Below are 144179 nucleotides of genomic sequence, written 5' to 3'. Positions count from 1 at the left end.
TAATGAGTATAATATCAACATGAGTAAACCTATTTTAAAACTTTTGCAGCCTTAAGGCATGTGATTACCTGAACATCAAGAGTTATAGCAAGCTTTTTGGGGAGTTCATAACTTCAGAACTACAGTGATTTATTGACAACACTGACCGTTGTCTGAGTTGCTTGCCAGGATGAAGGCCAGTTCCATTCATGACAGACTGAGGTTATCGAGGGGGAGAGGAATGGATCCTGTCATATATCCTTCATCAGGTTTTCATTTGTCTGTGAGTTAGGGTTTTGGTAGCAGTGGGAAAAGGGTCTCATCTGAATGTTTATTTGTCTAGACTGAAGGGCTCTGTTCATTAAAAGGGCATGTGTTTGATACCTGAAAAGGAGACATTGGCATGAGTGACTCAGCTCACTGACATGTACTGCCAGTCAATTTTCCTGAGTAAAATTAAGATTTTAGAAGCAAATAAATAAATAAATAAGTAGATACAAATACTAGATAGAGCACTCCTGATCTCTGAGTAGTCACATGGACAAGCCTTTGAAATCAGAATGCACGTCATGTGCATGTTACCCCAAGTAGAGAATCCTTCCAATTCACTGTTGAGTCTGTGTGCTTTGTTCAGCAGTGCAAAAACAACTAGAAGAGAGAGATCCTACAAAAAATGTATCCACATTATACCTCCATGGAAAATGTCAACAATTAGTCGTATGAGTGGGGATTTGCAAGACCAGGACTTTCTACTGGTGGACAGATAAATTGATTTGCTCTTTTGCCTCACAGTAACAAATTCACATATAAATAGCAGGTACCAGGGTCCTCACATTCAAGCATCCTGAAAACAACATTATGCCCAAAACTCAGGACTTTTAATTTCTAAAATGCCATTCCCTCCAGTGTCAACAAAAGAAAATTTATTCTCTAAGGAGCATTTTCTAAAGGCAGAAAACCTCAAAAGCCATAATCTATTAAACTACTGATATATTCAATCTGCCATCTTAGAAATGCATAAAACATTTGTGAAGATGGTACCTTTAGCTTTATATTCTCTAAGCCAGTCTGAGAAAAAACTAATAAATTTAGGAATAATGAAAACTTTATAACCATCAGAAGTTCTAGCACTGCAGCCCAGAACTTTGAAACACTCAACAGATGCAAGCAGCTTCTCAGTAGTAACTTACATCAGTTTTACATTTCACATATTTATCAATTTGTGTGGGTGCATGTGTGTGCACTAGAGGCACAAGCCCCTGTCACTGGAGCCAACGGAGAGATTGTGTTAGTCCCCAGTGAGTGGCAAGTTGTTGTCTTTGCTAAAAAAAAAAAAAAGCTCTCAGTCAGCACACTACAGTTGCAATAACTGAATGAATCCTTTCTGATGGCACATACAGTCTTAGAATAACAGTTAAAATATCAACCCATGGCTAATATTTATCTATGTGGCTTTGTTCCTTTGTGTGCTTCTCTTAATATAATTGATGAGCACTCATTAAAAATCCTCCCTTTTCCAAAAATCTCTTAATAACAACACAGCCATCCTCACAACCCAGTTGTGTCTCACTCTATATTAATGACTTGGATTGAGACTAAGTAAAGGGGATGTTTTTTTCCCATTAGCACTATCTGATGCAGATGTAACATGGTGAATGCAATATAGCCCTTCTTGCACTAACTCTTTATACTAGTAGGAATCCACTTTTTTCTATGCTTTCTGCAATGTGATGGGTGTTTTCCTTAAAGGATTTGACAAATTGTTACTTCTATTGCATTAGTGACAAATTCTCCTTTGAAAGCTTAGCTAGACACCAGAGCCCGAGGAGCTGCACTGTCCATATCCAAGAGAGCCTATAACTGAAAACTAAAAAAAGTTCAGAACAAAAACTTATTTCATTAATAATTCATGAAATCCCAACAGAATAGGACCTATTAAAAGAAGATATCTATAATAAAGCTATAATAATGTTCAAAAGCAGCTTATGCCTGTAATTGTTCTGACAGATTGTATTGGGTCTGTCTGAGAAGGAGTTAACTTTCCCCACAGCAGCCCTCATAGTGCTGTGCTTTGTATTTGTAGCTAGAAAGGTGTTGATAACACACCAGTGTTTTGGCTATTGCTGAGCAGTGGTCACACAGCATCAAGGATGTATCTCCAACATTCCCCCCCTCACCCCTCAAAGGCCAGTAGGCTGGGGGTGAGCAAGAGGTTGGGAGGGGACATAGCCAGGACAGCTAACCCAAAATGACCAAAGGGATATTCCATACCATATGATGTTTGGTCAGCTATAAAAGCTAGGAGAAAGGAGGATGGGGGCCATTCATCATTAAGGCATTTGTCTTCTGGAGCAACTGTTACATGTACTGAAGCACTACTTCCCAGGAAGTGGTTGGACATTGCCTGTTGATGGGAAGTAGAGAATAAATCTTTTGGTTTTCTTTGCTTCTGCACATGACCTTTGCTTTTGCTTTATTAAACTGCCTTTACCTTGACCCATGAGTTTTTTTCTGTCATAATTTCTTCTCCTCCTGTCCTGCTGAGGAAGGGTGTGATAGAGCAGCTTGGTAGGCATCTGGAATCCAGCCAAGATCAACCCATCACAGTCCTTTGTGGAGCCCAACTTGGGTCATGAGGAATTCAAGATAAAGAGAGTAATTAAGAGCCGTAACAGGCAAAACACGGACTGAACTCATCTAGAGAGCGAAGAGCAGAATGACTGTAGGGAATTTCGTATTTTGTAAGTTTGTAATTGTGGTGAAGGGACGAGGGGTGAATTGTGTGTAAATTGTCCACTTTTGTCGGCATTGTGATGTTATTTTGATTTTAGTGTGGGGTATTCTTTTTGTTGATGTAAGTAAAGTTTGTGAAGATTATGTAATGAATGTGGATTTTAATAATAATTCTTAAATATGTGATTCACAGAGGCAAGGGGTGGAATGGTGACCCAGATGGGACTGATACCAAAACTTTGCCATACAAATCCAATACACATTGATAGGATGGCACTGCACAGCAAGGTCACAGTATGCAATAAATGTACTGAAAGCAACTGGAGATTTCCTTGTGGGATGTGCTCCACAAGACAGATGCGAAACGCCAGGTGACACCTTAGTGCTTTCTGAAACATCTTGGACCCAATTGATGTATGGAATTAGACTCTATAACTCGAAAGTTATAAAGTAGGTATGTTTATTGCGCGCAGATGCACGGGGGATCGCTCCTCCACAAGCGTGCATGCCCGAAGTGATGAACCATCTCACATTTATACAATAAAACAAATGAATATTCAATTAACGCCTATACATATTCGTTACCTAAACCCCCTTACTCTCGCTTCGTATGTTAATTAGCTTATCAGTCCTTTGCCTGGAATGTGGTGGTCTTGCAGGTTTATAGGTGATTCATGTCCTTGTGACCATCTGATCCTCTCCAGCAAGGAGACTTAGCACTCCCTCCCTCTAGATAACATTGGAATGTCTCTCATCCTTTTCTCATCCTTTTTATAAATAGCCCCTTTGTTAGAGGAAGAAGGGTAGGTGTCTCCTCAAAGCTGTGTGACTATGTGACCAGACACCACACCCATGACCAGTCACCATACCCACATTCCTTGAGCAGACATATACAATCATGATCGATGTCCATTGTCCCCATTTCACACTATTTCTCCATATCAATCCCCCCTTTTCAATCAAACTAAGTAAATTCTTTTACTTAAGCAGTCTTCCCGAATGATATAAAGCATCATACGTAAGTGTTAACCTTTTAAACATTCTCCAAACCCACAAATATAACATAATGGTTAGTATTAAGGAAATTCCTAAACTGATCAATAAGATCACAATGGGGTGTACCAGAGTGTTAAGAATTCCTGTTGCAGAGGGTGACCAGCCAAAGAGAGTATCCCACCAATTATGGTTTCCATCCTGTTCTACCTTTTTTAAAACTTTCTTGATCCCCTCTACATCATGATGGATCATAAGAAGAGTTTCATGTCCCTTTTCTTTGGTTTCTTCCAGTATACGTTGTAAATCTGCATGTCTTATTAGTTCTTTTATACTGCTTATATTTAGTCCTATGGGGGTAGGAATTATTATCTGTGATAGGGTAAAATTGGATTTTAAGAATTGATGACACTACTGGGGCTGAGTAACTAAAATCGCATCCTGTGATAGTAGTAAAATTACAAATACAATAATTTGAATACTGTGCAGTCTCTTTTACCTCCCCATCTATGGTTATTGTGTTACACTTAGTTCTCAAACACGCACATCCCTTCCCTGCATATATAATTACTGTTTTCAAGTTTGCATTTGGTCGGGCCTCGAAATGACATATTTTTTGATCTGTATCTAAACAAGTATCCTGAGCCATTATAGTATTGCTTTCACAGAGGAAGCCCTGCTGTTCTCGCATAATACAAGATTCTAAATCTACTGTTTGCCACTTGTCGCCTATCTTTCTGGCCCATGTTCTATGTTCAAAAGGGTATAGGAGCACCCCATTATGGTTAATTCCAAGGGCTACAATGGGGTGTATGGTAGCTATTACTGCATTATGTATGGTTAATACAAAAGCTGTGATTGTGTGTGTGTTGGGGTCGTAGGTGAAGTTCACCATACTCCACCATGACTGGAGTTTTCTTTCTACCTCCGTAGCATTGTCCCAAACCATCTTTCGAATTTCCGTAGGAAATATGCCTTCCTCTCCTTCTCTTATTATGGATGCAGCTATTGATTGCATCCACATTTGGGCTTGGATACAACTTAGAGCCAGGGCGACATCGTCCTGTAAACCACCTAACGCCTTAGTGATGAGTTGATGATCTTCCATGTTTATTTGTTCCCACCTGGGGAGTACCTTCGATATCAACCATTGGTGTGCCCCTAATGCTAATAATGAAGATTTTAGTGGTTGTTGTAGTTTTGATAGATCGGCCGTGGTGGCGGCTAGTTTATTCATTATCACCTCTGAGTCTATGTAATTTAATACTCCGAGTCCTGTTCCCAACATTCCAGTTACATCTCTCACTATTCTGTTTCGATAAATATTTCCCCTTTTTCTTAACCAAGTTGTCCATCCCTCATAAGAGGTCCGTAAGAAGGGGGAACAGGATGGCTTAACATCAGAAACATTGACTTGTATCTGTAACTCTATTCTTTTAAGAGACCATTTGACGAGCGAGGGGAAGCGCGCGGCCGACTCAATATGAGTGATAGAGCAAGCTTCGATTTATCAGTCATGGGTATGTCCTGGCTTCCCGCATCGATAGCAGGGGAAGTCTCGGCGCGTGGTGGTTGCTGGCTTTGGGGGCGCGGTAGCCCCAGGGGGGCGCAGAGGCGCAAGCGCTGCAAAAGCCTGACTTTGGGCTTGCACTAAATCTCTCCCTACTGCTTGGATTGCTTCCACTAGCAAGGCTTGCTGACCTACTGGCACCCAACTCATTCGCTCTAGCATTGTTTCTACAGAAGAATCTAAGGGCAGGGTTACTAAAATGCCTTTGGTGTAACTGTTACTATTCTCCAGAATACACTGGCACAATAACGGCCCTTTCATAAAGTTAGGTATATCTGGTGGGCTCACTGTGGAGGCCTGACTCATTCACTGTACTACGTAACTGACTTAATATTTTCCAATCAAAGCCTCCCAGGTTCCCTGTCTTTGGTTAGCGGCATTCATCTGATACGTTACAGGGAAAGCTTGTGGAGGGTTGACTTGCTCAGCAATATCAAATATTCCCTGAGCAACTGCTTCTTGTGCTATTTTTTGCCAATTAATGTGTGTAGAACGCACCAGTTTGTTTACTGTATTTTTTGTTCCTTTTTTTTTTTTTTTTTTTTTTTTTTAGAATTTTGTAATGACTGCCCACTGCTATTTTCTTCCTCAGCAGCACTTTCGTCAGATATGTCCCCGCCCTCTGGCCCCCCCGAGGCTACTGTGGCGGGGGGGGAGGGGGGGGGCAGTGGACACGAAGGGTCTATAGGTGGTACAGTGGGCTCTATAGGTGGTACAGAGAGCACTGTTTGTGATAAAGGGGGTATTGGAATGTAATTTTCACATGGCATAATTTTTCCTGCATTATCAACAGTGTAAATCACTGGATAGGCTTGATGATTAATTTGAGCTACGACATCAAAGTCTTTTTGTTCCATCGCTTCTCGGACTATTTTGTCCCAACCGACTCGAATTAGTCGTGGCTGCGGGTGAAGGCAAGGAGGTTTAAAAGTTTTATTAGCTGAATCAGTTTTTAACTTCCCATCGTCTGCCCTCTCATTTTTGTCACATGTCTCCTCCTCAGTTTCACTTTCTTGTGATTCTCCCTGCACCTCCTCTTGAGGTGGTGCCGAGGGACAAGCTTTTTCCTCTGGAGGAGGAGGGGGAGGAGGATGGTCTGAGGGTCGGCGAACAACAGGAACAGGGATTCCCGAGGCAGGGGGGGTAAAATAATCACCTCCTGCTGTAAGACACCCAGCAGCCGGGTCAGACCGTTCGAGTCGGCTGGAAGCAGCTGCTGCCATTTGTTTTTCAACTTTATATCTTTTTAAACAATTAATAACTTCTCTCCAAGGTTTCATTAATTTCTTAGCAGCTTTATCATCATCAGTTACTGAATCCCATAAACAATCCCCATAATTACGCCATTCTTCTACTTCAAACATATGCTCAGGATCTGCAAAATATCCTTTTGCTCTACCTAATGCAATTAACGCGGCCAGATCTTTTAAAGGGCCTACTCCCCGCTTTTCTAAAAAGCGTTGTAAAAGAGCGAGTGCTACCTCTTTTTCCATAGCGCGCTTTAAACAGTTCTTTTCCTTGATTAAGATGCAGCCTTTTCCCTGGGTAGTCACTCACGGACGGCGAACCTTTCCTTGATTAATGTTGGTTCAAGCACGGATCGGGCACGATGCCAGCATCAGTCGATCTTTGCTCCCTGGTCGCTGCTACCAGTGCTTCTCCGTCCTCGCTGTCCGGTGAAGAACAGGGATTGGGGGTCCCTGTTCGGGCGCCACTTTGACGAGCGAGGGGAAGCACGCGGCCGACTCAATATGAGTGATAGAGCAAGCTTCGATTTATTACGGCGCGATTATGTCTTATATACAGTTCCAGTTAATTATGCCTACTAGTCATCTGCTGATTGGCTGAGCTCTAAAGGGTTACATTTTCATACGTCCTCCTACTTGCGGTTTCTGCGGATAGCTAGCTACATATTTTTTTTTCCTCTCTTGTCTACGCGAATTCCTCAAAGTTATTTACAACATTAGGCACAAGGTCAGTGTTTTTCTCAGCTTCCTTATCAGCATGCCTCAGCATAGCTGCAAGGCCTGCTTCAGCTAACTTACGCTAACTTTGTTTCACAAAGATCTTTAAGGGAGTCATGGCCGTGATCACACAGCCATTCTGCAACAACCATTCTGGGTTAAACAACATTTGTTGCTGACCTGTATTTCTGATTACATATGGTCCAATTGTACAAATTTTTGGATTTGGTTTAGTTAATTTAATATCAAGCGTTAATGGGATTGTTGTAACTGTGGTGGTGGTAGGAACAGTGGTTAGTATGATTGTTATTTTAATCTTATAAATCAGAGCTGTTCTTGGGGATTCCTTTCCTAGGCATATTATAAAGATGGGCTCGTTTAAGTTAAAATTGTGCCAACATTCCCGTGAATTAAAGCACATGGTTGTATTTAGAAGGGTAAATTCCTTATCTACCTTTCTGACATTAATCAGGGTGTCTCCCGAAATCTTGGTGTTATCCTTTTCATTATATGTTTGACACCCTACTTTTATCCTATCTCCTAATTTTCCCCATAATCGGTCGACTTTGTGTACATCCTCCCGGTCCCATTGATTCCTTTGGTACACCTCATTTTCAGAAAAAAACTACCATAGCTAGTTTCGTCTTTGAGTCCACCTTTCCCATTATTCCAGTGTGTTTTTTCTGGGCATGATTCCAAGGCCAGTTATCAGGCACTTGGTTGTAGGCAAGAGAGAGGGTACAAAAAACCACAAATGATTTAAACCCACTATTGATCATTTTAAGAATCTAAACGTTCCTCATATATACATATAAAATCTGTTTTGATCAAAATATCTTTGTTTGAGTTGGGGCTTACCGATAACGAGTTGGGCAAGACTGGCCACTGGCTCAGTCCCAGACTCTTTTGTTCTATATTGTTTGTTGTGGTGCCCTTCCCATATGGTGGATCCACAACCGCTCAGGTTCACTTACTTGTCACCCACATTGTTCCCATTTGTCCGAGTAAATTTGAGTTTCAGTTCTTTTCTATCTGGGGTTACTTTCCACGAAGTTGCAGGGGCTTTCTTAATCCGGGTATGATGAATCCAAGAATTCTGTCCCTCAACCTTGATTGCAGTGTAGGTGGCGAGTAGGACTTGAAAAGGTCCAGTCCACTGTGGTTCCAGGGTTTTATCTGCAAAACACTTAACGTATACATAGTCCCCTGGCTGTATATGGTGAACAGGTCCATCCAGACTCCTACTACGTGTTCCCATCACATGCTTCTCAATTCTTATTAATTGTTTGTTTAGTGCCACCATATAGGAAGTCATTGTTTCTTCACCAATCTGTGAAGACATCCCCTTTTGCACCCCACAGGGTCATCCATATAAAATTTCAAATGGGCTAAGCCCCTCTTTTGCTCTTGGTCTAGTTCGTATTCGTGTAAGAGCTAATGGCAAAGACTGGGGCCAAGTTAGATTTGTTTCTTGACCTAACTTGACAATCTGTTGTTTGATTAGATGATTCATCTTTTCCACCTGGCCACTCGATTGTGGTTGGTATGGGGTATGCAATTGCCAATCTATTCCTAGATGGTGGCTGATCTGTTGTACTATTCTGGACACAAAATGTGGTCCTCTATCCGAGGACATTACCGCTGGGACTCCAAACCTAGGTATTATCTCTTGGAGTAGTATTTTGGTCACTTCCCGGGCTTTAGCAGTTCTGCACGGGAAGGCTTCTGGCCAACCTGAAAAGGTATCTGTTAGTACCAACAAATATCGATACCCCCCTTTTCTAGGAAGTTCCGAGAAATCGATCTGCCAATGTTGCCCTGGAACATTTCCTCTCCCAGTTTTTCCCAACTTTGGCCCCTTGGTAATCTTAGGATTAGTCTGGAGACAAAGGTCACATTGTTGGGTTACTTGTCTAATAGTAGTATACAAATTTCATGCTATTATGTTTTTAGTGAGATCCTTATATAGAGCTTCTGCCCCCCAGTGCCTTTTTCTATGTTCTTCCCGGACTACTGACCATACCATGTAGGAAGGAATCACTATTCTCCCATGTGAGATTATAGCCCACCCTTCCTCATTATATGATCCCTCTAGGTCAGAAATCAGTTTGCGATCTTCTTTAGTATAGTCTGGTTTACCTTCTAGAGATATTTGTCCATCGGGTATTAGCGCACCCTCTACCTTGATTGCTTTTCTGGCTGCCTGTTTTGCTTCCCTGTCTGCCAGTTCATTTCCTCTTTCCAATTCTGTGCTCACTTTCTGGTGTGCCTTAATGTGCATAATTGCCACCCTTTCAGGAAGCTGGACCGCATTTAGGAGTTTCAAAATTTCTTCCGCATGTTTGATGATTTTTCCTTGGGAGTTTAACAGTCCCCTTTCTTTCCATATTGCTCCATGAGCATGTACCGCTCCAAAGGCATATTTAGAATTAGTCCAAATATTTATAGGTTTTCCCCGAGCTCTCTCCAGAGCTCGAGTAAGGGCTATGATTTCAGCCTTTTGTGCCGAAGTGTCAGCCGGTAGCGGCCCCGATTCTATCACTTCTTCAGAGGTTGTAACAGCATATCCGGAATGTCGCTTTCCATTCAGCATATAGCTGCTCCCATCCGTGAACCAATGTTCAGCTCCATTAATAGGAACATCCTTGAGATCTGTCCGACTAGAATAAGTGGCTTCGATTGTTTCTAGACAGTCATGATCAACTGATTCTCCGATATTCCCATTAAGAAATGAGGCCGGATTGACGATGTTTGTAGTCACGATCTCAGCATCATCTTGTTCTACCATTATGGCCTGGTATTTTAGGAATCTCTGTGGGGAGAGCCAATGCCCCCCTTTTGTTTCAAGGACTGCAGACACTGTGTGGGATACTAAGACAGTCATTTTCTGGCCCAGGGTAAACTTCCGGGCCTCCTGGATGTTTAGGATGACAGCTGCTACTGCTCTCAGGCAACCAGGCCATCCTTTTGCAGTGGCATCCAGCTGTTTAGAGAAGTATGCCACTGCCCGTCTGTATGGTCCCAAATCTTGTGCCAATATTCCTAATGTCATTCCCTGTTTCTCATGGGAAAATAGGAAAAATGGCTTACTCACATCAGGAAGTCCTAGTGCTGGTGCCGACATCAAGGCTTTCTTCAGTTCATGGAAAGCTCTGTCTGATTCAGCATCCCACTGAAGATCCTTCTGATTAGCTGCTATCAGGGAATATAATGGTTTAACAAGCAAGCCATAATTACATATCCAAAGCCGGCACCATCCTGTCATTCCCAGGAATGTCTGTAGTTCCTTTACAGTTCATGGTCGGGGGGCTTGGCATATGGCTTCTTTTCGGGCCTTCCCCAGGACCCGTTGTCCGGCACTGATCTCGTACCCTAGGTATGTGACCTGTTGTAACACCACCTGTGCCTTCTTCTTAGAAACCCGATATCCTTGTAGTCCCTGAAAGTTCAACAGACTCACAGTCCAAATAATACAAGATTCTTCGGTTCTGGTTGCAATAAGAAGATCGTCTACATATTGTAACACTTTCCCTTCTCCTGACGGTGGTTCCCATAACTCCAAATCCTTTGCTAATTGGTTTCCAAAAATTGTGGGGCTATTTTTAAACCCCTGTGGCAACACCGTGCATGTGAGCTGGGTCTTTTGACCGCTTTTGGGATTTTCCCATTCAAAAGCAAAAATTCTTTGGCTGGCTTCGTGGAGGGGGAGGCAAAAGAAGGCATCTTTTAAATCTAAAACTGTGAACCAAGCTAGGTCAGGTGTCAGGGTGGTTAGTAAGGTATAGGGGTTAGCTACTACAGGATATAGATCCTCTGTTATTTTGTTAATGGCCCTTAAGTCTTGAACTATCCTATAGGACCCATCAGGTTTTTTAACTGGGAGGATAGGTGTGTTAAATTCTGACTCACATTCTTTTAGTAGTTTCAGTTCTATGAATCGCTCTATGTTTGGACAAATTCCTTCCCTATCTTCCCTTTTCAGTGAGTATTGTTTAATTCTTACCGCACTCTGCTCTTCCTTCAGTTTTACTATTACGGGTGATGCATTCTTGGCGCTTCCCGGTATGTCAATTGCCCATACTCCGGGATATACCTGATCAATAATTCTGGTATCAATTTCCCTTTTTATAGGAGTACTGGCCAAAGATAGGCTCATAACCTGTATGTATTGATGATCATTTACCTCCAGAGTAACTTCCCCTTTTTTAAATTTGATTGTTGCCTCTAATTGTTCTGATAAGTCCCTACCAAGAAGGGCCTTTGGGGAATTTGGCATAAATAGGAATTTATGGATCCCTATCTGTTTTCCCAACTTATATTTTAAAGGTTTACAAAAATAAGCCTTTTCAGTTTGGCCAGTTGCACCCTTTACTGAAACATAATCATTTCCCAAAGGCATTAAAGCTTGGTTAAAAACCGAATAGGTAGCTCCCGTGTCTATTAAAAATTCCACCTCCTCCTGTTCTTCTCCTAATTTTATTTTTACTAATGGGTCGGCTAGTCAATTTTCTTCTTCCATGTGAGCTATTGTTTTCCCTTGATTATTGCGCCATTTAGTGTTTTCTTGATGTCGGTGTTCAGGGCATTCGTTTTTCCAGTGTCCTGTCCTTTTGCATATTGCACACCGATTCCTACCCAGGGGTGTCAGCCCACGCCTTGATTTAACTTTAGATTTTCGATTCTCATTCTCTCTTACTACTGCTAATATTTTCTTTTGGTCCTGCTTGTAACCTTCTTCTCGATTACTAAATATTCTCCATGCTTCCTCTACTAATTTTTCCAAGTCTTTATTTTCAGGAGGTCTCAATTTTTGCAACTTGCGCCTAATATCCCCCTGTGATTGTCCCAAAAAGAGGGATATTAGTTGCTGTGTGCCTACCTCCGAATTTGGGTCCAGAGACGTGTGCCGGCGCATTGCATCTCTTATTCTGTCTAAGAATTCTGAAGGTGTTTCAGAGGGACCCTGTCTAACCTTGTATAATGCTGCCCAATTTATTGTTCTAGGAATTGCTTTCTCCATTCCTCTGAATATCCATTCCTGGTATGCCTGTAATTTTCCCATTTCAGCGGCGCAGTTTGGGTCCCATTCCGGGCCCAACAAAGGAAACCATTCTCTATAAATATCTCCCTTTATATTATAGTGTTCCTTCGTGAGATCCCCCGCTGTTTTTATGACTAGTTGCTTTTCAGTTTCAGTCAAACAATCTAATAATAATTGTATATCACTCCAGTCAGGATTGTGCTGTTTTATTAGAAATTTAAAATTCTGTGCCGTCTTTATCGGATCATTACGGTATTCTCGGGCAACCTCTTTCCATTCTCTCAGATCAGCGCCCGTGAACGGAACTTTTATTTTCATTGTTCCTCCGTCCGGATTTATGGCTTCTCGGAGGGGTGCCTGTAAGATAGACTTCTGTCTGGTGCGTGAAGACACCGGACTATTTGGAGCCGTAATGGCGGGTTTTGTGTTTCCTTGTGTGGGAGCGGGTGTTTGGCTTTCTTTAGAAATAACTTGTGGGATTTCTTCTTCTTGTTCGCCTGGGGGTGGACTGGGAGCCCCGGCCGAACCTTGTCTCTCCACTCTATAAGGTGGATTGAATAAATCATTTAATTTGGGCTCTTGTTCTCCGTTTAATTTGATACACCTTTGTCCAATACTACATGCTGAGGAACATCTTTTCAACCTTCCTTTATGCTCCCTCCTATCCTCTCTTTGTAGTGCTAGTACGATAGGATCCCGAGGGGGTACTAATCCACAGTCCTTTTGCCACTCAGGTTTGTCCTGGAGGACGAAGAACGTGTCTGCATATGATACTTCGTCCCATTTTCCCTCTCTTCTCAGAAACAACATTAATTGCAGGAGAGTGTTATAAACTAACGTTCCTCCCTCCTGAGGCCATTTCGCATCACTCCCTGATTTATACAAAGGCCACCACTGATTACAATATTTAATCAATTTCCTTCTATTTTCGGTACCACCCTGTCCTACGATATCCCTCCAATGTTTTAATATACAACCCAAGGGTGATTTTTCACAGGGCTAACTTCTTCCATTTCCCATTTCGCAATTTTAATTACTTTGTTATTCTCCGGCCACCTTAGCCACCCAAGGTCGGAAACGCGGATAGAGCTCTTTACTCGTTTTGCACTCAAACGCGTGTCTCAAGCACTCTTGCACTCACACTCAGTCAAAATAATTAAGCTATACACAGAAAATCAAAATGTGCATCTCAATCACACCATTCACACTCTCCGGGCAGCCCTCAGTCACACAAGCAGTATGTTATACAGTACCGTGCACTTGTGTACAACCAATAGGAACAGTGACAGTTCACAAAGTATGCATTTCAATGAACAATTGCCAAAAAAACCAAACAACAAACAAAACCCCAATTTTTTCCTGGTCTTAAGCAGAGTGTTAAGTTTTCCGGTATTTGCCTAGAATTACCAGAATATTATTATTTTTCAACATACATTTCATAACTCCAAGTTTTCAACATGTAACAAGACAACACATAGAACAAACAAGACACAGAGTGCTATTTCAGTTGTTACATTCTAGGAATTCCCCAATTCTAAACCTAAAGGAAGTTTTTAACTTCCCCCTTTTTTTTTTTTTTTTTTTTTTTTCCTACGCAAAAGTTTCCTTTTTACTTTTGCTATGAGGTCCCTCTTGTTACTTGTTACTGTGAGATTCCGCCTTATTCCGTCCTGCCCCCCGCTTTCCATCACGAGGCCTCCGGGCTTTTAGGAATGGCAGTAACCTCGGGTTTGCTCGATCTGCCCTCAAGATCGCTAGCGGCCACCCCTTGGTCAGCAAACCCCCTCCCAAGGTACCTTTCCTCCTGGGGACTACGCTGCGCGCCGGACGTCTCCCTGCGTCTCACCAGCCGCCCCGTTTCTAAACATACTGTTTTATCCGTGGATCCAGGGGTTTCTCTTCTGCTCCCGGGTGAACAGCTGAGAAGAGGAGGCTCCTCCGAGGAAATATCCTGGGGCGCGCCTAGGAGCATCCGCTCTGCAGCTGGTCCCTCAGCAGAGCAGAAATCCTCCTGCCTGGCTCGTCAAACTGACGTGCGGAATTAGACTCTATAACTCGAAAGTTATAAAGTAGGTATGTTTATTGCGCGCAGATGCACGGGGGATCGCTCCTCCACAAGCGTGCATGCCCGAAGTGATGAACCATCTCACATTTATACAATAAAACAAAAGAATATTCAATTAATGCCTATACATATTTGCTACCTAAACCCCCTTACTCTTGCTTTGTATGTTAATTAGCTTATCAGTCCTTTGCCTGGAATGTGGTGGTCTTGCAGGTTTGTAGGTGATTCATGTCCTTGTGACCATCTGATCCTCTCCAGCAAGGAGACTTAGCACTCCCTCCCTCTAGATAGCATTGGAATGTCTCTCATCCTTTTCTCATTCTTTTTTAAATAGCCCCTTTGTTAGAGGAAGAAGGGCAGGCGTCTCCTCAAAACTGTAGTTGTCTCCTCAGAGCTGTGTGCCTATGTGACCAGACACCGCACCCATGACTAGTCACCATACCCACATTCCTTGAGCAGACATATACAATCACAATCGATGTCCGTTGTCCCCATTTCACACTATTTCTCCATATCAAGATAAACAACCAAAATAAATGACACATGGCTTAAACATATGCTTTCAATTTCCTTAGAACTATTAAATGGAAAATACTGCTCTGTCTTTAACTGTTTTCATATATATTATTCAATATTTAAAGTTAGAACTGGATCATGTTTCCGCGGCAATTAATGTAGAAACAAAAACTCATTGTTCCATAGTCTTATATTAATTAAAAACTGTAGTAAAACTAAAAAACCCTATTTAAACATGTTATTTAAATATCTATTTCAAGATTCAGGAGATTCATCCAAATCAAAAGATGAAAAATACCAAATATCATACAAGTCCTACCAGATCGTCTAGCACAGGCTAAACTAAGCCATTCTTTCTTTTACCAGAATGCTGGAGGTGTCAAACGGCAGTTTGGGCTTACCTCCCATCAAGCGTCTATATTATCGCTGTATGTCCTGACTGCCAAAGGCATTCTTTTCCGTCCATAGCAGGAGGGGTTAATCCTAGAGGACTACAGAGCTTACAACTATGGCAAATGGACGTTACACATTATCCAGAGTTTGGTAAATTAAAATATGTCCATTCCTCTATTGACACCTTTTCAGGTGCTCTGTTTTCTTCTTGTCACACAGGAGAGAAAGCTCGCGATGTCTGCAAGCATTTGATGCATGCTTTTGCCACCTTGGGCATACCCTCCCAAATAAAAACGGACAACGGTCTCGCATATATCTCAGCTGCAACAAAGGACTTCCTTGCCTCATGGGGCATAACTCACATTACTGGTACTCCTCATTCCCCTACAGGTCAATCTTTGATTGAACACTCTCATCAGTCTTTGAAACGCTTACTACAACAACAAAAAGGGGGAATGGGGACTGCAACCCCTGAGGAACGACTAAAGAAAGCTCTGTATGTTTTCAATTTTTTGAATTGTTCTTTAATAGATAATAATCCTCCGATAGTTCGGCATTTTAATGCGAATGCTTCACTTGAGGCATGAATTAAACCTCCGGTGTTGGTCCGTGATCCAGAAACAGGTAAGATTATGGGACCATATCCTCTTGTGACATGGGGAAGACGTTATGCTTGTGTTTCCACAGAAAAAGGCCCCAGGTGGATTCCGGCAAAGAACGTACGACCCTTCCGTTAATCCCTACCACAATCATCCGGTGAGGACTCCGATCATCCTCCGGATCATCCCCTCGATCAACAAGCTTCTGAACCTTCTGGGATCATGAATAACTGAAGCAGTATAAACTGAATGCTGTGGACTGAAAATGTAGAGAAGTATCAGTCGCAGGAATTTCTTGTACTATATGCGGGCGCTGTAAGCCTTGGGTCTTATGTGTGTGTTATAACTGTAAAAAGGAATGGTGGTGTAGAGTAGTATTAGCCAAACGATGGTGTGAAGGCTGTCTTGTTAATGAAATTAATAGTTAGGTCCATGTAGCCTCGGATGCCTTTCTGTCCTGACTCCTAATACATCTATGATTTTACAGCACCGTCTCTCTCATAGGGCAAAGCGTGGCATTCATGCATATGCTCCCGATTGTGATGACCACGTGGAGTTTTGGTCTTTTAGCCAACGCTTTGCTGCCTCCTTTTTTAAACCTGGAGCGGCCGCTGGAAGAGCATTAGCGACTTTAGATAAGCTTGGCTACTGGCTTGCTAAAGAAACGAATGCTACTAGCAATGCATTGTCTGGTCTTTTATTAGATGTAGACAGTGTTCACCATGCTTCACTGCAAAATAGGGCCGCTATAGATTTTTTGCTTCTAGCGCAAGGACACAGCTGTAAGGATTTTGATGGCATGTGCTGCATGAATCTCTCTGACCATTCGGAATCGGTTCATGCCAGCATTCAACAACTTAAAGCTGTAGTCTTTAAACTTTCACAAGAAAACAGCTGGGATTGGTTGGATAAATTTTTTGGAGGATGGGGGCTGTCAGGATGGTTAAGAAGTTTAGTGAAGACGATTGTTTATGCCTTAGTCGGTTTTGTCTTCTTGTTACTCTTTTTACCCTGTTTGTATATAGGAATTTATGGATCCCTATCTGTTTTCCCAACTTATATTTTAAAGATTTACAAAAATAAGCCTTTTCAGTTTGGCCAGTTGCACCCTTTACTGAAACTTTTACTTGGTGTATAAAAAGGCTATAGCTCCTCCCTAGAAACTTTTCATTTCTAATCCTAGACCTTCACACCCACACCACCACTATTACAAAGGCAGGTAAGTTCCTGATTCCAACCAATTACGGATGATTTACTTGCCTTCTGTGCATCTGAAAAACCCATATTTTCTTAAAATTAGGGTTTTTTTCTTAAAATTAGGTTTCTCAAAATTAGGTCATGAGAAACCCACGCAATGCTACAGCCTTGGGGAAGAATGGCTGGAAAGCTGCCTGGCGGAAAAGGACTTGGGGGTGCTGGTTGACAGCCGGCTGAATGTGAGCCCCCAGTGTGCCCAGGTGGCCAAGAAGGCCAACAGCACCCTGGCTTGTATCAGAAATAGTGTAGCCAGCAGGACTAGTGAAGTGATTGACCCCCTGCACTTGGCACTGGTGAGGCTGCACCTTGATTACTGTGTTCAGTTTGGGGCCACTCACTACAAGAGGGACATTGAAGTGCTGGAGTGTGTCCAAAGAGGAGCAACGAAGCTGTTGAAGGGTCTAAAGAACAAGTCTTATGAGGAACGGCTGAGGGAACTGGGTTGTTTAGCCTGGAAAAAAAGGAGGCTCAGGGCAGACCTTATCACACTCTACAACTACCGGAAAGGAGGTTGTAGCGAGGTGGGTGTTGGTCTCTTCTCCCAAGTAACAAGTGATAGGACGAGAGGAAATGGCCTCTAGTTGCACCAGGGGAGGTTTAGATTGGCTGTTAGGAAAACCTTCTTCCCTGAAAGGGTGGTCAAGCATTGGAACAGGCTGCCCAGGAAAGTGGTGGAATCACTGTCCCTGGAGGTATTTAAAAAACGCGTAGATGTGGTGCTTAAGGGACATGGGTTAGTGGTGCATTTCAATGTTAGGTTTACAGGTGGACTTGATGATCTTTTGAGATGTGTTTTCCAACCTAAATGATTCTATGATTCTATGAATGCTTATAGCCCTAAGGAAGTCTGTTAAAAGTAAATTGTATCCCATCCCAAGTAAAAGCAATTTTTCTTTTATCCTCCTCTTGCAGTGGCACCATAAAGAACATATATTTTACATGTCGTATCACCATCCAGGGGTGAGCAGCAGCTTGTAGGATAGCAGTTAATCTTACAGTGTTTGGGACGGCAGCCGTAAGAGGAGCAGTGTTTGCACTTAACTTTCTATAGTGTAGGGTTAAGCGCCATCTCCCATCTGTTGTTTTAAGTGGCCACATGTGGAGTGGCTGGAAGACAAGGGACATATTATGAGCAATCCAGATCAAGTAACTTTGTTGTAATAGCAGGCTGAGCAGGTCGAAGCTGTAACAAGCTGCAGGTGTTTTGAAGGACATATGCAAGGCCAAGGGAGACAAAGAAACTGTGTATTCACAGAGAGATAAGAGAGTTGGACAGAAAGATCAGAAAAAGCAGGATGCCTGCACAAGGGGGGAGCAGCGTGTGGGTGCCACACCGGGACCAATCATAGGGGAGATGGAAGCGTGTGAACGAGTAGTTTTAACCTATCACCTTTACATAACAAAGCCTGAGTAGCGTGTGTATTTTTAGCTGGGGGTATAAATTGGTGTGGGTCTATTAATAGCACCTGTAGAGTATAAATTGCTGTGTAACCCTTAATAAAGTGGCACTAACTTGATCACATTGGTCGTACAAGTTGTGTCCGAGCCTTCCACGTCAACAGCCACACTGGGGAATTATATGAGACTGCATTTGGGAGATCACGTATGTTTTTCTAGGTCAGCTATGAACTCTGCAATTCCCATCTGGTCAGCTGCAGAGATAGGATACTGAGGGACATTCATTATTTTTGAGTCAGGCAGTGTGGATGCAGCTCACAGCAAGCAAACTATGCCAGTTCACTGACACACACGGGTAGCTGCTAACCAATTATGCTCTCGGCAGCCAAAAGACCAAACACTACTGTCCGGCATTTTCCAAACTCGTCCTTGTAATACATCAAAGCCTAAAACATTTTCCTTCCCTGAAACTACTGCTAATTGGTGCCTTGATATCCTTTTCTCCCCTGGCAATAACAATTTTACTTTAGCTACAGGGCATATTTAACTTTTGCTGGTAAATCCTATTATTTTAACCCTTTGTCGGCTGGGCTTAACATTAATTCTTTGAGCATCCAAATTTGAAAGTATTGAAATTTGAGCTACTGTGTCACTTTAAAATGTCTCTAGTTGTCTTTGGGGGCCAATTAGAACATAAATATGAGGGCCATCTGTGTTACCTCTTTGATAATCTTCCATTGCAGGGTTTAAGAGATCGGGGAAAGTGTCAGGGGTTCTGCAGAGTCTCTTTTACTTGCCAGATCCATCTGGTGTCTGCATCAGCTCAGGATTGCCCTGCTGGTGTTGGTTCATCCCACCCCATTTCTCAACTATGATTTACAATACCATGCACCACATCTGTCCAGGTCGGGATGGGTCGGAGGTGGGAGTGCCTGTCCTGACCCTCCTGAGCATTATGTTCTATGTTTTGTCTTATTTCATAACTTTTTGCAATGAGGCAGGATTTTAGAACATCAGGGGCTCCCCTTATCAGCAGTCTCATGGCTTAGGGACCTACAGGGGCAGAGACAGGGATAGCCTCCAACCACCACATCACCCATAAGTTTTTCTCTGTTCATAAACAGTAGGTCAAGTGGGGCATCTCCCCTGGTTGGCTCACTTAACAGCTGTGTCAGGAAGTTGTTCTACACACTTCAGGAACCTTCTAGACTGTTTCCTCTCCACTGTGTTGTATTTCCAGTGGACATCTGGTAAATTGAAGTCTTCCACAAGAACAAGGGCTAGCGATTGTGAGACTTCTCCCAGCTGCTTGTAGAATACTTCATCTTCGTACCAATCTTAATTGGCATACTCACTTCCCAGTCCTCCTACTTATCAAACTCAACCTTTTAAGGCACATTCTTATGATAAAACGCCATGGTGCATCACAATGCCCAGACATACAATTTTAACGGGTGTGGGGGAAACAAGCCAGGTTCCTTAGATGGTCTCAAACCTGATCTCCTACAGTGGGCGGTTCTTCATTCTCCCAGTCCCTGCCTTTGCGTACTGCAACTTGGGCAGTGTGACTGGAGCACTTGTTGGTGAAGACCAAGGCAAAGAAAACATTGAGTATCTCAGCCTTCTCCATGTCCTGGGTAACCAGGTCTCCCGTTTCCTTCCAGAGAGGGCCCACATTTTCCCTTGTCTTCCTTTTATTGCCATCATACTTATAGAAGCTTTGCTTGTTTTCATGTCCCTGGCCAGATTTAACTCTATCAGGGCTTTAGTTTTCCTAACCTCATCCCTGGATGCTTGGACAATTTCTCTGTATTCTTCCTGGGCTACCTGTCCTTGCTTTCACCTTCTGTAGGCTTTCTTTTTTTTTTTTTTTTTTTTTTTTTTGTTTTTGTTTGTTTGTTTGTTTTTTTTATTTTGTCCAGGAGCTCTTTGTTCATCTATGCAGTCCTCCTGGCATTTTGGCCTGATTTCTTCTTTGTTGGGATGAATAATTACCATATGCACCCCTGTTGTACATAGCCTGAGAGCAGGCTGCTTTTGTAGCAGCAGCAGAAAGTTCACTTAATGATCTTATTGGTATAGCACTGGGCTCCCCGCTGTCCTGAGGGTCTATGCCCCCTCCCTGATATGCTACTCGCCATGTAATAGAGTGTGGTTCAGTGTTAGGAGCTGGTCCCTCCTGGTCCCCAAAAGCCATACACTTCACTTTGATCTAACATAATATGATCACCTCCACTTAAGGAGACATGCCACAGATATTCAGTCTTGCTTTTTCCAGGCTTCCACCCACATTTTTAGTGCAGATTGGCCATTTGAAGGGGGTCCTATGGAATAGCCTTTATGGTATCTCTCTGGTTGCTCCCTTGAGATCCAGCAAATATCTCAATTTTAATAATAGGGGCTACCTTAAATTCTGATTCATCTAATTCACTCTCATCACAAAGTTCTTGGTGGGAATCGTCCCAAAGATCTCCATCCCAATCTTGCAGGGAAACAATTAGCTTACAAAGTTTCACAGGATCTAGCAGACTGGGAGCCAAAATTCTCATAAATTCTAGTTTATCCTCAGAATTCCTGCATTTTTATTTTTCCTCCACTAAATGTTTCTGCAATTGCTCTATTCACAGATATAACAGCATTTCTTGTTGCTTTCTTTGTTTAACCACATCTTGTAACACTCTCCTGTTCTTTAAATTTCTTATACTGTTATGAAGCTCCCAAACACATTCCAAATATTTTGCATCTTATCCTCTTCTCTTTACCATCTTTCAGTTTCCCTCTTACAAGGTTTAACTGTTCTTTTATCTTATTCCAATTATCCTGCTTTTCTCATGCCCAGTCATCTGAAAATTTTGGTGGTGTTAACTCCATGCCTCTGTAAGTAGTCAGTGATTGAATCTGCCATGGTGCTGACTATGCCAATTTTTGTCGCAGGTGAATTATTAAAAGAAGTCATTGTTATGGAGCTACCTAAAAGGGGTTTATTAATCATCAAACAATAATCAAATGGTAATTAATCAATGACTGAATGAAAATCAAATGGCAATCTTTTGTCTTCTTGTTACTCTTTTTACCCTGTTTGTTGCAGTGTCTACAAAAGTGGATAGCACGCTCTATGAAGAAAGTTCTTTTTGTGCAACAGGAAGGGGGAGATGTGAGACAGGGCCTGAGAGGCAAGTCTCCAAGTATGGTCCAGCTGATAAGTGGGGATGTGCTGGAGCTTGTCAGCCATAAACCTTGGGAGGACAGCTGTAAACCTCGGGAGGACAAGGAATGTGAATAGATAACAACCCACAGGCCGAGAAAAGATAAGGGAATGAGGAACTGATGGTGCCAAGAAGTAACATGTTGCTGTTAATTGATGACTGTAGAAACTTACTTAAAGTGTTCTTTGTTTGTAGTTAACCAATTAGGGATTGCCTAGTATGTAATGCTTAGTTTAAAGAACCAATCTGTTTAAAGAGCTTGGCCTCTGATAATATATATAAACTTGTGATTGTATACAATAAATTGACATTTGCTTGCATCAAGCAGTGTCCCGTCTCTCATCGCGGCACCTCTGGATGGCACCCCTGTCCTTCAGGTGTGTCAACTGCACCACTCAGCTTGGTGTCATTGCAATTTTGCTGAGCGTGCACTCAATCCCATTGTCTATGTCATTGATGAAGATACTGAAACAGCACTGGTCCCAATATAGACCCCTGAGGGGCACCACTTGTCGCTTATCTCCATCCAATTCCTTATCCACCAAACAGTCCATCCATCAAATCCATATCTCTCCAATTTAGAGAGAAGGATGTTGTGTGGGACAGTGTCAAAGGCCTTATAGAAGTCCAGATAGATGACATCCTTAGCTCTTCCCTTGTCCGCTGATGTAGTCACTCCATCATAGAAGGCCACTAGGTTGGTCAGGCAAGACTTGCCCTTGGTGAAGCCACGCTGGATGTCTCGAATCACCTCCTTGTCTTCCATGTGCCTTAACATAGCTTCTGGGAAGATCTGTTCCATGATCTTCCCAGGCACAGAGGTGAGGCTGACAGGTCAGTAGCTCCCAGGGTCCTTCTTTCTATACTTTTTAGAAATGGGTGCAATGTTTCCCTTTTTCCGGTTACCAGGGACTTAACCTGACTGCCATGACTTCAAATATGATGGAGAGTGGCTTGGCAACTACATCAGCCAATTCCCTCAAGAGTCTGAGATCCATCTCATGAGGTCCCATAGACTTATGTATGTTCAGGTTACTCAGGGGGTCTCTAACAGTGGGAGGGACTTTGCTCCCCAAGTCCCTGCTTTGCAGTCCATCCACTTGGGAGGTGTGGGATGAGAGAATGCCTTTGAAGACTGAGGCAAAGAAGTTGTTGAGTACCTCAGCCTTCTCCTCGTCCATTGTTACCAGTTTGCCAGTCAACAGAACAGAATAGATGCCTTCATTTTAAATGTGTTCTTCATGGTGAGGTGAGACAATTTGGCCTGGTTGGAGTTCCCACCTCAGCTCTGGCAGACACAGCTCCCTTGGTCTTTTCCTGGGGAGATTTTGCACTAATGAAATTTCATTATCTTGAAGCAAGGAAACAGTTTGCTTGGTGATGCGATGAGAAGTTAGCTCCTTTTTATCTATAAATCTGCTTGCTGGTTCTGACAGGTGGTGTTTCATGAAACTACCTGTGCTTAAAAGCACACAAACAGAAGATTCCAAAGAGCATAACGCCAAAGTCAAACAATACAGTCCAGGCACTAGAACTAAAAATTAGAAAAGGATTTTTGCATGGGTGGGTGGAGGGCATGTATAATTTTTTAAAACATCTGTCTTACATTAATGGTTGAATGATTTCAAAACTGAAAACTGTTTATTTCTGTCATTGTTTATAATTCAACTTTCACATCTGTTGTCAAAATGCTAATACTTAATGTGCAAACATCACATAATGGAAAATGATTTCTCAGTATCAGTACTCTTTTTTTAATTTTTAAAAAAGGCAAACTATGAAACTATTTTTATAAGACATCTTACAAACCATTAATGTAAAATATATTTTCGATTAAAAAAAGTTTATTTGGAAAGCTTCAGGTTGTTCTAGTTAATTAGTAACTTACAAATATCAATAAAATTCCAACCCATTTCTAATGCTGAGAGGTACAGATGAGAGCAGAACAACTTTAAGAAGTTTAAGCACATTTTATTAACAATGCATCCCTTTGATAAGATTACACTTCAGGAGGCTTTTAATGTGCATAGAGATGAACTGTACACGCTATACAAAAAAAGAGGAAAAAACTACACACACAAAAAATCAAGGTAGGCAATATCATTTTGGGACAAACCTCTGTTTAAATTATACACAGCTCAATGCAATATTCTTATGGAAAAAATATAAATACTTTTTCTTTCTATATTACAGGTATACAATATAAATCAGATTTCAATGTCTGTTCAGTGACCTACAACCACTAGAACCTCCAAACATGTAGCAGCGTGTTACTAAAAAAAAAAACCAACTACCACCACCACATGGGACAGGGGAATAAGTCTTGAGATTTTTCTTGATCCCTTCCCTCCTCAGAATGATTAATTTACATCATCTCTTGTAATGCATTTTTAGGGATGCTGACAGCCCAGTATTGAAAGAATTTTTTCAATTAAATCTAGAAGACATCTGCCTTCCCCCCCCACCCCAAGACATTTATTCCTGTGCTAAAACACCCTATTCAGTAGCAAAATGGCATGTTACGCTTTTTTGGCATAAATTACATTTCTCTAATAAAATAGTGTATTTTACAAAGCAATTCAAGCAAAATGTGCAATTTCTGCATGCTGTGGCATTGCTATCCATCTGTGTTACAAAAATAGTCCAAAGAAAATCCACATTCTTTACTGAACATACAAATCTGTTCAAAATAAAACTATCCAGGGAACCAGAATCAGGAGTTAATAACCAAGGAGATGGGGGGCTTCTAGCAAATTACAAACGTGGTTTCTAGCATGTCCCCAAAGGTCTTTTACAGTTATCAGATTTTACTCTCACCTAGTATACCTTTAATAAGCACATGATAATAGAAGTGTAACTGGGAAAAAAAAAGTTATGGGACTTGCTTTCAACTGGCTCCACAGCAAAGCCCTGAATAACAGGACTTCTGTGCAGCCCTGTCAGGAGGCAATAGGAAACCTCAGAGATGCTCTGAAGCCTGGCAATAATTCTTTCACTATGCTCAGCTTGAGCTCACACTTACAAGGTAATACCAGCTTCCTGAAGTCCAAAAAGCCAAACACCAAGATCAGGACATAGACTAAGAAGCAGCAACAAGTCTTTCATCTCTCACTAGGCTTTGATTATTACCTATTTGTCAAATTTTTCTCTTGAGGCACCTAGTAAAGGTGCTATAGGGTTTTTTTCAGCTTCTCACTGCAAATTACAACTCTCTCGTTCAAGACCACTAGATATGTTTTGAAATAAGATGACAAAAAGACAAGCAGTATTCTCACTGCTGCCTTTTAAAATGTTTACAGGGGCAGCTTACCTCAATGTGCCAAGCCACTGTACCCTAAACTACTGAATACTTTAACACTTCATTGTGCCTTGGGAAAAAACCACTGCCACCAGCCAATGAGAGCACATTTAGGGTACATAGGTCAAACAAGAATTGTCAGATGAGGAAAAGTGACTGTTTCAAATACAACATGCCAAGGGCCCAACATACGTCTCCAGCTCCAAGCAACGTCCATGACAGCTGGGAGCATTCTGTATCTCTGAATTTCAGACAGCTGAAAAAGTTTCTCTCTCCAAAAGGACACTTGCAGCACCCAGTTTTGTCTTCCTCCCCACTCAGTGGAGAGAAACAGACCCTTGTGGAAGTAATTGGGGAAGTCAAGTCAAATGCTAATATAAAATTATAATTACTGTTGCTTCAAAATTTGCTACTTAAGGCTTTTCACTACAATTATTAGTACTATTTGATGCTTGATCACTAATCCATTGAAAATTCCAATTAAAACTTTGTTTTTATAAAAGGCTGTTTCCATGGAACTTGGAAAACACTCATGTCTTCTCACAAAAGCAGCAATGATTAAATGTATTCAAGTTTAATTTATAAAATATTAATTTATCTGATACAAATAATGCTTTTTAAAGGTTTTTAGTTAAGAGTAAGACCAAAATTCATAGTATATGAGCATGAGTATAGAAACTGCAAACACGTGCATATCATTCAGGGAAAACAATCTGATTTCAGCATTTTAAGTTTAAATGATTTGTTATTTCTAAATTAAACTGTAGTGAAAATCCTTAACTGGTTCAGATAAGATACATGTACGTAAGTGTAATGAAATTGGAGAGACTGCTAATAAAATTGTTTACAACTATAGTAATATTAAAATAACTTAAAGGAAACCTCAGATTCAGAGGCTTTTCTTTCTGTTTGAAGTTAACCCCCCCCCCCCCCCCCCAGGTAGCGTTATAAACAATACAAAAACCAACAGAGAAGGGCTAACATTAATCCCCTGGTGTCCATAATTACAGCACGGCTCCCCATTGCTGGCAATGGAATGCACCCTCATCTCTCCGATTCCTGGTATCCAGGGACTACAAAGCAAGGCATCATTCTGCTTCTCTGGAACAGAATCAGAAGTCAATCATAAAAGATGTCTCTGTGTGTTGTCCTTTTTTTTTTTTAATTTATGGCAAAATATGAAATGAAAACTTGTGGAGGTGTTCAGTGCTCAGCTCTTGCATATAATAGCAATTACTATTATTAAAACTATGGTAATATTTAATAACTCCCCAAAGGGCACAAAAGACTGGGGCAGTAATTGGTTAAGGAAAAGTTTTCAGTTCAGTCTTCAGGTACCAATAGCTTCTGGAACAGTCTAGAAAATGATGCTCTAAAGCTTTTTATCTAGTCATTCGGAGGTTGTTTGAGGATTTCAGAAAGTCTATATGCAATGCACTGCATGAGACAGTGGTCAGGATTCAGCTGATGTATCAATTACTGGCTGTTTTGTTGGTGTTGCTAAAATAGCCTCTGCTTCCTCATGCATCTAAAAGACAAAGACAGATAAAGTATTAATGTCACTAGAAAAACATCATAAAATGGTTTCCTTTAAGACATATCTGAAAGCATTCAGAACATGAAACCTGAACCCAGCTGGCACATTTTAGTGCATTCAATGCATCTGAACTTTCCACTTACTTGTAAGAACTGTACATCTTGAAATAGCTCCTGAATGAACCTTCGAGATGGAAGTCGAAATGTACAATGTGCTAACAAGTAGGACACCTCAGAGTAAAGGCATATGTCATCAAATGCTTGGGGATATTTCTCCTTAATTCTGATCAACAGGAAAAGCAAAATTTTAAGTCTTGAACAATTATCATCATATTTTTAAAAACTGTTCAATTAAATTTTGATTGACATCATTAAGAAAATAGAACTCTTCAGTAATAGGCGTTATACATTCTGGATCTGATGAAGCAAGAAAATCAGAACAGAAAGCATTATTTTGTGCCAAACTGGAAGAATTTCATATTAATGAGATGAAACAGAATATATAAATTGAAAGTTGCACAGAATCTCTGAGATCACCTAGTCTTAAAATAATGATGTTGAAAGAGAACAGTATATCAAAGAATAGGCATCCACATGTACAGCAGTAATAAAAAATACTAAAAGCTAACTTAATTACCTGTAAGCATTTTTAAAACTAAAATTAGCATTTCTGCATTTTCTTTTAGCAGTTGTATGTCAGTTTCCAACATCACTAGCCCATATACCTACATTTTTTATCATCATGCATGGTCCCTGGATTTATATTCCTATATTTTAACATGAGATTTTCTATAAATTAATTCCAGTAGTTGTACTCTTGTTTAAAGCAGATTTGTGTTTCTCAAGAAGTTACTTTCAGATTGTTATTCTGGTTATCTGATATATATTATTTGGCACAAATAACAAAAAAGAATTATCATTTCTTTTTTAAAGATGCATGACATACTGGGTACGTAATGAAACATCACTACAGTTGAATTATTGATTTGAAAAATAATGGGGAAGAGTAAGAAATTAAAGACAGAACAAACATATTAAAAGGCAAATTCTTTGCTTAGCTTTTACATTACGTTCAATCATCCCCAATGACCTACAATTATACCTGCCTGACAATTTTTTGAGAAGTCAGAAATAAGGTGAATCACTATCTCAGAGATCTTTGCAAATACATACAACTAAATGTTGCTAAAACATCTGAAATGTATTTAACTTACGTCAGAAGTCCTGTTTCATGACCCTTAGTTCCTACTGAACTACTCAAATTGATTACTAAACGTAAGACTTCTTTCCGCAGAAGTATTCTGCACACTGGTGTATCATCTGGGATTGATTTTACTCCTAGAAAAACAAATTCAGCAGTATGGAGTTTAACCAGAACAGTCTTTGATTGTGCTAATCTTATGCCACATAAGTCTGTTTTAGCATTACACACACACACGAGTACATATTTATGCGTGTATTCTGAACTACCACAAATGTTCCCATTAAAATTAAACCAAACAAAAATATTATTTTCATTAAATTTAACGTGGAAATATTAAAAAAAAAGGTAAACTAGCATTTCATAAATGCTGTGTGACATTTAGAAAAATCTGTGAGATTCAATTACAGTGCTGTCTCTATCACTAAATCATGTTACAAATTGGGTGATTACCTGTTCTGTTTGTATCAGATACTGGCGAAGTTAGCAACCAGCTACTTGATAAGAAATTAAAATAATTCAAAATGTAAAACACAAGCCTAAAAAAGAAATGTCTTTCTCTTTACAGAAATTCAGTAATTATTTTTTTAAAGTGTTTGTTTTGGTTTTTTTTAAACTACCAACACTCTGGGGGAAAAAGGCAATTGATTATAATGTCAGATACAGAGCTGCATTTACATTACCTGCAAAAAAGTCATAAAGCTAAAGCAGAACAGTTTGAATGTATGCCATCTGCCATAGTCATTGATAATGCAACTACCTTCCTGGATAATGATTAGGGCATCCAAAGAGGGGCTTTTGCGGTTTTTTGTTTGTTTGTTTGTTGTTGGTTTTTTTAAATTAAGAGCATTACTTTGTTGCAGTATATATAAATATTATTTTTCCACAATACCTAAAAAATACTTTAAGAGTTATAGTCTCTAATAATCATAAGGCTTTCAAACTTACCTAGTACAAGATCTGTACTCCTGATGCTGCTAGATGAAACACGGGATACTGCATCACTACAGCTTGAAATTCCAGAAAATTTGGAGGAATGCACATCTAAGTGATTGTGTATGGTCTGCCCACACCAGTCAGTATATGGAATGTCTGAAAAATATGAGAGAAACAAGATTTTGCATCTTTGTTATTCACACTTTTCCTCACTTCAAATGCTTTTCTTATTTTTTAACAGTGGTAAGCATGCATATGGTAACTATCAGCATATAAACCAGCTGGAAACTAGATGTTTGATTTTGGACAAATCATACTCAAAACATCTAAAAATAACATTTTTAAAAAAATCTTATAATACTCGAGTGAAAATAATCAAATTTTTAGCACTGACAGAAGCCTAAAAAACTGTAATCACATGTAGAACTCATGTAAAATAGAGCATGGATATATCAATAACATAATAAAGATGCTCTTGCACAAGCTTTTTGTTCATACAATTACCGCAGGTCTTGCAGAAAGGGCTCTGACTTCATCAACAGAAAGATGTGACAGGTAAGATACTTCTGGGAGGTTTCACTATCCATAGCCTTTGGTGTTTTGGATGTAAAGAGATGAATGTAAAATCCAGGCTTTTAATTATTGTGCAGTTAACAGTACCATAGAAAAACAGGTCTGAAGGGACTTCTGGAGATCAACTAGTTCAATCTCTTGTTCAAAGAAGGGCTCACTTCAAACTGAGATCAAGTTACACTGCGAAGAGTTTTTCCCCTTATGTTTAACTGGAATTTCCATTCCTATAGCACATATCCATGGTCTCCATCCTTCAGCTTTGTGCTTCTGACAAGAGCCTGGGTCTGCCTTGCCTGTAATCCCCTCATGCTAATTGAAGACTATAACTGGAATTTTATTTGCCATCTCTTCTCAACACTGAACTTGAGCTCTCTCAGACATTCCTCACATTTTGTGCATCTTCCCCCTTGACAACAGTACTCTTTATGTGTTACTACCTGAATGCATAACACTGTTGTAAAATGGTAAGGATTCCTACTAAGAAATTGGAATTTCCATTATGGGATTATCTTTTTATGTAACTGCAAGCTCTGCAGAGGAGGTTAGGAAGAAAATCATTCTGAATCTGTTCTGAATCTCAAAATATGAAGAAAGATGACTAAATCCCAGAAGTTACAGCTCAACTGCAACAGACTCCTCAATCAGATTTCCTTTGTTTTGTTTTACAGTACAGACTTGCTTTGAAGTCAGACTTTTCATTGGTTTGACCGCAAACCTCATTTTTCAGGACATCAATTTGTAAGTACTAAATAAGCTTCTGAATTTTATATTTTTATTAGCTTTTAGAAATATTAAACTACTAACACCACTAGAAACAGAAAAGATGGAAACAACCATAGAAATACCATTGGTTACATAGCGAGCTTATTAAGGAGAATTAATGTCAAGGTCAATAGTAAGAAAAAAATCCCCAAACCACCCCCACCCCCAAAAAACCCCAATCACTCTAAACCCACCAACAAAACTCCTTATAGATTCATCAATTTTAAAGATTAACAAAATTCAATATTTTTATTCAGTTTTATCATACTTTCCCACAAGGAACACTAACCTGTATGACTATATGAAGAGTTCACTTTGTTGTTATGCTGGTAATCCAGTATTTGAATGCAGACACAGTAAAGGCAGTTCTCATCTGTGTGCTCCTGTAGCCCTGTATCCTCTGTATTTTCTAAAAACTGAGAGGCGTCTGAACGGCTGGTATTCATTATTTCTGTGAGACTGATCTGCTGTCGGAGCGTCTGAAAAGGACTTTTGACAACATCACTTGTACCTGATGGAAGACCTGTATATAAGCAATTAGACATCAGAAAAAAACCCCCACACAACAAAGAGTTAATAAAATATTATTTGAATTAAATTTCCCCTTTTAAGCTTTTTAAGGCTGAGAGGGGGGTGTGTGTGTGAAGATCTAGAAACTTTTTTTTAATGGTTAAGCTCCAAAGATTTGTTGGCATTCGGGAAATAAACATCACATTTTAGCCCTGTCTTATCATATATAACGAAACATTGCAACGGACAGAATACAACCTCTAAACAAACATACTGTTAAGAAGATATGTGGTAAATCCTGACATATCAACATTAGTAATACCCATGGAACATTAATATGTTACGAATTTTCATAGTATCAAACAAGATTAGTACAACAATATACCAGATGTATAAACAACATATGCACCAATGAAACCAGAAACATAATTTAAACCCCTGTAACTTAGTGCCTGTAATAGGATGAAACTAGACTCAACAATGCAGAAACAAGCCAAAGACAATGTAGTGACATGCCCTTCCCTGGGTGGAAATTACCAACAAATACAATCTTAAACAGGCGCTACTTTACACTGAAACAGTAAACTACAAAACCACACTTTCGGGAAAGTCATCTTTATATATTACATTAACAACACAAAAGAAAAAGAAATATCAGTAAGATGTGTCTTTTAGGATGTTCAAAGTGCTTGCAATAAAATTCCAGTTAATTAAGAAGCAAGACAATAGTTATCCTATACTACTTTAGGACCAGTACTGATGTTTCTTTTTCAGTTGTCCTACTGAAAAGATACATATTGATGCCCTACAGATTTTTGACAACTCTGGAGTAAAAAAACAAAAGTGCATTCCAGAACAAGCCAGGCATTACTGAGCACTTGCAATTTTCTTGTACCATGTTCCATCACCTCCACTGATCAAATGTCACAGAAACATCACAGAGAGACAAAATTTACTTTCTGAAATACGCATCTAACACTGTTATTGGCTCCTATAAATTCACGTGTAATCAAAGGGGAGTCAAAATATAACAGTTCAATATATATATGGCATACATATTTTATCTTAGCTTAAATTGTTACTTTCTTTAATGCAGTATCACTACCAGTTTTCAATTAACATTAGCTCATATTATAATCAAAGATATGTAGACTTTCCTTCTTAGTTTATTAGAGCTGGATCAAGCTTTGAAGCAACACCACATTGTCTTGAACTACATAAACCAGGGAATTAATAGCCTGCTATCCTGAATCCAGAAAACAGCTCTCAAAAATTAACAGCTAAAAATAACCTTTTCTGTAAAGAAAAATCAACAAATAAACCCCAACACTTCACCCCACCCAATGTACAAACAAACAACAGAAAGGTACAGAAGAGGAACAAAACTAATACCTTCTGCATCAGGTGCAAAGACCCTAGCTCCAGAGTCATCAAATGGGGGTGTAGTTTTCTTCTGGAAATATGGAATTTCCTTTACCTAGAATATTCAAATGAAAGTTAAAATAAGCACAGGTGGAAATAACATGTTGTCAATTTTTTACTTCAGGAAAAAGATCCAATTGGAGGAAGAAATTAAGAATGGGCTCCTAAGTAGTAAGGAAAAGCCAATGAGAAAAACATACATTTGTGAATGAACATTTATTAAGCAAGGCTTATGAACAGTCAGTAAATAGTAAAACATAGTGGTGACAGGCTGTAAGGAAACCAGTGACCCAGAAGTGGCTATTAATGATCTGTCCACAACCACTCTACAACACTGGAGAGCTCGGGAACGTAGAGCAAAACCACCCAGGACATCTAAATTGTTGCCTGTAAGATGTTATCTACAAAAACAGTTGAGAGAAAAGAAGTGATGCAACATAAATATGCCATAAAGACTGTGGAGGAGAGAGAAATGAAGTAGTCTTTTCATAAAGGGGAAATAGAAGCAGGTATGATGGAAAATCTTGCATTTGCTCTATCTTTAGTAAGAAATTTAGGTTTGAAAGGCAAAGACTAAGTAAACTAAAGATAAGGAAGCCACTGATTTACCTTTGACATAGACCATATCCTGGTTTTGATAATTAGGTAACAGAATATTAAACATTGTGATGCATCAGTTTGTTAGATGGGAATGTGTTTTAACTAAGTAGAGAGAGGAAGACAATTGATACTTAAGATAAACTGTTTTAATTTAAAGAAATATACCTGTAAGGTTAAGTAAAGACAATATATTTTAATGCTATGATGATAAATATACAAATAAAGTAATATTAAATCAAGATCATGGTAGCAGAAAGTTTACTGTGGGATTATGCACATAATTTATGGTTGACCAATGAACATATGGTTGGCTAAAGAGATATTAACAAATGCCCACAGACTATGCTAATTTTAGTATAAAAGCTAGCTGACAACTAAAAATCTTATGACAGCTTATTTATGCTACAACTGTTGAACACACTTCTAACCTAGTGTGTCATTATTTGCCTAATAATACAAAACAGACTAGCACTTTTCTGTAAAAAGGGTTAGAAAAGTAACTCTTGTTCTCCAAAATGCATTCCTTGAAAGTACTACATCCAGTTTTCCTCATTTCTGTAGATCTAATCTATTCTGATGATAATGCAACAGTTAACTACCTTCCAGTATGAAAATGCAAATTAATCTGTTATCACATACATACCTGGAATATTTCATTGATATTCACTGGGAGAGCAAGGCCAAGGTAATCATCAGAGCTACCATACGTAGCATTAGAAACCATGGAGCGAACAGAGGAGGAACGCTGAAGTGTGGTTTGGTTAATAGGACTTAATAAATCTTCTTTATCTAAAGAGGCATAACTTAAAGCTTTCATGAACCTGTAACATTGAAATAATAAATCACAACCTTGGTAAATGTCTCATTCTGGCACATTACAAATAAGGAGGACTGCTGACACAAAGACTATCCTCATCTTCCCACTGTAAAACCCAGAGCTTGTTACAATATCAAATTACAGCTATAGGCTCACTGCCTTTGTTCTGTCTCATGTTGTATTGCATGGATTGGTAGTACCTCGGGTAAAAATTTGTGATTTTTTTTGTTTGTTTGTTTAAAGTCCTGGGACAGGGACTTGAAAGATAGCAGGATGGAACTTCTGCTTAAGGGGTTGCCAACCCTGTAAAAACACAAATTGTCTCCAACTTACCAGGCTTTGAAGATTTACAGCCCAGACACAGTCAATAAAGATTTAGGCTTTTAAACTGTTAGCACAGAGCTTGAGCCTGCTGAGTACCAGAGATGAGAGCAAAGAACATTTTTTTTCCTGTATTCTAAAGAAGCCACCCACTAGGTCACCCAAGCACGGAAGAAGAATTTGCTCAACATGAACAAAGAATAAACTTGAACCTGAGCAGTGAGCAGAGCTGACTGTGACAAGCAGCCTGAGGAACAAAGAAAGAAATAGGTTGGGAAAGGAGACAGGAGAGAGGAGGCTGGAGAACAAGTCCTCAGTGCTGATAAAAGTCCTGATAATGGAAATCTCTCTTTTGGCCATCTGTCATTTTACTTCTCATTGAAGATAAAATGCTTTCTGCTAATCAACCTAAACAGGTGGTCTATGCAGTGGATTAAAGCTTCCTAGTAAAAAGAGATGCTCCTTAGGAACAGTAAATTCATATTATATTAATGCAAATTATTTTAAATTGGAAGGTAAATACAGTGAACGTTTTATTTCTTGAGCTGGACTTTTTGCCTTAGAAATAATTTTCTATCATTTTTTTTTTTTTTGTTTAGATGGGCAATTAAAATGTCTTCTCATCCATAGCAGCTTAACAGATTTATACCAAGATAAAAATAAATTATTATGGTTTTACTATGTGTTGTTCAAGACATTATTATGCGATGGGAATGTGCAGAACGCAGATTATAGGACATCAACAGTTTTCTTGCTACTAATTCTGACCAATGCTAATTAAGGTAGCAGTGGACTTGCAATAAAACTCAAGCCATACTTCAAAACCCAAAGTTACCAATTGCATTAGTTATTTCATAATAAAGTATTCTATAATTACTCTCAATATAAAGATATATGTATTAATCCTAAACATTTGTCCCTGCTTCTGTTGGAAAAGCTAACACATATATCATCAGTAGTGATAAACACTGATAAGTTTTCATGAAATCATGTATGCAGGTGGATGGGGCAAGAGCCACGATCAGGATATGAGACATGCACCTTAACGTTTTTGGTTGGTCTTTAAAGACAGAGGTGGAAAATTTATCCTCATAAAATAATTTGTGCAAAGAAATAAGCCTTTCAAACTTTTGAACGCATGGAAGAACTAGAAACATCACTGAAGTCAATTTACAGCTGCTACTTGCTATGAATACCTGAATTTGTGAATGAAGCATGAATCAAAGAAAATTTCTGCAGACTGACAGAAGAATAGCCTTAGAAGACAAAAAAGGACAGAATATTTCTTTCCAATTTATTATTAAACAGCAGTTAAAGACAATATTTAGCTGGAAGTAGTAACATACTCTGAAATTAAAAGGACCACAATTATGCAGTGGAGATACTGAGCTATAACCAATAAGAAAAAACCCCATATACTAGTTAAATCACAGTCTTTCCAATCAATTATATCAGTAACCAAGACAATCTGACAATCTTTTGTAATATGTACATCTGTAATTTTTTTAACCTTCTCAGATATGAGCACTCTGGTCATTTCAGTTAAACATTAAAACAGGTCAGCTCAAATCCTTGCACCTAACCACTGATATGAGAGATCATGAACAACTAAGCACCATGAATACCGTTAGTATTACACTGCATGCTGAGTCTCAGGGTGAAAGTCCACTGCAGGGAGGCTGCTTTACATATCAAGGGCATGACTGCAAGGAACCGTACAGCATGACTACAGCCAGAACAGAATCTACTGCTACTGAAATGACACTGACTTGTTCCTGCATTAGCACAGGAAGCCAGTGACAAAGCAAGGAACAGCACTTCTGATTTCCAGGATGGTGCAGCTTAACTACCGAATCATCCTTAATTTAATTGGCACACACAGTCTAGTTCCAACTTAAAAGAACAAAGGGAACAAAACTTATCTTTTATGGCATCTTTGCAGAATCATGTGAAAATATAAATAAAATTAATGTTGCTCTTAACCAGAAAGGAAACTAGTAGTAATAAACAGGCACTACAGACATTCAACTTGGTATGTGGATTGAAATTCAGGGACCAGCATTTGCTCTTCTGTGCAGTAAGGAAGACTAATGTGCTGGTAAATTCCCCCCTTTCTCTCATGTGAGACAGGATATTCAGGTAAATACAGAGATAGAAAGTGTCTTTTCCCTTTCAATAATTATCTGAAAATCCAATCCACTAGCTAAAAGCTGATTTGAAAGGAAAAGTTTGGGAAGTAGAAGAGCTTTTAAGAGAAAAGTTGTTAAGCACTGACTGTAGCTGCTGGAACAGTGTCAATGTCACAAGCTACAGATATATAACTAATTAGTCTTCAGAAGAGCTAATATTACTCAAAAATAAAGAGGTGACACTGCAATCTAAAAATTAACCCTATGAGTAAAATCTTTGCTCTGTTGTAGCTAAGAAGCCAAACTCACATTCATATCAGTGGTACCAGTTTCTCATCACTGGCCTCAGTGCCACAGGGAACAGCAATATAGCATACTGGCAGGAGTCCCTGTCCTAAAACCTCACCAAATGACATTGAAAAAATTCTCATCTGAAATACAGCTCTGACTGCACGAGCAATTTTGTGTGATTGTAACTTCAGCAATGTTAGCAGTACAGTTGCATTTAAATATTAAAAAAAAGTTAAACAGGAAACAAATGTGATAGAAGGAAACATACTCCCCTTTGTCACTAACAGCATTAAAGGGACTGAGGACAGCTATGAAAGCTGGGCTTCTCTGACAGCACTTAGAAAATTCAGACTTCTCATTAGCCTATTCTCCTCCTAATATTGGTACTGCTTTCAGCAAAGTTATGAATCGTCCTGCAACAACTGTCACTTTTAGATGAAGATGGAAAAAAATATTAGAAAGATACTTTTCTTATTTAATTGCTCTTACATCTTTGAAGCAAGAAACAAGCACATAATAATCCCTTACCGGCTTGGGGTCAGCCGAGAATCCAGGCTGCCAGACTTCATGGTAATAGTGTCAGTAAACAGCACATCCTTTGCTGGAGATGCTAGGGCTTCTGAGTGAGACAGTGAAGGATGCATTCTCTGCTGTTGTAAGCGTTTTAGTGTAGCATAGCCAAAGGCATCTCGGGAACTTGCATAGCTAAAGTTATAGTCAGCAAGATTTTTTATTGTAGCAAAAGAAGGAGCCTTAAGAGACTGGGCTCTTCGGGGAAGCGTATGAGAAGTCCCTGGGAGTACCAGGGATACAGAGCTGGATTTTGAGAGAGTCAGGTGGTTAGACTGTGGTGTTGAACAGTGACTTGGTTTAACTGTTTTTGTGCTTACCACAGTACTCAAACTTCCACAGTCAGTATCTATGTTTGTAGTGTCCACACCTACAGTCTCCCTTGAAGGGCTAGAGCTCATTGAGCTTATGCCACTTGTTGTAGTATCTGTATTAAAACTTAGGCTACGACTCTTGAAATGTGTTTGTGTAGTACCATCTCCTATTAGCCTTTCTCTGCTTGTGTTTTCCTGATGAATTTCATTTCCAAGACCTTTTGGCAGCTTTAGGTCATGTTCTCCAATACTTGGAGTACAATCAGTATCTTCCATGTGCTTACTTCCAACAAAAGAAGTTTCTAATCGTAAAGCCTGGATTTTAGGAACTCTGAAAACAGGGTTTAATTCTTCCTCAGCAAGAAAGTCTATGCTACTGGAAGTTTCTGTTGCAGTACGATTTCGCCTCAGGCCTGATTTACTGTCCGATGTCAGCTTTCCTCCTTTTGGATCACTGCTACTTTTATGTTTTTTATTAGGTAGAGTAAGAGAGCTTAGAATACGGTTTTTCACAAGTCTGCTAGAAGAAAAAAAAGGAAAGGGACTACGGTCTTTGTCCTTTGAAGGTCCAGGTCTGTCATAAAATATTTGTTCTGCATCTTCAGTAATATCTAGGAAAAATGTACTAGTGGAAGTACTACCAAAACGGTCATCCTCCATGATGAACATACCTGAAATTATATGAAAATTTGTCACTGAAAATGGATGTTTCTTCAAAGTGTATAAACTATGTTGTGAAAAAGTAAGCAATTCTATAAAAGCTAAAGTGGGAGACACTGTGTTTTACCACAATTTGAATTCAACATTTTTTCTGCAGAACTTAGTACTGTAAATTATCTTCAGGTGTACTTGAGCTGAAGAAAAGCCACACTATCTTATTTCAGTGCAAATATTCAGCTACTAGGATTACAACTGATGCGTTCCTTTAACGATATCTAAATATGCTATATTTCTGGATTTAAATTTCAAATATCAATAGCAAAATTAAAATGTATTAAATACACAAAATATACAAGAATTTAAATACAGCAATACTATATATATGTGTGTGTATACACAGAATATATATTCAAAATATTCCTTTATTCCTTTGAGGACAAACAAGTAAATGTATCTTTATACCTAAAGCATGGAGATTTCTGAAGGGTATTATAGCAAGCTGCCATAACTTGACATAAAAACCTAGTAACTTACCCTAATGTTAAAATTTATTTCTACACCAAATGTAAATTTAAGACACTGTTCTCTTCCCTCTCACTTGATTACATCTCTCTGAATGCATATAACTGTCCCCTGGCTTGTACTCTTCTTTCTTGCAATACCACCTTTAAACCATTTCCCTGAACCTCATCCTGCCAAAAAATCAGTAAGAACACCAAAATGCATTTTTGTGGTGGTTTTTTTTGTTGTTGTTTGGTTGGGGTTTTTTTGTGTTGTTGTTGTTACTTACTTGAAGGCATAGATTCACTTTCACTGTTATGCCTAGAACTGGTGGACTCAGAGTTCAAGCTAAGAGTACTGGGTATAGAAGAAAGTTCATTGCAGAGCTGCTCCATGTCATCAGGGACCACTGGCCAAGGCTGTCTACGACTGTGTCTGACTGCATCCCAGTTATGATGCTTCAAAATGTCACATCCTTGTTTAGTTTTGGCTATTAGACCAAGCACGTAGACACAGGTTCTGTATTTAATGTATATATAGAAAAAAAGCAACAATAATAGCATCAAATTTAGCTAAACTTATTTCTCTCCTGAAAGGAAACAGTTTCAAAACAATTCAGCAGAAACTTCACAAAATTGCTAAATAGCTTTTTGTTCCTGATTTTTATTTGCAAAACAATGGAAGCTTAAGAAATACACTAAAATACCTGAGAACAATACACTAATAAAAAATAAAAAATAATTATTATGAGTGCCAAATACATAAAGTAGAAAAGTACCTTTTTTTTTTAAAGGACAAACATTAATGCAGTAGCAGTATTAGGCAAAAGATCATCTATTTGAATAAAAATTATAATTAATAAATAGATTCCAACAGAGATATAAGTAGCAAATATTTAATTATTTTTTTAAAAAAGGAAAAAAGTAGTATGCATCTTTTTTCATAAGTTTCATTTGCTTACTGCATGTTCTTTTAGACTTCCTATACAATTCTGAGATTGTATAGGACTGGGATTGTTCAATGATCTTTAAAAATTTATTTTCAAGTAAGTAGCAAAACTATATTCACATAAATTAGGTAAGGCTATTTGAAAACCTACTGGAACTACCATCTGTAAATTTTATGTATAAAACAGATACACATACCCTCTAATGGAGAGAACCTCACAATGTTGCGCAAGTGCCATTATATCAGGAATTACATTCTCCTCTTGAAGCAAGTTAAGACCCCAATTTGATGATCCGATATTGCCCTGGAATAAGACAGTTTGTCAAATAAGTTTTGATTTTGATGTTGATGTGATCTGCAGCACTATCAGTGTAAAGCTTTTGACATCTTTGTTTGGTGGGTGGTACAGTTTCAAGCCATATCTCCTCAAAGCAATTAGAGATTTGAGCACCCTTTTGGGCATTTCCTAGTCATGCAAATCCAAAAAAGGACTCAGGACACCATGTATAATACCTAAAACTGGTCACAGTTTACTACATATTCCTCATTTTACCAATTCTAGTACACTTAGCAGTATGATCTTGAATTACTCATTTTACATTCTTCTTAAACAGGTATTTTATTACATACCTACAATATCTTCCAGTAATAGTCACCTTGGATAAATGTTCCAAAATAAACTTTGGGGAAGACAAGAAAGAGGTAGATAAACAGTTGAGGTGGCAAAGCGACTTTAGAAGTGTAGCTTGTATAGGCACAGACACTAGGTTTTCCTCATATTATCCCAAGTATCAGGGATGTCATGACCATATATATTCACACGCATCAACAGTGGCAGCCAATTTTCTTCCAGAAAAACTGAATTTTGGAACACCACAATAAATATATTAAAAGTAGAAAAATAGATCACAGCAAGTGGCAACTACTGGTTCCATAGTAATACTGTTTCTATACGTGGCAGTCTGTTATTTTTATTTGGTTTAAAACAAAAAAAACCTCAAAAAAACCAACAACATCCCCTGCCTGCCTGCCCCTCCCAAAAAAACCCAAACCAACAAACCCACAAACAAAACCCCAAAAAGAAAGACAAACTGACTATTAAAAGACTCAGAACAAAACAGGTGCAGTGAACAATTTTCATCTGAAAGTCCAGTTAAAGTACTTTCCACTAATCTGGAAAATCACACACATTTTATGACAAAACCCCCAAAGAATGATTTTAAGGGATTTTGCTTAGTTATTTCAGAATCAAGTGACATAACAGAACTCAAACAGCTGCAAAAAGATTGTAAATCTATTACTAACCAAGGCCCAAAGGGCTGCTTTCAGCTGCTTAATACCTTCCCATTTATCCAGAACTGGGGAATGAACAGTGTAACTTAGATCTGTAACAATATTCTGAAAGAGAAAAACAGAAGAAAAAAAAATACTCAGTTGAAAATTAAAAGGAGACCTCAGTAAAACAAGTTCTCTTGCAGTTTTAATAAAAATAAAGTGCTAATTTAAAGTATGTACCCTAAAATAAAATAGTGGTAGTTCTAGCATAATAACCGTAAATTAACAGCGATAGTAATGCAGGTAGAAAATTTTAACGTTAACATCAGGTTAATTCAGATTTCATAAAGAGAAAAGATTAATCAGATTAACACTCTACAACATATAAGCTTTCTCTTGAACTTTTTAACTATTATATAGAATTCATTACATCATCTTGCAAACTCACATTAAAAGTAAATTTATTTAAGCTACTATGAATTGGCTTAGGGTTTGTTTTCTTAGCTCTTCAGGATATTAGAAAGATTTTATTCCCTCATCTCCATGTTTTTGTATGCATAAAAGGATAGGTACAGTTTTACTTGTCAATATACAAAATTCACTCACACACAGACTGAAACATTATTTCTGTTGATGAGTTGATTTCCATTCTAAGCTTTGGTAGCCATTTTAAGAAAAACGTTGCAAGGTATTTCTCTGATATTTGTGCTCAGGAAGGAATTTTACATGAGATGGCAAAAACTGTCTTCACAACTTTTTGGCCCCATGTAACTTGAGACTTTCATAAACTACCTATTTTGCAAAGACTGTTTAAATTCCATCTCTTTTAAAACATATTTTAAAAGGATTATAATACTCTTTAAAAATTGTTCAAGTTATAAGTAGTTATTATTATCCTTACCTGAGACTCCAATAAATAGCAGCCTGTTTTATGGTGCACCAGTTGGCCATAAAGGTGAACTGGCAGGTAGACATGTGGTCGTTGTAATCTGGTAGAAAGAGAAATCATGTTTTCTCAGCAATTCTGAAATTTTCTTTTAAAATACACTGCAGTGTAATGCAATGAGTTACTGTTGAGTTTTTTTCAGATGAAGAGGATTCTTTTGGAGAGTTTACCTTTGGTTGCTCCGACGAACATAGTTATCACCATCAACAGGTTTGCGATAAGTTGTAAGTGCTTCATTAAGTTGTTCTTCAATCAATTCAACATACTTTAAATTATATTCCTAAAAGATGACAAAGGTTGACAAAATACACTGAGGTGGTACAATTCAAATGGTCCTTAAGGAAGGCTGAATTTCTTTATGATTTGAAGGTGAGGCTCATCAAAATTACTGTACTTCATACATACAATGAGTTTGCAGAGAGTTGACAACTGATTCCATAATTATTTCAGTGAATTTATTAAAAAAGGAAGGAAAGAAGGAAGTATTCCACATGTGACTAACCCAAATAATCTCAACAGATCACCATGCATTTCAGTATTCCTAGAGAAGTGACAGCTTGTAAGTTATTAAAAAAAATGCTGAAAAGCCTACGGGAATGAAACCAAGCATTTGTAATGGATTATAAAAACAAAATAATGTATGAAGAGTTTTATTCTAGTCATGACAATGAAGTCTTTTTCTTAATGGGTCATGTGTTCCTATTTACTTCCTAACAGCATAAGCTCTTCATGAGATCTAGATTTAACTTTAATTAGCGACAACAAAGACCAATTGTTCTCAGGGTACCCAACCCCCTAAGCTGGAACACAGGGATGGGGAGCAGAATGAAGCCCCCATAATCCAAGGGGAAATGGATAGCGACCTGCTGCTCCACTTAGACACACACAAGTCTATGGGGCTGGATGGGATCCACCCAAGGGTACTGAGGGAGCTGGCAGAGGAGCTCACCAAGCCACTTTCAGTCATTTATCAGCTGTCCTGGCAAACTGGGGAGGGCCCAGTTGACTGGAGATTAGCAAATGTGATGCCCATCTACAAGAAGGGCAGGAAGAAGAATCCAGGGAACTACATACAGGCCTGTCAGTCTGACCTCAGTGCTGGGGAAGGTTATGGAACAGATCATCCTGAGTGCCATCACATGGCATGTGCAGGAACACCAGGTGATCAGGCTCAGCCAGCATGGGCTTATGAAAGGCAGGTCCAGCTTGATAAACCTGATCTCCTTCCATGGCAAGGTGACCCACTTAGTGGATGAGGGAAAGGCTGTGGATGTTGTTTACCTGGACTTTAGTAAAACCTTTGACACTATTTCCCACAGCATCCAGTTGGCGGCCAGTCACAAGTGGTGTTCCCCAGAGCTCAGTATTGGGGACAGTTCTGTTTACCATCTTTATCAACGATCTGGATGAGAGGACTGAGTGCACCCTCAGGAAGTTTGCAGACACCAAGTTGGGGGGAGAGTGTTGATCTGCTTGAGGGAAGGAAAGGTCTACAGAGGGATCCGGACAGGCTGGACCAATGAGCTGAGGCCAATTGTATGAGGTTCAACAAGAAGTGCTGGATCCTGCACTTGGGTCACAACAACTCCATGCAATGCTAGAGACTTGGGGAAGAGTGGCTGGAAAGCTGTCTGGCAGAAAAGGACCTGGGCGTGTTGGTCAAGAGTCAGCTTAACATGACCCAGCAGTGTGCCCAGGCAGCCAAGAAGGCCAATAGCATCCTGGCTTGTATCAGAAACAGTGTGGCCAGCAGGACAAAGTAAATGATTGTCCCCCTATACTCACCACTGGTGAGGCCACACCTAGAATACTGTGCTCACTTTTGGGTCCCTCACTTCAAGAGATGTAAAGGTGCTGAGGAATGTCCAGAGAAGGACAATGAGGCTGATGAAGGGTGTAGAGAACAAGTCTTATGAGGAGCAGCTGAGGGAACTGGTGTTGTTTAGTCTGGAGAAAAGGAGGCTGAGGGGAGACCTTCTCACTCTCTACATCTACCTGAAAGGAGGTTGTAAATAGGTGGGTGTTGGTCTTGGTCTCTTCTCCCAAGCAGTAAGTGATACTGCTGTATGCCCTCCTTGCTGCCCTAAAGATCTTGAACTGCACCATTTCATGCTTAAGGGCAGCCTTGGCTGCAGGGACCATGAAATGGTGGAGTTCAAGATCCTTAGAGCAGCAAGGAGGGCATACAGCAAGATCACTACCGTGGAATTCAGGAGAGCTGACTTTGGCCTCTTCAGGGATCTGCTTGGTAGAGCACCATGGGATAGAGCCCTGCAGGGAAGAGGCGCCCAAGAAAGTTCGTTAATATGCAAGGATCACCTCCTCCAAGCTCAGGAGCGATGCCTCCCAACAAAGAGGAAGTCAGGCAAAAACACCAGGAGGCCTGCATGGATGAACAGGACAAACTCAAACACAAAAAGGAAGCCTACAGGGGGTGGAAGTAAGGACAGGTCGCCTGGGAGGAATACAGAGAAAGTGTCCAAGCAGCCATGGATCAGGTTAGGAAAGCTGAAGCCCTGATAGAATTAAATCTGGCCAGGGACATCAAGGGCAACAAGAAAAGCTTCTATAGGTATGTCAGCGATAAAAGGAAGACTAGGGAAAATGTGGGCCCTCTCTGGAAGGAAACGGGGGACCCTGGTTACCCAGGACATGGAGAAGGCTGAGGTACTCAATGACTTTTTTGCCTCAGTCTTCACCTGCAAGTACTCCAACCACACCGCCCAAGTCACAGAAGGCAAAGGCGGGGGACTGGGAGAATGAAGAACCACCCGCTATAGGAGAAGATCAGGTTTGAGACCATCTAAGGAACCTGAAAGTGCACAAGTCCATGGGACCTGATGAGATGCATCCACGGGTCCTGAGGGAACTGGCGGATGAAGTGACTAAGTCACTCTCCATCATATTTGAGAGGTCCTTGCAGTCCGGTGAAGTTCCCAGTGACTAAAAAAGGGGAGACGTAACCCTCATTTTAAAAAGGGGAATAAGGAAGACCTGGGAAACTACAGGCTGGTCAGTCTCACCTCGGTGCCCAGCAAGATCATGGAGCAGATCCTCCTGGAAACTATGCTAAGGCACATGGAAAATAAGGAGGTGATTGGTGACCGCCAACATGGCTTAACTAAGGGCAAATCATGCTTGACAAATTTGTTGGCCTTCTATGACGGGGTTACAGCACGGACGGATGAGGGAAGAGTGACCGATGTCATCTACCTGGACTTGTGCAAAGCATTTGACACTGTCCCGCACGACATCCTTGTCTCTAAAATGGAGAGACATGGATTTGACAGGTGGACCACTCGGTGGATAAGGAATTGGCTGGATGGTTGCACTCAAAGAGTTGTGGTCAGCAACTTAAAGTCAAAGTGGAGATCGGTGACAAGTGGTGTTCTTCAGGGGTCTGTACTGGGACCAGTGCTGTTCAAAATCTTTGTCAGGGACATGGACAGTGGGATCGAGCGCACCCTAAGCAAGTTTGCCAATGACACCAAGCTGAGTGATGCAGTCGACATGCTGGAGGAAAGGGATGCTGTCGTCCAGAGGGACCTTGACAGGCTAGAGAGGTGGGCATGTGCAAACTTCATGAGGTTCAACAAGGCCAAGTGCAAGGTCCTGCACCTGGGTTGGGGCAACCCCCAGTATCAGTACAGGCTGGGCAGAGAATAATGGATTGACGGCAGCCCTGAGAAGAAGGACTTGGGGGTGCTGGTGGATGAGAACCTCAACATGGGCTCGCAATGTGTGCTTGCAGCCCAGAAAGCCAACCGAATCCTGGGCTGCATCAAAAGAAGTGTGACCAGCAGGTTGAGAGGTTGAGAATCACCTCTCTGCTTTGCTCTTGTAATACCCCAACCTGGAGCATTGCATTCAGCTCTAGGGCCCCCAACATAAGAAGAACATGGACCTGTTGGAATGAGTCCAGAGGAGGGCCATGAAGCTGATCAGAGGGCTGGAGCACCTCTCCTATGATGACAAGCTGAGAGAGTTGGGCTTCTTCAGCCTGAAGAAGAGAAGGCTCTGGGGAGACCTTATAGCAGCCTTCCTGTACTTAAAGGGGGCCTACAGGAAAGGTGGGGAGGGACTCTTTATCAGGGAGTGTAGTGATAGGATGAATGGTAATAGTTTTAAACTGAAAGAGGGTAGATTTAGATTAGATATTAGGAAGAAATTCTTTACTGTGAGGGTGGTGATGCACTGGAACAGGTTGCCCAGAGAAGTTGTGGATGCCCCATCCCTGGAAGTGTTCAAGGCCAGGTTGAATGTGGCTTTGAGCAACCTGGTCTAGTGGAAGGTGTCCCTGTCCATGGCAGGGAGGTTGGAACTGGATGATCTTTAAGGTCCCTTCCAACCCAAACCATTCTATGATTCTATGTTTGTATGATTAGAGGAAACAGCCTCAAGTTGCCCCAGGGGAGGTTTAGATTGGATATTAGGAAAAATTTCTTCCCTGAAAGGGTTGTGAAGCATTGGAATAGTCTGCCTAGGGAAGTGGTTGAATCACCATCCCTGGAGGTATTTAAAAGACATGTAAATGTGGTGCTTAGGAACATGGTTTAGTGGTGGATTTGGTAGCGTTAGGTTAACAGTTGGACTTGATGATCTTAAAGGTCTTTTCCAACCTAAATGATTCTATAACCAGAGATGACAGGAATCTTGAAAAGCAGTATTCCTTTCCACACTTCTCTAGAGAAGACCTTACACAACAATCTACTTTGACAAGTCAGGAAGTCACGACTGCTGAAATATTTGCTGGAATATCTAAATTATATAAAAGGCCTGGGTAAATCAAAAGCACGCATGTACAGAGGAGCTATGGAACTTCTAGTCCCTGTCAACCATTTTCAGCAAAATCATAAGTCACTGAGGTAAAAAAATGTATTGGCATTAGCAATGCAGATATATGAATGTACACTATTTTTAATACTCCTTGACGTTCTAAACCTGCATATTCACACTCTTCCTCTTCCTACTTTCAAGCAAACACACATTTTATTCTTAGCATTACCTTTTGCCACTTTTCCATTTGTTTTGTTACATAACCTCTTTCATTTAGATAAGAAAACCCCTTTGGAATGGACAGAAATCTGTAAAGTAACATCAGACAGTAAGTACTCCACTTAAATTGCATTATTTGAATAAAAAAAACAACTTATTGTTTCCACAGTGCAAAGTCAAACAGCATATTCAACATTTACCTTAGGAGTAGAAGCAAACCTTTGTCTCCAAGGTGAGAAAGAGCTGGTTTCATTTGGATAAGGGCATGAAGATTGGCCTAAAAGAATTAAAAATGCATAAAGAATATCCAAGCACTATATAATTCTGAAAACTATAACAATTACAACAGTCTGCAAGCAATGAGGTAGCAAGTTTTTCATAAAAGTATCAAACAGCACTAACCTCATCCTAATATTATCCCCTTTACAAAAACTATAATTATCAAAATATCTGAATTAGTCTGAATTAATATTTAAAAGTAAGCATGATCCAGAAGTCTACATTTTCTTGTCATTAATACTGCAGTATTTTCAGTAAGGGGTCTATAAACTATTATGAAGTCCATCAGTGACAATCAAGAAAGAAAATAATCAGTAGCTTCTTGCATACTTTTATTTTGCTGTTGGGCAGAGGGTGGGAAACAGTTTACAGAGTAGCATACCAAAGAGAAGTTGAAAGGGGAAAGGATGCTCACCTTGTCTTCACATGCCTCATCTAGAATATCAAGTGCCTCAGAAGAAATAATTTTATTTTTATCATGTAACTGGGTCACCAGTAACTCAATCCCCCAGTTGCTGAAGAACTCTACATTTGCTCTCAGTAATACTCGTAAGTGTTTTGTTGCATACAACCTGCAGCTCTGCAAAAATAAGGAAAATACTTTTTTGAATGAAAGAAAAATAGCTAATGTAGTTAATGATTTATCACTTTTAAAAATACATTTCAATTACCATATTTTATAGCAAGTAACTGCATTGCACACCTTAATGCATCAAAACTACAGTCTACTTGAAAGCTATTTCTATCTTATCAAATGGGAAATTTGAGTCTGAGATCACAAGTAATCTGGTCACTGCAAATCTCCTTGGAAAGCCCTTATCAATTAGTCATTCGCTGTGATGGCATCACATAAATTCATCAGAATACTCAGTAGAAATACCTTGTAAATGACCAGTGCAATTGTATATACTATCATGTATGTAATGTTTTGAAAAAAACAAGAAAATCTTAGAATCTCTGGGGAATTTATTGTAATAAATTTTATTTCCCAAAAGTATCTGATCTTCAAAGCTTCTCAGAAAACCTTCCAAATATAAAAATGTTATTTTCTGTAATATGATAGTCTCCCAACACTTAGTTTACTACTATGAATTTCTCTAAGTGACAGCAGAAAGTACCACCTTGTCAGTTCCTTGCCAAATAAACAGCACAAACAGATTAACATAATTTTTATTAGAAAAATTACATGCAAAATAGAAGCAAACAGGCTTAATCTACAAGAATTTGCTCTGGAGTAAGCACAGAACAATCCTGAAAACGTATGCTTACCGGGAAAGGTGTTATCTTTACTTAGACAAGCATAGCTATAAAAGACAAAATCCTTCTTCAGGTCTTCAGTCCTTACACCTTTAAGGCTATGATAGCTATAATCAAGTACATTTTTTATATGTTAAATTATAAATTATCTGTGATGGGATGCATGTGAATATCTTTAACAGATAGGTGAATTGGTCCAGGTTGGACAGCACTACCTAGGTTAACAATATCTTCTGTTTTGTTGGTTTTTTTCCCCCTCCAGAAATACTTGGCAAGCAGGACTTGAAAGAAAATGGGAGTAGGAAATGTCAATGTGCACAGTTAATTTAAAAAATATTGTCTTGTTATTTCAATTTCAAGTATCATGTGCACATTTCTATTTATTCAATATACAGAGGCTTATTTTTTGGAAGGGAGGTGGGAATGATGTCACACAAGTACCAAGAATGACTGTGGCAACAGTGATTTGCAATTCTAATCTAGGCTGCACAACTGTTTTGAAATGGCTTGCATCCCATTTGTGGTATACCTTGTATATGGAATAGAGGACTAGCAGCATACCTATTAAAGATGAGAACAAGAGCTACTATGCTGAAATGATCACTTGATCTAGATGTTAAGTCTACAGAATAACACAATAACGTGAAACCAGAATTCAGTGTCATTGTAGTTCAAGTGTTAAAATCTGTCTATAAAAAAAAAATCGTTACTACTATAACTATACTGAATGGGATACAGAGAACAAAAGATAATAATCTTCACTTCCTGAAATACTTCCTGAACATAAATTAATCTATCCAGATAGCTAGTGCAGAAATAGCACAATTTATTTTCTGCTTGGGGAAGGAAAAGATGAAGCAAAATCCTGGAATGTTTTTACTTTTGATGGGAAACAAAAGGAAAACCAGTGTAAAGGATATCTGAGGAAACAGGCATTCCCCTCTTTCCCCCAAGCATGAACTACATAAAAAACATAGATAAAGCCCTGTACTATATCTGTCAGAAGATTCTTACTTTTAATAGTAAAGGTCTTTGTGACCCACAGAAGTGATGACACAAGTCAGAGGTCACTATGCTCAGATGATTACATAAAGCTCAGCATAGATGCCAGTAGATATAGGATAAATCTACCTCTTGGTCACTCATGAAGAAAAAAGGTCATGAACTGCAGCACTTGAGGAAGCACTGGCTACTCTGCTATTTCTACCATGAGCTGGCAGAAAGGCAACTGAGGCAGTATTAATTTGCTTCAGCATGAATGACCAAAGCACATCTGGAAGTAGGTTAAGATGTTCTTCTGATTCGCTGATCTGTAAAGATATTGCTCTGTAAATGTTTCTGTTGTATATAGTCACCCCAAAAAAGCTACTCTCCCCTTCTAACACTAAACTGACTACAGAAATGACTTTTCCTTCTTCTGAGACACGCATTTGCAATGGCTAACAAACCTGCTTCACATCTTTGGGTAACTGCAAAAGGTGTATGAGGCTATAACCTCAGTTAGCTCATGAAATAGAGCATCTTTAGCTCTTAAATAAAGATACTAAAAGTAAGATATTTCATTTAAAAACTTCTCAGGGAATTAAAATTTCTGTAGGGAAGAAGCCTTACTGGAGATGGTCTTTCTCCCTTACAGAACACATCTTTTTAGAAATTATGCCCAGTTCCATGCATTTTTATTGTTTTTAAACATAATTTAGAAGCCAGAGGTAGCATACAGAATCAAAAAAATCACAATTTGTCTTCTAGATTCTGAATCAATACAAACCGTTCCATAGGCATTTGCTTACTATATGGGGTCTACTCATCCTACCAGATCCTCATCAGAAGTCCTTGAAAAGGGAAGTTGGAAGGGCTTGCAAGTGCCTTCTTTGAATGGAACTGCATGTTCATTTTTAATCTTAGGATTCACTTGTCCAAGGTGACAGAATGACAGTTTTGGTAATATTAAAAAATATATACTCCCTGTGGGACAGAGTAGTTGAGTGGTATAAACTGCACCAAGTTTCAATATTTTCCTATTGTGCTTACTAAACACAAAGGAGTAAATCTTTGTTTGTTGTTGACCATGCTGCTGTTTCAGAATTCCAGATGGTAAACATCAGAAAATGGCAGATACCTTCCCCTAACATCTAAGCAGACATACTTCCAAATTATTCCTCATTCAGTGAAACTGCCCATGCAAGTATCTGTCAGTTCATTATTTCCATATTCTTTCTGGTATCTTATCCTCTCTGAATTGACTACTACTTCCACCTCACACAAATATTTTAGTTTCTGGAAGAGACTTGTAGTTTTGCCAATTACAGTAGCTCAAAAATACCACTTATACCATTAAGAATACAGTTAATATCAGAATAATCAAAACGTTTTATCCTTTGGATTAGCTCTTTATGCTTTGATCTTCTATTGGGAGCACAAACACCAGAAACAATAAATACAAGCATTTTGTCCAAGAGATGATACTGGCAATATTCTGTACACCAAGCATTACCAAAGGGTTCTTTGAAAGGTCAGCATTTTGCTTTTTTGTCAAGTAGTAGTTAATGACATTTTCTCCTCAAATTCTCAGCAGCTCATTTTCCACCATAAGAATTTATGCAGCTGGGCACATGTAAATCAGGAAAAGAATTTCTTAAGGAAGTAAATAAATTTTATCCAAGTATGAAATCATCAGTGGTTGATGCAAATGTAGATCCATTTCTGCTGGCTGAGACAGTCCATTCTATTTGTGCTTTTCTTCTTTTAGACCAAAAATACAAAATATTTTCTTATGAATTCCAAGCAGGTCAACTAATTTGGGAAACAAAACACTGAAGTGTTTTTATTTATCCCTAAGGATTCAATACACTATCACAAAGAAAGTCAGGCTCTATTTAAGAGGTTCAAACAGTAAATCTTCCTTCTCTTATAGTATCCTGATAGTAAAAGATTCATTTACATCTGTGATAAACAAGATTTAATTTTTTTATATTTCTTAAATGTGTTATACTTTTTGTTTTTAAGAAAACATTCAAGGGATTCTCATGGTACTGCAGGGTACAAAAATCAGGGTACAGTCTCATCCAGTACAACACTGAACAGGAGAATTTAAGTCACAACACATCTCAGCTGTGAGTTTTCCTAGAGATCACTATTGTTAGAGACCTGCTATACCTGACTGCACACCTAACTCTGGCATTAAGGACTACTGACCTATCAATGCACATATTTTATAAATTAAACTGAAACCTTTCTCATAAGTTGGTGTTAGGCAGTTGAGAAAATATATCCTAATAATTTCTATTCTTTTACATTTCAAGAGACTTCCAAAAATAGACAGTTATTTAATCTCTGCTGTTTCCCTAGACAACGTTGCTAGATCCATGCATCAATGTGAGACTGGGAAACAGAAACATTAGAACTCAGCAGTCATAGGCTACTAACATAGGCTAAGACCTTAAAACATCACGGATGTGAGTACCAGTGTTTCTAGCAAGAAAGATCTCCATCTTTAATTATTTAGGTTGGAGTTCCAAAATTTGAGTTCTTAAGTTTCTGAGTCTGTATAATGTCTCTTAGCTTTCTCCAATGGGTTTTACCTTGACATCTGTCAAGCTTTGGCATTAAATACTCATGGTAATACCAGTGCAGCCTATTAAAATTCAGATCATGATCTTCAATCCTTTTCACAATCCCAAACAGACCAGAACTGAAATGGATAAACCTGTAGGCTTGTCATGGCTTAAATCTGGCCAGCAACTAAGCACCACAAAGCACTCGCTCACTTTCCCTCCAGTGGGGTCGTGGGGGAGAGAAAATCAGAAGGGTAAAAGTGAGAAAACGTGTGGGTTGAGATAAAAACAGTTTAACAACTACAAAGAAATAAAAAAAAATGGAAAAAAAACACACAAAGAGAGAGGAAAATAAACCCCAAGAAAAACAAGTGATGCAAAAGAAACAATTGCTCACCACTAACCAACCAATGCCCAGCCAGTCCCCAAGCAGTGGCCCCCCATTTTATTGCTGAGCATGACATCATATGATATGGAATATCCCTTTGGTCACTTGGAATCAGATATCCCAGCTGTACCCCCTCCAAACTTCTTGTGCACCCCCAGCCTACTCGCTGGCAGGGCAGTGTGAGGAGCATAAAAGGCCTTGACTCTGTGTAAGCACTGCTCAGCAATAACTAAAACATCTCTGTGTTATAAACATTGTTTCCAGCACAAATCCAAAACAGCCCCATACAAGCTGCTATGAAGAAAATTAACTATCCCAGCCAAAACCAGTACAGGTCTCTACAAGCTTTCTTAATTTCTAAGGTGCTGGAGAGTGACATCTATCCTATTTGCAACTGAAGTACAAGAAGTATTTACTACCCATTGTTCATTAAGCTGAACTACAAATAGGTGGAAACTGTATTTTTAGTTATCATCACTAACAGCAGCAGAAGCTCTCTTTCTGGCTTTGTATACGCTTGGGACCGTATGTTCAGACACTATCTCCACCCCACTTCAAGCCAGTCTGCTTACAGCTAGTGATACCTGTATCAGAGTTGAATGTATTCTGGTTTGTTTCCTTTGTTTCCTCCTGGGAGGCGGTGGAGGGAGCCAGTACCCATTGACATGAAATCTCAATAGAAACAGCTAAATGAAATTCCACTGTCTAAACAGCTTTTAACCAGCAGTCATCTAACAGAAGCTTAGAAGTCTAATAAAGACACAGGCATATCATCACAACATGTGAATTTCTATTTCCTTGCTCAGACTAGGCATAAAACACCTTTGGAGAAAGGATATCAAAGTCATCACTTCTTTGAAAAATTACTTAAAAATCAGTCAGTAGGGAGTCTTACCCTCTTCTTTCAATGAGTCATTCCTTCAACCCTAACTATCTTTATTACTTTTAGACTCCTCTCTTTACCTATAAGAATTATCACATCTTTTAGTCTTGGAAATATCCTTGATTTCTTTCTTTCCCTCTCCTCTTCCTAAATAAGAGATATTTAAAGCTAGTGTCTACCTTATTCCCTCTTGTATCTACTTTAGAGCATACTCTGCCTTGTCCAAGTGAGAGGAATAGCTTTCCCTTAAGTACTGAAAGTTCTTTCCTAGTTAGATTTCAACTTAATAATTGTCATTTCCCTGACATTAATGTTTGTCTACTATGCTACACCTGATTTCTCTTTTCTTAAAGGTTCAAGAGCTTCCTTTCCTAAGTCTGCATGTTATTTCCACTCACCTTTAATTCAGAAGTGCAAATCTCAATGCCTACTTCTGAACCACCCCCTTGTTCCAGGAGCTATACCTTCTACTCAATTCCACCACAGTAATCTCAATCATTATGAAAATAGTATATATCACTGGAAGGTTAATCTGCTTATTCCTGCTAGAAATACACATTTCTGTTTGTGAAAACAGTGCCTTCACCATTGATTTAGGATGTCCACTGACCTAGACAATAATGTTATATTTGGTTTATATTAGATTTACACATTTAAAGACTTTAGCTCCCTTCATACATGAGAGAAACATCTGTTTGAATGACTTAATTTCTTGAGCACAAATACAATGAAGGCATGAAGTCCACAGCAAATTCAAAAGCTATATGAATAGGAGTTTCATTTCTCTAAACACAAACATAAAAACCTTTCTGCATATATATTATCTTAAAGTCACACACCTTGAATAACAACATAAACTTCTAGTGGCAAATAACAATGGAACGTAAGTTGAATCAAACTTACATCAGTAGCTGCTGTCAGGATTTTAGAAAGGATGACTCTTGCTAACCCATCTCTGCTGTAATCCAAACTAGAAACAGTCAATTTTAACAAGTGATCCTGGTTCTTCAAAGAACAAAGATTAAGGAGACTGGGGGGGGGGGGGGGGGGGGGGGGGAGGGGAGGAAATAAAAATTAGTATTTGAATCCACTCAAACTCACTCACTCACTAATTTAAACTTGAATACTCTGAATTAGATTTTCAGTTCCATAAATGCAGAAGAAAACAAAGTAAGGTCTTACATGAAATGGACTGACTTTAAACTGTTACAGCTGTTAGAGTCAAAGGGAGACCAAATAATGCACTAAACTGCAAGGGAAAAAACCACACCAAACCAACACTTTTTTAAATTGCTATGTAACAGTCTTGTCAGTATACTTGGATGTTCATGAAGCTCTGTGAACAATTCCACATTATAAAACATTCTGTGTATACAGCTTGACATAAGGTTAGTCCTATTAACTGTATAGATTTTATTGTAAATGAAGTTTTCTATAGCCAGTAAAAAACTTGCATTCTAATAAGCAATGAAAACAACTTAAAAAAAACCCAGAGTACATCAAACCACCTGAATCTTCTCTTCAAATTTACTATATTTCAAATAAACTGGCCATTGGCCAAATTACTCCCAAAGGAAGGTAAATTTATTTGTACCCAAAGAAAATTTTGAACTGAAGTTTAGGTACAACATGCATCATCACATTTCACACACAGTATGATACCTACCAGTTTGTTGAGGTTTTGTTGTGGTTTTTTTTGTTTTGGTTTTTTTTTGGTGGCTTGCTTTGTTTGTTTTTTTAAACATTTCAGTACAGTATCATCTTTCCTGATACTGATTTCTGTCAGATAGGTGTGGACAGGAAAAAGTAAGCTATTTTGTAACACAATCACGCATATCTGTTCAGTAAGACAGACTAAAAGGCCACTTAAAAAAACCACTCAAAACCTGCACAACTAAGGATCTTTACTTGAAAATAAATCAAAATAATTTTAAATTTTTCAGCTTTACAGACAGTGGTCCTCATGCACAGTTTACAAGTTTCATAACAGTTATACCCGTAAGTACAATTCAAACAGAATAAAGACACTCACCACTGAAACACATTACATTTTTCAAGCATTTTCACTCCATGAGGTTGACAAGAGAGAGTACCAAAAAACAGAAAGTAGTGCTGGCTAAGGGTATTTAGTAACCCATTATTTTGAAGACAATGTTCAGGTTTCGTTCCTGATGAAGAATTGAGCCAATTTACAATATCTTTAACCAATTCCTCCAGGTAACCTTGTCCATCCTAACAAAACAAAGAGTAATAGCATTTACTAGTAACAGAACTGGGCATCTCTTCTTTACCAAAATCCATCATTTAAAATTCCTTAAAATGTACAAACACAATACAGATACAAAATAGAAATGCTGTTTGGCAAACACAATTCAAACTAAAGAAAAAGGTTCAAGGCAAATAAAAGGAGTTTAGCTTGAAGACATCTTGGGACCAATTCTATTCTTTCCAAGAAAAGGATCATTCAATGACATTTAATTCTGGCCCAAGGCATAAAAGTCTTTAGCACACAAGAAGAAAGGAGGCAGACAAACAAAGGATATACATAGAAAAAAATCCAAACAAAAAACTCCCAACAGAAGCAAACAAAAAAACCCCCACAACCAAACCCTAAGTTGCATTTAATAAAGCTGTATTTAATGAAACTCGTACTTAAACACAGTTGTCTTCCCAGTGTCTTATCTGGACAATTCAAGATTTTAAGTTATATTTCTTAATTACGCTGATCATTTTAGGTTTAACACCCAAAGTCTACAGAAGTCTTTACTAAAATTAAGTTTTTTTCCTCTAAGTGGCGTACAGCAGCACTCCTCATTCTATCTCCAGTCTTGTAGCTGAAAATTTCTTACCTCTTCTGATTCAAGAAGAAATTCAGTAAACTGACAACCCACCACAGTGAGCTGCTTAGCCTTGGCATAGTCCAGATCCAGGTTGGCATACAGTTTACTGCTAGGCTTGTAAAAATATAGCAATCTTCTTACAAACCTATGGAAAATAAAAAAGAACTTGTTATATTTCAGTAAGATGAGGACAGTCTCACATTACAAAATGATACTGGTATAAAATATAATTTATCACTAAATTAGCTTATTGGCAATAAATGTTCAAAAGTTATTAAAAAAGAATAGCAAGTATCAGTAATGAGTCTATCCAGACACAATTTCAGAGATGCAGCTGTACGGTCTATGCCATGATGTAAAATAAGCAAAGGAACTCAAAATCTCTGTGCTCTTAGAAGCCATAGCTTCGTTCTCATTCTCATGCTTATTTATTCTGCTATAGTTTATCCTGTGGTGGGTTTCAAAGACCATACTATCTAGACTTACAAAGAGCTAAAGACGAGTCTGTCTTAATGTTTATGTGACATGACTTTTCCTTAGTTAAGAAAGAAATAGTTAACGCTACTGTAAAAAAAAAATGGCCTTTTTCTGGCAGAACATTTTTTTTCAGCAACAGTATTTTCATTCACCTCACAAACATTTCTGAAGCACAACACAGTGATCGCAAATGCAGACTCTCAGACTTTTTGAAACCATGGTGAGCAATATAGTTTGAATTTCACATTGCAGGAAAAAATTTCAGCAAAGAGCTTCCCCCATCAATTCTTAGTAAAAAAATAAACACATTTGTGCTTTAAAAGAATACAGAATGTTCTGTCTGAAAGTAGATATGTCAAGCATTAAGAAAGTTTAACTAAAGTACTGTCTTTAGTTAAAAAAATGAGAGTAAGCCACTATCCCAACTCCAAACACAGGACCAATTATAAAGGAAATCTGAGGGCTTCTTTAAATTTTGTCAAATGAAGTGTATTTTACTCTGGGTTATTAGCAATAAATATATTACATATATTTGCACACATTTATATGTGAGTGTATATATACATGTATACTTAAGTGTATATATATGTATGTATATATATGTACATGTGTATACACACACTGCATTAACTGTATCTCTATGAAATGATCTATTCTATATCAAAAATATCTTGAATTTCACTTTAACAGCCATAAGATCATCACAAACACACTAACAGTAAAAGAAAAAAAATCAACTTATGGAAGAACAAATAAATTTACATTTCAAAAACAAAGTGGATGAAAATTTTTTATGATCAGCAGTGAAACTAGAGAGATTTGGTGGTTAAATAGTTATAATTCAACAAGAACAACAGCAATTTAAAGCCATTAAAGCATCTAACCCACAATCCTGTAGAAAGGATCAACCAAATGAAAAGGTTTTAAAAAAAAATCAGAAAAAAACACAAATGTAAAATTAAATTATGACTATGATTACAATGGGACTACTACTTATGCTGGGAATATAAAAGTTGCCTGATTACTTTGTAGGAAAATGTAAAATTATGCAGCGTGAGCCTTTCAGGATATGTTTTTCCTTTAGGTTTTTCCTCAAATTCATGCAGAAGTAGCTTTCCATGCCTACAAATACAGAACTACTCTTCAAAGTAGTTTGTTTAATCAAATCAATTTCTGAAATTCATGTTAAAAGTGACATCCAAGAACTAATTAGGAACGCTATTACCACACATGCACAAAAGTAATAAAAATACCTTAATGCCAACAGACATAAAAAAGGAATCAGAGCTGTACTGACTGTCTTTTCAAATCACACATGCTTCCCTTGTCATTAATAGCAACTAAAAATAACTTCCTCTTGGGTTTTGATGAAAGCTATTAACTATATAGTGGTACAACTGTAGACCTATTCCATCAAAATTTGTCAAGTGCTGACATCAAACACTAATGTATGAAATGTTAAAGAGGTAATACTTTAACATTTAAAATGAAATAGGGCATTTGCAAAGCTAATATGATTCTTGTTTTAGGGAGTAAATATATAATGTATCTGTGCACAGAAAAGAAACCACTAAAGCTTAAAGACCTGTTTATTTAAAGCAAATATTGCAACCTAATTATCTGAATTTTTATTTCTGCTGCTTATCTATAGATTGTTTTATGTGTGACACATCAAAGAATGATTTATTGGAACATTAAACCCCAGTTTTTCCAAATTTTTTTCTTCAAAGGAAGTCTATGTAATTTTTACATACCTGTGCAATTGTTCATCTTTATAGTTCCTTAGATTTACATTTGGCCACTAGAAAAAACAGCAAATATAGCATTATATGAAACTTGTACATCAGTCCTTGATTAGTCACTAAAATTTACTAATTTCTATTACAGTTCTATTCACCTAATAATGTGTTATCTATAAAATAACCTCTTATTTTACTGAAAAGCCCACATTCTTGCTCCAACTGACTGCAACTCCCTTTCCCCATCCCCCCTGCACTGCCAGGAGAGGAGGTAGAAGAGTTATGAGTGAAGTTGAGCCTGGGAAGAAGTGGAGGGGTAGGGGGAAGGTGTTTTTAGTTTTGTCTTTGTTTCCCACTATCCTCCTCTGTTATTAATTGGCAATAAATTAAATTAATTTCCCCAAGTCGAGTATGTTTAGCCTGTGGCAGTAATTGGTAAGTGATCTCTCCAGCCTTAACTCAACCCATGAGCTTTCATTCATCTTTTTTCCACTTGTCCTACTGAGGAGGGGGAGTGATAGAGCAGCTTGATGGGCACCTGGTGATCAGCCAAGGTCAACCCATCACACCAGGACTAACAAGTCTCTAGGAATCACAGCTTCATCATACAGCCACTAAAGCCAGCAAGTCTAACCCAGGTGGCCAGGCATATAGCACTGCACTTAACCACGTTAAAATAAAATTCTTGATACTCAAGCAGACCTCTGTGTTAAATACTTTCTATGAAAATAGCAAACTATGACATGCTAACAAAAATAAACAATTTTTCTCAGTTTCTTCTCTGCAAATAGCAAACATTTTGATACACATAACAGGTAAATCAGGTGTTGTTGTTCTTGTTACTATTAATCTGACTTGGTTTAAAAATAATAATTTTTCTGTTATAGCTCACCTAAATATTGCTTATTAAAATGGTATTTAAACTCCTCTGTTGATACTTTGTAAGATGTTTTAAAAAGGATCACACAAAGCTATAATACTCTCTTCTGGAGCTATCTTTTCTTCATATTAAATTTTCCTCTGTTTTTACAGCCATCTGTTGACTCTATGGTTTTAGATTTATTTTTGTTGCTACTAGTATCTTGGAAGAGACAGAAAAAAGTATGTCAAACATTTTTCTTTCCTACCTAAGCAATACAGTTATATATTTCCAATTGGTATAGCAACATTAAGACATATAGTGCACTAGTTAATGATTAGTAAAACTGACTACACTAGTAACATTGAACCCACAGTACCATATTAAGTATGAAGCTCTACTGTTAACAGTCTCAATTCCTCCATCCTGACCACTGCCACTTTTGCTGCTCTTTTTAGCAGCTTAGACGGCAAGCTAAGCAAGTAAAAAAAGGCAGTAAGGGAGCATATGAGATGCAAGTAGCGAGGTGGTAGGAAAGCTGATGCTCCGCAGCTGTGAGGCTGCAACTGAGACAGAAGGGAGGTGAGTAGCCACATGAGATGGTGAAGTCCAAACACTGGAATCTGGATCCTGCTGATTCAGGGACTAAAGATGGACCACTCTAGTAAACTGCACAAATCCAGTGTAAGCTAAGATAATGTTAACAGGAACGAAAGTGGTTAGAATTTAACCAGAAAACACAGTAACTTCTCATTCTGAGAGACAGAAGTCATCTCTGATTTTAAGACATTTAGAACTGTTCGACAGGACACTAGAAAATATACTGCATGGGAGGTCTGAGATAACAAGAAAACTGACAGCTTGACCTAAATTTCAAGGGATAAAAAACCCAGAACAAACCAAAAACCCCCTTGGTTGTCAACTACATAAAACTTCCATTATCAAAGTACTACACAAACTAATTAAAAAGTGAGATTCTGAAGAACAGTTTCTTGATAATATCTTTAATACTGAATCAAAGGTAAAAATATCTATGATGAATAATCATAGATATCTAGTAGTCTAGTAGTATTACAGTAAAAATTCTGTAAACAGTGGAATTCAGTGGAACAAAGCTACTGTCATGTACCTATTCAAGTCTTTATACCAGAGAGATTCTTACTCTCTTAAGTTTATTAGTCCATGAAAAACTACACAGAAATTTTTAGGGGGATGTTATTTGGGGGTGGTGGTGGGATGGGGTGGCGGTGTGCTCCCCTCTTCCCCCCCCTCCCATCCTGACCTAACAATGAACAACTGTATTCAGCTCAAAGTGGATACGGGAGTTTGACTTGAACAGCATGTTTATCTTACAGAATAGATAACAGATGCAGTCTAACAAGCAAACCAACTGAGCGACACCTGGAGTGAAGCAGGGGCCTCATAGCTTGGTGTTGCTTCGTTGAAGGCTAGGAAGACTCCTGCACATCTGTAACCGTAAATCTATCTGTACTGAATCCTCTCTGCTCTGCACTGAACCATTGGGCCCAACTGACCTTCCTGAATGGACACCTTGTTAAGGGCCAATTGGCACACAATAATTGACTTGGTCCCACCTTGTCATGAGTATAAAATCTGGCATTTTAGATTATTTTTTTTTCTCTCTGAGGATGAGAACCCTGACTACAGGATGGGTTGACAGGCCTGGACCCCTCTCCTCCCCAAGCAGGGATGCCTCTTTGGTAAGATTTGTGCTTCCGATTACATCGGATGCTATCCAGGACAATATTACTAACAAAAGCGCTGTACTTTTAACTCGAGCTTGATTTTTGCAGTACATGTATTTATCAACAGCAATCCCGAACTTGTTATATCTGTTGCCTTAATGAATCATCTATTTATTTTTTTCAACTCTGTGAAACTGTTTTAGTGAAAATCCTTAACTGGGCTCTGACAGACAAACATTAACTCTGATGAGCAGCTGTACACATAATCCTTTAGACCCATTGACCAGGTCTGAGACTAGGATTGGATCTAGCTGCACCTAGACTCCTCTCTGAGAAGGAGTTTAGAAAGCAAGGGGATCCTCTCCAAACCTCCTGACTCAACAGGAGGGCTGTTGCCCCCACCCTGGCCACTCATCAGACTCAACGTGACAGGCGGGTGTTGGGTTTTTTAATATTATCCTGATAATGTTTGTCACCATTAACTCTGTTTTGTACTTTTGCCATCTTTATAATAACATAGTAAATATGACAGTATGAAAATGTTAGAAAATGTTACTTGGGGGTAACAATGGAAGGATGGCTTTGATGCACAGAATGACAGGAGCTATTTTGGCTCTAAGACTATATGGAGTACTCAGAAGGTTTTCTTACTCAAAGAAAGTAACTCCTCTGCTTAAAAAAAAGAGGCAGTCCCTTAAAAGCTGTACATTAAATATATTTAAGATAATTCCCTCTGTCAGAGATGTTTCCTATAATTTGTGAAAACAAATTCATTTTGTAATGAACTTGATGCTATGAAATTATTTGTATTAGTTCAAAACGTACAATAAGACTGCATAATACTGAAGTTTTCATATGTGGCTCAGTCTAAGCATGTGAAGCTTGATCTAAAACCCACCTCCAGCCTTTATTTTCAGTGCACATTATTTTTTATTTTTTAAAAAAATCTGCTATGAAACTGAACAAGGCAGTATCCTATGTAGTTTGGATTGAAGTCTAAATTATTAGCACCTTTAAAGTCACTATATCTCATTCCATAAAGTCTATTTCTATACAAATAAAGTTGTCTAAAATTTAATATATGCTTATTAAGAAACTTGTGATTTAACTGTAGTGTATTTTTGTATATAGTTTAAGGGTTGTATACAAAGATACTATATCAGCACTGATTAAACCCATGAGATCCTAATTTTCTGAAATCAAAGAGGTTATAGGATATAGTATGGAATTGATATTAGAAAGTCAAAGCTCACATGTGTAATGGAGACACACAACACACACCCCACTCCCATCCCCCAATAATTTTATAAAAATAGTATCACGCCCATTTTATGCTCACCTTCAATATGGTCCCTATCAGATTCCAATTCCACTCAAGGTTCTCTTTATGAATGAGAACTTGGCTGTCTCGAAGATTCATTACAAGTGCTTCTTCTGTATCCTGGAATACAGACATAAAAAAAATACAGTAAGTTTCCTTGCATCATGTCTTGTCACATGATATACTTACTGTTCATGTAATAATCATTAAAAGGGCTATGCTCCACAGTATTTTTTGCATTTGAAAGTAAACTGCATGGTTCTAGAACTGCATTAAAAATCTAATAGTAAGAGATTATAATTGGGACTTAAAAGCATTAAAAATTATTGTAATTTCACTCCTCAATTTCTAGAAATACAATATATTATCCACAAGTAGCTAGAAGAAAAATTAAATGAAAAATATTCTACAAAGAAATCACATAAATTACTCTGAATTAAATGACAGAATGAAGCTTGGGGGGTGGGATATAAGCCTCCAAAATACAAAATCAAATTCAGTTTTGAAAATCAGTAATGGTAATACCTTTAAAATAAAGATGTCTTTCTGCACACGGTATTGATCCCTTTTTTGGTGGGTTGAGATTGCTTTCTGAATAATATGATCTAAATGGAGGCTGTAAGGTTTAGGTCCTCTTTTCTTCATCTCATGAAAACGTTTTAAACAGCTGAGGGCGGCACTTGCTCGTCTAATAGAAAAAAAATACTATAATCGGTATTTGACAACTTATTCAACTAAAGAGTGCCACTGCTATATCTTGAGTTAAATAAATATAGCTCAAGAAAGAATTCATCAACAATTCCAAAGCCTCTTTATATGTTTTTATACTACCATATCCCTCAGTCTTGTACTAAAATTATACAGAAAAATGTATTTCAGAATTTCTAAGTATCAAAGTATGAGCCTTATTGATAACTTTTCTTCTACTCTGCAATTAGTGGTACCTTTCAGAGTTCCCAGAAGATATTGCAAAGTTTAAAGTTGGTAAAGTACTGTGAGATGTCACAGCAGATCAACATTCCACAGTGAAGTTGAGATGGCTAGCTTCAACTGACTAAAAATACTATTTCTTGTAAATTCTCTTCCCCTCCCCAGAGGGTGGCAGGAGTATCAGTAGTATATTTCCTGCTCTTTATATCTAAACAGCTCACCAAAAGCATGTAAGAAATTTTCTATGAAAAATAGGAAGTAATAGAAATGACATTTGACACGGGCAGAAACAGTTAATTGCAAAATAACAGTAGCAGAAAAAAAAATTACTGAGCAAATAAAATAAGGATGTGCAAAAACCAGGAGGTAAGTCTACCTTTCTTCCCCATAAACAAAAATTCTCATAGGGTAGGTGTTAAAGAAAATGTATTTTGAATTAAGAAATTGAAAGTGCTGAAGCTGCTAAATGGCAGAACCAGGCCTTGTCCCTTGTACAGCCTTAATCCAAGGCTGGTTTAAAACTTAGTCAAGTTAATCAGTGGGAGAATAGAGAAATAATAGGTGATCAATTTGTATACACAGGTGCTCTCAGAAACACAGGTGTTTCTAGAAAAAATTAGTATATGTGAATAGGAATTGATTGTTCAAAGACTAAATGTGCTCGAAGGATTGTGTGAGTTAAAGCAGGCAGAAAGAAGATCATGATCCGAGGAGGACCTTGGAACCGAGGCAGAGACTGGAATCAAATAGATGAATCAACTGGGACAGGGTCAGGTGATGGATTCACAGAACTGACAAGACCAAAGGAAACTTCTAAAAACTTCAGACATTGATTAATGATTTGATAAGTGTATATAAGCTGTGCTGTATCCCTTTGTTCTCTGCCACTCACTGAGGTGGTGGCCCAATCCTGAGTTGTGATTAAAGCAAGCCTAGTGGTACCCATCTCTGTGTAAATTTTTCCTTTAACAGTAGGAGAGTGGGTTTTTTGTATTCTCTTCAAACAAACAAATACCTGTGAATTCGATCACCTACCTAAATTACATAAATTTAATCTGTAACAGTGTTTACAGTTTTTCAGAGTATGAAACAATGCAGAGTGTTGACCAAAACCAAGATCTCTAAATATCACAAATACTACATCTACAAAATCACTTTATTCCAACAAAACCTGGACTTCTTACTACTCTATCAGGTATGTCCAAAAAGTAAAAATACTGCAAGTAATCCACAAATATATTCCTTTTGCTTTTCATCCTTCCTCTCCTCCCACACCTTTGACCAAGTGGAATACCCTGTGAAGGAGTTTCAGATATGATCTTTTTGAAAAATAGCTGTGTTTTCACGTATCAAAATCTTCTAGTAACATGCAAGAAACCTTCAAAACTAAAAAGCAGAAGAGCATTAAGTTTCTGGGAAGCACTCTACAAGCAGCATTTATCATTTCACAGTAGCATTTCAAAAAGATTCTGTACTTTATCACTGACAACACAACGGAAGACAAAATACAAAGTTACGATACATTTATCAGAATATTGACCTAACAAACCAGATCAGGAATGGCAAGGGTAATTAACAAAAACATTTCCTATAATTTACTATTAGAAAAAACCCCGACACACTCAATTTAAATGGTGTTCTACAAAGAAATGCAAGTAAGACCACTGAGTTAGAGAAACACATTTTAAAGACACTGGAATCTAATAAATTATTTTACACAAGAGAGTTTAAATTGTGTGAAATACCCAGGAGACAGTATTTAATTTATGACAGAGCACTTCTGAGGTTAAATTGCAAGATTACTAGATGTATAGAGAAATTCTAAAACTTAAGGAAAACAAAATAAAAAAGCCCATAGGTTTTTAAAATTTCAAAATTCAGGTATTTCTCATTCAAAGAGGAATAGAAAACTTCTATAAACATTTGTTTCAAGTCAGATGCCTAAAAATACCTCGAGTACCATGAGTGCCAAACAGTTCCTAATGCTGCTTAACATGCCACTGCAGAATGCTGCACGAAGATGTTTAAATTTTCTGTTCAGTGTTATATTTAAATGGAAATGAACTGAACTGAAAAAAATTATCAGTGCAAACTTCAAACAAAAGCACCAGAAAGCTTTAACATAATTACTATTGTTACAATGATAATTTTCTTCTAAAAAAAAGTTTTTAAAAAAACGGCCCCATGCCAATATTATGGTTTTTTGCTCTTGTTCACACTAATAATGATTCACTGATTTGGTCTATTACTATTTCATTAGCTATAGATAAACACCAAAAGATAAAAATTGGTACAGACTTTTTTAGTTTGGAAAGCTTAACTGTATCAAAATGCCGAAAAAGAAGTGTGAAACAATGAAGAGGTCAAACACACAGAACATGTCTCAGATGGTGCTTGGTCAAACAGTGCCTTAGAGTTAATTTAAGAAAAATTCTGTGTAAAAAAAGTAATAAAATCTTGCAGTCTGTGCAACAGTGTTCTGAAATCTACTATCAAAACTTTCTTTCCAAATGTCTGAATTTCTAAACTGTTACTGTAAATAGATCACACTTTGGGAATCATGCACTGGAAACTATTTCCCTAGTGTCACAGAGCATTTCTATATTCCATTTTTTTTTTAAATAAAGACAGAAGTGGTTTCAGCCATCAGAAAACTCGTAGTGTAGGTTTTCACTCAACTGCAGGGGGAAAAGGAGACATACAAATTTTCACTTTTAAGTGTAACTTAGAATTCTTACAGTCTTTTCTCTTTCATGATGTCAAAAGATGCTGCCATATTCATTAGCGTTGGTAAGCAGTGCAGGTGATGGCTGTGAGAATGAGGAAGGATTGTGTTTGCCTAAATAACAACAGAAGACTAGTTAGAATAACTTATTACAACATTTTCAGCCATCTCTTTAGGATGAGCATTTGAAGAATCTACCACTTTTCACAAGACTTTCACAAATGCATGAAAACAAAACTACCTTTTGCATAATAGCAGAGAAATAATTACACATACCATTTTGAATATTTGATCTAATTAATCAATCTGAAATACAACTGAAAATAACTTAAGATAATTTTAGGACTCAGAGCCTTCTTTTGGAGCCTTCTCATTTGTATTTTTTGCATTGGTGGTTTTTAAAGTTGTAAAATGCAAAAACATGCAAAGCATCACATATCCTTATGTCACATGTATAAAAGTACTAAAAAACCCTAAAATCAGAAACACAATTTATGATGTTCATTCAATACTTTTGACTACCAACGATTCTGCACCAAAAAATTATCTGATAAATAGAAATAACTTCATAAGTTACTGGACATTTAATAGTATACATTAATGCAGATTCCTCTTTTTAAACTACATGGATGACTGAAAACTCAAAAAAAATTCCACCAATTACTTAAAGAAAAAAAAATCACTGAAGAGACTAAAGAACAGATTTGTTGTGGTTGTAATCCATGCTACTGAACTGAGCTGTTGTAAATCACTGTAGTGATAAGCAATCCTATACCTGATGATTGTGGTCATCTTTTTTGGAGTTCATTTGGGGAAAAAAAGAGATAAAAAACCAAACCACAGGAAATCCGATCAAAAACTGCTCTGCTGCATATGCTTCTTGCCATCAAGAAAGGCCATAAAAAAGAAAGAACTGTTTTGCAAGAAAGGTAAATCATATCACTTCACATGACTAACAGTTTCTCAGCAGGCTGAAAGAAGGCACTAGAGTGTATATGAAAACAATATCATCTCTAAACCAAAATAATTTAGGTTAAGTTCTGCTCTTCAGGCAGGTTTCTTTTGGTTGGTTTTGGTCTAGAGTAGGCTAAATCAACCTGAGCAAGACAAATACAGTAGTGCTGTGATGGATGGTTATATGCTCCTCAGGAGGGATAGGCAGGGCAGGTGAGGCGGGGGCATGGTGCTGTACATAACAGATGGGTTGGATTGTATGGTACTTGCAGTTGGTGACAACATGGTTGAAAACCTCTGGGTAAGGATTAACAGGAAAACAAATAAAGTAGATCTTGTTGTAGGAGTCTACTATTGACTACCCAGCCAGGACAATGACACCAATGAATTATTCTACAAGGAATTAAGGGATATCTCTAGATCAGCTGCCCTTGTCCTTATGAGTGGATTTTAACTTCCCAGACATCAGCTGGGAATATCATACAGTGGACATGAACAGGTCCAGGAAATTTCTGAAGCATGTTGAAGATAACTTCTCGGTGCAGGTACTAAGGGAGCCAACTAGGAAAGGTTCCCTTCTAGATTTGTTGTTTGTAAACAGAGAGGGGCTTGTGGGCGAAGTGGTGATTGGTGGCTGTCTTGGTCACAGTGACCAGGAAGTAGCTGAGTTCCAAATCATTGGCGATAGTAGGAAAAACTGCCAGCAAAACTTCAACCCTGGATATGGGGAGAGCAGACTTCGGGCTGCTGAAGGAGCTAGTGTGTAAGGTTCCCTGGGAATCTGCTTTTGAGGGTATTGGGGTCCAGGAATGCTGGTCACTTTTTAAGAGCCATCTCTTAAAAGTGCAGGAGCAGGCAATTCCAAAGCATCAGAAGTCAAGCAAGTGGGGCAGGCCAGCTTGGCTGAGCAGGGATCTTCTAGAACTTAGGTGGAAAAGGAAAGTGTGCAGACTTTGGAAGCAAGGACAGGCAACATGGGAGGACTACAGAGATGCTGTTTACCACTGTAGGGAGAAAATGTGTGGCCAAAGCTCGATTAGAGTTCAAGCTGGCCAGCACTGTGAAGGACAACAAAAAGAGCTTTTTAAAATATGTTAACAGCAAAACAAGAATCAGAGATAACATTGGACTCTTGCTTGATGAGTTCACTCACCTCACAAATAGGGACATAGACAAAGCAGAGCTATTTAATGCCTCCTTCACCTCTGTCTTTAACACCAATGATGGGCCCTGGGACCCTCAGAGCCCTGTGTTGGAAGGCCCTGACTGGAGGAATGATAAGCTCCCAGCCGACCCTGAACTTGTTTGAGACTTGCTGCTCCAGCTGGATGCGCATAAATCTATGGGGCCCAATAAGATTCATCCCAGGGTACTGAAAGAGCTGGCTGATGTCATCACGGGACCTCTCTCCATTATTTTTCAAGGGTCTTGGGAGTCTGGAGAGGTCCCAGTCGACTGGAAGCTGTCAAATATTGCCCCAATTTTCAAGAAGAGTAAGAAGGAAAACCCTGATAATCACAGGCCTGTCAGTCTCACTTCAGTGCCTGGCAAAATTATGGAGAAGGTTATTCTGGGAGTTATTGAAAACCACTTGAGAGACAATGCAGGCATTGGTCATAGCCAGCATGGGTTCATGAGGGGAAAGTCCTGTTTAACTAACTTAATTTCCTTTTATGACAAGGTCACCCATCTAGCTGAACAAAGGAAGCCAGTAGATGTGGTGTTTCTGGATTTTAGCATAGCTTTTGATACTGTCTCTCACAGTATCCTTCTGGGTAAACTGTCCAGCATGCGGCTAGAGAAGTCCATAGTATATTGGGTGAGCAAATGGCTGACGGGTCAGGCTTAAAGGGTTATAGTAAATGGAGATACATCAGGCTGGCAGCCAGTGGGATTCCCCAGGCCTCTATTTTAGGGCCAGTGCTCTTTAATGTTTTTATAAATGATCTGGACTCAGGAGTCAAATGTACATTAAGTAAGTTTGCTGACAATACTAAACTAGGAGGTGCTGTGGACTCCCTCAAGGGTAGAGAGGCCTTACAGAGAGATCTGGATAGACTAGAGAGCTGGGCAATCACCAACCGTGTGAAATTTAACAAGAGCAAGTGCTGGATTCTCCACCTGGCACGGGGTAATCCTGGTTGTACATACAAATTGTTGGACAAGAGGCTGGAGAACAGCCCTGCGGAAAGAGATCTGGGGGTTTGGGTTGATGGCAAGTTGAATATGAGTCAACAGTGTGCCCTGGCAGCCAAAAGGGCCAACCGTGCCCTGGGGTGCATCGAGCACAGCATAGCTAGCCAGTCAAGGGAGGTGATTGTCCCAATCTACACCGCACTGGTGCGGCCCCACCTCGAGTACTGTGTGCAGTTTTGGGTGCCTCAGTATAAGAAGGACAACAAATTGCTAGAGTGTGTCCAGAGCAGGGTGACCAAGATGGTGAAAGGCCTCGAGGGCAAGACTTATGAGGAGCGGCTGAGGTCACTTGGCTTGTTCAGCTTAGAGAAGGCTGAGGGGTGACCTCTTCGCAGTCTACAACTTCCTCAAGGGGGACAGCAGAGGGGGAGGTGCTGATCTCCTCTCTCTGGTGACCAGCAATAGGACACGAGGAAATGGAATGAAGCTGCGTCAGGGGAAGTTCAGATTGGACATTAAGAAAAGGTTCTTCACTGAGAGGGTGATTGGTCACTGGAACAGGCTCCCCAGGGAAGTGGTCATGGCATCAAGCCTATCAGAGTTCAAGGAGCATCTGGACAATACTCTTAGTGATATGATTTAGTTTCAGGTAGTCCTGTGAGGAGCAGGGAGTTGGACTCGATGACCCTTATGGGTCCCTTCCAACTGGAGATATTCTATGATTCTACGAATAAATTTACAATTTCCTCTCATCTCTAGCTGTTGAAATAAATATAAATCCTGTCAGTATGGAATGGTAAAACTTTAATTTTCTTGTGATACAGTGTGAAGGAAAAAAAGAGAAGCTACTCTAAGAGAGATTTTAAGGAGAGGGAAAAGGAACGAAGCAAGGTCCCTTCAGCTTCTCTGCAGCAGGGGCTACCAACAGCAGTGCTGAAAGAGCACTCCAAGTTGGAGTTGCCTGAATGAATAACATGAAGTTCCCAAGCCACATCAAGGTGAACATGAAAAGAGTTTCATCTGCCTAGCCTGTGAAGCAGAAAGCTAAACAAACTGCCACAGAGCTACCATCACTTTAGGAAAATCAAAAAGCATCAATAGTCCTTTTCCCAAACACAGTAACCAATGAGTGAGTTTGCAGGAGTCCAGCTTTAAAGTACAACCGGTTACTGAGGATTGTCTTTGAAGCATAAGCCCTAGCACTTTCAGCACATTCCAAACTGCCTTCCTATCGATTCATGCTGGATTTAATATATGAAGTGACATATGCTGTAATATAAAATAACCTATTATTTTGAATGAAAAGTGGATCTTCCAAATTTGTAACATAAATTCAAAGCTATAATAGGAAATATCTATTTACAGTGAGCTACTAATACTACCTATTATCAGCAAAAAGTCTTACTTACCATGTGCAAAAGTTCTCCTAAAAGGATAGTTGCTCTAACAGATATATGGTCATCACTACTTGTGATCACTTCAACCAGACCCTTCAAAAAAGTTTTAAAATTATTACATTTAATGTATAACACCTTATTTTAATGTTTATAGAAAAAAAAGTAGCAAGCATCCATTTAAACTTCAAGACATTAGTTACCTCTAGAAGTCCATTAGTAATGAAAGCTGAAAGCACTAAAGCCAAATAATTATCCATGAGATCAGGCCTAAGGAGAAAAAGGTATGGAAATGGTTTAGAAAGTACATTTCTTATTGTGTCTGCAAGAAAACAACAAATATTTTTGTCAACAACAACAGAAAACTAAAACAAGAGTTTAGACTGAGTTTGCAAAATGTTCACCTTGACCTGGCTCGATGTGGTAGTATAGTTTTAGCTTCAGCAGCTACAAAGCCATCAGAAAGTCTCCAGCAGTCCTGAAATCTGCTTGGATCTATAACAAGAAAATATGGACAATGGTAATTATATCACTGGATTTCATGGTGTTAATTTAATAGTTGTCAATATGTAAATAATTCCTACTGTTATTTCAGGTTTAAAATTATAGAAAATTTTGTCAGAAGGGATCTCTAACAAGTCATAAAATCCACACTCCTGCACAAAACAAGGCTAACTTCAAAGCTAGGACAAAGATCTCATTTAAGTATCAACCAAAATAATGAAATTTCCAATTCATAAACACATCAAACTTGTTTAACAGAAAATATCATAAACATCTAAAATTTTAAACCATACATCCATATGTTGCAAAGTAGCAAGTTTGCGATAAAGAATGATTTATTTACTTATAAGCACATAACAGGGATTAAGCTTGATGATACAACTGCATGACAAAGACACTTATAACCAGGGTTTGAATAGAATTGCTGGAACATTAAAGGCCGAGACTTGCTTCTTTTGGGCTCATACTTTTGCACTGTGAGACAAAGCAGAAGATACTCTTTGGTTTACAAAGGAGCAATTCTAAAGATAAAAGACTAACTCTGCTAAATATATAGGCATGAAAACACATACACTTGCCCTGGGAAAAGTAAGTCTGCTGAAGTGCAGCAGATAGCTAGCAGATACACAATATATAGCAAAGACCCTTTTTCACAACTTCTGTAGCATGCACCGACACTTCTATATTACTAATGCTTCTAACACTTCAAAGAAGTCTAATTTATAGTAACGCATTTAGTCTTTTGTGTAAATGCTACACTACTGCTCTTGTATGAAACTTACAACTGATATATAGTAAGGATACCAGAAGAAAGTTAGACTTCTAGTAGCTTGATCAACACTGAACAATTGCTAAAGTTTTAAACAGGGCTTCAGAACACCCAATGAATTCAGTGATGAAATGGTTAAGATTGACATACTTTACAAGACAGAAGTAACAGTGAAGGCTTCAAATTTGTAGAAGAGCTTAATAAAAAGAATTTTTATGTGAACCAGTACTAAACTACTTACCTACACTGAGAAGTGCCTCAATAAACTCTTCTGCAACAACAGGGAGAGGAAGGCGAAATATATCATAAAGAACCTCAAGCAGACCATGCTAGCAAAAAACAAACAAACCAGAAGTTTCAGAAATTTTATAGATTTACAAAAATGTTTACTATTATTTTTGAAGTCGTGATTTCTAGAGTGCTAAAATTGGTGTCTTTGTTTCAGGGTTTCTTTTAGGATAACATGCTTATTTTCATAATCTGAATGAATCAAATGCTTTGCTGTTCTGCCAACTGAAGAGTAAAGACCCATCACATCACAAGAGATGCTGGAGCTGAGTAAGGCAGCCCAACCTGCCCGTTGTATAATAACCAGTGCAACTAAGAAAAAGAGATGGGTGACAGCAGTAGGCAAAATTCCTCTGAGAGGTACAGAGGCACCTATTTACCAATCTGATGTGCTCTCTGGAAAGGTATGCTGCTTGCCAGGGACTCATATCAGGGATGTTACTGACAGGCTACGAATCTTTACAATTCACTATTATCCACTGCTGTTGTTCCACATGGGCACCAGTGTTAAACCAGGAGCAGTCTGAGGGGCATCAAGAAGGATTACAGAGCCCTGGGAGCGGCAGTAAGGGACTATGGAGCACAGGTAGATTTTTCATCAGTCCTCCCGGTCAAAGGGAAGGGGCTTGAAAGGACCAATTGAATCTAGCAAATCAACAAATGGTTACAGGACTGGTGCCACAGACAGGAGTTTGGTACTTAGACCATGGACTTAAACCCGGTCTACTGGGGGCTGATGGGGTCCATCTGTAAGAGAAGGGGAAGAGCATCTTCAGTCATAGGCTGGCCAAGCTGGTGAGGAGGGCTTTAAACTAAAGTTGCTGGGGGAGGGGAACCTCAATCCATCCCACTCCTACCAGTTTGATGCCAGTGACAGCAATAGACGCCCAGAGCCTGGAGAGGGATCACAAGGCAGTGGGACATCACCTGAAGAGCAGCACAAAGGAATTCCAGCCACTCCAGCCAGTGAGTCAGCTTCATCATCATCAACTTAAATGTCTCTATTCAAACACACGTAGCATGGGGAATAAACAACAGGAGTTACATGCCCACGCCTGTAGGGCCATGGTCTTATTGGCATCACAAGATGTTGTGGGATGATGCATATGACTGGAGTGTTGGAATGGAAGGATATAGACTCTTTAGGAAGGACAGGCAAAGAGGAGGGGGTGTTGCCTTCTATGTCAACAATCAGCTGGAGTTCACAGACCTCTGCCTGGGGATAAATAAAGAGCTGACTGAGAGCTTATGGGTGAGGATTAAAGGGAGGGCAGGGACAGGGAAAAGTGACATTATAGTGGGGGTCTGCTACAGGCCACACGACCAGGAAGAATGAGAGGATGAGGTCCTTTAGAGGCAGATAGGAGATGCCTAAAGTTCACAAGCCCTGGTCCCATTGGGGGGCTACAATCACCATGATATCTGTTGGGAGGGGCAACATAGCAGGGCATAAGCAATCCAGGAGGTTCTTTGAATGGGTTGATGATAACTTCCTTCTCCAAGTGATAGAGGAGCCAACGAGGAGAGGAGCTATGCTGGACCTTGTTCTCACCAACAAGGAGGGGCTGAGTGAGGAATGTGAAGCTTAAGGGCAGCCTTGGCTGCAGGGACCATGAAATGGTGGAGTTCAAGATCCTTAGAGCAGCAAGGAGGGCATACAGCAAGATCACTACCGTGGAATTCAGGAGAGCTGACTTTGGCCTCTTCAGGGATCTGCTTGGTAGAGCACCATGGGATAGAGCCCTGCAGGGAAGAGGCGCCCAAGAAAGTTCGTTAATATGCAAGGATCACCTCCTCCAAGCTCAGGAGCGATGCCTCCCAACAAAGAGGAAGTCAGGCAAAAACACCAGGAGGCCTGCATGGATGAACAGGACAAACTCAAACACAAAAAGGAAGCCTACAGGGGGTGGAAGTAAGGACAGGTCGCCTGGGAGGAATACAGAGAAAGTGTCCAAGCAGCCATGGATCAGGTTAGGAAAGCTGAAGCCCTGATAGAATTAAATCTGGCCAGGGACATCAAGGGCAACAAGAAAAGCTTCTATAGGTATGTCAGCGATAAAAGGAAGACTAGGGAAAATGTGGGCCCTCTCTGGAAGGAAACGGGGGACCCTGGTTACCCAGGACATGGAGAAGGCTGAGGTACTCAATGACTTTTTTGCCTCAGTCTTCACCTGCAAGTACTCCAACCACACCGCCCAAGTCACAGAAGGCAAAGGCGGGGGACTGGGAGAATGAAGAACCACCCGCTATAGGAGAAGATCAGGTTTGAGACCATCTAAGGAACCTGAAAGTGCACAAGTCCATGGGACCTGATGAGATGCATCCACGGGTCCTGAGGGAACTGGCGGATGAAGTGACTAAGTCACTCTCCATCATATTTGAGAGGTCCTTGCAGTCCGGTGAAGTTCCCAGTGACTAAAAAAGGGGAGACGTAACCCTCATTTTTAAAAAGGGGAATAAGGAAGACCTGGGAAACTACAGGCTGGTCAGTCTCACCTCGGTGCCCAGCAAGATCATGGAGCAGATCCTCCTGGAAACTATGCTAAGGCACATGGAAAATAAGGAGGTGATTGGTGACCGCCAACATGGCTTAACTAAGGGCAAATCATGCTTGACAAATTTGTTGGCCTTCTATGACGGGGTTACAGCACGGACGGATGAGGGAAGAGTGACCGATGTCATCTACCTGGACTTGTGCAAAGCATTTGACACTGTCCCGCACGACATCCTTGTCTCTAAAATGGAGAGACATGGATTTGACAGGTGGACCACTCGGTGGATAAGGAATTGGCTGGATGGTTGCACTCAAAGAGTTGTGGTCAGCAACTTAAAGTCAAAGTGGAGATCGGTGACAAGTGGTGTTCTTCAGGGGTCTGTACTGGGACCAGTGCTGTTCAAAATCTTTGTCAGGGACATGGACAGTGGGATCGAGCGCACCCTAAGCAAGTTTGCCAATGACACCAAGCTGAGTGATGCAGTCGACATGCTGGAGGAAAGGGATGCTGTCGTCCAGAGGGACCTTGACAGGCTAGAGAGGTGGGCATGTGCAAACTTCATGAGGTTCAACAAGGCCAAGTGCAAGGTCCTGCACCTGGGTTGGGGCAACCCCCAGTATCAGTACAGGCTGGGCAGAGAATAATGGATTGACGGCAGCCCTGAGAAGAAGGACTTGGGGGTGCTGGTGGATGAGAACCTCAACATGGGCTCGCAATGTGTGCTTGCAGCCCAGAAAGCCAACCGAATCCTGGGCTGCATCAAAAGAAGTGTGACCAGCAGGTTGAGAGGTTGAGAGGTTGAGAATCACCTCTCTGCTTTGCTCTTGTAATACCCCAACCTGGAGCATTGCATTCAGCTCTAGGGCCCCCAACATAAGAAGAACATGGACCTGTTGGAATGAGTCCAGAGGAGGGCCATGAAGCTGATCAGAGGGCTGGAGCACCTCTCCTATGATGACAAGCTGAGAGAGTTGGGCTTCTTCAGCCTGAAGAAGAGAAGGCTCTGGGGAGACCTTATAGCAGCCTTCCTGTACTTAAAGGGGGCCTACAGGAAAGGTGGGGAGGGACTCTTTATCAGGGAGTGTAGTGATAGGATGAATGGTAATAGTTTTAAACTGAAAGAGGGTAGATTTAGATTAGATATTAGGAAGAAATTCTTTACTGTGAGGGTGGTGATGCACTGGAACAGGTTGCCCAGAGAAGTCATGTATGCCCCATCCCTGGAAGTGTTCAAGGCCAGGTTGGAACTAGATGATCTTTAAGGTCCCTTCCAACCCAAACCATTCTATGATTCTATGATCTGGAGAAGAGAAAGGAAGGGGCTTGTTTACTTTAGAAGCGTGCCTGACTGTCACTATAAATTCTACAGAAGCTCAGGCTACTCGGATTACAGTTTTTTAGAACAGTTAGTGCTGCCACCATCCACTTGATTTAGCAGGTAATTGGGAAGTCACATTTTTATTTATCTCAGATTCAATGCTTTAAACTCATAACTGCAGCTACTGTGATTTTGCTTGGACTTGTGGTCAGAGTAAAAGTTAATTCATGCACTTTTCTCTCCTCCACTCCCTGCTCTCAGACATACAGGGTGTGATTCCACTATCATTTTATGTGCAAGGAACTGAGACAGAAAAAGCAAGCAACTTGCTTAAGGAGTTTTATAATGGGATTATTGACTTAGACGTGGGGGTCAAATAAAGTCAAGGCTAGTTGTCTCATAATTGGAGTCTGCATTTAAACCACTAAACGGATAAAATCATCAAAATTTTAAATGTTCATTAAAACATCCAATATTATTCCTATATCAGTACTAATTATTCACTACCTACCCGTATTTCCATATTTGGTATACAGAGTACCCCAATAAGAGACTGAATCCCAGAATTTCCAGGTTTGCACAAACTGATAATACCTAGGAAACATTAAATACATAATATTCCATCACCAAGCAAAAAAAAAGCATTAGTCACATTGTTAAATTTGATTTCCAGTTTGAGTACAAGCACAGATGATGAAAATTATTAATCATAAACATTTTTCACCTCTATAATGTCATCTCCTTTCTAATAAATGTTTAACAAAGCTTTCTAATGACAAAACTTTGTTTCTTCATTAAAAAATAGAGCTACTTTTACCCTCTTTACTGTGAACAATATTCTCAAATTATCTGCATAACCAACATTTACGTGGATGAAATGGCAGAAAGAAAAGACAAAATTGTCAGTAAAGGATAAACATTAAACCTGAAAGATATAAATCATCTTAGCAGAACCGTGAGCTGTTTCTCCATCAAAAGCTGTATGTTAAACTAATAATTTAGTTACCTTTAATCTCAGGAGAATTCTAAACAGCGAGTTTAAATATACTTGGAATAACATTCTCTGTGCATCGTTTTTAATCATCTTTACCCAAATGACAAGTGCTCATCTCCAGAATTTTCATAGAATAAAACAAGTTTCTCCAAAATACAACTTTAAATGAACAAAAAGCCAGGTTTACACACCTTTACGTCTTACATATTATATATAAACCCAAATCTTCATTCATTAATATTTACTAAAAAATGAAAATTATTACCTACTCGTCTATTTATTTTCACTAATACATATCTAACTTTAATGACATGTGTTTTATATGAACTTGAAGATCAAGTCCTCAAGTTCGAAACTTCCATGTCACAAAAACTTATGACAAGTACACATGGCCACATAGACATTAAGGGCATTTAAATATGTTCCACTGAGGGAAGGGGTTAAAGAAATTTTAGTAGATCTAATTGCTTAATGATTACCTAAATTGTTGTTGATAAATAATGCTTTGTTTTACTAACTGTTGTGAGGTGGGGTTTGTTTTGTTTTGTTTTTTGTTTTTGGGGTTTTTTTTTTGAGGTTTTTTTTTTACTAACCATTAACTGAAGCAAGGAGTCTGCAGTTCCTCCTGAAGGACAGTTCCTGATAAGAACTAGCTAAAACCAACTGTATAGTTTGGACAAAGACCAAGGAACAACTGAGAGGAACAACTGAGTCTGCGCAAAGAGATAAGGTAAAAAGTTCAGAGTGAGGGAGACTACCAAGCCTTCATCCCCATGACCCCCACCAAGAGGCACCACGCAAGCATAGTTGGGAGGGACTTATGGAAATGACTTCTTGGAACTAATTTTAATATGAAGTGGGCCTAGGCTATGAATATGTATATGCATATTTGGAAATCTTATGTATATGCAACATTTGATTGTATAAATTGAGGCAAGTTGTTGCCCCAGGCGCACATGGCTTTGGTGGGACTATCCCTGTGACCTACTTTACAATCTGATAGATTGTGGAGTCTGATTCCACAAGTCACCACAGTGCACCTCAGAGGCCTTTCCCCACCCCTACCTCCACCCCAAGAGTATAAAATGGTCTGTGGTGAGTTGACCTCTATTGGGTGCCAGGTGCCCACCAAGCTGCTCTATCACTCCCCATCCTCAACTGGACAAGGGGAGAGAAAAATATAACGGAAGGCTCGTGGGTCAAGATAAGGACAGGGAGATCACTCAGCAATTACCATCATGGGCAAAACAGACTCGACTTGGGGAAATTAGTTTAATTTATTACCATACAAATCAAGAGTAAAATAATGAGAAATAAAAACTAAATCTTAAAACACCTTCCCCCCACCCCTACCCTTCTTCCCAGGCTTAACTACACTCCTGATTTCTCTACCTTCCCCCAAGTAGTGCAAAGGGACAGGGAATGGGGGTTACGGTCAGCTCATCACATATTGTCTCTGCTGCTCCTTCCTCACTCTCTTCCCTTGCTCCAGCGTGAGGTACCTCCCACAAAAGACAGTCCTCTACAAACTTCTCCAACATGAGTCCTTTCCATGGGCTACAGTTCTTAATGAACTGCTCCAGTGTGGGTTTCATACATGGGGTGCAGTTCTTCAGGAACAGACTGCTCCAGCATGGGTCCCCTATGGGGTCACAAGTCCTGCCAGAAAACCTGCTCCAGCATGGGCTTCTCTCTCCATGGGGGTTCACAGGTCCTGCCAGGAGCCTGCTCCAGCGCAGGCTCTCTACAGGGTCACAGCCTCCTTCAGGCACATCCACCTGCTCTGGCGTGGGGTCCTCTATGGGCTGCAGGTGGATATCTGCTCCACCATTAACCTCCATGGGCTGCAGGGGGACAGCCTGCCTCACCATGGTCTTCACCATGGGCTGCAAAGGAATCTCTGCTCTGGTGCCTGGAGCACCTCCTCCCTCTCCTTCTTCACTGACCCTGATGTCTGCATAGCTGTTTCTCTCACATACTCTCACTCCTCTCTTCTGACTGTTGTTGGTGTTGCACAGGTTTTTTTCCCCTTTCTTAAATATGTTACCCCAGAGGTGATACCACTTGGTAAATGGTCATTTCAACTGATTTAGTTTATTTGCAAGACACTGTCTCAACTACAAGAACAAGCACTCTCTGAGGCAATATCTTCATGTTAAATATTGTAATATTGCAGAAAAAGGATTTAGAAAAATGTGAAAATCTAATTTTTCAATTTAGAAATGTCTACCACATAAAAAAATCTAAAACTATGTCCATACTGCAGCTCATCTTCAACTATAGCACTTGGTAAAAGCAGGCGCTAATGAAACTATTCTGTTGATATCTCTTTGCATAGGCAAATAGATTTCTTATTTACAATGGCAGAACCATCTCAAAGAGAAATTCTTATCTTATGATGCTATTTTCAACATCCTCTCACCCATCAAATGTGAAGAAGTACAATCAAGGTACAACTTATATGGCATTCTATACTAAGGAAAAAAAAGGCCAAAAAAACCCCCAACCTGTGTCTTGTTAGTAGTTAGTCAAAGAAAACTATGTATGAGTCCTCCAATTTAACAGCATCAAAACACATCTTAGTACCTGTTGTGAAAACTTATTAAATTGATTACTGCTTATGACAAAGTCTTTGTCTTTAATTAGGGATTGCTTAACATGGACAGGGAGCTCAGGGAGTTCAAGGGCAACTTTAACGAGCAGGTGGTGTTTGTCCTGAGCCCCCCAAACAAGCAAGATATGAGCAGGACCATCCAGACAATAAATACTGTGTGCAGCTGTGTCATGACGGTGACTCCACCACGTTCGGGCATCTGGCCAAGATCCCTGGTGTGTGTGAACCTTATGAACCATGAGATAGTGCATGCCTGCACTTAGCCTAAACTTAAAAGTTTGCATACACTAGGTGTGTAAACTATTTCTGTTTTTCACTGAGTATAAAGGCGGGCAAGCTCCGGGACTGGGCCAGAAGCCTCACCTACAGGTAGACGCACTGTGCAGGAATTTTCTGTTACCGAAAGACTCCTAGCGCTGGCTGCAATGGGGCTTCCCAGCTGAAGTGTGGGCCTGGATGATGTTAAAGGTGGCAATTGGTGATGTATCCTTTTCTTAGTCTCTGTAACACTTTGGAGTAATGATGTGATGCTTTGCTCCTATTGCTCTTTTATCATATTGTGCATAATAACTAGTACTGTTTCCTTTTATCATATTGTGTGCTATTTTCCTTTATTATATTGTAATATAATAAACTGCATTTATTCTTATATTTGATTTGGAATTCATTTTTGCTTGGTATCCAGTCAATCACCAAAATATAAATTGGCGTCACAGACAGGATATGAAGCAAAACTATCTCTATTTAGGAAAAAAAGGTAACTTCAAATGCCACTAGTGCAATGATAATATTCCCAGGTGGGAACAATTGCCTTATTGTACTTTGGCCACCAAGTGGTCTCATTGTGCTGGACTCTGTGAAAGTTGGGATTCATGCTTGAGAGAAGCAGAACCCCTTGATGTGCTAAGATGTATGCAAAAGATACCTGTTGAAAAAGGGAAGGAAGTGGCCACATTAGGGCAACGTGGATGGATTTTATTAACTGCTTATAGGAAACAGCATCAGCAGCGAGAGCAGATTTGTGTAGAGAAAGTGAAGTTAGAGAAACAAATATGTGATTTGCAAAGTAAGGTGGTCCTGTTACATTGCCAGTATTGTTTGTTGACAGCTAAGTTGGATGCTTATCAGACTGTGGCAGAGAAGGCAGCTGTTAGGGCTGCTCAGTATAAGTATCATAAGCAGTGGGGTAGAGTGAATAAGGTGTGCACAGTTATTGCTGAAGCAGGAACACAGTGGGATCCTGACAAGTGAGATGGTGATATATGGGACTCAACTGATTCAGATGCGAGTATAGGGGGAGAATTTGTTTCTGAGACTGTAGAGATAAAACCTGTCATCAGGAGAAAATTAGAACCAGGGCCAGATGGATGGCAAGTGAGACATGATGTAATTGAGGATTATACTCAGCATGAAATTAATAATGTGACTGAGCGATTCCAGCAGAAACCAGGGGAACCTTTGCTCACTTGGATGGTGCAGCTGTATGATTTAGGAGCGTCTGGAACTGCATTGGATGCTGTGGATAGCAAGAAGTTGTAATATTGAGTTCTGATTCTTTTGTGCAAGATACTTTTTGAAAGCATTATCAGGGAGACACTAATTTGTTAACCTTGGCAGCTGCGGGTTGCAACTGCAAATACCCCATGGAGGGGGAATGGCCAGGAGGAGATCGCCCCTGGTACACATTACAAGACTGCATACAGTGTCTTAAAGAGGAAGGGATGAAAACTGCTATCTTTATAGGAGACATTGACACAATGATACAGATTGGGTTAACCGCACCTATTAGGAATACAATCATTAAAACTGCTCCGCCTGCATATATGACAATCTTGTCATGATTACGATTTTAATAAATGAGACAGGGAACCCTATAGCAGAAGTAATTCAGAAGGTACAACAACTGGGAGGTTTAGGAGAATGGGGTCCGGAACAAAATGCAGGGTGTGGTGATAGAAATGAAAATAATAAAGCTGAAAATAGTAGGATTTCATGGAGAGGAATGTTTGCTGCCTTGTTAAAGGATGGGATGACTCGAGATAAAATTGATGGAATTCCTACGAATGAGATATGGAGGTTATATAAACAGTGAGGACTGAACAAACCAAGTAAGAAAGTAAATAGTTATAGCCAGAAAAGTTTGTAGAATCACTAGAGGATACAGCTCAGCCTTCTGCACTGCCTCTTGAACCTCGAAAGGATGCCCCACTCCCCAGCCAGAGGGCCCCCCGCTGGAGAGTCAGACATTCTGGGGGACAGGGAGGATTGGGGGCAGCTTGATGATGGTCTGTATCCCTGGCATGATGTTAAAATCCTCCATCGACAATTAAAAGAGTTAAAGACTAATTGAAAGGAAGGCCAAGCTCCAATACAAGAGTGGGTTAAGAAAGACCATGTGTCCTCAAACTTTTTAAACAGGGGGCCGGTTCACTGTCCCTCAGACACTGTCGGGGGCCGGACTATAGTTTGGAAAAAAATGAACAAATCCCTATGCACACTGCACATATTTTGTTTGTAGTAGTGCACAAAAAACAGGGAAAAGAATGCAATATTTTAAATTAAGAACAATTGTAATCAACAAAAACCAATAATATTTCAATGTGAACTATGGGCCTGCTTTTGGCTAATGAGATGGTCAGTGTTAGGTTCCATATTTGTCACTGCCAGTCGTAGCAAGTGATGCAAGTGTTCATCAGTTAGTCTGGATCTGACTGGAGATTTCAGATGTTTCATTCGGGAAAAAGTCTGCTCACAGACATAGGTGCTGCCAAAGATGGTTGCAATTTGGAGTGCATGGTTCCTGAGATTATGAGATGTCTCTGAGGGGAGAGACGCATAGAAATTAGTAAGGCTGCTTGATTTGAATGCATCTTTCAGCGAGTCACAAGTCTGTAGCTCGGCCAATTCCATTTGGTAAATCGGATCAACAGTTTCAATGTCAACAGAAAATGGGTTCCGGAAAAGCTGCATGTCCTGTTCATGGAGACGAAGCTCTTTAAATCTAATTTGAAACTCCTTTTGCAACATTTCTAGTACATCCATACACGTTTTGTTTGGGAATGCGACTGCTGGTTTTTCTGCAGACAGGTTTTGAGTTGTGGGGAGATGGCAGAAGTTTTCCTCCTTTACTTGGTTAATGAGCAGGTCTAATTTGACTTGAAATGCTTTCACATGTGAATACACATCACAGATGAGCTTCCCCTTTCCTTGAAGCTGGACACTGAAATTGTTGAGTAGCTCTGTTACATCTGTCAGAAACGCAAGGTGCCATTTCCGTTCTGCATCTTTGAGCTCTGGTACTTCTTTGTTTTTAGAAAGCACAAAATCATAAACCTGTGGAAGTAAGTCATAAAATCGTTTCAAAACTGTCCCTCGACTCAGCCAGCGGACTTCTGTGTGGTACAGAATATCTTCATAGGCAACATTTAGCTCAGACAGAAATTCCTGACACTGTCTGTGGTTTAGTGCGTGAGCTCTAATGCAGTTAACACAAGAAAGCACAATTTTCATGACAGAGTCCAGCTTCAGTGATTTACAACACAGGGCTTGTTGGTGGATGATGCGGTGTATGGCTATTGGATGTGAATGGCTGCGTTTGTCCATCTCTTTGTTAATGTGTGCAACCACTCCTTTCATGGACCCCACCACGCTAGGAGCACCACCAGGTGTCACACTGAATAGTTTACCCCAGTCCAGCTCCAAATCGTTCATAGTTTGGCAAACTTTCTCATGGATATCCTCTCCTGTAGTTGTTCCTTTGGTGCTTTTCAGTGCAGCAAGCTCCTCTGTGACTTTGAAACGATCATTTGTCCCACGAATGAAAATTAGAAGTTGTGCAGAATCACGAACATCATTGCTTTTGGCGAGTGCCAATGAGAAACAGCAAAGTTTTTTTGAGGAGTTTTGCAACTGCAGATTCAAATTTTCCCCCATTTCTTCAGTCCTTCGTGTAATTGCAGGTCCTGAAAGCCTCACTGTACTAAATAAATCCGCCTTCTCTGGACACATCTCTTTGGCCACAGAAAGAAGGCATTCTTTAACAAATTCTCCCTCTGTGAATGCTCTGCCAGTGCGCGCTACGAGCTTGGCAACTTGATAGCTTGCTCGAAGTGATGACATATTGAGCTGCTTTTGCTTCACAAACGTATTTTGCTGAGTTGTCAATCCATGTTTCAGTCTTAATATTTTATCTTTTCTCACTTGTCCGACCAAAGAATCATATTTACCTTTATGTTGAGTTTCGTAGTGTCGACGCAAATTGTATTCCTTTGACACAGACACTGAATTCTGGCATATCAGACAAACAGCTCGCTCTTTGTACTCCGTGACAAAATAATCAGAAGTCCACTTTTCTTGGAACACCCCGCACTCGGAGTCAATTGTTCTTTTTTTTGACACGATGGTGCGCGCGCTTCCTACTGGTGCTGGCTTGCTTGTCCTGCCTGGGAGCTGGAGGGAGGGAGGGAGAGACGGGGGAGCCGCCCCCCTCGCTGATGCCGCCGCCCCCCTCCTCAGCCCGGCCGCGCAGTCCGGACAGGGTGGCCAGAAGGGACTGAAGGGACTTTGCCGCGCCGGGGCTCTGGCGATTCGCCCGAGTTGGCTGGACCTCGCAGTGCAGAGGCTGCCGACAGCTTGCCCGGCAGAGGAGATGGGGTGTGTGTGTGTGTCTGTAAATACCAGGGGCCGGATTGAGGACCCTGGGGGGCTGTATCTGGCCCGTGGGCCGTATTTTGATGACCCATGAGAAAGACGGTCGCCCACATGTGGAGCTGCAAATTTATTGGAAAAATTGATTCCCCTCCAACAGGTTAGGGCCCTTTTAGATACTGAAACGGAGGCCTCTCTAATTTATGGAAATCCAAAGCGATTTAAAGGTCAAAAAGTTGTTATTACTGGATTAGGAGGGAAACAAATTGAATCTGTTCAAACTAAAATTGAAATGAAAATAGGAAATTTGCCAAAAAGAACCTATTTATTTATGATTGTCCTAATCCCTGAATATATTATTGCAATTGATATTTTAAAAGGGTTAACTTTACATTTACAAGACAATATCAATTTGGAGTAAAGCCATATATTATGGCTAAACCTGTACTTGTGGGGAAAGTAAGAATGCCCCCTATACAAATTCCTTCTGCAGCGAAAATTGTTACAATGAAACAATATAGAATTCCAGGGGGACATGAGGAAATTTCACAAACAATAAAGAATTTGTTAGAGACAGGAGTTTTAAAACCCACCACCACCACCTGGAATAGTCCAGTGTGGCCAGTAAAAAAAAGTGATGGGATCTGGCAAATGACTGTTGATTACAGAGGGATGAAGAAATATACTCCACTGTTAATGGCCAGAGTGCCAGATATCATTACTTTGATTGAAAAAGTGCAATAACATCCAGGAACCTGGTATGCAGTAATTGATTTGGCTAATGCTTTCTTTACAATACCCATTGCTGAGGAGCACTGGGATCAGTTTGCCTTTACTTGGCAAGGCAGACAGTATACTTTTACCCATCTGCCTTAAGGGTGAATACATATCCCCACTATTTGTCATTAAACAATGGGCTGAGCATTTGGATTTATTCACTTTACCAGCCACCACACAGATAGTACACTATATCAATGACATTATGATTCAGGAGGAAACTGAGCAAGAGGTGCAAAATCCATTAGAATTGGTAATCTAGCATATGAAAAACAAAGGATGGGAGATTAATCCAAGCAAAATCCAGGGACTGGCTCAGACAGTGAAGTTTTTAGGGATGCAGTGGCATTGTGGGCACAGAGAAATACTGCCAAAAGCCAGGCAGAAAATTTTGGATTTTGCAACACCACAAAATGAAACTGATGCACAAAGATTTATTGGATTATTTGGATTCTGGAAACATCATATTCCACATTTAGGGCAAATTCTGGCTCCTTTGTATAAAGTAACCCAGAAGAAATATGAATTCAAATGGGAATATGTCCCCGCTAACAGATATTATCTTTGAGAATGATATCATATCTTTTAGCCTTGTCTTTTACAGAACTACCTGTTTTGGATCCTGAATCTTGTCCTGTATCTTATGGTCCATTTGGACGGTGCCATTACCCCAAGAAACTATCTGAGAAAGATTAATACAACGACTGCAAGCTGGTGGTAGAGAAATAGCACCCACTTACGAACACAAGGCAACTATACCTGCGATGCGAATAAGCCTTGTCAGATAGTTAACCTGATGTTTTCACCAGGAGTGACCTTGTGGAGAGCCCTTGGAAGGAATGGACATCTCTTTGTGCAATATCAAATGGATCAAGACACAGTGACCTTATCAAATGATAGTACTGATGCTATCAAATGCTATAATATTTCTATTCCTTGTGTATGTACTATAGAAATAGCTTGTAATTGTTGTGTTAATGATACTACTAATATGTATAATTTTAGCAGTAGTGGTACCATAACTTTAGCTATGCTCAATATGCTATTTTGTATTAATGCTACTGTGATACAAAATAGATCAATCTGGGTTGATTATATAACTGTTTTTTGGAATCACCCTGTTACTAATACTAACTAATTAAATAGAATACTGGCCACCTGTGTTTCAGTTGCACAACAGTATCAGAAGAACGTTATTCATTTTAATATCTCATTTCCACATTTACCATTATGTCAGAGGAAAAGAGCTTGGTGGGACACTTGGGTAGCACAGGTGCTGGTATAGGATTTGTAAACAGTACAGGTACAGAATCATTACAAAATAAGTTAAAGATGGGAGAAAAGGATATATCCCAACTGATCAACTTACAAGCTCAATGGATGCCTACTGCGTTCTAACCTCAAAAGCTCACATTAAAATATGATACTGAATTCTTACAATTGTTTAAGTTGTCACAAGTCAATCAGCAGAACAGTACCATTGTAGGAAGGCATCAACAGAAATTATACAGATCAAGAGACAGATTCTGTGCTTAAATAAATCACTTTTTTACACTAGAAAGTAAAATTCCCCTTCCAATCATCCAACTTAGAAAAAACAAAAAAAACCTTACCTGCCCATGATCGAAATGCTGCCACTATTCCCATTTTACTAGCTAGGAACCGTGCTTCTCTGTCCTCTCTGTCATTAAAATAACAAATGTCACAATACACAGTTAATTACTGTAAAACAAACAGTGTTACTAACATAGCAAGTAAAAAGTAGTAAACTGAAATTTTAGATGGGGGACAAAATTCAGAGTAAGAAAAATCTGTTACTACATATATATGTATGCAATGTGTACACACACACACAGAGGTTAGAATTTTTAAAGTATTGTTAGTTTTCTTTTTTTAGTGGAGGTTCCACAGTAGGAGGTTCACATCAAAAGTGATCTATATTTGGTTGGATGATTCACTCTGAAGCCTTCACTGACAGTAAGACTACAGCAAGGTCTTAGAAACTCTCAAGGACAAAGGCTGCAGGACCTCTCCGGACAGCCTGTTCCAATGCTTGACTGGCCTCACATAATATATTTATTCCCCCCCCCCCCCCCCCCCGATATCAAGTTAGAACCTCTTGTTTCCATTTCTGAGCCTGATCATACAACCATCAAACATAAAACTAGCTCAAATGCAAACTCCTCGTTGTTGATGTTTAAAGCTAGATAAAAAAGAAACCCATACCTGAAGTAAATTGTGATGATTTTTTAAAGTAAAAGAAATATAATGAGGGGAAGGGAAGAAGGGTAAAACTAATTTTCCCTTTTAAATCTGAAACACTTAACAATATTTTAGTAAGTTGCATTCTAACCTACTATCATATTCAACTTCAAATAGTTTAATATTATCTAATTGCCTTTATCTTGTCACTTTGGAAAGAAAAATAGTTTAATTCCAATACCATGAACACAACTAGCAGCATAAGTAGCAGCACTAACACTTACTTGAGTTGTCCTTCTGCTGTGTCTGGATTATGCCTGTAGTGAAAATCTGTGTAAGGAGCTAAAATTCGCTAAACAAAAGAAAGACATGCATTACTTTCACATGAGAATAGTTAACAAATCCCAGTCCAATCCATCATGTTATTCCTACTTTATAAATAATTAAGCTCTTAGCCCAAAATGTTGCATTTAAACATTTTGCACTAATACAGAGGGTGAAATCTGAAGTGAAAATGTTTAAAAATTTTCATTAGTAATACAATATTTAACTTCTGTCACTACACAAGTAAAACTGAACTCACCTCTAACTCTAGATCTGCTCGCACATACTGTCGGGTCTTTGGATGATTAATGAGGTGCAAAACTGTAGTTATCAAAGCCTCATTTATTCGGCTTATCTGACAATCAATCACATTTTTCAAGATGGTACTTAAACCACCCCGAAGAGCCACCACCTCGGGATTCTGAAGTGCTAAATAAAGAAAAAGACATCACTCCGGCTAACGATATGAAAGAAAACATTTCATGACTTCCAAAGCAACAAACTTCTCCGATTAGCACATATATCTTTTCCTTCCTAAACACTGCTGAGGCATACAATAAAGCTTTGAATGACTGATATTAGCAATAAATTGAGATTTTTTGATTAATTCATAATCAACAAAAATACTGGTCAGTCAGTCGCCACTGTGCAGCAATTTCCCAGCTTATTTCCAACCAAGTTTCCATACATTAGCGTCTGAATTTCCCTGCAAAAAGGTGTTGTGTTTCACTGGACTGACATGGATAAAATGTTTATATAAGAATATAAATGAGTAACAGATTGTTTAGTTCTTTAAAAGAGAAGTTTGTATCTTGAAAATGTTGCTGAAGTTATTTCTCATTGATTGATATAAAACTGAAAAAAATCTTTAAAAATAAGCACCCACACACAAGTATAGGGAGTTAATATAAATCACTGTCCAGATAGCCTTTACGTGGACACAAATACTGACTTCCAGAAGACAGCTAATCACAATACCCACTGTAAAAAGTTTTAAAGGAAAATATTTTTTAGTTTTCTGAACACTTGTACATTTGTCAATACCACGTGTATGGAACTTTACCTACTTCCAATCCACTAGTTTTAGAAACATCAACTGCACAGGGAAACATTTTTAAAGTAATGCAAAAATTGGCAAGTCTTAAAGTACCTGAAATCTTCAGGTACTTCACTTAAGAGATTTTGATTTTAAGTTAAAGTGATTTTGTTTTATATCAAAGTAATGACTAAAATATATTAAATGGACTTTAAGAACATTTAACATCTGATTCATTAGTTATTAAACAAATACCCTTAATTATTTGAATACAATCTATGTAATAGGAATCCACAGAAAAGAATCTTAGAAGACTGTTGACAACCACATCAAAATTTTTCTTAATTAGCTTTCAGTTATCTTACCTAGTTCACAGATAATGGCTATACACGCTCGAACCATTCTGTCTCTTTCTTGAAGACCATCATTTCCAACTGCTATTAAAGAATTAGTAATAGAACTGGGGAACAATGAAGCATTCACAGTGATCATCTGCCAAAAGTGAAAGAAAAAGCCCTCTTGTTTCTTAATAATATTTCTTTAAATATACTCACAGATTCACTAGCATTTTGTTTCCTAGATACTACCAGACCACTCCATATATTACTTGGTTGTATCCTGCAAATCCAAAAAACACTTTCTTTTGTTCTTGAAATTCTTCATTCATCAATTTACCATTCTCTTCCTGCTTCTTTTTTTTTTATTTTATATTATTTTATTATAAGAAAGAGTAAAAAAACCCTGACTGTTGCAGAGAGGACTACTGCTACCTTCAGATTTTTTCCAAGAATTTCTTTATTGCAAGAGAACACTATCCAATAAAACAGCAGATTACAAACTCTTCTAGAAGATTCATTCATGCTGCACCAGATATCTATCTTCAATACCTATTCAATTTTTTTAATTAGCCAAGACTAAACTCTCTTGTTTTGTAGAGAGATCCTTAGGCTGCTGCAGACTACAAAAAAGGACAGTCAACAAAAGAAGCTGCTATAGTATTTAGAAGGCAACTGTCAGCAACACCCCTATATCCTCTTGTAAAGTACCTGATCTTCCTAAAACTGCTGTGTAATAAAACTTCATCATAAGTTATATAGCTATATACGTCACAAAAAAACTCACACACTTTAAACACAATAAACTTTAAAAGTTTTTAGATGTTCAGTGGATACTGAGCATTTTTTAACATCTCAATTTTATTTATTAGTAGAAAAAAATGTGACATGGTTGAGTGGGTTATAACAAATTATGCTGTTCCCTTTTTAAGCAGTCAGACAAAAAAAACTATTTCCCCTTATTAATACATCTGTTTAACTATAGTGATGTTCATGTTCCATAGTATACAGGATATGTATATTGAATTTTAGCAAACTATGAAAAAATGTGAATAGAGAGCTACTCAGCCTTTGTAGTCAAAGTCTCATTTGGAGGGTGAAGTGGGGTTTTTTTGGCTTTAATGTGTGCACAGGGTTTTTCTCTTTTAATCTGGTATAAATCCTGCTTGTCCTAAACTAGCTTCCGAGGATTTCCATGACACAGGAGCTCTTCAGTAGTATAAAGGAGCACTGGCTGTTAAAATCTGTTCTATTCTGTCTCAAATTTATTGTAAATAGGTTTTAGTTTTTAACTGAAGAATGAATAACCAAGGTTTAATTTAATATCCCTTTTGTTTCCAACAAAAGCAGACTTATATCCATTATTTTTCCAAAACAGCTTTGTCCTATATTCATTTTACAGCTCCCTTAGATGTCTTACAGTTATTTGTTCAGAGGATTACTTCCTCCCATCTTTGCAGAGAATATTAAAATGAAGAGATCAACAATTATGACAAATTTATTTGAATGCTTTAACAAGTTTATTTTTAAGATGTGTTTTTGAGAAACTTGTCATACATAATGTTGTCACCCATAAAACAGGAAGCTTTAAGATAGGACTCTAAATAAAACCCAAACTCTTCCCCACCCACGTAGGTTTTCACTTTTACAGTGGCATGAAATAACAAGAATTAGCAGTAGAATGGGTGTACCAATCCACTCTACAGAATTCTAACCTTTTTTTCTACTGATATTAACATGTACTTAAGCGTGAGGACACAAGCAGCCTCCTAAAACTGTTTTGTTTCATTGTTTTCTTTGGTTTTAAGACATGAAAAGGAAAGATTTCTTCCTTGTAATATTAAATTCCAAGTATTTTAGTAGAATAAATACAAATAATAAATACAGTCCATCTGCCTTCGTTCTGCTCTACATATCAAAATGCAATTCTAAAGACCAAGGACAGGTAATGCAAGGCTACTTACAAGCAGCTATGATGAAATAAGTAACAAGGACTGTGAATTTGGTCTTTAAAGATTCCTTTAAAAAAAAAAAAAAAGAGGAAGAAAGAAGGTGGTTCATATTATACCTCATCCTGACTTCTGCTTTGAAGATAAAATTTTCTTCCTATTAAATTACTGAAGAATGGACAGAATGAATTCTATTAGATGAAGAAACACTTTTTGAAGCATTGCTAAAGATGACACTGCTAAATTACAAAGCTCTTACTATGAAATGTAGAGGTGATAGTACTAAACACTGCCCCACAGAGTATAGTCAAAAGAGAATATGAGCACTCAAAGTCCTAAAAAAATAATAATCAGAAACCAAGTTTAAAAACTTTAAAGTTGTTTTTCTTTTCTACACTACTTTAACCTGTATCATTTTTTAAACAAGTTTATTAAGTGCCTTTTATAAATTCACAAAACAGGGTTAATATTTTACATTTTGTTCTTTGACTCTATGAAAACAAAGAGAAGTGAGAGAATGTTTTAAAATTTTATATCCATGCTATTCATTTTAGTTATCAAAGATGAAGTTAAAAACTGCATCCATACTTTGGAACAGAAAACAACAGTTCTGAGATGCTAGTGAAACCCAGTTTAGCTCTTCCACAGCTTATGGTAAATTATCTCCTGCACAAATTAATTAAATCTGATTGTTATATTTGCCATTCATCTCCTCTCTTAAGATCTTCATATAATCTTTTAGGAATCCTGGTATCAAACTACTGAATCTGAAATCTTGCAAGAGATGAGGAAAGATGGGAAAAGGACAAGAGCTGGATAATAAAAAGACATTGTGAAAATACAAAATGTGCCATTCAGGACATGTGCCACAATATCCTTTGTGAAAGAGAGAGTTTCTCAAATATTGACTGCTCTGTGTCAATGCATGCTTAACTGCTGCAGCCCAGACAGGAATGAAAAAGGTGTTAACTTTATTTATAGGCAGGTTGGGTAGCTTTTTGTTTGTCTGACATGATCTTTTAAGAAACAAGGATGTTCTAGGTAGCAAAAGATGTTATGAAACATCATTCATCAACACAGTTCTCGGCATCAGAGAATCATCACCATCCTTGTAAAGCATGTACATTCCATGCGTGTACATCCCATGCACAGCATCTTTGTACAATGACAGAGAAAAAAAAGAAAAAAGCACATGTGATCAGCCATATTTTTTTAACATTTATCTTTCAGGTTCATTTTTTTAAGTCAAACTAATGGATTTATTTCTCTTGCTTCCTCTTGTTTCTTTCAAGCAAGACAGAAGTCTGCTCAACTAGGAAATACTCAAGAAAGCCCAGGAATATGAGGACACATTTCTGACCCATATAAAAACAATTCCTTATAATTGTGTTTCTATTCCATCTTCTGATTTAAGTTATTCTGCCCCTACACTGAAGCTCTTTTTTAAACCAGATTAGCAAAGAACTTTTTAAAATGGTGACTTCCTCAAGGATCCATTCCTTTATGGTTGTGGTTTTTGTTTGGGTGGCGTGGATGTTTAAGCTTTAAAACTTTTTGGCACAATTGTTAATCAAGCGTATTGTCTCTTCTGTAAGAAACCAAGTGAGCTCATTTTAAGAAAAGAAATTGCATATCAAGCTTTCATATTTTCAACCTAAATATATCTATCAAAAAATACATATACACATAAAACAGATTAAATACACACAGCGCTGCTGGGGAACAATTCTTCCAACTACTTCAAACCTTACTTGAGTCTTTGGTAGTTTTTCCTAAGATGCTCAGTAGAAGTAAAAAAATGTAAGCAAGATAAAAAAATAGAAAAGTCCAGTGCAAAGGTACAGTACTATACTGCCTGAAAAAAAAAAGCTTCAGTAGCTGCATATGCCAATTTCTCTAGGATTAACTTGAAAATGCAACTACCACAGCTTCAAACATCTCACATCCATGGGTACACAGGACAGTAACCACCACAGACTAAATAAGCCTTATCATGTATTTGAGAAAAGAACTACAGATAGCTTCAACCTCTGTGGATAAAGCAATAAAGCTAGAAGCATTCCTTCAATTGATTATTCCAGCAATAGCAATTAGCCTCATTTCTGAAATGGCAGAAAATGTCCCATCCTTGATTTACAGATGCTTAAACACACTATACAATAAAGTTAAATCATTAGATGAAACATAATAATATGGTTCTTACACCCTTGCATTCATAATTTGAATTTTTTTTCCAAATCTAATCCAGTTTGATCTCTATCAAAGAAAAATTAGGAGGATTTTTCTAGCCCACTCAAGATTCTCAGTGGTAAGAGGTTAAAATATAAACAAGTCTCAGTATTACCCTTCCTTCTCCCTTTTGAATTATCAGCGGTAATTTCTTCTCACATGATAAAGTGAGGTAAGGTATTAAAGACTGTGTGAAAAATAAAAATGCTGATGGAGAAAACTTGAAATCAGCACAGCTGACTGGCATAGCTGATAAGACCATATATAGTTAGATTTTACCTTTCTGACTAATCGAAGTGCTTGTGTTCTTTCTACTTCATTACTCTGCTGTATGTCAATACACCTAAAATACATTTAAAAACATGTTTTGTTTATAACAGTTAAGGTGAAAGTTAGTGTTGTTAACATCTTGCATTAATATTTATACAACTGAATAAACAGGAGAATATTATGACTGATTGTTTAAAAATTCTGCCTTTCAGCAAGCATACTCATCATGACTGGTCAATTAGTTACATTTTATATTTTTTCCAGTCATCTTCATTATAATTGAATCACTAGAATGTTCTCAAATATACAGTGATAAGGTGTAACAGCTTCAATAAATATTTTCTGAGCTAGCTGCATTTGTCATTTCAAAAGAAACTAAAAGTATTTGTAACATTTCACATTGTTTTGTGTGTTCTCAGATCAGAAAAGTCCTTTTGCTCCAACAAAATTAAACAGCATGCTAAAATTGACTATATGTGTATATTTATAAAAATACATATATATCAGTATATTAAATCTAACAAGATTTTAACAAAAGAAATGCTAGAAACTATAATATTTAGATCTACTCATGATATTGATCTTACTGTCTCGTTATTAGTTTGTCCTTTAGTATTCTTCTGTTGCGTCATGGATTATACTTAAATTACAAATTCTTGGGCATGAACTACTTTTTTCCCCTGACTTTGTACTAGAGGCTCTGAAGTACTGTGATAATACAAAGAATCAGAACAACTCCCATAAAACAAACTTAAGACATGAAAATTACTTAAGTTTCAACCTTCTAATAACACCACAGATTAATTTATGATTAGTGACATTTACAATTCAAAAACACCTATAATTTGTCTAATTTTTTAATTACTCATAGTATATCATATATTAGGTCATCTTTTTATTTGGATTAGCTAGTGTTATGTATTATCCCTCTATTTTTAATAAGGGACATTATTAAATTAAAGAAAAAATACTTTTATAAAGCTACATATCAAGAATGTAAGAAGATATGAAAATACCTTTTGTCACCTCTCTCAACCATGAAAAAACAAGTGATTTACAACAAGAAAGGAAGGGAAAATTACCTGGCTATCAAGTAATCCACTTTCAGCTTTAGCACCTTCTGGAGAATACTGGAGTCTCGAATGAGATAGCGGAGGGCTCGTAATCCTGCTGCTCGCACCTCTTTTGCTTCATTTAGTAAAGCTAACCGCAGACTACAATGAAAAAAACAAGGGGAACAAACAATTATTTAGCAGCATATAGACTTCACCAACTGACATGCAGCTAACACCTACCCATTTAAAATAAAGTTTGATTTCTAAAGAGAAATACTGCATTAATTTTGTCTTTGAGATATTCACCTGTACAGCTGAGAAGGCAAAACTTCACCCTGCCAGCAGATATAGACAATATATTAATCTGAAAAAGCTACAAACCAATTTAAAATTTTTTTTACAGAACAGTTTGTACATCCCTGAAATTATATATTACTAAGACTTCTATATGAGTTGTTATTTGAAAAAACAGCTGAGCACAATATTAGTCCTGAAAAGATATTCTGAATTAGTTGCAATTTTCAAGAAAATTAACAGGTGGAAAGCGTTTCCTCCTCTGCTAGACTGCCAATCCATAACCATGAGTCCTCAACACAATGTCTTCATACCTAAAAGACAAATTTGCACCTTAATTATATGCACCAGTCACTAAAGATGTTATAGCACCAATATGTTTACATGAAATATGAAAGCCATAACGTAAGCAGCCCCACACATCACAGATTTCTAGAGATTTAATTTCAAAATATAACCAAAATGTATTTATCTTTAAATAGATTTTGAAACCATTTTGCTTGCACCAAGGTGAACTATCCTAAACATAAGTATCATCATAATGTATTTTCCTAAATTTACAAGCTAAGTAAAAAGAATGGAGATTTTGAAAACCTCCAGAGATGGAGTTTTGAAGGCTCTAAAAAAAATTTGCCCCTCTTGCCTGACGACAGAGAAAGAAAAAAACCAAAACCAACAAAAAAAGCAACCATCCCCCACACCAACAAAACCAAGAAAAAAACCACAAAACATCAAAAGAACACCAACTCTCAGCCACATATTTTAGTAGGATTGTTTTAGTGGACATCTAAAAAACTAAGTACTTCAGTCAGTGAGACTGAATTTCAACATATACAAATTGAAATTTTATTTCATCTTTTCTTATTCTAGGATAGTCAAGAATGGTAAACAGCTATTCCAAGGACAAAATCTTCTGATTCTTTCTGCAGACAAGTCACCCTGTGTAAAAGTCACTCTGCCATAAACACGTAATAAAGGGACTAACTGTGGGGTCTATAACAGAACTGCTGGGGTCCTGAGTACTAGAGGCCTACACCAGGGGTCCCCAAACTACGGCCCGCGAGCCGGATACGGCCCCCCAGGGTCCTCAATCCGGCCCCTGGTATTTACAGACACACACACACCCCCATCTCCTCTGCCGGGCAAGCTCAGTCGGCAGCCTCTGCACTGCGAGGTCCAGCCAACTCGGGCGAATCGCCAGAGCCCCGGCGCGGCAAAGTCCCTTCAGTCCCTTCTGGCCACCCTGTCCGGACTGCGCGGCCGGGCTGAGGAGGGGGGCGGCGGCATCAGCGAGGGGGGCGGCTCCCCCGTCTCTCCCTCCCTCCCTCCAGCTCCCAGGCAGGACAAGCAAGCCAGCACCAGTAGGAAGCGCGCGCACCATCGTGTCAAAAAAAAGAACAATTGACTCCGAGTGCGGGGTGTTCCAAGAAAAGTGGACTTCTGATTATTTTGTCACGGAGTACAAAGAGCGAGCTGTTTGTCTGATATGCCAGAATTCAGTGTCTGTGTCAAAGGAATACAATTTGCGTCGACACTACGAAACTCAACATAAAGGTAAATATGATTCTTTGGTCGGACAAGTGAGAAAAGATAAAATATTAAGACTGAAACATGGATTGACAACTCAGCAAAATACGTTTGTGAAGCAAAAGCAGCTCAATATGTCATCACTTCGAGCAAGCTATCAAGTTGCCAAGCTCGTAGCGCGCACTGGCAGAGCATTCACAGAGGGAGAATTTGTTAAAGAATGCCTTCTTTCTGTGGCCAAAGAGATGTGTCCAGAGAAGGCGGATTTATTTAGTACAGTGAGGCTTTCAGGACCTGCAATTACACGAAGGACTGAAGAAATGGGGGAAAATTTGAATCTGCAGTTGCAAAACTCCTCAAAAAAACTTTGCTGTTTCTCATTGGCACTCGCCAAAAGCAATGATGTTCGTGATTCTGCACAACTTCTAATTTTCATTCGTGGGACAAATGATCGTTTCAAAGTCACAGAGGAGCTTGCTGCACTGAAAAGCACCAAAGGAACAACTACAGGAGAGGATATCCATGAGAAAGTTTGCCAAACTATGAACGATTTGGAGCTGGACTGGGGTAAACTATTCAGTGTGACACCTGGTGGTGCTCCTAGCGTGGTGGGGTCCATGAAAGGAGTGGTTGCACACATTAACAAAGAGATGGACAAACGCAGCCATTCACATCCAATAGCCATACACCGCATCATCCACCAACAAGCCCTGTGTTGTAAATCACTGAAGCTGGACTCTGTCATGAAAATTGTGCTTTCTTGTGTTAACTGCATTAGAGCTCACGCACTAAACCACAGACAGTGTCAGGAATTTCTGTCTGAGCTAAATGTTGCCTATGAAGATATTCTGTACCACACAGAAGTCCGCTGGCTGAGTCGAGGGACAGTTTTGAAACGATTTTATGACTTACTTCCACAGGTTTATGATTTTGTGCTTTCTAAAAACAAAGAAGTACCAGAGCTCAAAGATGCAGAACGGAAATGGCACCTTGCGTTTCTGACAGATGTAACAGAGCTACTCAACAATTTCAGTGTCCAGCTTCAAGGAAAGGGGAAGCTCATCTGTGATGTGTATTCACATGTGAAAGCATTTCAAGTCAAATTAGACCTGCTCATTAACCAAGTAAAGGAGGAAAACTTCTGCCATCTCCCCACAACTCAAAACCTGTCTGCAGAAAAACCAGCAGTCGCATTCCCAAACAAAACGTGTATGGATGTACTAGAAATGTTGCAAAAGGAGTTTCAAATTAGATTTAAAGAGCTTCGTCTCCATGAACAGGACATGCAGCTTTTCCGGAACCCATTTTCTGTTGACATTGAAACTGTTGATCCGATTTACCAAATGGAATTGGCCGAGCTACAGACTGTGACTCGCTGAAAGATGCATTCAAATCAAGCAGCCTTACTAATTTCTATGCGTCTCTCCCCTCAGAGACATCTCATAATCTCAGGAACCATGCACTCCAAATTGCAACCATCTTTGGCAGCACCTATGTCTGTGAGCAGACTTTTTCCCGAATGAAACATCTGAAATCTCCAGTCAGATCCAGACTAACTGATGAACACTTGCATCACTTGCTACGACTGGCAGTGACAAATATGGAACCTAACACTGACCATCTCATTAGCCAAAAGCAGGCCCATAGTTCACATTGAAATATTATTGGTTTTTGTTGATTACAATTGTTCTTAATTTAAAATATTGCATTCTTTTCCCTGTTTTTTGTGCACTACTACAAACAAAATATGTGCAGTGTGCATAGGGATTTGTTCATTTTTTTCCAAACTATAGTCCGGCCCCCGACAGTGTCTGAGGGACAGTGAACCGGCCCCCTGTTTAAAAAGTTTGAGGACACATGGTCTTTCTTAACCCACTCTTGTATTGGAGCTTGGCCTTCCTTTCAATTAGTCTTTAACTCTTTTAATTGTCGATGGAGGATTTTAACATCATGCCAGGGATACAGACCATCATCAAGCTGCCCCCAATCCTCCCTGTCCCCCAGAATGTCTGACTCTCCAGCGGGGGGCCCTCTGGCTGGGGAGTGGGGCATCCTTTCGAGGTTCAAGAGGCAGTGCAGAAGGCTGTTTAAAAAGTTTGAGGACCCCTTAAGTAGAGGATCAGGTTTAATTTCTTATGTTTTACAGGGCATGGGTCAATATCGACGGTAGCCTTACGTCCTGAGGCACTTCAACGACACCAACATCGACTGAACCTGGTCTTGACTCCATGTGAAGGCAGCCGCTCAGCTCAGAACAGATCAAGAAAAACGACACAGCTTGCAGAGAGCGTGGTCTGAACTTGGGTTTTAATACATTGCGCATGGTGTGACAAGAAGACTTGGAAAGTCACACGTGCATGTGATCGGGATAGTGTGTTTAAATGTCACTCATGTAATGATCGGGTTGTGTTTTGTTCTGAAGCGAGCGGGTTGTCTGACTTTGTAGCTGTGTTAGCATACTGGTAATCTGCTGTTAATATAGAAAGACAAGTGTCAATACTTAGAGAATAACAATAGTTTTCTTGAGGTTTTAAGCTTAATTAAGGACCTTAGGTGAAGGGTTTTTAGCAGAAATTACTTTCAGGCTTTTATGATGCTTAGCTTTGCAGTGTATTAATCAGAATAATAAGATAGTTGACAGGATTTGTAGAATTAGAATAAACATTCCTCGAAGCTTGCAGGTGCATTGGAGCAGTTGGAAAAAGGAGGTAAAATGATGGCAACACCTCAAATGTGGATCATGGTTATGTTAATTTGTTTTCTGCCAGGTAGCGAGGGAATTTCTGACATTTTACCCAGAACGAATATTTGGGTAACATGGGCAAATACAGCTGGGGTAACAGATTTTTATCTGAGCTTGCAACAAGCAGATAACCCTTTTCGAACCTGTTTGATAGGTATCCCTTTGCAGGAGAATGAAACAGACTTTGATGGGTATTGGAATCCACAGAGCGTAAGCCTGGCTAACAGAGAAAGCGGTTCTTGTTTAAGCCCAAATGGCAGATATGTTTGGCCCTCTATGTGTTGCGCAGCTTGCCAGAAAACGGTCATTGAGAATTTAAATCAATTATATCAGTTACCTTTACAGGAGTTAAGACTTATTGGCTAGTGTTGTGCCTGTCAAATATGTTAATGTTACTGCAACCACAATGCCAGGTTGTAAAAGCATGTCATCACAGCTCCAACCAGTGAATGGTACAGGAGTTATCTGGTTTGATAAACCGTGGCATAGTTGGTTTACAAGGCAAGGGGAACAGGGCCGGTATGTAGGTTATCTAAATGTCACAGGGCATTCTCTTTAGAGTAACTTAAGAACAGGAGGGTTACATGTAAAACCTCCTGTGGTGCTTAAAACTTCCGCCAGGAGTGTTTCTGATTAGTGGAGATAGAGGATGGCCTGGTATTCCCATGCAACCGGTTGGTGGGCCTCGTTACCTTGGACGGTTAACATCGTTTGCTCCTCACATGAAAGATTTATTAAATGCCAATAGGAATTATGGGAGATCACGCAGATCTATTCGAACGTTTGATGATACATGTAATGACAACATACAGCTGCCATCAGTAGCCGCTGCTATAGCCACATCCATGTTTCTTCCAGGAGGAATGGCAGCCATAAATGCAAAAAAATATACGTAGATTAGCATGTTGGGGCCAGAAACAATTTAATTTGACTTCACGAATGATAAGTGAGCTACTTACTGATGTAGAGGGTGTTAGACATGTTACTTTGCAGAATCAAGTTGCCATAGATTTTTTATTGTTAGCACATGGACATGGTTGTGAAGATTTTGAAGGGATGTGTTGTTTCAATTTGTCTGATCACTCAAAAAGCATAGCTCAGCAATTAGCAGCACTGCGCAAGAATATGAAACACGTTACTGAAAGACATGATCCTTTTTCTGACTGGCTCAATAGCCTCGGGCTGAGGGGATGGTTGCAGACTGTAGTTAAAGGAGCACTGGTAGTGTTAATAGTGTTCTTGATTTTGAGATTGTTACTTCCTTGTTTGTTTCAATGTTTGCAACGCATAATGAATGGGTTAAACAAACAGATGTCTAAGAATGGGGTCTGGATTGCTCAAAAACAAAAAGGGGGATTTGTGGAGTGGCTGGAAGAAAACAGACATATTATGAACAATCCAGACCGAATAACTGGGTTGTAATAACAGGCCGCAGCTCTAACAAGCTGCAGGTGTTATGAAGGACATATGCAAGGCCAAGGGAGACAAAGAAACTGTGTATTCACAGAGAGATAAGAGACTTGGACAGAAAGATGAGAAAAAACAGGATGCCTGCACAAGGGGGGAGCAGCGTGTGGGCACCACACCAGGACCAATCATAGGGGAGATGGAAGCGTGTGAACAAGTAGGTTTAACCTATCACCTTTTACATAACAAAGCCTGCGTAGCGTGTGTATTTTTAGCTGTAGAGTATAAATTGCTGTGAGTCTATTAATAAAGGGGCACTAACTTGATCGCATTGGTCATATAAGTTGCGTCCGAGCCTTCTGCGTCAGCACCTACAGGTGATTAGCGTGGCTGCTTGGCAAGAGAATTTGTATGTACAGTTAACACAGAATATTACCCAAATTATAAATAAAACTGATTGTTGGATTTGTACCCAAATGCCAAAACATTCTGGCCATGGAATGCCCTTAATAGGTGTTCCATTGCCATTGAATGTTTCTTGGACAAATGTTACTTTCTGGCAAAATGCCACTCTTGGAAAAGATTCCCAAGCCAAGTGGGACTAGGAAACAATAACAGCCAATACCTTGGGAGACCGTTGTTTGGTAAGTTCGGGAAACGGCATGTTTGTCAGAAAATACTCAAAGTGTAACGAATCCATTTCATTGAACAAGACAACTATAGACCCAGCGTTCCAGGCACATAATTATACTGGTCTTCCAGTTCCGGTAGGAACAGGGTGGTATTGGTTGTGTGGCACAGCAGCTCGGAAAACTTTGCCTCTGGGGTAGCAAGGAGTGTGTACCTTAGGCGCTCTGCTTCCTAACATCACTATTATTGATAAAACAACACTAGACCCTGTGAGAAGAGGACAGAGGAGCATTTTGATCAGAAATCAAAGGACAGATAACCCCTTAATTGAAAGGCCGACAGGCTATCATAGCTTTATACGATGGCTAATCCCATCATTGGGAGTTAGTGAGTTAGAGAAAGCTATAGTGAACATCTCAGCTGTAATATAAACAATTGAAAACAAAACTATAGATGCAATCAGAGCCCTCCAAGAAGAAATTACAAGCCTGTCAAAAGTAGTAGCACAAAATCGTATGGCTTTAGATCTATTATTAGCCTCGCAAGGAGGGGTATGTACAATAATTCATGTCAGCTGTTGTATGTACGTAGACCAGATGGCCGAATCACTGCTGACTTACAGGAAATCAGGAAACAGGCAAAGATCTTACATGAAGTAACTCAAGATGACATATCTTGGGGGTTTTCCGAGCTGTGGGAAAAACTGACCTTCTGGTTACCAAATTTAACATGGTTAAAACAATTGTTATAATAATAATAATTATCCTGTTGTCCATAATATTTTGCATAACAGTTTGACGCGGCTTGTGGTGTTTCCAAAACACAGGAGATTCCTATAGTGAATGGAAGAAAAATCAATTACAATGGAAACTAGAGTCCAACAAATATTTTGAAAAATTGTTAGATAAAAAACCAATGTATTAGATTGAGTATAGTAAAAGAATTTACTAATTTTCTAGAAAAGGGGGGACTGAGGGAAGGGGTTAAAGAAATTTTAGTAGATCTAATTGCTTAACGATTACCTAGACTGTTGTTGATAAATAATGCTTTGTTTTACTAACCATTGTGTAAATTAACTGAAGCAAGGAGTCTACACTTCCTCCTGAAGGACAGTTCGTGATGAGAACTAGCTAAAACCAACTCTATAGTTTGGACAAAGACCAAGGAACAACTGAGTCTGCGAAGAAAGAAGGTAAAAAGTTCAGAGCGAGGGAGACTACCAAGACCTTCGTCCCCACAACCCCCACCAAGAGGCACCACACAAGCATAGTTGGGAGGGACTTATGGAAATGACTTCTTGGAACTAATTTTAATATGAAGCGGGGCTAGGTTATGAATATGTATATGCATATTTGGAAATCTTATGTATATGCAGCATTTGATTATATAAATTGAGGCAAATTGTTGACCCGGGCGCGTATGGCTTTGGGGGGTAGTGCTGCCCAGCGCTGAATAAACATACCTATTTTACAATCTGATAAGATTGTGGAGTCTGATTCTGCCCGTCACTACTGAGTGATTTTAAAAGGAACCTTATATAAATAAAATGTCAGTTTGCATTTTTGTCCCAGAGTACAGCCCCAAGTCTCCAGAATTTTTTTCCTCACTGCTCAAGATGATTTTCAGATGGGTAAGTTCACAGCTCTGTGAATCATTGTTATACCTATTTTTCATGTGAGCCATTTCCTCTATATTTGTAACAAGTTATAAGTCTTCTGCTCTGTGAAAGTATATTCATGAATGTCTCTTTCTGAACATATAAACCAAAGAAATGTTTCTGGTTCCAGTAACAGTGAAGTTTTCCCAATGTAAGCCAGCATGTTTCAGCATTACAAGCTGATGGCCAACACACATTATAACCATTTTATGCAAAAAGATTTTAAACAAACATTGCCATAATTCTACATTCACAAGAAGGAGAAAAAGAGTATAACTTAAGTGTCTCTACATGATGAAGCACTCGTAAACAAGGAGCAAAAACATAGCCTAGTTGCTCTCATAACCAATCCCAATTACTATGTGTCTGTGCTCACTCTAACTAGAAACATCTGCCTAACCACCACCATTAACAAGCTAATGAATATTTCTGAATGTAAGGAACTGATATATTGATAATTGCCTTAAACATTGCTTAGTGCACAAATTCAAGCAGAAATGGCGCAAAGCTGTTCTGCTCAAATTGGAGAGGAACAAATCAGCTGTAGCTATTGCAAAGTGAGCTGCTGTTGCCTAACATGGTAACCACAAAGTGGTACTGAAAGGGTTAAGGCCCAAGAACAAGGAAGATGCCATAAGCACCATACGTACTTACCTGAACAAAAGAGGCTCTGGGAAAATTTTACCTTACAGAGATGTGCAGGACCATAACGATAAGAAAGTTACAAAAGAATGGCAACAATAGAAGACTCGGAGACCACCAGGAGAGACTACTGCACATGCGGACCAGACACTTGCATATGCTAATGAGTTCCAGGAAATCCCATGTATATGTGTAACTATGGTATATAGCCTCTGAAAGTTTGCCAGATTGTTGGAGCACTTATGGTGGAACTATCCCCAGTCCTACCCCAACGCTGTAATAAAGAATGCCTTGTTTAATAACAGTCTGCTGTTATTTTTATTCTGTCAGACTCCTTACTCAGCCACACCTAGCCTCCCACTTCAGCAAGGTTAGAAAGCAAGGGGGTTTGGATGCTGCCGATCTTTGTATCAGCACAGGATGTAATGGCTTTAGGTCTTGCAAAGGCAAGATCTAGCTAGCACTTCCTGGAAAAAACTTCCGTGGTAACACAAGGCAACTGCTCATGCACAGCAGGGGTTGCCTAAACCCCTCACGACCACTGATGAGGACCCCCTGGGACCACTGCTCACACACAGACCACACCCACCCTCACTTTGTATGTAAATGAGGAGGTGTCCTCTCTAAAGCATAACACCTGAAATGATGAAAGTTTGGGTGGGGCTTCTACCATCAAGACACCCAGGGTGAAGAGGATCTTCTTAGATCCATAGGTGGTAATATTCATTCTCCTCTCTTTATTGAATAGTGACTAGATCTAAGTAACATGTGGCACGGGACTTGCTTATCCAGGTAAGGTAATTGTCACTGAATTTAACCACATCTTGTATTTTGTGTTAATAAAGCTGGCTGGTTGGTGTTGTTTCACCTTAATTCAGTCCAAGGGAATCACAAACTTAGTTGCTGGTCCCAAGGGGAGTGAGTTCATCCTACATGACTCTTTGGGTCACAATACTGAATTATGCCTTACACTAACAGCAAAATACAAATTCAGAAACATGGAAAAAAGTTATTGGGAAAGAGAATCCAAACGAAAAAGCTAGTCGGTTTTACAAAATAACACTGCTTGCTCTAGTTGCTCCTCTACATAGCTTGCTCACTCTTTGCTGCTTTCAGCGCATGTTAATAACCTTCAACCCTGACAAATATGTTGCCCTCATGCTTTTATGATCTAATCTCTCAGAAGATGACACGTTCTGAGATTAAATACACCAGGATCCCAGTGTCAGCATAATACAGATGCAGTTGTGATGAATGCCAATTAAAACAGTGACAGCTGTTTGCAATTACTTTTAATTTGCAAGTTTTCAACACTGTTATCAGGCTCCTCTTTGAGGTATGCAGTTAGAGTAGGGTTTGAGTTCATAATTTGTTAGTCCTTTGAGTAGGCTTCTGCTAGAGAACTGCATGAAAGGCTTTAGCAGAAGGCTTTGCATGATCTGCTACTGTTTCCCTGAAAAATACTTCCTAAAGGATAAAGGAACTTTAGCTATGAAGGGAATTTGAGTACGGGACACTGCCCAGATGAACCGTTCAACACAATTTGCCTATAGTGTTCCCTATCCTCAATAATAAATGTTAAACTTTACATATAAATATACAAGTTAAGCTCTACAAGCAGGTACCTATGATAAAGTTCTGAAAATATCTACCCAAGGAGAAGAAAAGTTAAGGTTGCTTTTAAGCCCCACTTGCCAAGTCTCAGACCAATTTTAAAAGTAGGGTGTCTTCTCTCCTTGCCCTTAGGCAGGGGTCCTCAAACTTTTTAACCAGGGGGCCAGCGCAGATGAAGGGGCAGGCAGTCATCTGCGGCTGCTTGGGTCCCCCCCCCCCCCCCAACCCCCGGCGGGGGGGTTCTGTAAATACCAGGGGACGGATTGAGGACCCTGGGGGGCCGTATCCAGCCCACGGGCCGTAGTTTGAGGACCCCTGCTTTAAGGTTTTCCATTCATGCTTCTCAACATGTTTATTCTGTAGAACAAAAAAGTTTTCCTATAGAAATTAAGATAAACTTGAGAACATCATCAGAGCAAATTACAGAACTCCCATATTATTTCCGAAGGACTTAGCCTACCCTCAAGGTAATTTCCTAAATTAATTAAAAAGCTCAGTATATGCAGGTTACTCAGAGTAGCTGTATAGCAAAATAACCTGCAAACAGAATACTACTGCAGAATGGCTATAATCCTGTAGGGCAAAATTTTTAAAATTGCTTGAAATATCTGTATTTCATAAAAACAATCCATCCTATAAATATTTCTGAAAAAGCACCAACCAGCACAATTATGGTTGTTAATATCTATTTGGGTTGTATGCTTGAGCTTTGAAAATTATCACTATAGCAGAATAATTACATATATGTATAAAAAATTTGCTTCTCATGTACATACACAGAAGAATCACTGGACTGACCAAAGTAACATTGCTAACCAAGATAATTTTCCTGCTCAGTCTTTAATTTTTTGAGAAACTGTTTTTGCCTTCTTTTTTTTTTTTTTAAGTAGAAGGCTGTTTTTCTTCACTTGTCTGCTTAGAATAATAATTTTATCTGCTCCTTATCAATATCCTTAATTATGTTTGGATTAGCAGATCTTTATGCAAACTTTTTCCTATAAAAATAAACAATAGTATTTGTATAACCTTTTAAGACCTGTATTTAAAAATATTTGGTAAAGAACTCTGAATTTTGAAGTTATACTCTTAAGTGATGTTTAGTCCCGTCATAAAACACTATAATAGATTACATAAATAAGATCAGAAGACAATAACCTATTAAAGCTCACAGCAAAATGCAGATTCACAAAACCACTTATTAACATTTTTTAGCTCTAGCAAGGAAAATCAGTTCTATTTAACAAAACAACTTACAATATTTCCACAAGAAAAAGTACTAGGTTTTCCCAAATTTTTACCTAAAGAGTAACTAGCTTTTCTAAGCTTGCTTGCTTTTTAAAGTCATATAACTAAACTGAACGAACACCTAAATTATATTAAATACTAGATTTTAGTTGTTTCTGCCACCAATGCTAAGCCTCAAGACAAGTTTACCAATGTCTGTGCAAAAACACAGAAGTTCTGGAAAAAAGCATGTAATTACTTTTGACTGTCAAATGGCAACACAATATAGGGAAATTCCCCTTGAAAGTACATACACAGGGTGTTTTACTAGCAAGGAAAGCAATGCTACAAAGATATTCACATCAAATTAATGTAAAATATTTATCTTTAAATCCTGGTTCTACATCAAGAGTATGCTCTAAATTCTGTAAGAGCACATTTACTAAAAGTGCTTTCTCCAAGTACTGAGATATTTAGAAGTATCTTTTACATTTATGAGGAATATAATAAAGAAATCCATACTTTATTTTGGAGGGGGTTTTCCCCCTCTTTGCGCAAAAGCATATAATGTATTTAATTTTACTCATTAAAATATTTTTAAGGCGCATATATTTGCATTGTGAAATTTCAAACACATTAAAACTACAAAATACTTGCTCAAGAGTACAACAAAAAAATTTATTTAATTGCACCTAGAATAATTAAAGTAGCCTAGTATTGCTCTAGTGCTCCTTACTACTTACCATATTATGATGCCGTCATATGTAAAACCTAGCTTTTCTTCAGCATGGCCAGTATTACAAAGAAGCTGAAAATAGAAGAAAACATCTATTACTAATAAGTCTTTAAAAATGACTATGTAAAACTGAAGATTTCTGGAAATGCTTTCGAAGAAAGCTGAGGAATTTCATTGATGGCAAGAGGAAATTTACCAACTTCAGACTTCCCTGAGAATTTCTGCTGTCAGTATTCTATGCTATATACATCAGAAACACAAACCTGTGGCCTCTCATACTAGAAAAAAGTTTGCACAATTATGTAAACTGCCTACAGGTTAATTTTTCAACTCCAGATTGCTCCTCTTGCTGCCTTTAAGTTATTTTCAGAAGGGCTATTAGTTGTGCAATTGGTAACCTGAGCAGAGATGAAAAAGACTGAAGTCAAAGCACATCTGCATTCAAAAAAGGACTTAGGTGAATAGTGAATGCTGTACCACTTATGTAAAGGATGACGCACCTATGTTTAGTTAGAAGTCAGGAAATGTCCAAGGACCCTTATTGCCACATGACGGATGCACAGACTGCTAAGTCCTTGGGTTGGTTATCTTTAGAAGGGACATTTGGTCTTAGATTCCTGTGGTACATGCAACGTGGCGAAGATGGAAACTTTAAACACGGCCGCTGAGCAATAGAGTCTACATAGAGACAACTCCTCAAGGACATTGTCCAGGCACAAGATATGTTAATGTTGTTAACTTGAAGATATACTAGGTCCTTGAATGGAATGTGCTAATTGTCCAGGTGCCAGATATGTTAATGATTTCCCAGAAAGTTAATGAATAGACATGAGTGACTTGTATAAAGAGGGGGCTGAAACGTTCCCTCGGTGTGCATGACTTTGGTGGAGCAATCCCCCATGCACCCAGCGCTGCCGAATAAAGATAACCTCTGCTCGCTTGAATACTGCTGACTGATTCTTCAAATCATAGGTGAGTTTTGAAGCAAAGACTGATACTGATGGTTCACTGTCATTATTTTGCCACAGCAGCACAGGCATAGAAAAAAGGCACCACCAAAAGCCCTTAAGTGACATTTGGCCTGGCCTGCCATCGATTCCATAGAATTTGTACCTCTGAAAACAATCAGTGCAAAGGCTGAATTTATACACATAAAAAGACACCAATAAACTGTTGCAAATTCCAAACATTTGAACCATATCTGTCTATTTTGAGCACAAAACTGAAGATTTACAAGTAAAATTTTCACGTCCAAAACCGATCTCAAAAGGGGCAGGCAATCTAGCACATGCCTATGTTTTAGCCTCTTGAGAAAAGGAAAACTGTCTCTTCTGTAAGAAGAGCTGATGCTGTTCTCCTTTGCAAGAGCGGCAAAGAAATTCCTACTTATCTCATTTACTACCCCTAGTTAAAATTATAAAATACTTTAATATTAAGTCCAATTCCCAAAGCACTTCGAAAAACTCAAGTGACTAATACTGATTGCAATAGCTGTGCACTTTGTCCTTTTTGAAGGAGGTTCCAGTTTTGCTTTCAGTTCTGAGCCAGTATGGTATTAGCCATTTCTCCTCAGTGAGGAATTCAGGAAGACTTTGTGCCAACTAGTGAATCTCTCTGTTATAATATTATTAAAATATATCAAGACTGTGCCATGTTCATGTTCTGTGCCAAGTGCAAGGTTCTGCACCTGGGTTGGGGCAACCCCCAGTATCAATACAGGCTGGGCAGAGAATGGATTGAGAGCAGCCCTGAGAAGGAGGACTTGGGTGTACTAGTGGATAAAAAGCTCAACATGAGCCGGCAATGTGTGCTCGCACCCCAGAAAGCCAACTGAACCCTGGGCTCCATCAAAAGCATGGCCAACAGCTTGAGAGAGGTGATTCTCCCCCTCTACTCTGCTCTCGTGAGACCCCACCTGGAGTCCTGCATCCAGCTCTGGAGTCCTCAGTACAAGAAAAACACGGACCTGTTGGAATGGGTCCAGAGGAGGGCCACAAAAATGATCAGAGATGGAGTGCCTCTCCTATGAGGACAGGCTGAGAGAGTTGGGGTTGTTCAGCCTGAAGAAGAGAAGGGTCCGGGGAGACCTTACTGCATCCTTTCAATATTAAAAGGGGGCTTATAAGAAAGATGAGGACAGACTTTAATAGGGCCTGTAGCAATAGGACAAGGGGAATGGTTTTAAACTGAAAGAGGGTAGATTCAGACTAGATATAAGGAAGAACATTTTTTACAATGGGGGTAGCGAAACATTGGTACAGGCTGCCCAGAGAGGTGATAGATACCCTTTAAAGGTCCCTTACACTCCAAACTATTCTATGATTCATTATGTGTATTTACTACCAACAATAAGAAATTTATAATCTAAATGAACAGTTAATTGAAGGCTACTGTAAGTTTAAATATTTAACATATTCCATGTTCCTGTTCTACTGCTCACTCCATGTGAAAAATCAGCATATTGTAGAAACTCTGCTTTTAAGTAAACCCATTTTATTAGCATAAAAGGTGTAAGATCAGACACTTAGGTTTATGCTCAACAAGTAGAAATTCTCCCAAGGACCACATTATGGGGTTTTTTACCACAATTATTTTCCATATTGTGAGAAAAATGCATGATGGTAATGCTGAAATCCAAAGTTGTTAATGAGATAGATTATTAAATTGGCCTAGATCAGCTCCATAATAAATAATAATAAAATAATAATAAAAGTTAGTTGAAATATTTAGGATTTTACATTTTTAACTGTGGATATAATCAGATTATTATAAAACATAAGGAAAGTTATTATACAACCTATTTTCTTCCACCTTTCAAATTTAAGTGATAATAAACTAGGTAGTTATGTGCATTAACTGGTTATGACAGTATGACACTTCCTAGTATCAATCTATTTTTATGCCATGTTCTTAGACTGCCTAAGGCCACCACTGCTGCTCTAGCATTTCTATTGACAAGTTATGAACTCTAAAAATTGGCTAGCAGTGTAAGCAAAACAGTGTGATAAGGCAGTGAGTAAAAACAGTTCATTGTTCAGTTTCAGACAAGTACATCAACAGTTGTTTAGATGTATAAAAGATGAGCCTAAACCTTTCCCTGTCATTGTACCCCAGACACAAATGAGAAATCCTAATTTAACATACCAGATTACCTTCAAGTCTTTTTTCCTACTTAAAAAAAAACAAACCAGAATCATAATTCTGATGTAGGGAAACAAAAAACCAAACCCAACCAAAATCAAAAAACCCCAAACCCCTATTTCTGAGAAAGCTGCTATTGTGTGGAACACGAGGACGTTTTTTAAGCAAGTCTGTCATCACACTTACCATGCTTTGGTTTGCATCTTAGGCAGTCCTGAGATGAAACTAAAGCAGACAACATTCCAGGAACCCACCTAACCTGCTGCAATTGCTAAAAGGCATTCAGTTCGCTGGACTAACTCTAGTCTAGTCCTCAGTAACCACTCCTTACCAAATATATAGTGTGGATATTAGCTCCTCAATACCAACTGTTTTCCTCTATGTATGTACTCCCATTGCACACACCCTCACTGATGTAGAAAGAAACTTGACCTTATCTTGAAACTCATAGTCATGTAACCTGACAACAGTTATAACTTGAGGAAAGTTTAACTGCTGTGTAGATACAAAGTTGCTGAATGTGATGATAATTATTATCAAAGTGTGTGATTGTGTCTGTGCATACATGTGAAACACCTCTCAGAAAATGAACAGATAAAAATACCTGGAAAAAAGTAAGTACAAGATTTGTTTACTCTCATTCCAACAGGCCACCGTTACCTTATGTATTGGCTTTCTTTACAATTTACACACGGTAATGTGCTTACAGGATTTCCAGTTAGAAAAGAATTTAAAATATGGACAGCAAGATCAGAATTCAAAATGTTTCAGTGATTTGAAAGAAGCGACCAAACTGGATAAGAAAATTCAATTAAATAAAGGTGTGGGAAAATCACCTTGGGGGGGGGGGGATTAGAGAAAAATTGGGTCCTAATAGAAGTGTAGTATTACGGAAAGCTTTTTAGGCTAAAATACAGCTAGCGTCTTCAGGACAGTTGGCATGCACGGAATCTACATCACCACAGTCCCCTAAGCCACACAACCTGCTATCCTAGAGGAGTAGTGGAGGGTGGAACGGAGTGGAGAAACCACGGCCAGGCTCTGCTGTACTCCCTGCAGGATTGGGAACGTGATGGTACCATACAGCTGATAAGCTGCATAGCGGCTGTCAAATGGAAAATATATGAGAAGATGTCTGTTACTGGGCCAACAACTGTGTCAAAGACACAAGCAGGAGCTTCATTATCTGCGAGAAAGTCAGGAACTTGGCCCACTCAGCACTTCAAGGCAGATGAGCTCAACAAGAATGTAAATAAGGAGCCTTCAGACAAGGACTGCTAACTGCTGAAAGAAAACAAATTGCTGAAGAGATAAGACTCAAGGATGCTAGGGTAAAATAATAGTGGTAGTGGGAGATCAAGACCTCCTACTCAAATGGCCTCCCAAAGAGAGTGAATTCCCTGCTTGGGAAGCATGCGTGATAAATTTAAAATTAACTGTACCTTTAAATGAAAGCGAGAGAACTTTGCACCAATCATAATAAAGGAATGTATGACTAGAGTCACTCAAGCTCTACCTGAGAGTAAAAAAAAGTATAAAAAGTGAATGAATGAAGGGACAAGTGGGGAAGACACCACCGAGATAGACTCCTGGGATCAGTCAATGGGCTGAGTCTTTCTTCTCCCCTCCTTGGGATGCCTTGGGTGAGACTTTAACTAAGTGCTTCTTTGGGAGACTTAGAAATATCTCTAGAGAGTTATTCTTTAACATTTATAGCCAGGCTGTATTGTTTGTAACTTTTCTGCGCATTTTATACTTTATAACATTTTATTTGCATGTGCCTTTTTGGAAAAAAGTCACTATCGCTGGCAATCCAAGAACCTATATATCTGTTGCACAAAAAAACCCTGCACTGTTAAGTAGCTGGTCATCGCAGTTTCTCATTGAACATGACCCTACCTTAAAGTGCAGCCGTGCTAGTTCACAAGTAAGACTGGACTGGCAGTGCAGACTGCTATCAGTGTATCCAGACCCGTGGTAGTTTAATATACATATTAAACGCAACTGGACTGATAGTGGTAAATTGGACATCACTCAGTTTAAACCTAGCTGTATGTAACCTCCCACCTCGGTGAGGAGAATTAGAAGGTGAGGGGGTTTATTTTCTGCTAAATTACTCCATCCCCTTTAATGCATCAAAAGGGAACAGCATATCATATCATTCAAGGTTCCACACATTAAGAGAGACAGAAAAGTTGAAAGGAGTCCAGCAGAAAAATACAAGATGTCCAGAAAACATTCAAAATCTCAAATGCAAAAACAATTTCAAAAGTAAAGCAAGATCTATAAGTTACAGCAATATATAAACTAAATTACTTAAAGCAATGTAGTTTCCAAAAAGGGAAGTTTTACCTTTGGAAATACTAGTAGGACTACGTTATGTTTAAGAGACCTTTTTTCCACTTCACAGGTTGCTCTCAAAACTGCATAAACAACAAAATTTTGGGCACTACATTTTAAGAGCAGACAAACCGGAAAAAGTTGTAGCAGAAAAGTGTACAAGGCATCTAGAAAATACACCCATGAAGGCTGAAACATTGGATTTATTTAGTCGAGGGGAAAAGAAATAACAAAAGTAGGGTTGGATTGATATATGTTGGGGGGGGGGGGGGGGGGGGGGGGGGGGAAGTCATCATGGAAGCTGCTATAAAGATACTGTTCATCTGGTCTCAATGCTTTGGGTATTTGCTCAGTTATAAGTAAATGTCTGGTTTTAAATACATTTAGTGGAAAACTTTGCCATTTTCTTCTCATTTCAACTTCAAACAACATTAAGCAGGTCAGTGATTCTGGCCCAAATACAGTGATGTTTGTTGATGCCTGAATTCCTAACAAAGTCAAGTATAACTCATGTTTTTGACTGTAACATTTAACGATTAATATGCATATCATTGTATTTTAAGTTTGAAGACAAGCAGTACTAGAATACTAAAATCTGCATTTGACTACACATCGCTATATTTTACTAAAATGGCAATGGATTATCATATTATGTAAATATTGTAACTATGCAAATATACTTTATATTTTACATACATGTTTTATATAAACTGTATATATTTTATATATACACACAATAAATTTCAATGTGTAGATACACACACAGAGGGTATACTTTGCATGTTAAAACTGCCTATAATTCAACTCTAAAATTAAAAAATTTTGATATAAAGGCAAATGAATGGGAATAGCACAGAATCTTTGAGTGGATGATTTAATATTAGGACGAAATGATACTTATGCTAGGCCAGACAGTGACTAACTTACAGTGAAGGTTTTTTTCATGTTTATTGTCAGCTACAAGTTTTTCATGCTACTTGGATGAGTCATAGCAATATGAGTAACACAACATGTCTTGGAAACAATAGCTCAAAATAACAAAACCACAGGAGGTCAACAGCATATACAAGTTGAGTGCATGCCAAGACTGTTCAAATTTATATTTAATAGTCACAGCAATTAATAGGTAAAAGTATTATATTATTCCATGTGTCTACAATGTAATTATTATACTGCAATTTTGGAAATACAGTTTGAACTATCACTGGTAATATTTATGAGGAGACTACTTAGTAGATCCTAACCTTAAGAGAAGCCCTTACTGAAACAGTGTCCTCTGGATTTAGACCCATTAGCTCTCCATGTTTGCTTCACAGCTGAATGCCCCTAAACAGATATTCTATCTGCTACATATCTCATCATGAGGTAACAAGTTTTGCCCATAGTGCTGTATAGCTATTTGGATGAATGTTACAGTCAGTCAATACTATATTCAGATTCTACAATACTTGGGATTTGCAAAGGACAGCCAAGACCCTAAAATGACAACATAAGCAGAGCAAGAAACTATGTAAGGAACAATAAATCAGAAAGACTGAATCCGTGAGAGCCCCAAAAATCAATCTATATCCTAGTGAAATTTAGCAGCATGGTCAAAAGCTAACAGATATATCAAGCAGAGTAGTAGAGTCTCATTAAATAATGATAGAATTAGTTTTGAGCTAACTGAAAATATCACTTTCCGTATCACTGATGCCATTCAATTGCTAGGGTTAAGCTAAAATGAATTAAGTTTCATTTCATCCTTAAAACAGCACCTTTTTTGAATGAAAAACAGAAATCCCTATAACAATACCTGTGGATCTTTTTTTCTGTTCATTATTTAAATATGCTTTTAAGTTTAAAAAGGTATGAAGGATTTCTCAGAAGCTAACAGTGGAATAAACCTTCTATAATAAAGGATTCTAAATGAATACTTCAAATGCAAAATATATTTTCCACTAGGTAAATGCAATTGTACAGTTCCTTCTGGTTTTCAGTAATTTATCACTTACTACTTTTCATGGGGGTGGGGAAAGCCCCAAAGAAATAACAATAATGTTTTAGTATTAATCAGCAAAAGTTAGGAAACTTCAAGGTGCTTGCTTTATGTAGCTGGCCATATAAATGAAAGATGGGTAAACCTAGTGTCCTGGTTTCAGCTGGGATAGAGTTAATTTTCTTTTTAGTAGCTAGTGCAGTGCTGTGTTTTGGATTTGGTGTGAGAACAATGTTGATAGGACACTGATGATTTTGGTTGTTGCTGGGTGATTATTATATTAAGTCAAGGACCTTTCAGTTCCTTGGGCCCTGCCAGTGAGGGCTGGAGGGGCACAGGAAATTGGGAGGGGGCACAGCCAGGACAGGTGACCCAAGCTAGCCAAAGAGGTATTCCATACCATGGGATGTCATGCTGAGTATATAAACTGGGGGAAGAAGGAGGAAGGGGGGGGACATCTGGCATTATGGCATTTGTCTTCCCGAGTAACCGTTACGCGTGATGGAGCCCTGCTTTCCTGGGGATGGCTGAACACCTGCCTGCCCATGGGAAGTGCTGAATGAATTCCTTGCTTTGCTTGCATGCGCAGCTTTTGCTTTACCTATTAAATTGTTCTTATCTCAACCCTCAAGTTTTACATTCCTTTTCAATTCTCCTCCCCATCCCTCTGGGTGAGGGGGGAGTGAGTGAGTGGCTGCGTGGTGCTTGGTTGCCAGCTGGGGTTAAATCATGACACCTAGTCAGCTTACTGGAGCCAAAGCCACCTGCTGAACTTGCAAACTGCTGAGACAACTGAAAGCATCATTGACTGCTTACTAGAGGTCAAATCCTCAAACAGTTTTCAGGTCAAAATTCAGATTAGCTTAAATAGGAATGCAGGTGGTTTGAAAGAAGATTATTTCTGTCCAGTACAGATTAGGCAGTACTTCACAAGCCTTTTTGCCCACAAAACTGCAGTTTCAGGTATTAGGTGATGAGGAGAAAAATTTCCAAACCTGTACAGCTGCAATTCATAACAAAACATATGTACAAACCTGTACATATGCAATTCATAACTTTCCATAGCCTGAGTAACATCAGAAATGAGAATGCTAATTTCATGGAGCAGAAAACTTAAGATGCTACAGCACCTGTTAAGCAAGAATAATCCATGTTCTACAGCCAAAGAGCCATGAACATAAACATTGAAGTTTTTACTAATAACAAGTAGTAGCTAAAATTTGATGCACAAAATACAAGTTTTTGTAAAATATGTATACAGCATACTTTGTACAGTAAACATGGGTGCTGCGGTGACTTGAATGTCACTAGTTAAAACTCCTCTTGAAGGGAATGACAAATGAAAATAGTTACACCTCTCAGGCATGCAAGTGTCAAAGAAAATATCTGCCTTACAGCATTATTCCTGTAGATAAATTAACAAATTCTGTTGATTGCTGACTGTCATTATTTTAAATAACTCTATATAAAATTGATTAACTTCTGCATAAAATCCTGGAGTCTAGTTCACTAATTTTACAAGGGTGATTGCTTTCCTTCTCCTTAATAAATAGGGGATAACTCCACACACCGCCTTAAAAATCTAGTCCTCTTTCAAGGAAAGAAACTTGAACCTAACATACCTCAGATGTCTCCAAATATAAAACTTAATGTCTACCATGATCTCTGTCAGGAAAGTCCACGTTAACTTACATTACTTATTTCCACATGAATACAAACATTTTGCTTCCTCTGACCAAAAAAGAACAGTATTTCTTCCAAATGTGAGAGTTGCTCAGTCTTTGAAGGAAGAATTTGGGGCAGCTAGGAACAATTGCTTAGACTGGTGCCAACATTTTCTTTTAAGTACAATAATACTCCTAGCAGGAGAGTTAAGTTTTATAGATTTTTTTTTGTCTGTATTATTTTATCAGAAATATGGTGTAAACATTTTTTCAAAGGTACTTTCCCTGCCCATAGGAAAAATATCCTAGATCACTAGTTGTTGCAGAATGGCTGTGTGATCATGGCCATGACTCCCTTAAAGATCTTTGTGAAACAAAGTTAGCGTAAGTTAGCTGAAGCAGGCCTTGCAGCTATGCTGAGGCATGCTGATAAGGAAGCTGAGAAAAACACTGACCTTGTGCCTAATGTTGTAAATAACTTTGAGGAATTCGCGTAGACAAGAGAGGAAAAAAAAATATGTAGCTAGCTATCCGCAGAAACCGCAAGTAGGAGGACGTATGAAAATGTAACCCTTTAGAGCTCAGCCAATCAGCAGATGACTAGTAGGCATAATTAACTGGAACTGTATATAAGACATAATCGCGCCGTAATAAATCGAAGCTTGCTCTATCACTCATATTGAGTCGGCCGCATGCTTCCCCTCGCTCGTCGCAACTAGTAGCCTTTCAAATGGACCATAAAATGCAAGAATTTACAGACAAATCAAGTTCACCACCATCAATATAATTCCAAGACAGAATACAAACATCTTCAGCTCTTAGCACATCTAACATCACAAAACCTCACCATCTTTCCCACATTCCTATCTCACAAAGGAGGAACTGAGACTATATCAACTCATGGTAGAAGACCAGAGTACAAAAAGGAAATTAAAAAAAATTTCCCCCAAACTCCAGGCTTTCATTCTTAAACACTGCAATGAAAACAAAACACACAGAACTGTTCCAACCACAAAGGAGACTATACAATACAATTTGCTACTTTTATTCTATTCATAACTGCATTTACAGTTCAAACAAAAATAGGAAGAGTTTCCAAAACCAAATGTACAAGTTATACATTTGTAAAACGTATTACAGGAAAATGAATATAAGAAACAAGTGCTAAACATCAAATAGAGTTGGATGATTCCTTTATACAGGGTCACACTGATTCAGGATCAAAACCAGGTTATGAACAGCCTCTGTCTTCAAAATTAATATTTAATTTTAGCTAGATGCTTTTCACAAATTCATCATTTCTTGCCAATCTTAAGTTCAATTTATGAAAACCTTCCTTGTGGTTTTGTACATATTTTCCAATTTTAACACTAGGTAAAGTACAAGAAACCAATTCTTCAAATATTCAATTATCAATTTTTCAAAACTAACTTTAAAAAAGAATTTTTGGTTCATCCTTTAATTACATTATGCATATTTAATAATTTACCACATTTATAGATGCTTAACATCTGTAGTAGTAAAATCAACACTGTTTTAAGATCCATACTTTCAACTATTGGTTTTTCACTAGGATCATGCATCTGCAAATTAATCCAGCTCTGATTTTAAGGCAACTAGAGAATTTGAAAGCACCTACATTTATAAGTTTCCAGGTCAGCACAAAAAGGAAATACAGCTACACATCATTTTTTCTAGCAGAAAAATGGACTTTCTTGAAATACAGTTTGGAATCTCAGTAACAGCAGCAGCATTTTGTCAATGGTAGATGTCTGACATATACTGACATCTTTTCTTTGGGTCATTGCCTTATTGCATCTGTCAGTCTAAGTTGTTCCTCAGTGAATGCTATGTACCTACATGTGATCTGAACCAACTCGGAAAATGGAACATTTACAGATTTGTTATTAATGCAGTAGAAGATCAATTTGCTATCATAATTTTGTTCTCGTATGCACCCTCCTGCTAACTGAATCTCATACACTATCACTGAAGCGTTGTTCAATTTTACAGAGTGCTTTCAACAGCCAAGAAGCATGCCTACTTCAAAAATTATGATGCATGTTTGTCCTTCTCATATCAATCGGACCCCCAAACCTGCCCTCGAGCATTTATTCTTTCACTTGAGATTGTCTCAAAACTGTCAAGCAGCCTCCCAGTTATCTTACTCAGTGATTTGTTATCAGCTCATCTACAACAATAACCTTGCTTTCCCCACAAAATTCTCCACTACTAATTTATTTTTCTTGGCTACTGCCAATTGCAGGATCCATTTGTTGTCACAGAAACCTGAGTTTCATGTTCAGGCATGTCACCCTATCTGTGGCGCTCTGTAAGAAAGGCAGCTCCTTCTGCGTATCAGTCCATCCGTTCAGGTAACACACTGAAGCTCAGATGTCTCCTAGCTCACTGACTGCAATGCACTTTTCCCTTGCCTCAACAAATGGAATGCTGGTCCAACCACAACCATCCAGTATGCTACAAACAACACCCCTTTCATAACTACCTGTTCACATCCCATCAGTCCTCTCTGCTGCTCTCCATGTGTTCTTCCTCTACCAAAAAAAATGGTACTTGCTCTCCTGAAGGCCTTTCACAGTCTCTTTCTTCAGACTACCATCTCTTATTCTGCAGTAAGTTTTTAATTCTTACCTCTTGTCAGCTCACATCAACTTCCAATGTATCTGTCATACTTTCAGGCAAGTACCTTTCACATTCCTATGATTTGGAAGCTTGTATTTCGAAAAAGCACCTCAAAAAATCAGCAATACAGACCATTTCTAGAAATCACCTCTTTAAATCTTTTTCACTATGAAATCAGCAATGAAAGTTAACAGTTGTTATTCTATTAGTGCCCAAACCACTGCATATCATGCTCATTGATAACAGTCCCCTCCCTTACCATACTTTGTCAGTTTACATCCAAAGTCTGGCATTTCACATTTTTGATTCAATTCTGTGGAGCAGGAACCAATCTTTAGCTCTGTGCAACTTAACCCACGAATTGAGAGATAATTCAGGCTTCTAAGCACTAAAATACTACAAAAAATCAGCCAGTAGGACACGTAGACAAACTTCAGCATAACCCTGCATTCACATATTTGCTTGTCCTTATTTGCTCCTTTCCTCTCCCACAGTACATAGATTCCAAGTACTGTTCCACAATACTAAGTTGTTTCATGAATCTCCCAGCCAACACCTGATAAAGCACATATAAAATATTTTGCCTATATGATCAGTTGTTTCAATACCATTTGAGCTCTTACCTTAGTAAAATTATTCAAGTGACCTAGTTTTCGCATATTTGAAACACCTTGTAACTTGGCCACATTTTGGAGAATCTCTCTCATATTATCACAGGGTTCTGCAAAAGAAAACAGGTTATTAGCAGATACAGTTCAAAAAAATAATAAAAAAAAAAATCTAAAAATGCATTCAAAATACACAGTTTCCCAAATATAACAGGTACTTTCCTGGTCTTAATTAAGGACACAGATCATTTTCCCTCAAGAATCATCAATTTGATTTATGCCTAGAACCAAAACCAGACATACCTGAGTTCTCTAGAATAAATGCTAAAGCCTACGGTGGAGAGACTCCTATTTTAAAGCAGATTTTAATCAATATCTTGGACTTACAGTTAACAAAGAAATCCATTTAGTTTCTGAAACTCCAGTCCTAGCATCTCATAACTGAAAAGCTTTATCCTTAATCCCTTTGTAATTTAAAGGCAAGAAGCACACTTGGACAGAAGTAAAAAGATAGCATGTTACTGCCACACCACGTGATTTCTCCCTTTAGACAAAGGGTCAGTGAGATTTTGGGAAGACAGGTCTCTCTTCTGCTCTCCATATTAATTTCTGTCCACAATCACCCTAAACTTACTAGAAGGCTGGGACTTTTCAGTGAGAAGTGAACTACAGGGTAAGCAGAGGGACTAGGAGCTTCTCCTTTCTTCTTAAGGGTCCACTGTTCCAACAACACACACACAAAAAAAACTACCACCAAACACCCCCAATCCACCCCACTCCACCCCCTGGGATTCAGATACCAGTCAATGACCCTGCATTTTGTTGGGAAGTGGAAAAGGACTACCAAACATGGTGAGAAGAGACAATATTGCCCCACCTTTGGGAATAAGGCTGGGAGTTGAGGTAGTGGGGACAAGCAGTGTAGTGGGGCTGGGCAGAGAGCTGCACACAGAGCTACTGTAACAGAAACTGCAATAAGCTCTGTACACAGCAGTACTGGGGTAGGACATTTTTCAAAGAGAGATGATTGACTGCAGGATTTTTGTGCAATCTTGGATTAGACACTGCATTCTGCAATAGGCACTACAACACTATCAACAGCACTGTAGTTTGAAATAAATGAAATACCAAGGCTATGCTGGAGACGTGAACTGTTAAAAAGTATTACATTACCAAAAAAGAAAAAAAAATTGCATTATGTAAAATAAAGTCTTTAGAAAAAGCCTGAAGAATAGTCCAAACATCCGGAAAGCAGCAAAGAGAAGGGTTTTGTGTGAGGTGCTCCATACTAACTTCCAGTAAAAGAAACTTGCTTCCTACTACAGTATGAACAGCTACAGTTGAATTTGTGGAGTATATACATTCTTTTATTTCCCTGTTCATTCTGAAAGGATATTTATATACTTTTTATTTCCTTTGTATAATGAAAGGTATCAGAGATGTAAAGAAAGGACCTTCTCGCCACCTCTCTACAAACCAAGCTGAGTTTGTTATCAACTTCTGTAGTTTAAAAACTTAAAAAAGCAACACATTTGAAAAAGATTGCTAGATGTGTCTGCTTATCAGGATATATCCAGAACATATTTGGAAAGACAAGAGCCTGTACTTGCACTACCATCAGGAATACAAGACAGTATTTAAAGATTAAGACACCTACAGGTAGGCACCTGAATTCAGGTGTATAAACCTGTGCTAGATGTCTCAGCTCCCACTGTAGTTAATGAAGATCTCATCTATCAGCCAATTAAGTCTAAAACAATTAACCTGACTAGCTGCAAGGTGTCTACTCAAGGGTGAATCAATTGTACTGACTACACTGCTTATAATGAGACTTTAGCACATGTACAGACATGCTACTGCCACACCACATAATTATGATTTTTTTCAGACAAAGGGTCAGTGGGATTTTGGGAAGACAAGACAGGCATCAATCTCAATCATCAACAGCTTGTATGAAATATTCTCTTCCACAAACCTTAGTCACAACAAGAAGCAAAGTCAACTGTCAGATACACAGCCACAAGTAAAGACATAACCACCTTGCATTGCACAGAACACTACGCATAATGAAACCAAACATGCAATAACTTTGCATTTAAATTGGAATTTGTGTATGCATCTGTCTGGATACACCCATACCACCAACAAAAAACTCTTTGATGTGATCACAGAGCATTAGACAATGAAAATCTTACTGGATCCATCCCAAGTTTAGGATTCCTCTGAATATTGACTTCAAGGAAAGACAGGCTATCCTGTTTCTCCTCTTCTGGACATGCATGATATATTAGAAAGAAGTAGAAAGTTTACTGTTTCTCTACCACGACTCATTTTTAATAAAAATAAAGACAATAGGGAAGGTAGGCAGACCTAATGGAACTTCATGCTTTGCAGATGTAAATATTTAAACAAAATAACATGACTTTACAAATAGAGATATAGTCTCTGACTATTGTGTCTCTTACATTAAAATGGACTTGAAAAGAGATAAAATACATTCTAGATTCTACCAACTAAGGCATGTGACTTTCTCTTAAAGACCAGTTACAGCACTGCATATCTTCCTGCCACAAAATCTCATGCAACAGCATTGAGGAACATGAACTAATGCAGAAATGGGAAAAATGTGACACACAATCAGAGATTTATCCCCCAAAAGTAGTAGTATCATGGCCTTAACATTTCATTGTCAAGCCTAACAGCTCATGTTGGTGTTGACAAAGACAATTTTTATTTATAACCCCAGTTCAGACCATTGTTGCAGAGATTTCTTAGTTCTGATTAACCAACCCTTACTCTTTAACCCTTCAGAAGTTCTTGCTTTTCTAGCTAATAAAAAAAAAAAAGATAAATTACTCATTATAATTTTAAGACCCCTCAATAGTCTATTCTTTCTTGACTTACCTCATTTATCACTGAGATGCTGACTCAAGTTGGCCCATAATGATAACCGAATACCTTCATATTATTTCCCATGGTGCTTCTGAGGGTGAAGCTGTGTGAATTCAAAATCTTTGTGCTTTTCATTTTACACCTCAGACAATTAAGTGTCTTTCATTTCTACAAATAAAAATAATTTTTAAAAGTAGCTTCCTGAAATATTCCAGGAGCAGCTACCTGAATAAATGGGTCAGATGTGGCCAAAACAGTAACAATAAGTAGTACTCAGACAAAATCAAGGAGCTTAGAGAAGTCTAGACAGTGAAGAACAAAACCAGTAAATTTAAAACTTTGTTCTCTACTATGGCGTACAAAGGCACGGACTCAGGTTGTGGTGCAACCAGAGACCCTTTATTGTACAGAGAAGCTCATATTTTATCTCTGAGCCCAGACACAAATTCCAGCTGTATGTACCACCAGGCTCAGGGCAGAAACCATTCATGCAGTTACATAGCTATATATCTCTACAAGCATGCAGACACCTATTAAACACTAGATAACCATGTTCATCTTTCCTACTCTCCTTCACAATACCCAGCTGTTCTCTCATCTCCTGCCAGGTCAAACATTCTCCATCCTCCTCTCATACATCTCTCTCTTCAGACATCCTCTATCCTCCTCTCCCACATCTCCCCCTTTTTTGCTTGTTAATTGCGACAAGGCAAAAATTGTGTGTAGCTGGGTGACCACGACCTGATTTATGTTACAGTCAACTAAACACTGAATACAGGAAAAACGGCATGGGAGATATAAGGCAAACATCAACAAGGCAGTTAAGGCAATTATAATAAATCCTGCAATATTTTTGATCAATGGCCCAAAGTTTCCCAGCCATGAGAAGAGACCAAAGGCATCCCGCCCATGGCTCTGCTGCAGATCTTTGTTTAAGGCTTTTAAGTTTTGTATGCTTTTGTGAATTGATTCAGAGTGGTCACTCAGATTCATGCAACACATCCCACCAAAGTCTTCACACCCATGTCCCTGTGCTAACAATAAAAAAAAAATATCAATAGCAGCTCAGTTCTGTAGCGACACATGACAGACAGAATCGACACCTGCTAATAAGCGAGAAAAAGCAGTGCTTGTAGCATTACTTTCTTTAGCAAGCCAGCAGCCTAATTTATTAAGCAATTTAAGAGCATGTGCTATTCCTACAGAAGAGACTAGAGAAGAAAAAAATGCATCAGAAGAGATTGAAGAAGAAAAAACGCATTGCGCTGCATTCCAGAACTCAGCCTGAGAGTTACATTCTGCTGTGAGGTCTGTTATAATCATTTGACACAAGTTGGGGTTGCGATTGTGAAAGTGCTGCAATGCCCATTTGCAATCTTCATTAGCATTATCATATCTAGTTGTTTTAAGAGCAGCCCTCGAGCTTCCTCATGCTGAACTTGTTGCAAAATATTCTGAAGCCAATGAATAAAGTTAGTATATGACTCTTTAGGACTCTGCCAAACCGTGGCAAACAACTCACTCGAGTGACTAGAGGCACGCCCAGACTCCAGTATCTTCAGGACTGCCTTAATAGTTACCTCCTTAATTTGCAAATAGTTGTCCCTGGGATAACCTGCCCGAGTCATGGAAGCGGCATGATTATTTTCCCCAGCCAACTGCTCATAGTTAACAGCAATTCTCCAATTAAGGTTTTCAATCGAAGCCACTACACAGCTCACAAAAATCAGATAACCACATCATATACTGTATCAGTTAGTACCATACAAAGCAATAACTTCCAGTCATGCAGTGTGAGTGTATAAGGCTCTGCCATCACTTCAAGAAGGGACATAGCAAATGTGCTATGAATCCCCCCTTCCCGCACTGCTTTGCTTAACTCTTTAACAGCCTCATATTGCACAGGCTGCCACTCTCAAGGTTGATTTGGCCAATAAAATACTGGACATGCCATAGCGACTCCCAAATCCCCTCGCTTAAGCGCCTCCTGCTCGCATTCCTGCTACCAATCCCCCGGACCACCTTTCACCTTCCCCAAAAATACAATCAATGCATCAGGAGGGGGAGGAAAAAGGTCTGGTTCCTTTTCCAAATCTATAGGACCTGGATCAAAAAGTTTATCAGTGTCAATGGAATCATTGTCTGAGTTGTCCTGTTCCCGTGCTTGGTCCTGTGCTGTGAGGGTCGCTGCAATCACTGACAGGAGCTTTGGGGGCAGAGGAGGTGTGGATGGAGTCGCCGTTGTTGACGATGCGTTGAGAAGAGTCACGCTGTTGGTGGAATTTACAGCCTCCTCTGGTTTAGCAATGTTAGTAGAATTAGTCCACACTTGATGAAGAGTAGTCAGGATTTGCCACCAAGGTGCTAAATGCATTCCCGACGCGGAGTCCCCCTCCACGGCAGCATCATATAATCATCTGATGACCACTTGCCAGGCAGGAATTTGCAAAGTGCCATCAGGTGGAAAGTCCAGCACTTTGTCACGATTCCATTCTAACAGAGTCATTAGCTGTAGACCCATCACAGCTCATTGCTGAGCTGCAAGCAGCCGTCGCAATACATCCAGGCTGCACTGTTGATCTCGGGATAACTTCCCTCCCATGGTTCCTGACTGCTCACCTTTTTTGTGGGTGATGGGTGCACAAAATTTCCGCGGATCCCAGTTCAGTCAGGCTACACCACAGGTTCGGGCTCCATGAGCCTCCTACTTAAGCCCCACCGTGGGGTGCCATTTGTGGTGTACGAAGGCACAGACTCCAGTTGTGGTGCAACCAGAGACACTTTATTGTACAGAGAAGCCCCTATTTACATCTCTGAGCCCGGACACAAACCGCAGCTGCATGCACCACCAGGCTCAGGGCAGAAACCATTCATGCAGTTACATAGCTATATATCACTACAAGCATGCAGACACCTATTAAACACTAGATAACCATGTTCATCTTTCCTACTCTCCTTCACAATACCCAGCTGTTCTCTCATCTCCTGCCAGGTCAAACATTCTCCATCCTCCTCTCATACATCTCTCTCTTCAGACATCCTCTATCCTCCTCTCCCACACTCTACAGCTTCCTGAGGAGGGGAAGTGGAGGTGCTGATGTCTTCTCCCTGATATCCAGTGATAGGACACGTAATCATGATTCAAAGCTGCATCAGGGGAGGTTTAGACTGGACATTAGGAAGCATTTCTTTACCGAGAGGTTTGTCAAACACTGGAAGAGGCTTCCTAGAGAGGTGGTCAATGCCCCAAGCCTGTCAGTGTTTAAGAGGCATTCAGATAATACCCTTAACATAACTTGTCATCAGCCTTGAAGTGGTCAGGCAGTTGGAAGGGACCTACAACGATCATCTAGTCCAACTGAAAATATTCTATTCTATAAACAAAATCTCCCCTTTTAAGAAAACTTTCTTAAAGACTTCATCAGACTAATTTATTAATGAACAACGTTGATTTCAAAGACAGTGCTATTCAGGCAGAATTTGGGTGAAGAGACTTACTCATAAATATTTAGTTACCCAAACCTATTCAAGCCACTGTTGAGATGCAGCTTGCTATACTCTGACGAATATAACAAAAACATAAGAACATGAGTCCTATAGAGCTTTTAGTTCTGTGACTGAATTTTACTGTTAGCACATACCTAAGAATATACAACTAAATAGGGGGTTTTGTTCTTTGGGACTGGGGTTGTTTTTGTTGGGTTTTGTGTTGGGGTTTTTTAACTCTATTTTCTCACTTTCTCAGTTATACATCTTTATCAGCATTCCTCCTTCACTAAATCCTTGCAGCTGGTGAATACAGTCCTTACTAATCATGCTCTGAAGTTTTGCTAACTTCTACTTTTTCTCTGATCCATTCTACCCAATTTTTCCCTCACCACAACAGATGGTTGGCAAATGGAGAAAAAAAAAATAATTTCTGCAGTATACATGAATATACTAATACTACAGAGTTTTAAACTAGGATAAAGCAAAATGCATTTCATTGTGAGAGTGAAAGTTAAAAAGTGTTCCAGTTAAAACAATTTGTCAAATATCAACCAGCACTTGTGTAGCAGTGTTATGGCATCTTCCCTTCTGTATTAGAAATAATCACAGAAGCACTGCTCTATGCAGAAACCTGCACTATGGTATAAGCATCTGCCTACCTGCATGCTGTAAAAACCACTTCTAATGAAAAGCAAATCCCTTATTTTATGTAATCTATTGTGTAGTTATCAAAGCCTCAAGTCACATGCTTATGTCTTATCTGTAAGCAGCTAGTTGGTTTAAAGGCAGATTATTCATGACATTTATTGTTATTTTTTAAAAGTCTCAGGCGGGAGTCTTAATCAGTATGAAAGACAAAAAGCATATCTGATTTTCAGCACATTCTCCAATACTAGTCAGCCATCATTTCAACAAATTCTCAAGCCATCCTGTAACCCTCTTGAACATTCTTCTTTTCTGCAGTGTTTGGGTTTGTATGGGTATAACCAGTCTGTAAAACACCAATTTTTACTATAACCAAGTATTTAACTTCTTCCCATTTTTAAGAAAATAATAAAAAAAAAGAAAACCACACCACAACACACTACCTGAACATTGAGCATCTCTTCTATATTATTAAGGTAAAAAAATCTGAGATTATCAGGTAATTGGTAAAGTATGCACAAAGATCATGAGATCAGGCAAATCTCTGATGTATTTCTTTCTGGGAAGGCTATCATTAACATAACTTCCTTATTTACTGTAATTATGATGAGGGGTGTGTTTCTGTTGTTCCTGTTTTCAAGAAATGAAAGTGAAAATATTGTAAACGCACCATTTTAATACTTCTGAAAAGTCCTAAGATTGTAAAAGCAGTAATACCTTAGGAAGCAAAGCCGAAGGTATGCAAGTGTTAATAATCTAACCAGACCAGAGTACTATACAATTCCAAAACAATGGTCGACTGAAGCACAAGTACAGACAGGAAAGCTAATTATATGCATTAATTCTGGAGTGCATATACTGAGCACCTCTAAGTCCCTTACTTTTAAAACCTACCAAAAGGTTACATGTTGCCAAAGAAGTTAGCAGACCACCACTATCAACAACTTCCCCTTTAGTCTCCAACTACATAGAAAAACCCCAAAACAATATTCAAGAATAATACAGTAGAGAATTACTCAGTAATGCAAGTGAGATCTCCCTCCAGCTATTTTTCAAGTTGCCCCTCTATAACTCAGAAGAGCCAAAAGAAAAATAAAGTTGCTAAATACTGCCTTGTTCCTATTATGGCTTCTGTTACAGATTCACAAACAAGGAAGCAAAAAAAGAGCTATTGCTCTCACGCAAGCATCCTGTTATAGTCACCCACCACAATGATGGCATACTGCAAAGCAAGGGTTAAAGGTGCCCACATTTTGTTTATTTGGGTATTTTTAAAATAGTGTTTCTGAGGTGCAGTGGAGCCCCACTTCTCCATCTTTTCAAGCCAGACCATGTATTGCAAGAGCATACAACAAAGAACAGCTTTCCATAACAGTTTTGCCATTAGTGTGGAAGAACTGCCTTTGAGCCACTAAGAAAGTATAGACATCAGCTACCATCTCTGCACTGGTTCCCCACTGCCTTGCTGCAAGTGCTCCAAAAGGGTTTTTTTCCTCCCCTGCTACTTGAACTCTCAGTATCAGACAAGTGAGCAGCATCCCTCTCTGCTTTTTCCATATTGATGAAGGAAGCTAAAAATAGTGTGGTCACTATGTTACAGATCTGCTAATAAGTTAGAATTAATTAACTTTATTTGATTTTATAAAATCATTTGGAATAACAAATATATTTTAATGAAACTTGTACTTGCACAGCAAAAGCTGCTATGAAATCCTCTGTACAACCCTGTACCAAGGCCAGAAGAATGGGCTAGAATCATTGTTTTAAACTTAGGTAACAAATTTGGGATTTTACAGATTTCTTTGTATTTGACCAGTCTTCTGTATGTAGAAAGTGTATTGAAATGTCAGAATGTAGAATTAATGGGAACTGGGGAGAGTCGACTGGAACAGCTTGTAGCTACCTGCCAAGAAACCGTGAACTTCAGTAAAAGGTAATTCCGGCAGGGGGAGATCGCGACCACCGACCCAAATACCACCTACCCAAATCGTACCCCAGACCCATTTCTGGACCTTTCTAACCTTTACTGCGCAGAATCGGATATGGGAGGAGAGTATGGTAATGATTTTCGAGAAATATTATGTTTATGCATAAATACTTAATGAATATGTATGAATAAGTTCTATATATGGTGTCTGATTTTGAAACTTGGTGTGCGTTGATCGTGAGAGGACTCACTCACGCACCCGGCCGTTAATAAAGAAGTGTCTGCTTATCTGCATCACATTGGTGTTGATAAGTTCTTCATTCTGAGATTTCGGTAACAACTAAATTTCAAGCTGAATTTGGGGACAAAATTCATCCAGCCTTCTTTAGCTATCCTGCAAATAACCCTTAAAAACACCCAACATTTTTGTGGGCTGTAAACTACAAACAGCATCCTGAGACATTTGCCCTGGATGCAACACATTACAATTTGGCACATGGAATCAAATACAACATGGTTTAAAATGATGTAAGCACAGTAAGAAAAGCAATACAGTTCAGATCATGTGAAGTTAAAAATAAATACAAAAGTTCCATTTATCTACATGATAGAAGGAAATGATGGAGAAGGGAGGGGAAAAAAGGAAAAGGGTATTTTTATTTTTTTTTTTTCAGATAACACTAAGCCATTTTTGTGAAATTCACTCTTGGGGAGAAAAAAGCCAGTTTTCTCAGCTATTTTATTCATATTTGTCTCATGTTCTTGCTGTAAATGTTGAGTCTTATAAGATATAGGAATCAGCCATACAAGAAGAGCTGCTAAAGCATAGTAGTATCTCATAATGCACATTTATTAATAATTAATAATGTTGCAGATAATTTCCTCCTTTTTGAGGGTAACAGGTATGTTTCAGTTAATTAAAAAGTATATTTGAAAGTGAAGACTAAGACATACAGACATGAACAGCACTTAACCATCAGCATTTGCACCCTTGTATCTCTCCAAAGCTTCAGTAAATGAACAAGCTTGAAAAATTCCTAATAGCCATTGCAGACTCAGAGCTACAGGAATCCAAAAAAACAGGGATCCCTTAATGGAAGATTTAAAAAGGAGCTTGACTACAGATAAGGCACTGTAAGACACTGCTCTCAACTAGGAAAGTTCCAAACTATTTAGGCCTTCACAGCCCAGAGGCAACAGCTGAAACGCCAGCAAAGGAAGGGGTACTGGTCACCCAACAGGATAAGGTGATACTGAAACAGTAATAAATTTTTAAAATCAGTTTGTAAGTAGATTCAGTTACAGAGATAAGCAAAGAACTTAGCAGCAAACGAAGTGTGGATTACACAACCCTTTTACAGAGCCCAGAGCTTTGGGAGATACATAAACTTCTGTAATTCTGTTTGGAATCCCTGTAAAATATTGCAGATGAAGAAGAATTATGCTAAAAACATATAATACTTGTAGCATAGTTAAATACACAACCATGACCGGACTCAATGTAATAATTCCTACCGAATGCAATAACCTGGTTGATAATGCCAATTGGTTTGATTAGACTACTGAAATCAGACTTGTAACTTAAGGCCAGAAGGGACAGTCTGCCTCATCCTACTGCCAATTCCTTCCAGATGACTGCAATGGGAATTGCACTGGTGGTGAGTCTGTCCTTTTCTGTTCTATTCTGAGCAGGTAATATAACACAAGGCCAAACCCAAAGTACTCTGAATCCCAATTATTAACTGCAATTTTGTAATCAACAGAAAACACAATATATGACCTTAAGTAGACAAAAGCAACCAGTCTAGCCTGTATCTGCACAGGTTTTTTTATTGTTATACCAGCATTATGCCCAACCATATTTGTGCTGGGGTCAATTTTTCCAGTGTTGATCATCCTTTCAGCAAATTTATTTTCTACAAAAAAGTTAAGAAAATCATTGTCCCAAAAGAATATTTATCAAAATAAGAGATGGGGTACAGCCAGGGATGAGTGGCCCAGAAGTTTAAAAGACAAAAAAACAAAACCAGAAACCACAAACCACAGGCTTTACATTATTATCTTTTACCAGGCTAATCTTTGTACATAGTGTTCACACACACACACACAATGCACCATCATATAAAATGCCTTTCATAAACATTATTATATATAATTTTTAAAGAAGCAGAGCACCAAAAAGCTCCAAAGAGTAAAACCTACTATACCAGCCATGGTAAAAATACGTAAGAGAACAACATGGTGTGTTCTGGGAAAACGTGGGCACCCCTCAAACTACAGCAGCATAGAAAAGAGCAAGCAAAAAGCACACAGAGAAAGTTAGATCAGCTCTACATGCAGCAAAGCATTTCTGAGTCTTACCGTACAAAAAGCCAAGAAGAAGTAGGAGTCAAAGCAGCACAAACAGGGCTAGCACCCTCCCTGCATCTATTATTAGTTCTGAAATACTTAACAGCACTGACTTCTCACATGGAAAGAATGGAGTTAGTATATAGTCCACAGCTATGGACTAGCAAAAGTCTGACTTGTATGCTAACTCATGTTTGGCAAGCCATCACTAAACAGCAACCACTCCAGTGCTGTCCAAACTCCCAAATTATCAAACTCTGATTTGGCATTTAACTGTATGTTAAACAAATCTGTGCACAAAGTTTAGGTCAGGCTGACTCTCTAAAGTTGTTAAAAGTGATGAATGAAGGGACTTCTAATCAAGGGAGTCAGCCTTGGGAAGGATGAGAAACAAAGAATGGATGGTGAAAAGAAAAGCATTATCTAAGTTATGCAGAAAGAAGCCTCCAAGTGAGAAAGTTCTGGCCAAAAGAGGAGACAAGCTGATAAAGTGTTGCAATCCACTGACATGAACAGAAAATTAGCTGAAAGTAGGACAAAGATAATTGTGGCAGTGGGAGATTGCAACCTCAGATTCAAATAAAACCCATTCATTAAAATCCTGATTCTGTAAGTATCTAAACAGATAACACTGCTTACAGTAAGTGATTGTGTCCCGTTTGAACTGTTAAGGCCCTTGTCCCCAATTTTGTTGACAAAAGTTCTGTTTGTTTTAATTCTAAAGACAGTGTCTCACACTAAAGCAATCGTGTCCATTTGGAGATAAGGTATGAATAGTGAATGCTGTACCACTTATGTAAAGGATGACGCACCTATGTTTAGTTAAAAGTCAGGAGATGTCCAAGGACCCTCATTGCCACATGACGGATGCACAGACTGCTAAGTCCTTGGGTTGGTTATCTTTAGAAGGGACATTTGGTCTTAGATTCCTGTGGTACATGCAACGTGGCGAAGATGGAAACTTTAAACATGACTGCTATGCAATAGAGTCTACATAGAGACAACTCCTCAAGAACATTGTGCAGGCATGAGATATGTAAATGAATTCTCAGAATTGTAAGGAATATGTAAACGATTTCTTGGAAAACTAATGAATAGGTATGAGTAGCCTGTATAAAGGGGGGACTGAAAAGTCCCCTCGGTGTGCATGACTTTGGTGGAGCGATCCCCCATGCACCCAGTGCCGCCGAATAAAGATAACCTCCGCTCGCCTGCATATTGCTGACTGATTCTTCAAATCAGGTAAGAGGAGACATAAGAGCCTGTTGCTTTAAACTGAAAAACCCTCACAGCTTTTCCCAGGAACTAAAATACATTTGTAAATATATACATATGCAGACATAACTTTCAGCCCATGGTAAAACTGCTTAATAAAAAAAATTATAAATGGATCTATTCTGGATAGCATCAATCCTGAATCTCCAGAAGCAGAACAGTTACTTCCTCCCCCAGATCATGGTCTTCTGCCTGAGGGAAGATCATCACTGCTACTAGGCCAGTTTGGTTTCCGCATTTTATTCAGCTCTTGGAGAGAGTGTAACCCTTACCTTAACCTTCAGCAAAACTAGATGAGCTATAGATTTGGGTAGGGAACGAGTTACTATTGTCTGAGAGACAACTAATTAGTGTTGTAGCAAACATTATTGTTGTTTCCTTCCTCTTATTCCAACCAACCACACACACACACAATCTGAGAGCAGTGGAGGGCATTCTGGAGCAACTTAACAAATAAACGTGAGACGAGTCTTTTGGTCTCACGGCAAATACGGCGGCCAACCTGCCTAAGACAGGTACGGATATACGACAAAGGATTGAGGCAGGATTAGCCGCCACCGCCGAGGCGCTCCCCAGAAGTGTACGGTCCCGACCCACCGAGCTGAGCCACGGCCGGAGGGAGCCCCGGGGGCGAGGTTGACAAGCACGGCGCCGACAGGCCACTGTAAACAGCCCCATCTACAAACAACAACCCCCTTCGAAAACAATCCTAGAAGCGGCCGAGGAGTCTCAGCCCACACGCAGGGCCTCCCCTTGCCCGCGGCCAGGGGAGGCCAGCCCTGTGGGCACGTGCTGCCCCACAGGCAATGGGGGCTGGGGAGAGACTTCCACCTACAGACAGGTCCGCTCACTACAGGACGCCGGGCCGAGCACCAGCACCCGGCAACCCCCACTCCACCTTGCCCCCCCGCGCCGCCGCGCCGGCCCGGGGCACCAGGCCGCTCGCCGCCGGCAGCTACTCGGCGGGCGCGCAGCAAGGGACAGGCAGCGACCCTCACCTCACCGGCCCGTACCGTACCTCGACTGAGATCAAGAGGGACGTTCTCCTCGCCGCTATCGTTCCGACCTGCGGGGACGGGAGAAGAGAAGCGCGTTAGGCTGGCGGGAAGGAAGGAACCGAAGAAAGAGGAGGAAGAAGGAAGCAGAGGGAATGGCATAGAGCCAAACGACATAGAGCAAGAGCCGCCAAAGGAGAGCGGAGGAAGTAGCTTACTTTAGCGGCCTGCCCAAACCCCTTACCTCGGATGCGGAGGTGCCTCAACGAGCGAGCACGAAGACTCACCGCCATATTTACGGCTCCCAGAGTCACAACACCAGAAACCTCGCCCGCTCTCGCGAGAAGTCCGCGAAGCCGCCGCTGCCGCCCAGTAGCCGCGCCGCCAACGGAAAGAGCGTAGGGGTGGCTGGAGCGAGGTTGAGTGGCCGTTGCCGCCCCTGAGAGGCCTTGCTTAGCTATAGCCCCTCTCCCAGTTGAAGCGGTGCCTTGGGGCCGTTCGGGGCGGGCGGCAGCCTCAAATACCAGAGGGCGGTTCAGAGTTGCCGCTCCTTGGGCTTCCTGGAGCGGTGATATAGGGCTCTGCCTGCCCAGATAAAAACACTTGAGTCACGTTTCCAGCGCCTCTGTGTGGCGGGATGGGCGCTTGGGTATCAGGAGACACCCAGGTGCCCACCACACAGGGATGCTGGAAGCGTGATCCAGGGAGAAGCACCGGTGTTCTTAAAACCGCGCGGTCCAAAGGGCTGCATCCGCCGACGGGTTCGCTGCAGGGCTTCAGCGGGGTAGAACTTCTCCGCAGGCACCTCCGGTAGCTCTACCCCAAGAGGCTAAAGCTGAGGGGAGAGGAGGGTGGCGGCCCGGCAGGGGCGAAGGGACATCCGAGGGGGCTTCCCCTCTGCCCCCGCTTCGCAGCGGTGCGCCGGTTTCGGTAGCAAGCATTATGCTCCGCCAGAAAACGTGGCAAAAAGCCTTCTTTTCCTGAAGAGCTCGCGCTGCTGAGAAATGACTTTCTACATAACTGCTCTATCGCCACATCTAAAGATTTTGGTCTGTCAAGTAAAGTTACTTTTTTTAAAAAATGAATTTTCCTGCTTACTTTCCCTTTTTTAAATAGCACTTGCCTTGTGATGAGATAGTAATTCAAGTGGATACAGCATGACCATTGGCATTATACACCAGATGTTTTCAGTGCTCCACTCCTTAATACATGAAGTAATTAAAAACAGAAAAAGGGGAAAACATATATCTTTTCATTGCTTTCTTGATTTAGTTAATGGGTCTCACTGCAGGCTCAAGTGCTGATCTATTTCTTACCCTGACATTTGTTAAACTTACCTAATAAAATCAGTGTATGTCTAAAAATGTTAACTCATAAAGGAAAAGAAGTTCCACTACAAGAAATAGTATTTGCATATACTTGCTCTTCTCCTTTCTTAGGAAAAAGTTTAAATAAACAGATATACCCTACATCATGTCCTGAAGCTTCAGACAGCCATAGCCAAGACAAGTTCTGTCACCCAGACTTCCCAATTTCTCTGGAACAAACCCAGCAAATAATAATCAAATTGAAGTATAGAAGTAGCCAGCCATATAAAAATAGCTTCACAAGGTCAGGTAATTGTTTTCCTGTTTTGCAGTCCATCATTTTTCACTTAGTTTTCCCTTCTCTCTAAGGGTAGTTGTTCAATTCAGATTCTGTGCTACTCAAAAATCTGGTTTTATCAAGTATTCATGAATATTGTATTTCATCTCAAAAATTGTAAATTAGTTTTTACAATGATTCGTTGCATTTCTAAAATGTTAATACTGATTTAGAAGATTAAATAAAATTAAATAAAATTATAAATAAAAAGAGCAGAAAAACAGTGGTAGTATCACTTTTAACTTTTCTGCCATATCAAGTCATGACACATGTATAAGACTCTTGTAATAGGATTATGTCATAGAATCATAGAATCATGGAATGGTTTGGGTTGGAAGGGACCTTAAAGATCATACAGTTCCAACCCCCCTGCCATGGACAGGGACACCTTCCACTAGACCAGGTTGCTCAAAGCCCCATCCAACCTGGCCTTGAACACTTCCAGGGATGGGGCATCCACAACTTCTCTGGGCAACCTGTTCCAGTGCATCACCACCCTCACAGTAAAGAATTTCTTCCTAATATCTAATCTAAGTCTACCCTCTTTCAGTTTAAAACCACTACCCCTCATCCTATCACTGCATGCCCTTGTAAGAAGTCCCTCTCCAGCTTTCTTGTAGGCCCCCTTTACATACTGGAAGGCTGCTATAAGGAGTCCCTGGAGCCTTCTCTTCTCCAGGCTGAACAACCCCAACTCTCTCAGCCTGTCTTCATAGGAGAGGAGCTCCAGCCCTCTGATCAGCTTCATGGCCCTCCTCTGGACTCGTTCCAACAGGTCCATGTTATTTTTATGTTGGGGGCCCCAGAGATGAATGCAGTACTCTACTCCAGGTGAGGTCTCACAAGAGTGGAGTAGAGGGGGAGAATAATCTTCCTCAACCTGCTGGCCATGCTTCTTTTGATGCAGCCCAGAATTCAGTTGGCTTTCTGGGTTGCAATCGCACATTGTCGGGCCATGCTGAGATTCTCATCTACCAACACCCCCAAGTCCTTCTCCTCAGGGCTGCTGTCAATCCATTCTCTGCCCAGCCTGTATTGATACTGGGGGTTGCCCCAACCCAGGTGCAGAACCTTGCACTTGGCCTTGTTGAACCTCATGAGGTTTGCACATGCCCACCTCTCTAGCTTGTCAAGGTCCCTCTGGATGGCGTCCCTCCCTCCAATGTGTTGATCACACCACACAGCTTGGTGTCATCAATAAACTTGCTGAGGGTGCACTCGATCCCACTGTCCATGTCCCCGACAAAGCTTTTGAACAGCACTGGTCCCAATACCGACCCCTGAGGAATGCCACTCATCATTGGTTTCCACTTGCACATCGAGCTGTTGTGGGACACCGGAGTTTCTGGTGCCAATCACCAAAGCTGCCATGAATCAGCAGGAAGTAGTGGGAGTTTGACTTGAACAGCATGCTTATCTCACAAAACAGATAACAAATGCAGTCTAACAAGCAAACTGACTGAGTGACACCCAGGGTGACATGTGTTGCTTCAGAAAAAGCAAGGAAAACTCCCGTAAATCTGTAACCATAAGTCTGTACCATGAATGTGTACCATAAATCTGTACTGAATCCCCCCCACTCTGTGATGAACCATGGGACACCACTGGCCTTCCAGAATTGACAATCCTTGCTAAGGACCAATCAGCACACAGTAATTGACTTAGTCCTACCTTGCCATGAGTATAAATCTGGCATTTTAGAATCCTCTTTTTTGAGGACAAGATCTCCAACTACTGGATGGGTTGATGAGCCTGGACCTCTCTCCTCCCCAAGCACAGACACCGCTTTGGTAAGACTTGCTCCTCTGACTATGTTGGATATTACCCAGGACAGTATAGTTAACAAGAGCATTGCACTCTTAACTCAAGCTCGATTTTTGCAGTAGAGTGCATTTATCAACGGCAATTCCAAACTTCTTATATCTGTCACCTTAATAAATCATCTATCATTTCAACTTTGTGAAACTGTGTCGCGACGGAGGGAAGACACAGTCACTCAATATGAGTGATCAGCAGACTTCATTTATTGTGCCTTACAGTCATCTTTTATACCTTGTTATAATTAGCTCATACATATTACAAAAGTTAAGCTCATTATTGGTTAGTTGCCTAAATACCAAGCCCGCCCCTAGTTTCTCTTCTGTAGTTATCTGTTCCCACCTGCAACATCCTTTTCCCACCGCAATCTTCCTGTTACTGTGTAACAAGAACAGCCAAGGATAGTGTATTTTTGCTTTACTTCAGATAAGCTGAGAGCGATGTGCATTTTTGTCCAGCCAGCTGGACTATGTCTATGTGACCTTTTTCAGCTAGCCAGTTATCCACAAAACTGTTTCAGTGAATGTCCTTGAGAGGGCTCTGACAGGCAAAGGCTGACTCTGATGAGTGGCTGTGTACATATAATCCTTTAGACCTAAACCAGGGGTCATCAAACTTTTTAAACAGGGGGGCAGTTCACTGTCCCTCAGACACTGTCGGGGGCCGGACTATAGTTTGGAAAAAAATGAACAAATCCCTATGCACACTGCACATATTTTGTTTGTAGTAGTGCACAAAAAACAGGGAAAAGAATGCAATATTTAAATAAGAACAATTGTAATCAACAAAAACCAATAATATTTCAATGTGAACTATGGGCCTGCTTTTGGCTAATGAGATGGTCAGTGTTAGGTTCCATATTTGTCACTGCCAGTCGTAGCAAGTGATGCAAGTGTTCATCAGTTAGTCTGGATCTGACTGGAGATTTCAGATGTTTCATTCGGGAAAAAGTCTGCTCACAGACATAGGTGCTGCCAAAGATGGTTGCAATTTGGAGTGCATGGTTCCTGAGATGTCTCTGAGGGGAGAGACGCATAGAAATTAGTAAGGCTGCTTGATTTGAATGCATCTTTCAGCGAGTCACAAGTCTGTAGCTCGGCCAATTCCATTTGGTAAATCGGATCAACAGTTTCAATGTCAACAGAAAATGGGTTCCGGAAAAGCTGCATGTCCTGTTCATGGAGACGAAGCTCTTTAAATCTAATTTGAAACTCCTTTTGCAACATTTCTAGTACATCCATACACGTTTTGTTTGGGAATGCGACTGCTGGTTTTTCTGCAGACAGGTTTTGAGTTGTGGGGAGATGGCAGAAGTTTTCCTCCTTTACTTGGTTAATGAGCAGGTCTAATTTGACTTGAAATGCTTTCACATGTGAATACACATCACAGATGAGCTTCCCCTTTCCTTGAAGCTGGACACTGAAATTGTTGAGTAGCTCTGTTACATCTGTCAGAAACGCAAGGTGCCATTTCCGTTCTGCATCTTTGAGCTCTGGTACTTCTTTGTTTTTAGAAAGCACAAAATCATAAACCTGTGGAAGTAAGTCATAAAATCGTTTCAAAACTGTCCCTCGACTCAGCCAGCGGACTTCTGTGTGGTACAGAATATCTTCATAGGCAACATTTAGCTCAGACAGAAATTCCTGACACTGTCTGTGGTTTAGTGCGTGAGCTCTAATGCAGTTAACACAAGAAAGCACAATTTTCATGACAGAGTCCAGCTTCAGTGATTTACAACACAGGGCTTGTTGGTGGATGATGCGGTGTATGGCTATTGGATGTGAATGGCTGCGTTTGTCCATCTCTTTGTTAATGTGTGCAACCACTCCTTTCATGGACCCCACCACGCTAGGAGCACCACCAGGTGTCACACTGAATAGTTTACCCCAGTCCAGCTCCAAATCGTTCATAGTTTGGCAAACTTTCTCATGGATATCCTCTCCTGTAGTTGTTCCTTTGGTGCTTTTCAGTGCAGCAAGCTCCTCTGTGACTTTGAAACGATCATTTGTCCCACGAATGAAAATTAGAAGTTGTGCAGAATCACGAACATCATTGCTTTTGGCGAGTGCCAATGAGAAACAGCAAAGTTTTTTTGAGGAGTTTTGCAACTGCAGATTCAAATTTTCCCCCATTTCTTCAGTCCTTCGTGTAATTGCAGGTCCTGAAAGCCTCACTGTACTAAATAAATCCGCCTTCTCTGGACACATCTCTTTGGCCACAGAAAGAAGGCATTCTTTAACAAATTCTCCCTCTGTGAATGCTCTGCCAGTGCGCGCTACGAGCTTGGCAACTTGATAGCTTGCTCGAAGTGATGACATATTGAGCTGCTTTTGCTTCACAAACGTATTTTGCTGAGTTGTCAATCCATGTTTCAGTCTTAATATTTTATCTTTTCTCACTTGTCCGACCAAAGAATCATATTTACCTTTATGTTGAGTTTCGTAGTGTCGACGCAAATTGTATTCCTTTGACACAGACACTGAATTCTGGCATATCAGACAAACAGCTCGCTCTTTGTACTCCGTGACAAAATAATCAGAAGTCCACTTTCTTGGAACACCCCGCACTCGGAGTCAATTGTTCTTTTTTTTGACACGATGGTGCGCGCGCTTCCTACTGGTGCTGGCTTGCTTGTCCTGCCTGGGAGCTGGAGGGAGGGAGGGAGAGACGGGGGAGCCGCCCCCCTCGCTGATGCCGCCGCCCCCCTCCTCAGCCCGGCCGCGCAGTCCGGACAGGGTGGCCAGAAGGGACTGAAGGGACTTTGCCGCGCCGGGGCTCTGGCGATTCGCCCGAGTTGGCTGGACCTCGCAGTGCAGAGGCTGCCGACTGAGCTTGCCCGGCAGAGGAGATGGGGGTGTGTGTGTGTCTGTAAATACCAGGGGCCGGATTGAGGACCCTGGGGGGCCGTATCCGGCTCGCGGGCCGTAGTTTGGGGACCCCTGGTGTAGGCCTCTAGTACTCAGGACCCCAGCAGTTCTGTTATAGACCCCACAGTTAGTCCCTGTATTATGTGTTTATGGCAGATTGCTACTTTTACCATCAGTTGAATGGACAAGTATTGGATTTTTCCCTTCCTACCTTACAGTTTACATCTTTGTGGATCAGAGACCAAGTCATATGTCCAGTCACCAAACAGAAGTAGTGTCCACTTAACTTTACAAATGGCTGCTGTTGTGATAACATGCAACTGACCTAGTTGTTTAAAGCATGCAGTTTTAGCTACTAATTCAGTTCCCTTACATGAAGGCAACATTTCTTCCCCAGGTACATTCAGTTTCTATATTTTAAAGACAGTAAGTGCCACAGAGGCATTGTGGTGACCGTATTTACAAGATGCAAAACTTAATGTTTTTAAGCTCTTCTGTGGAAGATTGCAAAGAAATAAAGTAAAATGAACATCCACCAATTTGAATTTGGGTCTTCAGCATGAGTCAAACTTTCCATTTGCTTTGCCCTGAATTATCATCTTCACAGCATATTCTTTGAGGGTTCATGTTTCAATCCACCTGGACATGTTTTAGATTACAGACATCATGGAACAGCAGCAAGAGTGGCAGACAGCAAAATGAAACAAGTAAAAGAGTCATGTTGAGAAGAGGTCCAGTTATATTCCATTTGTACTTTTCTGGTTATGCCTAGCATGATGAAAAAGACTTAAGGTTAGGATGGCTATAAGTTATAGTTCTATTGCTTAAACTAACTTAGAGCCACTAAGAGAACAAAAACTAAAGCAATAAACAGCAACACTTGTCTTCTGTTAGAAGCTAAACAGTATTTCAGAGGAAGACTTAGAGGTGTGGCAGAAGAATAGATTTGCCAGTCTGATAGTTCATGTTATCTAGTCAATGATAAGAAGTTTGAGTTACGTTAGTTTCTGGTGACAAGAGCTCTAATAACCCTTATCCTGTTTTTACTCTGGAAGGGGTTAAACTTCAAAAAGCTGTATAGGACACTGTGTGCTAACAGGTTCCTAAAGAGATATCCAAAAGATTTTAGTCAGCCCCTCTGAGTTTTTCCAGCACATTTGTTCATTAACTTTCCTCAAGGAAGGGAAATCTAGATCTATTGTGACCTTGAGATTTAAGCCAGTGGAAGAATAAAATCTTTATTTCTAATAAAGCAAAGCCAGCTAAGGCTTAGCCAGAATGCAGCCATATACAAGTGTGAATAGAGGTACTCTAGCAGAAATGTTCTTTTAGGGACTGTTTGACATACTTCAGAGAAGCATTAAAGTTAAGCCAGTGTAGTTTAAGACAGCTCTTTGACAAAGATTTTCCAAATCAATTTTGGAGAATGAAGTAGGTTGTCTTATTAGTGAAGACTTACCCAATCTATGCAAATGGGTTGCCAAAAGAATCACCAAGAGGACCAGAAGGTGGTTTCTGAGACTCCTTCTAAGAAAGGGAGATCATAGGTTGTTAGTGGATTTACAGGTTTCATCAGATTTATTCTGCAAGTTTGTATAGTTACTGTTCCAAACACCTTCTGGAAAAAGAATACTGCAGAGTGCTTGCTAAATACATATTAACTGTACTGCTTTAATAGGAGAAAAGAGCTCTAAATTCATGTTAGCAGTTATCCTAGTCTGAGGCAAGGTATCTGTCAGAAAAGTCATGTGTGCTTAATGAACACTCATTTGGAGCTGAGCCAGTATAGTCATTAGGTCTGTTTTAGCCAAATGCTAGATGTCTCAAGTCAGTATTCCAGGATTGATCCAGAGTTTCCACCAAGGGCTTCAAGTGCTGTATCCCAAACAGCGGTTAAGCCACTTCCTCCCCCAGGGGGTACTGAACATGGGGGCCTCACATTTGTTCAGCTAGAGCTGCACAATCCATACTCAGTCTTTCTGCAGAGAGGTAAGCATAACCAAATTGGAAGACTTCTGCAGCTACATTATTTTACAGTCTTTTGTAAAAGCTCCCAATACAGGGCTGAAGAACTTCCTGGTAGGACTTGCAGCTTGGGGTACTAATCATAGACTCCTGGGGGAGGTGTTGTGGCTTTGGTGTTTTGGGGGGTTTTTTGGTTGGTTTTTTTTTGGTTTTGTTTTATTACTTACAGATGAGGCACTGAAAAGGTCTGGTTTAGCTTGACTTTCAAACAGGCCATCAGCTGGCAGCACAGTTTGTTGGGAAATAGGCTTTGGTGGTTCTAGGGAAGAGACAAACATACTGCTATATCACTAAACAGCTTAACAAGCACTCAGCTATGTCTGTATAGCAACCAAAGCTCATCTAATTAGGTGTGCAAAAACCCACACAGAAGTTGCTTTGAGCAACCTCACAATTTTATCTCCTGCTTGTCCCTCAATACACTTAAGCTAGATGGGACTTCTAACACTACAGACCTAATTTACTTCAGTCTAGCACAGTAGTTTAAGACACTAGGTGTCAGTGTTTGGCCACTGACATTGGTCAATTCTTTAAAATTCTTTAACATTATTAGAGGATAGTCCTTCAATCCTGTCTCAGTAACCATTAAATCAAAACTTTAGTTCTATCAGAAAAGAATAGTGATCAGCCATCCCTCTGCCTGAGCAGCTATCCAAGCAGAAAGAGATTTTTCAGTCATTTTGGCAGACAGCTTGTTAGCTTCCATGTTATCATGACCTGTACTATTTTGAGAAATGCCTACTTTACTACTAAAATAATTGCTGAAAGATCCAGAAGCACCTGAAAGGCTTTGCTGCTCTCCTCTCCTTGCTGGTACTGCAGGTGGCTTTGTCAGCTGGAAGTTTTTAAACATTTCCTTGACATCCTTCATCTCTCTATCACCAAGTGGATCCAGAGCAATAAAAACATCACACTCTCTCTTGGATAGCTCCTTCTGAGGTGTAGTTGTAGGTTGTGGCTGAGGTGGGCTAGTTGTCGACATGGAGGGTAGTACAGATGAGGTCTGAGTGGGTAGTGTTGAAGATGGGAACACACTACTCTGGAAAGGATTTACAGCAATGGATGGCTGTGTCCATGAAGTAGGTGGAACTTGTGCTGGCTGTGCCCAGAGCCCAGAGGTCTGAGAGGTTACTGGAACAAAAGATGCAGGCTGGCTCCAGCTTGGCACTGCTTGAGTACCAAAGGCAAGTGGTTGAGTAAATCCTGTAGGCCAAGCAGGCATCATAGACACAGGAAAGACTGATGCAGCCTGAGTGAAGGCAGATGTCTGTGCATGCCCTGGTGATGAAGAAGTTGCTGGCAAGCCACCTGGGGGGAAGATTGTTGTTACACAGCACTTCAGTGATCTGAAGACCTCTAGTAGGAGTGTATCAATTCCACCAAGGGTACTGGCAAAACATTTTTCATGTGCTGTTTTCAAAAGACTGTTGATTTACACTTTAAGTCATTGGAGGGGGAGAAGGGGGTTAACATTTTTTTACTTGGCTCCATTTTGGTCCTGGAAAAACAGAATTGAGCTTGATAGAAGTAGGAACACACATCTATTACTTCTGTGCTGGGACTAAGTATTTACCATTTCATTACTTCTGTGTAAATGATTACTAAAGACTGCAGCAGTGCTACCCTGTCCTCCTAAGTTGTGCTTGGCAAACTTGAACCTTGTCTACCTGAAGCAGCAAGCTGCTGTCAAAGTTTAAGCAAAACACCCTGTTCTGGTTAAGGATGTAAAGTTTAGGGGTCTATTTACAGAATTTAATAGTTTAGAGCAGACAGCACATGAGTTAAAGGGTGAGGTACTGCACATGAAGTAAAGGACAAGTAGAACCTCTCTGTTGGGTATTAACAAATATCTTAAACTGGAGCAAGAGCTTCACTTTGTGAACTAACCTAGACCAGCCAATGGAGGTGCTGTGGTAGGACTTGTTTTGAAGAGGTCCAATGGATTAGTTGGCATAGGTCCTGTCTGTGCCACCGAGGTCAAGCTGAGGCTCTCTGTAGTTGGCGCAAACAAGTCTGAGCTAAATATGTCATTTGATGCAGTCTAGAAAGAAAAAAAGTTGTTGTGAGATGCATGGCAGAACACATGCTAGCTTGATCAAGACCCACCAGTTCAGAGCTACAAGCTTTTATTTCAGCTACAGCAGAGCAGGGGACTTTGACACATCCTTTAGAGACCAAGTATAAGAGTTTCAAACCTCACCATTTTGTTCACACCTACTGAGATGCATGGCATTAAGTAGGTATAATATACAGTAGTTACAAGTTTGCAAGTCAACAGCAGAAGAATGAGACTTAAAGTGACCAAATTATTTACTAGCATAATGAGCTTCATACCACCCCCCCACCCCACCCCCCCTTATTCCTGCTCAGTCTGCACTGACCCCTGCAGTTGCGGCAAGGTCAGCAACTGAATCTTGCATCATTTCAGTGCAAGACAAATGCAGCTGACTCAGAGCCACCCTGTGTCTGAGGCAAGTGATTGAGATTGCTCTCAATAGGCAGGTACTGCAAAACTATATAGGTTTCTGTAAGCTAGTACTAGTTCATTGTTATGAAACCACAGGCTGATGGGCATATAACTATCATAACAGGTTCTGATATCATATCAAGTGACAATATACATAGCAGTATACTTACTAGACCTTTACAGAAGTATGGCAGCATTAAGGAAGAAAATATATAATTTAGTGATCATAGTTACTATGAAGCATTCATGAATGTTAGAATGTACCATGACTGCAGAGAGGTTAGAAAAAATGGTAGGTAAAAAGAGTAGGTGTGCTGTGAAGCTGTTTAGATAGTTACATAATATGAAGAAAGAAAAGCTTCCTTCACCCAGCTTCTTTAAGTAACAGCATGCATATCACCATTAATTCACCTTGTTCACCTTGACAGACCTCCTTCCTCTTCCTGGCTTAGTACTTTGTGGTGGTGGACTAATTGTTATAGACTCATGTGACATGAGCTGGATACTGCTTTCAGAATCCAGCTTTACTCCATTCTGCAGAGATACTCCTCTGGAAGGACCTTCCACAAACAGGTTTGACAAGGCATTAAGAAAGCCATTCTGTTCTTTCTCTGGTACCCCATTTGGCATTCTTGCTGCAGGCAACTTGCTTGCAAGTGGCCACTGGTTTGTTAGTGCTTCTTGTTTGCCAGTTCTATTAGAAATCTGGTCAAACTGTTTACCGATGTAGTCAATATCACTATTTGAAGCACCATTACTCACTGGTGTCAAGGTACTCAGACTTCCCTTCTTCTGATCAGCAGACTTTAGAGAATTAAATAAAGGCAGTGCAGGTTGGTCTTGGTCTGGCTGTGCAAAAGGATCATCACTGAAAGGGTCTTGATTAGGTGCGGGAAAGAAGCTGAGATTGGTAGAGAAAGAACTCTCAGGCAAGAAGGGTAGCTGTGACTTTGGTGGTAGAAGAGAGGTTGTGATGCCATTCAAGAAGAGATCCTCTTTTGCAAAAATCTGTTTGGTCTCAATTTCAGAGTTTAGATCCACTAACAGAATCTCTTTAGTTTCCTATTTGTTCAGAAAGAAAAAAAAAATGTTGGCTTTACGTATTACTTGCTGCATAATACACAAGCTCAAGGAAAATAGCTGAAACAGGAGAGATCCTGGTATCCGGAACATCATACTAATAAGTATTCAATGTCACAGTGAAGTTACACTAAAGCTTCATCTTATAAGCCATTAGGGCAAGCACCACAAACTGGTCATCACAGCTATTTAGTGTCAGAAGCTCAATGTTAAAAGCACCTGTTTTAAGATCCATTAGTTAAATATCAGATGCTTGTTCTACAGCCAAATATCAGATGCTTGTTCTACAGC

The 144179-nt window shown here is 39.4% G+C and overlaps 2 protein-coding genes and 1 long non-coding RNA gene across 12 annotated transcripts in view; 1 reads left to right on the top strand and 2 right to left on the bottom strand.

Moving 5' to 3' along the window:
* Positions 1-23668: 23668 nt before the first annotated feature.
* LOC119140644 (rapamycin-insensitive companion of mTOR-like) lies at positions 23669-133014 on the bottom strand. 7 transcript variants are annotated; one of them, XM_037372135.1, is made up of 38 exons: positions 132232-133014; positions 132011-132058; positions 118431-118528; positions 106049-106113; positions 93595-93726; positions 92522-92585; positions 88095-88221; positions 86953-87122; positions 86654-86721; positions 85781-85848; positions 75647-75729; positions 71276-71363; positions 70166-70256; positions 69965-70031; positions 69777-69857; positions 65291-65391; positions 62148-62310; positions 61641-61742; positions 57752-57798; positions 55530-55665; positions 54713-54912; positions 53584-53710; positions 47014-47178; positions 46520-46596; positions 46330-46408; positions 41495-41604; positions 41280-41367; positions 40409-40501; positions 39301-39407; positions 38445-38674; positions 36639-37665; positions 33196-33373; positions 31923-32007; positions 30310-30543; positions 28698-28841; positions 27763-27886; positions 26693-26831; positions 23669-26540 (listed from the first exon to the last, which is right to left on the bottom strand). In XM_037372135.1, the coding sequence occupies exons 1-38, from the start codon at positions 132278-132280 to the stop codon at positions 26466-26468; spliced, it is 5130 nt and encodes a 1709-aa protein (XP_037228032.1). In that variant the 5' UTR covers positions 132281-133014; the 3' UTR covers positions 23669-26465. The 7 variants fall into 7 exon arrangements, with proteins under 7 accessions (XP_037228032.1, XP_037228034.1, XP_037228033.1 ...); XM_037372137.1 differs by having other exon boundaries at positions 53584-53650; XM_037372136.1 differs by having other exon boundaries at positions 70172-70256.
* Positions 42973-52172, top strand: LOC119140645. Its single transcript, XR_005101670.1, has 3 exons — positions 42973-43169; positions 46182-46189; positions 52160-52172. It is a non-coding gene; the product is annotated as an uncharacterized LOC119140645 (long non-coding RNA).
* Positions 133015-138071: 5057 nt separating the features above from the next.
* The window catches only part of LOC119140892 (disabled homolog 2-like), a 24594-nt gene continuing 18486 nt past the window's right edge, over positions 138072-144179 (bottom strand). For 3 of the 4 annotated variants that reach the window (XM_037372555.1, XM_037372557.1, XM_037372556.1), the window contains 6 exons: positions 143220-143870; positions 142229-142382; positions 141122-141649; positions 140509-140600; positions 139776-139843; positions 138072-139084 (listed from right to left, as the gene is read on the bottom strand). In XM_037372555.1, coding sequence (XP_037228452.1) covers positions 139781-139843; positions 140509-140600; positions 141122-141649; positions 142229-142382; positions 143220-143870 — 1488 coding nt within the window. In that variant the 3' untranslated portion in view covers positions 138072-139084; positions 139776-139780. The remainder of the gene's footprint in view (positions 139085-139775; positions 139844-140508; positions 140601-141121; positions 141650-142228; positions 142383-143219; positions 143871-144179) is intronic. The other variant, XM_037372558.1, reaches the window with a different exon arrangement.

The sequence above is a fragment of the Falco rusticolus genome, chromosome W (assembly GCF_015220075.1).
Source record: "Falco rusticolus isolate bFalRus1 chromosome W, bFalRus1.pri, whole genome shotgun sequence".
NCBI lineage: Eukaryota > Metazoa > Chordata > Aves > Falconiformes > Falconidae > Falco > Falco rusticolus.
The sequence above is the reverse complement of the archived record's forward strand: the minus strand, read 5'-3'. Positions and strand labels throughout refer to the sequence as shown.

Bases quoted from the DNA above. Each gene is read 5' to 3' on its own strand.
- LOC119140644 (XM_037372135.1), bottom strand. From the start codon at position 132,280: ATGGCGGTGAGTCTTCGTGCTCGCTCGTTGAGGCACCTCCGCATCCGA. The intron at 55,666-57,751 runs GTATGTAAAAAT...TATTTTCCATAG, and splicing joins AAAGATGAACAATTGCACAG to GTTTGTAAGAAGATTGCTAT. The intron at 53,711-54,712 runs GTGAGTGTCTTT...CCCCCCCCCCAG, and splicing joins AAATGTAATGTGTTTCAGTG to TCTCCTTAATCTTTGTTCTT.